This window comes from Barbus barbus (genome assembly GCF_936440315.1).
Source record: "Barbus barbus genome assembly, chromosome: 26".
NCBI classification, from domain to species: Eukaryota; Metazoa; Chordata; class Actinopteri; order Cypriniformes; family Cyprinidae; genus Barbus; species Barbus barbus.
In genome coordinates this window covers 21093209-21237387 of record NC_136754.1, presented here as the reverse complement: position 1 = coordinate 21237387, position 144179 = coordinate 21093209, and the positions used below count along the sequence as shown (strand labels likewise).

At 38.4% G+C, this 144179-nt stretch overlaps 3 protein-coding genes across 9 annotated transcripts; 1 reads left to right on the top strand and 2 right to left on the bottom strand.

Moving 5' to 3' along the window:
* Window positions 1-31434: 31434 nt before the first annotated feature.
* LOC306846491 (prostaglandin E2 receptor EP4 subtype-like) lies at window positions 31435-33223 on the top strand (the record flags this gene model as incomplete). Its single annotated transcript, XM_079379925.1, has 2 exons — window positions 31435-32310; window positions 32630-33223. The coding sequence occupies 2 exons, from the start codon at window positions 31435-31437 to the stop codon at window positions 33221-33223; spliced, it is 1470 nt and encodes a 489-aa protein (XP_079236051.1).
* A 6396-nt stretch (window positions 33224-39619) lies between these two features.
* On the bottom strand, window positions 39620-41676 carry LOC306845949 (uncharacterized protein). Its single transcript, XM_079378971.1, has 3 exons — window positions 40632-41676; window positions 40335-40509; window positions 39620-40213 (listed from the first exon to the last, which is right to left on the bottom strand). The coding sequence occupies exons 1-3, from the start codon at window positions 40842-40844 to the stop codon at window positions 39741-39743; spliced, it is 861 nt and encodes a 286-aa protein (XP_079235097.1). The 5' UTR covers window positions 40845-41676; the 3' UTR covers window positions 39620-39740.
* A 25491-nt stretch (window positions 41677-67167) lies between these two features.
* On the bottom strand, window positions 67168-129456 carry LOC306846377 (CMP-N-acetylneuraminate-beta-1,4-galactoside alpha-2,3-sialyltransferase-like). 7 transcript variants are annotated; one of them, XM_079379712.1, is made up of 13 exons: window positions 129439-129456; window positions 119202-119350; window positions 108462-108533; window positions 108006-108110; window positions 105158-105200; window positions 102705-102797; window positions 97735-97829; window positions 94344-94407; window positions 93372-93467; window positions 93059-93245; window positions 78213-78359; window positions 71278-71424; window positions 67168-68229 (listed from the first exon to the last, which is right to left on the bottom strand). In XM_079379712.1, exons 2-13 carry the CDS (start codon window positions 119308-119310, stop codon window positions 68140-68142), a joined length of 1248 nt encoding a protein of 415 aa, XP_079235838.1. In that variant the 5' UTR covers window positions 119311-119350; window positions 129439-129456; the 3' UTR covers window positions 67168-68139. The 7 variants fall into 7 exon arrangements, with proteins under 7 accessions (XP_079235838.1, XP_079235837.1, XP_079235839.1 ...); XM_079379711.1 differs by lacking the exon at window positions 129439-129456 and adding an exon at window positions 128226-128423; XM_079379713.1 differs by lacking the exon at window positions 129439-129456 and adding an exon at window positions 128226-128423 and having other exon boundaries at window positions 108063-108110.
* Between the last annotated feature and the right edge of the window lie 14723 nt (window positions 129457-144179).

Below are 144179 nucleotides of genomic sequence, written 5' to 3'. Positions count from 1 at the left end.
ATTAGTAAGATCTTAAAATGTATACGATGTTTAATTGGGAGCCAGTGCAGTGTTGACAGAACCGGGCTAATGTGGTCATACTTCCTGGTTCTAGTAAGGACTCTAGCTGCTGCATTTTGAACCTTTTGTTTATTAAGCGTGCAGCAGAACAACCACCCAATAAAGCATTACAATAATCTAGCCTCGAGGTCATGAACGCATGAATTAATGTTTCTGCATTTGACATTGTAGTTCAGAAGACTACAACGGACAGTTAGGACTGCTGAGAGAATTATCGGTGCCCCTCCGCCCAGCCTCCAAGAACTTTACACCTCCAGAGTGAGGAAAAGGGCTAAGAAAGTCACTCTGGACCCCTCACACCCAGCTCACTCTCTCTTTGTACTGTTGCCCTCTGGCCGGCGCTACAGATCACTGAGCACCAGAACAGCCAGACACAAGAACAGTTTTTCCCCCCAGGCCGTATCCCACCTGAACAACACATAACACACCCCGGTACTGTACATCTGTAAATAACTCATCAAACCTTAATCTGTACATAGGACACATGCACATTCACAGTTCTGTCTATGGTCATGTCTCTTTTCTGTATATTTTTATTTTTATTACTATTGTTATTCTTAATTATTGTATATTCTCTTCATTAGTGTTCTTTATCACCTTAATTATATGTTGTCTGCACTATGTTTGTACTTTCTGTACTGGAAGCTCATAACACCAAGACAAATTCCTTGTGTGTGCAAACACACTTGGCAATAAAGCTCTTTCTGATTCTGATTCTGATTCTGATTCTGACATTGGGAGCATAGGTTGTAATTTAGATATATTTTTAAGATGGAAAAATTTATTTTTACAAATGCTAGAAACATGTTTTTCGAAGGAAAGATTGCTATCAAAAAGTACACCTAGGTTCCTAACTGATGACGAAGAATTTACAGAGCAGCCATCAAGTATTAGACAGTGATCTAAGTTATTACATGCAAAAGTTTTTGGTCCTATATGCAGTCAATCTGCTACACTGTAAAAAAAAAAAAAAAAGTTGAGCCAACTTAAAAGTTTTAAGGCAACCAGCTTCAGCAGATTTTTGAGTTTTCTCAACTTGTTGTTTTAAGTTAATACAACAAAAAGTTGAGAATCTCCTACAAAAATAAGTTGAGAGAACTCAGAAATCTGCTGATGCTGGTTGCCTTAAAATTTGAAGTTGGCTCAACTTTTTTTTTAATTTATTTTTTTACAGTGTAGAAACAAAAGAATGTCTGCCTTATTTTTTTGTTGGTTGTTTGTTAGTTAGTCTGAAAGATATGCCAGAGGCTGTCTGTTTCTCCAAATTGGGTATCTTGGTGATGTCAGTGCCCCCCCAGACAACACAACATGCCAAAATCTCATTATATAAAAGATGAACCGCTATGCACATGATATATTTAAAACGTACAAAAGTAGGCTATATATTGGCTACAATTAGACGGCAAATGCTAACTTATCCGCTCTTCAAACACACAAAAAAACATTATCCTTTACAGATCTAGTGTTTCTTGAGTAAAGAACAGGGACACCGCTGAATGCAGAGAGACTGTTTTATCAGTGTGCGTGTTAAAGTTAAAAGAGAGTTCACCGAGTTGTCTGCTCCATCCATGTATCAGTTACAATACGGGATGTTTTTGGTGAATGTCTGTTTCCCAGATCATAAAAAGAAATTAACTTTCCTTTAGGGGGCAATACTGGTTATAATTCGTAAATATAAATGATAAATTTTAAACTCATTACACGGTAGCAATGGGGAGCTTCCTGGCGATTTAGTTTCTTGAAATTTTGTTAAAGCTTATAGTAAAATACTATTTTGAGTAAAAAATACTTTTGCATCAGTTCCATTGACATAGTTGACCGTTATCTCAAAATAGATTTTAATACAGTGGGTAATACCTAAAGGTAGACCTTAACTCAAGGTACAACTTCTTTAGGTATGATCCCCAAACTATACCTTAGGACAGGGGTTTTCAAACCGGTCCTACGAGCACCCCCAGCACTTCACATTTTCTGTGGCTGTGTCCAAATTCAGGGTCTGCATCCTCCTTAGGATCCTTCCTACCCGGTTGAAGGAGGAGGGATCCTCCGACGTCCGCAAAACCCGGAAGTCGGTGTTTGTGAATTTGGACAGCCTACCCTTCTTTCAGTTCCCTCCCTTACCCGTCGCTCATATCCTGTCGCCTAGCAATCGTGACAGCGCCAAGCAAGAAGCGGGAAAATGGACAAACAAAGAGTTATTCTCCTCATTTTAATTCTTTTGGAAGAAATAAAGCAATTAAATAAATTAAATACTTTCTTTGCTCGTTGTCGGAGAGTTTTTTATATCAGACTACAAGACAGTCACATCCAGGTAAGCCATTATAGCCTATTTTTATTTGTTTTTAAGTATTCTACTAATTTCTCCTACAAATTCATTGAGCCGAAGCATAAACTTTAGCTTGTTTTGTCAGAGAAACTCCTCTCCCACTCTGCTACCGCTCGCTTCGTCCGCCATTACGCTCTGCCGAAAAGAATTATGGGATAGGTAGGACGGGAAAGGATCCACCACACCCATCCTTCCAATTCGGGGAAAAGGAGGACGTATTTGTGGGCCGCATTTGAAGGATCCTACGAATTTGGACAGCCTTCGTCGCGGCGCTGTGACGTAACATCCTTCAAATGAGTACTCCGAAGGATGCAGACCCTGAATTTGGACACAGCCTGTGTCTCCCTCATCTATCACACCTGATTCAACTCATCAGCTCATTAGTAAAGACTGCAAGACCTGAAATGGGTGTGTCAGATATAAGAAGACATACAAAATGTGGGGTGCTTGCCTTAGGACAGATGTCTTCAACCCTGCTCCTGGGGACCCACTGTCCTGCAAAGTTTATTTCCAATCTGCTTCAGCACACCTGCCTTTGTATTTTCAAGCAGTCTTGAGGAGCTTGATTAGGTGCTTCAGGTGTGTTTGATTAAGGTTGTTGCTGAACTCTGCAGGACAGTGGGTCCCCAGGAACAGGGTTGAAGACCTATGCTTTAGGACAGTGCTTCCCAAACCTGTCCTGGAGGACCCCCTGGCCTGCACATTTTGTATGTCTCCCTAATCAGAGACACCCAATTTAGTTCTTGCAGTCTCTACTAACGAGCTGATGAGTATAATCAGGTGTGTTAGATAATGGAGACATACAAATGATGCAGGGCAGGGGGGCCTCCAGGACAGGTTTGGGAAGCACTGCTTTAGGAGTTTACTTGAGGTATACCTTCTTACGTGCGTCGTTGCGAGGTGCTATCCATGGCGGTGGTGCTGAATTGGTTGATATCAATGTACTGCAGGGAACTGTTTACTTAATCGCGATCCCCGATTTTTGTGTTCACTCATGCAAAATTCTTATTTTGTAGATAATTTTCGCTCGTCGGGGAGCTGCTATCATTATGCAGGGTTTTTAAATTCTTTTTTAAATGAGCGGTCAAATGTATTCTGTTCACGATCAAGAAATGTGAGTTTTCCATTAGGCCTTATATATGTTAACTATACCATTAAAAATTTTATTCATAATTTTTACTTTTAAATAACCAAACGGAAATCAAAACCTAACGTTAGGGGAATGTCATGTGTTTGCTGGGTATCGCCACGTATTTAAATAACAGCAGCGTGAGCGAGTTTTTGGATATGGCAAGATTAAACTTATTTTAGGGAACAAAGTACCACATTTCAGCTCTCATTTTGTTAGGGTGGTTACACAAAATGTTATTTTATCCTTGCTTCTAGGAAATCCTCAATATGCTTTCGAACAGCTTCATGTGGCCGTAAACATTTAATTTTAACGTGGCTTTAAGCACTATGCATAATTAAAGTTTCACTTTCACCAAGTAAAGCCTGCAAATGTGGGGTTTACATGTAAAAATTGTAATATGAGTTTACGAACCCAGAGTCTCCGAATTGGTAAGCGATAAAATGAGCGTCTTCCATCCGAAGACATGGGGGTAAGTTTTGATTTGCGCATTTTGGGGCAAATGTCTCCGTTTAATGTCTCCGACAGCTCCTGTAGTCCCATTTAGCATCTTAGCAACCGTCTTTTTTAAGAAACATAACAGCTTAAAAAAATCACGAGTGTGGTGTAACTGGTGTGTTTCATGTCGTAGAATGAAACTTGAAAGTATCTTGAGCTTGTGTGTACCACAGACCTTATTTAAGGGATTTAACCAAAATCCCATTCAAAAACCCATTGACTCTGGGACGATGGAACCGGAAGTGCTAAAATGCTAACTCGCTTCTGGGTTTTCGCCTACAAGGTGACATCACAGTTCCACCACTCTATCACAACGCACTGGGACAGCTAACCAATCACAATACATTTCGTTTTTCGGAAGGCAGGCCTTCATCAAACCCAGAAATAATCAAGCCGTTTGTGCCAGGCTGGGGAGAAAGGTATTGTAATAATGTAAATTATGTGGAAAAATAATGCATTTTTCGAACCACCAAGCATGAGACCATGTTCTAGTATACCTCCAAAACAAAATCAAGACTTTGTAAAAGAGCATAATAGGACCCCTTTAATGCCGCTCCATCTGAAAGCAGGTGATGGTGATTTACTACTAATCATGGAACCGGCTTTACCGAAGAGATGCGCATGACAATCGCATGCGATTAATTGCACAGCACTATTTTTGAACTATTCTTTTTCACTAAAACACAAAACTTTGCATTATTGAAAATATGAGTAGAAAACACCTGTGAAAAATCAATGTGAAAAAATATTTTTTTCTTAAACTTTTTTTAAAAGTGTATGATGATCCTGGCTAGCATGTTATTGCCTGTCATCATCCCAGCAGTGTGTAATGTTATAATGTTTGTAAGAAGGAATGAGAGGGAGCCAGAGAAGTAGTATTGTTTGACAGCAGAACAAGCTATCAGCCATATTTGTCTTTAACTAAGGCAGAGTTCTGTACTAAATAAGTAATGTACAGCCTCATGCTTTCATGCATGAATCAGACATGTTGGAATCAAGGCCTTCTCGTTTAATCTCTCCCTGCTCCGGTAATTGCCCTGCTTTCTAATGTGCTGTTGTTTATGTCCCAGTGGAAATGCGGGATCTCTAATTAGAAACGGACAGTGTCAGTCTACTGCGCATGTGGTTGTGCTTTGCCTATGAATCCCAAAGAGCCACAGTGAAATAAGAGGAAAATTGCTTAATGTCCTGAGAGGAAATTAATTCAGGCTGCATCCACATCCTTCTGTCAATAGCAGACAAATAAAACTCTGCAGCTTGACAAAAGCCTTGATTTGTGCCGCTTGCCTTATTTTGAGAGCTGTGCCATTTAATGTAGTTAGCCTGACCACACTCAATTAGCCAGCTCACCATCCTCTTTCATTCAGACGTTCACCCATTCACTTATTTAGTCTGCATCATTTTTTTTTCTTTTCAAAGAGTTGATGAGATTAAACTAAACTTAATGAGATTAAAGTCACACAGGCATCTGTTATTGAGTTAAAGAGACAACAGTGAAATGTGATACTTAAATTTCTACCTTCTCCGATTCTCTGAATTATTTCATTTTCCAAACTTATATGTAAAATATACTTCTGAGTTAATGCAATATTCTATTCATTATTGTATAATAAAATCCCATTCACATACACAAAGCTATTTCTGACAGAACTAGACAGAAAGCTAAGAGACAACGGGCTTTTGGCCATTTAGATACTTTGTTATTCATTACTAGGTGCATTTAGCATCTTTCTACTAAGAATAAATTTAGCACTGACCTAAAAGGGTTAGTTCACTCAAAAATGAAAATTCTGTTATTAATTACTCACCCTCATGTTGTTTCAAATCAGCAAGCCCTTCATTCATCTTTGGAACACAAATTGAGATATATTTTTTTTATGAAATTCAAGAGCTTTCTGAACCCGCTAGACCGCAAAGGAACTACTACATTCAAGGCCCAGAAACTTAGCAAGGATATTATTAAAATACTTCATGTAATATCCTTCCACGTACTTTTTTTAAAATTTCCCCTTTTTCTTCCCAAATCTTTTTTTAAGTCATTCAATGCCATTATATTCTCAAATATTTGGGCTGGTAAACCCCCACGTATTTCAAAATCAACTCTTCAAAGAACCGAACAGGAAGGAGGTCATGCCCTTCCAAATTTTCTTTTCTACTACTGGGCAGCTAATAACCAGAAAATATATTTACGGTGTAACTCCCTGGATATCAATTGGTGTATGATGGAAGCTAATTCCTGCATTTCATCCTCGTTATCGGCATTAGTTTTCGACCCCAATTTGCGACGCCGCTCTAAATACATCCCTAATCCGATTGTGCTTTCTTCACTTAAAATCTGGAAACAGTTTGACATCACTTTAGATTAAAAACACTGTCCACTTTTGCGCCTATCTGTGGCAATCATCTTTTTGGACATTCTACTCAACTTTTAAGCAGCTCAGGGAGAAGGGATTAGTACGGTTTCAGGATTAGTTTTTTGATGACACATTTATGTTATTTAACGATTTGTTGAGTAGATTCAAAATCTCAAAATCTAATTTATTCCGTTATTTTCAATTACGCAACTTTGCCAAAGCATATTTTGCTACATTCCCCAATCAATCAAAGAAAACTTTAATTGAAGATATTTTTTTACTTTCAAAATCTCAAAAGCGCATTGCTTCTATTTATGACCTGCTTCGATCTTCACAGTTCCCTTCTCTTTCTGCACTTAAGGGAACCAGGGAGAGGGAGTTGGGCCTGGGACTTGACGAGGAGCTGTAATATTTTAGCTAAAATTAACTCTGTCCGTATTTGTGTTCGTTTGAGTCTTGTTCAATTTAAAGTTGTTCATAGAATTAATTAGATCAAAGCAAAATTGAAAAAACTTTCTTTAACAGAAGATGACAGGTGCAATAGATATTCGCTGTCCCCAGCAGAAAACTCATTCTCACTCCCTAGGCGTCAAAAACCGAAGCATGGTCAAGCGCCTTTAGCGTCACTGTGAGGACGCCAAAGGTGCCTCTCGGCGTCACTATATCGACGAACTCGGACCTGCATTGCTTTCCATTGGAAACTTTTAGCATCAATACACATGAGATGTTTATCGCTATGAAATCACGTTCAAGAAGACTCATTCAGCACACATCGCGATATTTGGCATCAGTTTACATGTACAACACCTTGTGTGAGTAGTCCTAAATGTTTGTTATAAAGTCTATTCTGTCTTTTGATTAATCAGATTAGCGCCTTATTATTCAATATTATTATTATTAGTACAAAGTTTTATTGCATTGAACTAAATGAACACCTGCTGGGTGATTAAACGTTATCTGTCATGTGATTATTCATATCAGGTTCAAAGATGTAAGTTGTATTTGTACTAAAATCATGGTAACCACAGTGACAGTGGTTTTACTGTGATATTTGGAGTTAAAGGATTAGTTCACTTTTAAAAAAACTTTTGCTGATAATTTACTCACCCCCATGTCATCCAAGATGTCCATGTCTTTCTTTCTTCAGTCGAAAAGAAATTAAGGTTTTTGATGAAAACATTTCTCCATAAAATGGACTTCATTGGGACCCAAACGGTTCAAGGTCCAAATGACAGTTTCAGTGCAGCTTCAACGGGCTTTAAACGATACCAGACGATGAATAAGGGTCTTATCTAGCGAAACGATCGGTCATTTCAAAAATAAATTAAAAAGTTTAAGTTTTATAAGCACAAATGCTCGCCTTGCTCTGTTCTGTGATGCGCGTTCATGACGTCACGTAATACGCAATGACGTTGAAAAGAGGCTTGTTTGAGATGCGCCTTGCCTCGCCTGTAATTTAGTCGAGAGTAGGCGGCTGCAGGGAGGGGAGGAGTGAAAAAAGTGCAGGCAAGCCGGACACTTCCTGAATCTCGTTGTGTTGTTGGACTGCAAACGTCAGCAATGGAAGAGATCGCGTTCGCGTTCTTTATCGCACTTTGTGGATGCCTTTTATAATCAAAGCCATAATGAGAAATGAGGAGCACACAGATGCTGCACTAAATTTACACTGTTATCCCTAATTATGGGTTAAACATTTCAGAGTGGGATATGGCACAGCTGATTAACCTAATTATGTGTACCCCCCCCCCCCCCCCCCCCCCCCCCCAAAAAAAATCTTTGGGTGAACTATCCCTTTTTTGCATGAAACATATTCCATATAAATATATTACACAATTGTTTGTCACCTTAATATAAATTTGAATTTCATGTTTAATGATTAGGAAAAGTGTGTACAGCAAATTATTATTCAAAATTAATATGAAACAAAAACACATTCTAAATTAAGAAATTAGCATGCATGTGTGGGCTTTGTTTACTGCACTCCTGAAATAAGACATACCCAGATAAAGATCTCAGATAAAAACACACAAACATGAGGCCTAATTGCAAAACCGTCACATTAGATGTAGCCTATGCATGCATGTATTGATGGATTGACTAATTTATTTAATGGAATAATGTTGTACAAAAATGTAAATGTACAAAATTAACACCAGCATACAATACATAAAGAGAAAATTACAACAAACAGGACTTCAAACCAAGAAAATAAAAATAAAAGGGTAAATAAATAAAGCACATGTTCTAATTACTAATAAATTACTATAGAAAAAGTAAATAGTATTAGGCTATAGGTAATGGACTTCTTAGGATTAAGGCAAAAAAATATCAGCTGTCATTCGCAGCCAATGAGCATTAAGCTGTGTCGTCAGCAAGTCGTTTCCCATGATGCTTTTGATCAGCGCAGTTGGTGGAGAGCAACTGCGCTCGACTGCAGAATCCGACACGTGCGCCCTGCGCTCGCGAGATATTTTTTGACATACGTCAGTATGACATCAGAGCAAGGCGGACCGCACTCGGACACATTTCTAACCGGTATGTATCTCGCGCTGATCACCGGTGATCGGTTCTGCGCAGATTTTGCTCATCTCAAACAAGCCTAAGGTCACGGTTGACTTAGGCGGAAGTACCGAGTCAGTGTTTACAAATGTGCGGAAGGAGGACCATATACACATATTCAAATGTCTTTGTGTCAGTTTATCGTTTAAAATGCCCATTTCGTGTGCGTATCCTGGGTGTTTTAATATTAAAAAGCCTACTGACTCATTACTTCCGCCTACCTCAACCGTGACCTTTTCAACGTCATTGCATATTACGTGACGTCAGGAACGCGCATCATAGAACAGAGCAAGGCGAGCATTAGTGCTTATAAAACTTAAACTTTTTAATTTATTTTTGAAATGACCGATCGTTTCGCTAGATAAGACCCTTATTCATCGTCTGGTATCGTTTAAAGCCCGTTGAAGCTGCACTGAAACTGTCATTTGGACCTTGAACCGTTTGGGTCCCAATGAAGTCCATTTTATGGAGAAATGTTTTCATCAAAAACCTTAATTTCTTTTCGACTGAAGAAAGAAAGACATGGACATCTTGGATGACATGGGGGTGAGTAAATTATCAGCAAAAGTTTTTTTAAAAGTGAACTAATCCTTTAAAGCACATTAAACAGGACACCTACCATGCTATTTACCACAGTAACTGTGGTTTTACTGTGATATTTGAAGGTAAAACACAAACCCGACACTTTACCATGCTATTACCACAGTAACTGTGGTTTTACTGTAATATTTGAAGTTAAACACAAACACGACACACTTTACCATGCTTTTACCATGGTAACTGTGGTTTTGCTGTGGTAGTTTTGTTAAAAAGCACAATAATTAAAACGCTTATGTTTTTACTGCCATAACTTTAGTTTTACTGCGATACGTATAGTAGTAGCTCAGTAACCACCAAACGTACTATGGTTTTAACACTGTAATGGTAGTTTTGATGTGCTTTTACAACAAATATCACAGTAATCACAACACTTACCATGCTTTTAATACATTTTTAATGTAAAATCCCAAAACCATCATTTAAATCAGTATTTTTTCCATCTTGCAGTTAATTCTAACATGTACCCTTTCCGTACTGGAAATCCATTGATCTCCCTGACTTCTCTGCTTTTATTGAGTCCTCTTTAAGTGGCTTTTCTCCATCGGACCCGCTGGAGGACAATATCTCTCTGTTAAATACTGTTCTTTTGTCTGGTTTGGACTTATTTGCACCTATGAAATCCCGTTCTGTGGCCTTTGTACGATCTGCTCCCTGGTATAATGTCGAGCTGCTCTCTAGAAAGGCAGCTTGTCGTAAGCTGGAGCGTAGGTGGCGTACCTCTGGCCTGAATGTGCATCACCAAGCTTGGAAAGACCACTTACTCGAATATAAGGCAGATATCGTATCTGTCAGGTCTCAGTATTTTTCTCAGATAATTGACAATAATCAAAATAACTCCAAAAAACTGTTTTGTACCATTAACAAACTGCTCAAAGGTAACAGTTCCTCTAATGTTCCTGCCTCAGATCAGCTTTGTAATAGATTTCTTGATCATTTCAGTTCCAAAATTGCCAATACTCGCAAATTCATTACTTCTGTTGCGTTTGCTCTCAGTATCCCTCATTTTTCTGGCAACTTTCTCTCAAATTTTAGCTCACTTGATCCCTGGGTAATGTGGTTTCACAAATGAAAGCTGCCACTTCCATAGTTGATCCCATACCTACCTGTCTGTTTAAATCATGTTTTGCCTCACTATGCCCGGTCGTCTTGAGTATAATAAATGACTCACTGAGAACGGGTGTTGTGCCTGCTGCACTCAAAATCGCTGCTGTAACACCTATACCAAAAAAGTCCAACGTAGACTGGGTAAACATCAATAATTTTCGTCCCATTTCCAATCTGCCCATTTTGGCTAAAGTGCTTAAGCGAATTGTGGCCTCTCAGTTATTCACTCACCTTACTTTAAACAATCTTTTTGAGCCCCTCCAATCTGGCTTCCGCAAACTGCATGGCGCTGAAACAGCATAAGTTAAATTCACCAATGATCTGTTAATTGCTGTTGACTCTGGCTCCCTGTCAATCCTGATTTTACTCGATCTCAGCGCAGCTTTCGATACTGTAGAGCATTCTCTTTTACTCTCTCGATTGGAAACTGTGTTTGGTGTTACTGACACTGAATTAAACTGGTTCAAGTCTTACCTCAAGTCTTACCTCTCAGACAGACAGACACTTACCTCTCAGGCAGTTTGTGTCACTGGGTGGATGCAGGTCCAATATTGGTTCAGTGCAGTTTTGAGTCCCCTACTTTTTAGCATGTACATTTTTTCCCCTTGGGCAATTTCTAAGATCCCTTGGTCTTAAGTTTAATTTTTACGCAGATGACACTCAGATTTACATTCACTCAAAATCTGGTGATAATTCAGCAGTTGCCTTTCTAGAACATTGCATATCGGAGGTAAAAATATGGATGTCACAATTTTATTTGTCTCAACAGTGACAAGACTGAGGTTATGCTGATTGGTTCAGTCCACCAAATACGTAAAGCTGGCACTTTAACCTTAAAGATGGATGATTCTGTTGTGGAGTTTCAAACAAAATAAAAAAATCTTGGGGTGATATTTGACTCAAACTTAACATTTGTTCCTCATGTCCAGAACACGGTTAAAGTATCATTTTTTTCACCTCAGAAACATTGCAAGATTGCGCCCCATGTTATCTTTCTCTGTGGCCGAAATCAATCAAAAGATCAATACGTTTGTCTTTTCTCGAATCGACTACTGTAATGCTCTGCTCGCTGGGGTCTCTAAATCAACTCTAAACAAATTGCAGTATGTTCAAAACGCAGCTGCCAGAATTGTTTACGCTCTATGGGTGACCGGGCTTTTTCTTCTGTGGCGCCAAAACTCTGGAATTGTCTCCCTACTGAAATTAGACGGGCTGAATCTTTTAGTGTTTTTAAATCTTCTCTTAAAACGTATTTTTCCGGTTAGCATATGTGAATTTTTTAAAAATGTTGTATGTCTTTGTAAAGTGCTTTGAGATGCAACATTTAAAGGTGCTATATAAACTAAAGTTTATAATTATTATTATTATTATTCATACAATTTTATATCTTAATTATTTTGCTCACATATATATTTTTTAATGTTCTCAACATAATGCTATTTTATTTTCCCTTCCCCTTTCTTTTATTATTATAATTTTTATTTATTTTTTTTTAGCTGAGAAGACCTAAAGAACCCAGTCAACCCAGTCTTGTTTGTGGAGAGGTATTCATTCAGAAACACAGAAGACAGAAAGAAGACATTTGCAGTGGTATGTCAGTGTTAGATTTACCCTTTTATCCAACATTCATGCTTATAATTTGCACAGCATTTGTTGTTTCTTAAACTTTGTCTTAAAAACTCCCCATAGCCCCATTAGTAAGAAGAACTGTAAACAAAGTCTTGCATCAGAGTATTAATCTCAAAACTCTGGCCATTTGATAATACCTAGAATATTTATAGGACAGCTTTATCTGCAAGTAATCCTGTAAAACAGAAAGAAAGGAAATATTATTACATTACACGCAACTTGTCGGTTTGATAAAACACGTGACGCATCAAACTAGCATTTCCACTCATGGAAACAGATGAATTACGAGGTGCAGAGAAACAAATCATGTACATTTGGAACATGCACTGATGGGGCCCATTTGAAACAATTTATTAAGAAGCCAATAGATAATTAATTTTCTGACTGTGTGGGACATCCGACTACTTTCCAAAAAGGGGTGAATCTGATTTAAAATATTGCGATAGTGTCAAATGAGACTTTACAGGGGCTGAGGCAATGACTAAAGACAGCAGTAGAGTAAACGCCACAGGATTGTCATATATCAATAGGAATATCATACAAGTGTTAAATTGAAATACTGAATTATTAATAGTCAAGTCAAGTCACTATTATTTGTATAGTGCTTTTAACAACGCAAATTGTGTCAGCAGCTTTACATCAGCTTTACAGTATTTTGACGGGGAAATAGTGTGTCGAAATAGTGTCATTCTCCTCTGACAGACAAAATCAGCAGTTTAAATCTAGGCTGCAGCAGAGTCAGATTGCGCAAAGGACTCATCTGGTTCCTGTGATCTTGTCCCGATGGCCGTCTAGAGACAGTATCTTCACTGGGGATCAGTCTCTGGGGATCATCTATTTGTCCTGGTCTCCACTGACGTTCAGGGCTGTAGAGGTCATCTCTAGGTGCTGATCCACCATCTGATCTGGATACGGTCTGGATCTGGGTGGCTACGGTGACCTCTGAATAAGAAAGAAATAGACAAATATTGGCGTAGATGCCATTCCTCTTACGATGTAACAAGTACTTTGGGTGTTTTGGGAATTGTTCCCGGTTCCGGTTGACCTAATTAATGCAGTCTAACAATCCTTTAACGGATTTGAATTATAGAAATGAGATAGTTTATTATGTGTAAGCCAGGTTAAAGAGATTGGTCTTTAATCTAGAGTTAAACTGACAGAGTGTGTCTGCTTCCCAAGCAGTGTTAGGTAGATTGTTCCAGAGTTTGGGCGCTAAATAAGAAAACGATCTCTCACCCGCAGATGATTTTGATATTCTAGGTATTATCAAATGGCCAGAGTTTTGAGATTAATACTCTGATGCGAGACTTTGTTTACAGTTCTTCTTACTAATGGGGCTATGGGGAGTTTTTAAGACAAAGTTTAAGAAACAACAAATGCTGTGCAAATTATAAGCATGAATGTTGGATAAAAGGGTAAATCTATCACTGACCTACCACTGCAAATGTCTTCTTTCTGTCTTCTGTGTTTCTGAATGAATACCTCTCCACAAACAAGACTGGGTTGACTGGGTTCTTTAGGTCTTCTCAGCTAAAAAAAATGAATAAATAAATAAATAATAATAATAATAAATGAAAGGGGAGATACAATAAAATAGCATTATATTGAGAATGTAAAAACATATATATGTGAGTCAAGTCAAGTCACCTTTATTTACAGTATATAGCGCTTTTAACAATACAGATTGTGTCAAAGCACTTAACAGTGTCAAATTGGAGGACAGAGTGTCAGTAATGTATAATAATAAGATTAAACACTCAATTTTCAGTTAAAGGCATTTCATTATTGAATTCAGTGATGTCATTCTCTAGCTCAGTTTAGTTTAAATAGTACCTGTGAAATCAAATTGATGATAATCGCTAGAAATCAAGTGTCCCCAACTGAGCAAGCCAGAGGCGACAGCTGAAAGGAAGCAAAACTCCCTCTGTGACAGAATGGAGAAAAAAACCTTGGGAGAAACCAGGCTCAGTCGGGGGGGCCAGTTCTCCTCTGGCCAGGATATTGTTTATTTATTGTTTAAATTAAAATTTTAAATGTATTATATTTCTATTTTTATATTGTTGCAATTTCTAACAATAATAGTATTATGTAGTTATAGTATTAGTGAGCAAAATATTTAAAATATAAAATGTTAGAATGAAGTGCAAGATGAAAAAAATACTGATTTAAATGATGGTTTTTGGATTTTACATTAAAATGTATTAAAAGCATGGTAAGTGTTGTGATTACTGTGATATTTGTTGTAAAAGCACATCAAAACTACCATTACAGTGTTAAAACCATAGTAAGTTTGGTGGTTACTGAGCTACTACTATACGTATCGCAGTAAAACTAAAGTTATGGCAGTAAAAACATGATAAGCGTTGTAATTATTGTGCTTTTTACCAAAACTACCACAGCAAAACTACAGTTACCATGGTAAAAGCATGGTAAAGTGTTGTGTTTGTGTTTTAACTTCAAATATCACAGTAAAACCACAGTTACTGTGGTTACCATGATTTTAGTACAAATACAACTTACATCTTTGAACCTGATATGAATAATTAACTGATCAAAGATCACGTCACATGACAGATAACGTTTAGTCACCCAGCAGGTGTTCATTGAGTTAAATGCAATAAAACTTTCTACTAATAATAATAATATTGAATAATAAGGCGCTAATCTGATTAATCAAAAGACAGAATAGACTTTATAACAAACATTTAGGACTACTCACACAACGTCTTGTACACGTAAACTGATGCCAAATATCGCGATGTGTGCTGAATGAGTCTTCTTGAACGTGATTTCATAGCGATAAACATCTCATGTGTATTGATGCTAAAAGTTTCCAATTGAAAGCAATGCAGGTCCGAGTTCGTCGATATAGCGACGCCGAGAGGCACATTTGGTGTCCTCACAGTGACGCTAAAGGCGCTTGACCATGCTTCGGTTTTTGACGCCTAGGGAGTGAGAATGAGTTGCGGCAGATCAAACTCATACATTTTACACCTGTCCTAAACTGATTTTTTTCTGGTCTTCTTTCTTTTACACATTGTCAAGAGTTCTCAATGTCTCTGTGAAACCCTGCCCAATAATTGCAATCTTTGGAGTATCTCCTGTTGATGGTTTATATAATAAGTGTCATGCCGATATGATTGCTTTTGCCTCATTGGTGGCCAGAAGGCGAATACTGTTACATTAGAAATCCTTATGTCCTCCTGCTAATCTTTCTTGGTTGAAGGAAATAATGTACTTTCTACATTTAGAAAGAATTAAACACTCCAATAGAGACTCTGTAAATTAATTTTATAAAATGGGGAATCCTATGCTTTCCTTGAGACCATAACTTCATTATAGACCCCCAACCCTTATTTTATTTATTTATTTATTTTTTCCCTCTCTCCCCTTAGTTTATGTGGGGTAATTTGGGTTGGGCATAGATATGGGTGATGTTCTGGTTATTTACATAATTTTATTCATTTATTGCTATGGATGTAAAAAAGAAAAATAGGCTGTGTTGATTTTCACATATGTCATGTATGTGTTGTTATTTAATAGTCTGCATAATAAATACATGTTCACAAAATGTCCACGTGACACGAGTGGTTCGTAATTTTATGAAGCTACAAGAATACTTTTTGTGAATTCTGAATTCTCACACGGAAGAGAAGAAATAGTTTAATTTTTCTTTTCTTTGCATACAAAAAGCATTCTCGTAGCTTTCTAAAATGAAGGTTGAACCACTGATGTTGCATGGACAATTTTAACAATGTACTACGTTTCTGGGCCTTGGACATGGTAGTTCCATTGCTGTCTGTGCAGGGTCAGAAAGGTTTTGGATTTCATCAAAAATGTCTTAATTTGTGTTCCAAAGATGAATGAAGGTCTTATGGGTTTGGAACGACACGAGAGTGAGTAATTAATGACAGAATTTTCATTTATGGGTGGACTATCCCTTTAAGAACAAATGGGTATCATTCTGGGTATTATTCCTGCTTCTTGCCAGCTGAGGAGCCACAAGATAAACAATTGTAATATCTCCCTAACCAGATGCTAACATTACTACAAATTCTTTAGAGGAACAATATTGCTACAAGGAGGCTGTTAGTCACCCAAGCACCATAGCATTGTTTAAGCGCATTTTCAAACGATTCAGGCCATCTTTCTGTTATATGACTTTAAATTTTGAGAGAAGAGATTTGCTAAAGAGACAATGGTGCTATACAACATAGAGATGTATGGTATGGAAAGCAGTAGCACTAATGTATGCTCTGTTGTGATGGTATTGCAACCTACTGTGAGAAGTGCATCTGAGAAGCTCTTCCATCCAAGATGGTATTTGTTTTTCAACATCATACATTAAAGTCAGTTAAAGTAAAAAATGTTATGTAATTTTTTTTATTGATTACTTTATATTTATTTCAAACAATTCACATTTCTATGCATTGCTTCTAAAAAAAAATCAACCATAAACATTTACCTGTGAAAGTTAGACCTTTGTTTTCACTGTGTTCACCACTGACTTGTGTTTTTTTGCATGCTTTTTTTTTGTGGGTATTTGTGATTGGATGTGGAGCATGATTTTATGAGATGGTGATGGAAACACATTCATTTCTTGTTTATTGTGTGAGTAAAATTAGCTTGTTTTAGAGTAGATGGTTACTGTAGGTGGCTTTAAAATGTACGTTCCCCATCATAAGAAAGAATTACAGATATTGTGAATGCAGGTGAGCTGACAGCTATCAAAAGCATGAACACCTGTGCCCTTTTTATCCTGCCATTTTCAATTAAAGCTTCTCCTGAGCTCCTGAAAAAAAGGAAAGAATCATGTTTCTCACCTCAGAAGGGGCGAGACAGCATCACAGTATCTCCTTCAGACATCTCTCACAGTACACGATTCAGATTCTGCGCTCTGCTGGGAAACATTGAGCATCTTTCATTTTCTCACTCACTCTCTTGTTCTCTAATGACATTTGAGAGACAAAGATGGTTTACGTTAACCGTGCTTTTTGTGTCTGAACAGAGACTGGATGACTTGTGAGAGAACGGAGAGCGAAACAGAGCATGAGACAGCGTGTGAGAGTAAAAGACAGAAAGAGGCTTAATAAGCTGCGTGGAGGGAGATGACGAAAGTGAAAACTGCATTTGCCCTCCAGTAAGAACCAAACACTCTGACAGGTCATTAGATCATAACACTTTTACGTCAAAGTATGATGTGATGAGCGAATACTCCTCCTACGCATTGCACAGATAACGTCACACTCTCACCAACAACACATCATCAGTTTGCATTTGGATTTAGATGTGAATGAAGCTGTAGCTTTTAGTTTATCACACCTAACACCTCTACACCTCTTCAAACTAGGGTCTGCCACGGAGCCACAAGCGGGTGCTAGGGGGTCTGTGTAATATATATACAGTGTATATATGCACACACTGTGAATCAGTGGGCAGCCATTTGTCTGACTCGCTCTCTCTTTCTCTCTCTCTCTCTCTCTATATTAGTGCTGTCAAACGATTAATCGCATACAAAATAAAAGTTTTGTTTACATAATATATGTATGTGTGCTGTGTATATTTATTATGTATATATAAATATACACACATGCATGTATATATTTCAGAAAAATATGTGATGTTTGTATATTAAATATAGATTATATGAATAAAACATGTACAATATTTTCAAAATATATACTGTATATGTGTGTTTATATATACATAATAAATATACACAGAACACACATATATATTATGAGAGAGAGAGAGAGACAAATGGCTGCCCACTGATCTGGGTCTGTGTTCAGACTGTGTGTGCACTTGGATGAGTTAAATGCAGAGCACACATTCCAAGTATGGGACACCATACTTGGCTAATCGTCACTTCACATATATATAATGTAATATATACTATTTAATGTATATAGCATAATTATAACATAAATGCCCATTTTTTTAAATTCATAATTTAATATTATTTATTATTTTATTAGTGCTAATTAGTCTAAAATTATATAGAACTGGATCCTCATATTTGGTGTACATATTTAATGATAACACAAATGGCAAATTGGGGGTCCTCCAAAAAACAAAAAACACTGAAAAACCCTGGGCTGAACCACCATAGCAAGAACAAATTAATAGCAGAAGGTTTAACAATGCAGTCAATGTCCAAAAGAGAAGAAACAATTAATTAGAAATTGACTCCCAGCAGTTCCTCACAAGATCAGCACTTCTCTAGTCAACAAAAGCAAGCCATAATTGGTTTGGAAAAACTTAAGGCACTGATTGACTCTTATAAACAGATGCTGCAATTCATGAATGCATGGCTCGGTCAGGATATTGAAGCTCTATCATGGGGGAAATACATTAAGATCATTGACCACTAGAGACATCAGTCAATCGTCTGAAGTGTTGAAGGTGAACAAGTGTGGTGCATATTAGCACACCCATTACTGAGGTCTTCGACAGACTTTTCTTGCAATCAAATAAAAAAATTATTAAACTATATGAGAGCCATAACAATCAACAAAAGGATCTTCAACCCACATACAGTACAATTCAAAAGTTTGAGATTGATATGAATTTATCTTTTTGAAATAAGTCTCTTATGCTCACCAAACCTGCATGTATTTGACCAAAACTATAGTAGTAATATGTTAAATAATATTACAATTTATGACTGTTTTATATATATATATATATATATATATATATATATATATATAAAACAGTCATAAATTGTAATATTATTTAACACATATATATATATATATTTCTTTTTTAAACTGTAATTTATTTCTTTAATGGAAAAACTGAATTTTCGGTAGCCATTACCCCAGTATTCAGTGTCACATGATCCTTCAGAAACCATTCTAATACGATGATGTCTTATTATTATGCCGAAAATAGATGTGCAAAACAGAAAAGTTAAAAAGAACAGCATTTATTTAAAACAGAAATCTTTTGTTACATTATAAATGTCTTTACTGCTAATTTAATTTTAGTTTAATGCATCTGTTCTGAAAAAGTGCTAATTTCTTTAAAAAAATCGAATTGACCCCAAACTTTTGAACGTCTAGCACTGCAGTCATAATACACCATATTCATGAGTGCGCAGAACAGAAAATTCACAGTGGCTATATTGTATTCTGAATGTATTAATATCTTAAGGCTATTGTTAGGCACAGTGCTCTCGTCATAGCTGTTATTATATGGGATTTTAGTATGGTTGGAGTGCTATATTATCCAACTGGAAGTCAGAACCTGAATTCAAACCTTAATACTAAACTATGCAGCTAAATGTAAAAAACAATAAAATTTACTTTGTAGAGGTAAATACTACTTGCTGGGTTTAGGTCTGCATGGTTCCATTATGCTGTAAAACATTTCACGTTGGTTAAACTTAGAAACAAAAGTTCATCTGCTGCCTTAAAAACGTGAGTTAATTTAAAATACTCTTTGTTTCAACTCAAGAAGTTAAGTTTTACAATTTATTAAACTAACGGTCATTTGTTGTTTCAACTTGATGCTCTGAGTTAAAACACATACCTTTCACACATACAGACTTTTCCGAAAAATTACCGGTAAATTGCCGTAAAGAGATCATGTGTGAACAGGCAATACCAGTAAATTCGTTCCGGAAATTTACCAGTATGAGAAGTTGTAATATTACCACTAAATTGCCGGAATTCTGCTGTGTGTGAACGCAGATGGAAAATTACGGTATGAGCACATACGAGTTCAGAACGCACAGACGTAAGATGTCTACTCCGGGCCAATCATAACATTCTGATGCAAATGATGCATTCATTCCACACTTTCCCATGTCTGTTGTACAGACCTCTGTGTAGCCATTTGTGTACACATAACTATTTTTTTTTCAAGCTACAGGTAGCGCCTCTGCCTTCGGATGCTAGCGACAACATTTTTTTCTCCTGTAGTTCAGTATTTTGGTTTGTAGTCGTCTATTACGATGTTTCTGGGATAAAAGCAGCTGCATGAATGCGAAAGTTTGAAAAAAAAAAACGAAACCATCAACAAAAAGACTGACCGCATATACCCCTCCATGTTTACAAATGCAAGCGCAGCCATTTGGAGCTTAATGATGTCACAGAATTTACCAGTATTTTGGAATGCATGTGTGAATGGTGCTTTTCCAGAAAAAAGGACGAATGTCGATTCCTGTGTGAACAGCACATTTTTTAATTTACCGGTAAAGTCATTCCAGTAATTTTACAGCAATTTGCTGGCATTACTGTGTGAAAGGTGCTTATGTTACATTATCATTTCAAGAAAACTCAAATCAGCTCATAATAAATAGACTTTAACTGTTCTGCTCAAAAATATACAAATTGTATTGAAATACTTTCATACAATGTTGTACAAGCATTAACATTGGTTTGAGAATACCCATTCTTGTTAGGAAAACAAGTTTTAAAAAGCCATTTAAAAAGCCACAAGTGCTTAAACATCCATTTCATCAAAACATCCAAGTTTCTCTAATATTATACAGAACTAGAAGAAAGGTAGGTGAGTGGTATAAAAGAGATATAGAAAATGTAACCGAGGGGGAAAGAAAAAGGCATGAATCGGGGAAAAATGAGGAGTAACAGGCCGTGTAAAGACACAAAATAACTGCTCATCGATTACTTTAAAGATTATATGAATATAAACAGGTACATGTAACTTTTTGACCTTTTGAATGATTTGCAAAATACATGGTCATTGACATTGACGTTGAACAATGCTCATGTAGGAAACTCTTACTAAAAGCATATGAAATTTGTCTGTTTCTAATGAATGCTCAAAAGTTTTTCCTTATAGTAAACGCTTGACCAACATTCAGCATTTGAGAAAAAACAAAAAAAAAACAATAGTCAACTCATTCAATATTTTGTTACATTTGTACTTTATACTTGTACATGATATGTTATTGACATGTTATTGATGACATGTGTAGGCACAATATATTTACTTATAGTGCTGACAGACAAAAAAAAGGACTAAATAATAATAATAAAAATATTGTGATAGTTAAGCGGATTGATTTTTTCCCTACACATACTGCTCTACAATGAATTCAGTATCATCGGTAAATTAACAACGTGTAAACATATTTTCTTACATCACACATCTTGATTATCTCAGAAGTATCCTCTGCAAGGAAGCGTGTAAGCCCAAGGAAGGCAGATTTTCTTCTGTTCCGATTTGTGTCCTACATACAATTATAAACAAGACTGAGTGACTCCAATATATAAATTAGAACTCTTATATTAGTGCAAATTGATCAAATTGAGTTTATTTTTATTCATACCTCTTTATCAAGGGACTGTATAACACTGCTAAGGCTCAACCTCCTGCATGATGATACAGAAAAGAGATGGTGTTCATCCCTCCTGGGGTGGTGCCGCTCTTCTCTCTAGAAATATGGCACGTAGTCTTAGAGTTCGTACTTTACTAACTGGGGGCCAGGTCAGGAAGCAGACAGACTGGCTAAACCGACCGTCTGCTGGCCGCCTCACATCACAGAAGTCAGTTAATTTACAGCACATAGAGACTCTTTCACCTAGATATCATATTATAGAGACTGTGTCTGTTCCCTGAACTAGAAAATACAGAAAACATCCAAACCAAATTAAGAGTAACAATTTAATTGATGTTCAACAAATAAAAAATGTTTACAATACAGAGAAACAATTGATAAAGCTTTTGATTGATTTGATCAATGATCATAACCTAGATTTGCTCTGTTTGACAGAAACCTGGCTAAAACCAGATTAATACATTACTTTAAATGAGTCCACCCCCCTAGATTACTGCTATAAAAATGAGCCACGCTCAAAAGGTAAAGGGGGAGGTGTTGCTACGATTTATAGCAATATTCTCAGTATATCTCAGAGGGCAGGCTATAAGTATAACTCGTTTGAAGTTATCGTGCTGCGTATAACATTATCTAGAGAAACACGTGTTAGTGATAAATCTCCTGTGATGTTTGTACTGGCTACTGTATACAGGCCACCAGGGCACCATACAGACTTTATTAAAGAATTTGCTGATTTTCTATCTGAGTTAGTACTGACTGCAGATAAAGTCTTAATTGTTGGCGATTTTAATATCCATGTCGATAATGAAAAAGATGCATTAGGATCAGCATTCATAGACATTCTCAACTCTATTGGGGTTAGACAATACGTTTCAGGACCTACTCATTGTCGAAATCATACTCTAGATTTAATACTGTCACATGGTATTGATGTTAGTGGTGTTGAAATTCTGCAGCAAAGCGATGATATCTCAGATCATTATCTAGTCTTGTGTAAACTCCATATAGCTAAAACTGTAAATTCTACTCCTTGTTACAAGTATGGTAGAACCATCACTTCTACCACAAAAGACTGCTTTGTAAGTAATCTTCCTGATTTATCTCAATTCCTCAGCATATCCAACAGCGCAGAACAACTTGATGATGTAACAAAAACTATGGACTCTGTCTTGTCTAGCATTTTAGATGCAGTTGCTCCTTTATGCTTAAGGAAGATCAAAGAAAACAGTCCGACTCCGTGGTATAATGAGCACACTCACACCTTAAAGAGAGCAGCCCGGAAAATGGAGCGCAGATGGAGGAAAACAAAACTAGAGGCATTTTGTATAGCCTGGCGGGAAAATACACTATCCTACAGAAAAGCATTAAAAACTGCTAGATCTGATTACTTTTCATCTCTTCTAGAAGAAAACAAACATAACCCCCGGTATTTATTCAATACAGTCACTAAATTAACTAAAAATAAAGCATCAACAGGTGTTGGCTTTTCCCAAAAGCACAGCAGTAATGACTTTATGAACTACTTTACTTCCAAGATCAATTCTATCAGAGATACAATTGTAACCATGCAGCCATCAGCTACAATATCGCATCAGATAGATAGATCAGATAGATCCCCTGAGGAACAATTTCACTCATTCTCTAGTATAGGAGAGGAAGAATTGTATAAATTTGTTAAATCATCTAAACCCTATTCCATCTAAACTACTAAAAGAGCTGCTTCCAGAAGTCCTCTTTTGGCTATTATTAATTCATCACTGTCATTAGGATATGTCCCCAAAACCTTCAAATTGGCTGTTAGTAAGCCTCTCATTAAAAAAACACAACTTGACCCCAAAGATCTAGTTAATTACAGACCGATCTCAAATCTCCCTTTTCTGTCAAAGATACTAGAAAAGGTAGTATCCTCACAATTATATTCCTTCTTAGAGAAAAATAGTATTTGTGAGGAATTCCAGTCAGGATTTAGACCGTATCATAGTACTGAGACTGCTCTCATTAGAGTTACAAATGACCTGCTTCTATCATCTGATCGTCGTTGTATCTCTTTATTAGTTCTACTGGATCTTAGCGCTGCGTTCAACACTATCGACCACAACATTCTTTTAAATAGACTAGAACACTTTGTTGGCATTGGTGTTAGTTTTTACTGTTATGCTGATGATACTCAGCTCTATATTTCTTCGCGGCCCAGTGAAACACACCAAATTGAGAAACTAACGGAATGCATAGTCGATATAAAAAACTGGATGACGAGCACCTTCTTGCTGCTAAATTCTGAAAAAACAGAGGTGTTAATTATCAGACCTAAAAACCCCACATGTAATAACCTAGAACACTATCTAACACTTGACGGCTGCTCTGTCAATTCTTCTTCATCAGTTAGGAACCTAGGTGTGCTGTTTGATAGCAATCTTTCATTCGAAAGCCATGTTTCTAGCATCTGTAAAACTGCATTTTTCCATCTGAAAAACAAATCTACATTGCGACCTATGCTCTCAACGTCAAATGCAGAAATACTAATTCATGCGTTTATGACCTCAAGGTTAGACTATTGTAATGCTTTATTGGGTGGTTGTTCTGCACGCTTGATCAACAAATTACAGTTGGTCCAAAATGCAGCAGCTAGAGTCCTTACTAGAACCAGGAAGTACGAACATATTAGCCCGGTTCTGTCAACACTGCATTGGCTTCCCATCAAACATCGTACAGATTTTAAAATCTTGTTAATTACTTATAAAGCCCTGAATTGCTTAGCTCCTCCGTACTTGAGCGAGCTCTTATCACATTATAGTCCTCCACGTCTGCTGCGTTCTGAAAACTCTGGCCATTTGATAATACCTAGAATATCAAAATCGACTGCGGGCGGCAGATCCTTTTCCTATTTAGCACCCAAACTCTGGAACAATCTACCTAATACTGTTCGGGAGGCAGACACACTCTGTCAGTTTAAATCTAGATTAAAGACACATTTCTTTAACCTGGCTTACACATAACACACTAATACACTTCTATTATTCAAATCGTTAAAGGATTGTTAGGCTGCATTAATTAGATCAACCGGAACCGGGAACACTCCCCATAACACATGATGTACTCGTTACATCATAAGAAGAATGGCATCTACGCTAATATTTGTCTGTTTCTATTCTGTTTCTCAGTCCGTATCCGGATCAGATGGTGGATCGGTGCCGGGAGATGATGTATGTGGCCCTAATCGTCGGCGGAGGCCAGACACCTGGATGAGCCCCGGAGACATATCCCCAGTGAGGACCCCGCCACTTAGACAGCCATCGGGAAAGACCACTGGAATCAGTTGAGCCCTTACAATCTGACTTTCCTGCAGTTGGCATTGAACTGCTGGTTCGTTTGGCCAGAGGAGAACTGGCCCCCGACTGAGCCTGGTTTCTCCCAAGGTTTTTTTCTCCATTCTGTCACCAATGGAGTTTTGGTTCCTTGCCGCTGTCGCCTCTGGCTTGCTTAGTTGGGGACACTTCATTTCAAGTGATATCGTCGACCTGATTGCAAAGACACTATTTAAACTGAACTGAGCTGGATGATGACATCACTGAATTCAACAATGAAATGCCTTTAACTGAAAATCTTTTTTTAATTTTACATTATTGACACACTATTTTCCTTTTTTGATATTGTGCAGTTGCTTTGTCACAATTTACATTGTTAAAAGCGCTATATAAATAAAGGTGACTTGACAGCTGCTTCGTACAGCTCTTAAAGACACCAAGGCATCTAGTCCATCCAAGAATGACTGCAGTTGATCGGTGGTGACTACTCTATTGAACTCTTAGTCTATATTGCTTCTTCTGATATGCTACTGCGTTTTTTCCCACACAGTTGCAGCTGTTGATTCCTCTTCAAAGTTATTATTGCTGGTACTGATACCTGTAGTTATCTTTTCCTCCTCAAAGTTATTGTCACCTCAAGATATAAGGTGTCACCCTACAGAGTTTTCCTGAGTCAGTCAAGCTGTGTGAAGGACATTCATTTGTCAATAAGGTAATTATGAACTTGCTTTTTTTTTTAAACAGCTTTATTCTTCTTGATTTTATTACTTGTCATGACCTCTTTATGCGACCTCTTTAATCATCAATGTTATAAGATGGCATGTGATTTACATGTGATTACTTTTCATCAGTACTTGCTACCCACCACTAGTCTCTGTGGCTCCATTTTTCCTTCTGTCTTATGTGTCTGTTTCAGATTAGCATCTCGCTCAAAAATTACTAAAGAGTTTCGATAATTTTCCTATTTAAAGCTTAGAAAATCGCTTTTCATTTTCCGTTGGTCTTAGTGCACTATGTAACTACAGAAGAGTCAAGTTATAAATAGGAAAATTATCGAAAATCTTTAGTCATTTTTGATGACCAAATGCTAATGGTCTAATCCGATTCAATGATCTATGCTAAACTAAGCTAAAAGTGCTACCGCCAGACACGGAGATCGGCTGAATGGATTCAAAAATGGTAAAACTCAACTGTTTATCTCTAGGGGAGTTGTAAAATGAGCCTACTTCCCAAAAAAGTGGAGTGTTCCTTTAAAATCAGCTTCTTGAAAACTGTAGGGTGACACCTTATATCTTGAGGTGACAATAACTTTGAGAAGGAATCAACAGCTGTAACTGTATGAAAAGCAGTAGCATATCAGTAGAAGCAATATAGATTAAGCATATGAAATTGTACAATACAAAAATGAATAGACCAGAAACGTTTAAAAGTACAAAACTAAAATATAAGCATTGATAACCGAAGTGAAATATTAAGCTATTTGAGGCTCCAGTAAACTAAAATTAGCGAAGGAAAAATCTGTCTTTACATTGCCCCAGTCAAGTGAGTCTTCATCTCTGGAATTGAATGTTCGTCTATTTCTGCAATTACAGTACAAATGTGTGGCGCAGCCAAAAAGCTGAGAAAGATGCTTTTTGGAAGCTTAATGTATCTCAACTCCACAAACTCTCTCTCTCTCACACACACACACACACACACACACACACACACACACACAGCTTGACATACATGCTCAGGGTAAGTACTGTAATCCTACTGTATGTGTACAGTATGTACAGTGAGTACTACTTTTCAGTTGGCTCGTTTGGGGCAAAATTTCTTTTCATTTTTGATACATTTGTATTTTAAAATACATAAATATTTTTATTTAATTAGAATTAATTTGTCTTTCATCAGATTTACCAGATGTTCTCATTTCTATGTGTGCTGGTCAATTATGAACAATTAAATTGAAAAATTGAACTGCTAGCAAAAACTTGTGTGCTGCAAATATTTGAGTTGTTCCTCCCCTTTGCGTGGCCCCTCCCGTAATCTCACTCCAAACTTTCTCTATAACTTAACAGCCATGATAACAATAAGTGAAGACTTCAGGTTGAAGACCAACTAAAATATAAGCACTGTGAACTGCAGTGATATAACTATTTTAGTGTTTGAGGCTCTGGAAAATATTGAATTAAGGAGGAAAAACTTGTGGCGTCATTCACGGATCATGCACAGTCAAATTTGCTAACACGCAATAAATCGCTACATTATGCATTTATCATTACAAATAAAAAATAAAAAACTCACCTTCCTCGCATTCTTTATGTTCCTCGACAGGAATTTGTGACAGAGTGAAAAATATATGCCTGTATAATATTTCAATAATTAGATCGAAAAGTTAATAAATCGGTAAAATATGAAAGTATTCTATAGTCAGGATATGTTGAATGTGTTTAAAAATGTTTATAAAATGCAGATAAGTTATCTAAATAATAATTTTGGTTAATCGATGATCAAGTCGTTTGGCACAATAAGGTGTGCAATCTATTAGTTAGGCCTTGCTGAACACTAGGGGAGAGCTCGCGGTATTTCTCCATTACACATAAAGTCTGCGGTGGAGAAACATCGTTGAGTCAATGTGCTTAATCTTCTCCCCTTTTTCAGGGGTATAACAAATCCTTGTAAGGTCTCCAGGCAGCTGCATTAACTCAAAATGGCGATTCTGTTTTTCACGGTCTCCGTGTATCGCCCCTCCCCAACATATAACTTACAGACATGAGTTAAATTAACTTTTACAAGCCAGCCAAAACTCAGTAGTCAAGACAACATATTACTTTACATTTAATTTTCAAGAACGTATAAACTTTAGTTCAATATCCAAAACTTAAGATGACAAATGGAGTTAAAGAGGAAAAATAAGTTCATAGGCTATAACTTAATTGGGCTATGGTGTTTTACAGTTTGCAGAAGAAAGAAATCATAAATAGCCATGCAGTATATGAAATATTTATGGTTTTATTTCATGTCAATTTCCTTTCTATATTAGAAGGAAATTGCTATACAGAAATATGACATCAGAGGTCACGTTAATTTCAACCATGTTGCTCTGAGCAGCAAAATTGTAGACAAAGTCTTAATGCAACCAGACTCAGCTGCGTGATATTTCTATAGCAACAGCTAATCTTGTAATTTGTTGAAACGTGCTTCATTAATGTAACTGATTTTCTATTGACATATCATTGATTAAGTGTGTAATCGCCCCTTTCGTTTTTCTGTCCCAAGGGCTGTCATCACAACAAGAGAGTAACTGAAATGATAAGGAGCAATAACAATTCACTTGACTTGGACTGTTTAATGAATGAAAGATTTATTTTGATCTTACAAATCACACAAAACCTGTCCATGTGTATGTATACACATATGTTTATGCATATGTACACTATCAGTCAAAAGTTTGGAATACTTACCATTTTAAAATACATGTAGCTTTTAAAAAGAAGACTTGTATGCTCAGCGAGGCTGCATTTGTTTGATCAAAATATTATATTATATTGTATACTAGTGGCAAAAACTGTTTTAACCATTATTAATAACTGAACACCAAATCAACATATTTGAATGTTTTTTGAAGGATCACTGAAAACTGGAGTAATGGCTTCTAAAAAAGAGGAATAAATTACATTTCAAAATTAAATAATGAATTTGTACTAAATGGGAAATGGAATGTGAAATATTTATGTGCCACTGTTTGTTCTATTAATGATCCTCCATAGACATTTACAGTATGTGTTTGCTCATAAAATAGATATCTTGATATATACTCGCCACGCACACCCACACCTTCCCTCTGTGTGTGATGTGGGCGAGTGAGCGTTGGTGTCTATAGCTATAGGTTATTGTGAGAAAATATGAAAGGCTAAGTGACATGGTTTCCCGTGGTACCGGCCACTCACACACTACTGCTGCCTGCATCAGGGCACAATCTGCTTACACATAGTAACATCACTCTTGAACTCCCTCGGGATGATGAATTCTTTCATTACCTCAAATTAGACCTCCAGCACTGGGTTCGCAGCTGCTATCAGATACCTGTGGTGGACAGGGGGAGAGCTTTAATGAGATCCTGTGTTGAGAAAGGCTCTGCTGTCATCTTATACACTCCCATAAGTACAGCAGTATAGCTTCGTATAGATTCCTGCAGATTCATAACCATCCCTGTGCCTAAATACTCCCACATGGATTAGGAGATGGATGCATGGATTTTGCCAGTCCAAACACAGAGATCAATACCTCTCTGTTGCCTAGCTCTGGATATGATGTGTGTGTGTGTGTGTGTGTGTGTGTGTGTGTGTGCATGTTTATGTGGTTTATGAGGACACAAATTTGTATAATGACATGGGTATGACAGAGGTATTACAATATGAAGGTGGTTTATGAGGACACTGCCTATGTCCCCGTAATTCAAAAGGCTTAAAAAACATACTAAATGCTGTTTTTTTGAAAATCTAAAAATGCACAAAGTCTCCTGTGAGGGCTAAGTTTAGGTGTAGGGTTGGTGTAGGGCAATAGCACACACAGTTTGTTCAGTATAAAAACCATTACGCCTATGGAGAGTCCCCATAAACCACAAAAACCAACGTGTGTGTGTGTGTGTGTGTGAGAGAGAGAGAGAGAGTGAGAGAGAGAGAAAGGGACTTTTTTCATCTTAATAAAAATTGCAACCAATTTGCAAAAATACATCACAATCATTGATTATGTGAGAAGACTTAAGTGACTAACAAAAATCCTTGATATAAACAATTCTCTCTATAGTAAACATTTCCTGTATTTACATGCAGGTGCAGCAGTTAACCATAAGAATACTGGCCTTGTCAGAGAGCTATACAAGAGATTCATATTGTTGTTTAAGACTTTCCAAGACAAGGGGAAACAATAGAGGTGAGAGAATTTTTTTTTTTTTGTCAGCAAACGTTCAAATGCTCTTAGCATCTAAATCAGTTGATGTTATTCAAGTCAAATATTATTTAATATGACAAAATCAGCCTGTCATTTTAAGGGTCTGATCAGCAAGAAACAGTGGCTGCATGGTTACATAAACTGCTTAGACTTACAAGTTAAAAAGGTTTTTTATTTATTTATTTTTTTACCCCTAAGACATTTCATTCAAGACATATAAAGATAGATTGGTCTAATTTGAATTCGAAGAGACTGCATGATTAGCCCTAACTAATTGCTAGTTGGTAAAATTCATAAAACATGCCCATGTTTATGCAACTGAACCCTGATCCTTAAGGGGATAGTTCACTCAAATAAGAAAAAAAAAAGGCAGAGGCTATTTGCACTGTGTAAATAGCGATAGAGGCTATTTACATTAAGTGCAAATAGCAATTAGAGTGAAAATAGCATATTTTCTTAGTGATATATGCTATTTACACTAACTGCAAATAGCGATGGATTCTATTTACACTAAGTGAAAATAGCAGTATTTTTTAGTGATATGCTATTTACACTAAGTGCAAATAGCTATAGATTATATTAACATATGTTAAAACAGCAGGATTTTCTGCTATTTATGCTACTTATTGCAAATAGTGGCAATTATATACACCTCAGTATTGTAAAACATTATAAAACAGTATGCAATAATAACTTATTGAGTGTAAAATTAATTTTAATTCATATTATTAAATGGATGCCACCTTATTGAGACAAAAGCCCTCCCTACACCTACCCTAACCCTACCCGATAGTTTATTTTCAACTTTCTTTATTTTTATTAAAAAGAAATGCTTTTCTGATGTGATATGACATTTGAAAAGGGAGAAAACAAGTTTGCCAAAAAGCGAAAAGCGTCAAAAGTGTCACACGCTGCGGCACTGGAGCTGACGATAGACATCCGTCTTTTGTAATCTTGACTATCCCAATCTCACGTTGTTCGGCGGAGTTAGTGTAGCCTAAATAGCTTCTGCCAACAAGGCGGTCTATTTGCACTTGCTGTAAATAGACACTCCGAAAAAGGCAACCTGTATGACTGAATTTCTTCTGAAGAACAACACAAACGAATATCTTTTATTTAACTTTTAAATAGAAACTGTTTAATCTCCCAATGCAAAAGACTCTGAAGATGAACAAGAACACCACTATCACCATTAAAAGGAGTATTCGTCTTTTCAGCGATACGCTCTGTTATTGAGCCATTCACATGAAACAAACATGGTGATGTAATCAAGTCACAGCATTATTGTTATTATTTGCGTTTCATACATTTGGGCATAGTGAGCAATAGGCTAGAGAAAGATATTGGTCTGCAAAATAATGCAGTTAAACATGCAACACATTTGCCTCAAAGAATTGAACTTGCTATAAGCCACACACCTGCGTTTACTCTTAGTTATTTCTAGCTGCATGTGATTGCCGGTGACGTCACTCTTTAAAGCTGACATCACACAGTGGGTAGAGGATCTGTGGGTTTCTATAAAAGCAGTGACACCTGTTAGTCCAATCAAGGCCACAAAGAGATGCGCGTAAACTTAGAGGTAAACCGCGAGTCCGTTTATTATTTATTGAACCCAAGCACTAATGGAAAAGCGAAGTGTAGACTTTCAGTTTGTGGAAGCACTCGTACTTGTCAACCTATCAGACATGAATGATTTACTGCTGAACGTGGGTCTGAATGTGTCAGATGCCAACAGCTCGTCTCGTGCCTTGAGTCTGGACTATCGCTCTCTCATCACTTCGGCCACTATGTTTGGCGTCGGGGTCCTCGGAAACCTTGTGGCGATCGTGGTGCTTTGCATCTCCAAAAAAGAGCAGAAGGAGACCACCTTTTACACTCTGGTGTGTGGGATGGCTATCACGGACTTGCTGGGCACCTGTTTCACCAGTCCGGTGGTCATCGCTACATACATCGCGGGCAGGTGGCCAGGCGGAGCACTCCTGTGCCATTTCTTCTCCTTCTCTATGCTGTTCTTCGGTTCGGCTGGCATGTCTATTCTGTGCGCAATGTCTGTGGAGAGATATCTGGCCATAAACCACGCGTACTTCTACTCGCAGCATGTGGACCGGGCTATGGCTCGGTTCGCGCTGATGGCGGCGTACCTGGCCAATATCGTGCTGTGCATCTTGCCCAGTTTTGGTTTCGGAAAACACACGAGACACTTTCCCGGAACTTGGTGCTTCTTGGACTGGCGCGCCATGGACTCCGTCGGCGCCTCTTACACGTTTCTGTACGGAGGTTTCATGCTGCTGTTGATCGCCGTTACCGTCCTGTGTAATTTCGCCGTGTGTCGTTCACTGGTCGGGATGAGTAAGATGAGTCGCATGGTCAGGGCAGAGGTATCCGGACACTCAGGCTCCAGGCGCAGATTCAGATTAACATCTGCAGCGGAGATCCAGATGTTCTGGCTGTTAATTTTCATGACCATGGTGTTCCTGATATGCTCCATCCCTTTAGTGGTGAGTTATTCTGTCCTATAGTGGACAGTGTTCATATTATTTGTTCTTGTGCAAGCCCGTCATAACGCAACACGAAAAGCTGCTTATCTCACAACCGTGGCAATTATTTCGGCATCAGCCCACTACATTAGCTCCATTTTTTAAATCTAGAAATTGTGTTTTCAAGGTGCAAGGAAAATAGTTTAATGATTTTCATTTAATCGTTACATGACATGTAGGTTATACATATACAGTACATGTATAGTGTGTAATATGGACACTGTGGATGTGATCATTTCTAATTGTAATGGCCTTGATTTTTTTTTTTTCAACTTAACAGGTGCGCATCTTTGTCAACCAGCTGTACGATCCGGCTTACATATCATCAGGCAAAAGTCCAGACTATCGCAGTGATCTCCTGGCCATCAGATTCGCCTCCTTCAACCCTATCCTGGATCCATGGGTGTATATTCTGTGCAGGAAAAACCTATTAACCAAGGGTTGCACACGACTCAAGCGTACTATTGGACTGAGGAAAGGGGATCATAGTCGTGTTTTGGGTTGGATGGACGGTCAGCACTCACCTCCGTCATTTGCTCAAAGCAATTGCACAAGTTACGCGTCGTTGCGCACAGCCATCTGTAGAAACGACGTGGGTAAACAGACCAGCATGAACACTAAATCTTATGTGGATTTAACCCTTCGCCAGGCATGGGACTTTGATACAGCTCTGGCTGAGTTTCATCCCTTCAGTGTCGAGCAGAACGCTGTCATGGGGTTTGATGACGATGAAGGAGCATCAAGCCCCAAACTCCTTGTCAAGACTGTTGTGGCGCTACCAGCCGCTCAAATATTCGAAAATAATGCTGAAATAGTAACCTGCACTTTCAGTACACCTAGTTCATGTGTATCAGAAAAGTGCCTGAGACAATGATCTAGATGCAAAGCACTGTGAGAAAAAAAATAACACTTTTTTTTCTCTGTGTTAGTATACATTCACAAATAACTCTGTGAATTTGCTTTATTTTGATCTGGAATGATCCAATTTTAGGATTAAACCATAAGAGGAGACATTTGTATGTCTATGTTTTGTCAGATAACATGGGTGTGTTTAATTTGTGGTTATGGATATGTTGCTTCATTCTACCGTGCTGTGCCATGCATGCAGCTGGGTTGTATTTGACTGTGACTTGTAAAACTGTGAATAATTTATTAAAGGTGCAATTTATTTTCATCACATGCAAGAGCATGTGTTAACATTCCTTAACAAAACAAAATTAACATTAGTTTTGAATATTTCTCATGGGGATTTAATAATTTTTGACTTTTCAGTCTGAGTTAAACCTCAGAAAACTGTAACAGAAAACATGCCTAATAAGTCCGCACACCTGAATATGAGTTTTTCACTTCCAGCCTTCATGGACAATTATATATGACTTATAAATGACAAATGATTAAATGCAAAATTAATAGTAGTTTTAAGATTGATGTGGTTTGGAATTGGTAAAATGTGCTTTGAAAAAAAAAAAATCAGAATATCAACATGCCTAATAATTATGCACGCAGTGTATATCATGGCTACTGATTGATGGCACCACAAGAATGAGCGCTGTTCAAAGCCATTCACTAGCAACTATCCTATGTCATGAAGTGCAGCAAACAGGGAAAATATGTCCACTTCACAACTGAAAAAAAAAATTGCCTTGGAAATACCAGACTCAGAGACAGTATTAGCAGGCAATACACACTAGGAACTTTATTCATACAATGAATACATAGAATGATCTTCTCAATGCAAAGTGAAATCAACTGCATGAATGATCTTTCAGACAGACATGCAAAGGTTTGGTTTAAGAGGGAAAATAAAAACACAATGGCACCAGACAAGAACATCTATCTCACAACCACAATTAAAATGCAGCACAGTGGAACAATAAAAAATACCCCTTAAAGAGATCCTTTACACCCTCATACCATCCCACACTTATATGACTTTCTTTCTTCAGGTTAACTTTTTAGAAAAAATAATCCTTCGCTCTGCTTATAATGTAAGAGTATGGAACGCTTCGAAAACATGAAAACGAACTCGATAGAATTCCATACAACTGCAGTTGATAAATCAGTGTCTTCTGTAATGTTCACTTTATGTGGTTTTTGAAGAGTTCCCATTTGCATTATATGGACTAAAAATCTTTCTTTGTGTTCATCTGAAGAAAGAAATACAATCTGGGACCACACGAGGGTGAATAAATTATGACAAAATTGAATGTTTTGGGGGTGGATTATCCCTTTAAATAGCAAGGTGTGATGCAGTGGCCAGAAACATATTTCAGATATATGTGTTGAATTACTGAAGAATGTCATAGAAGTAAAGCATCAATATTGACTTTCAAAGCCAGTTTTTGTGTTTTTCAGTGCGCTGTCTGCAAAAATAATAAATCATTTAATTGTTCATTTGGGGCATTATTATTATTATTGTTTTGCTTAGTAGATATTGCTATGTAATTACATGCAATTATTTACAATAATTAATCATGTAATTTAATCATTTAATTAATCATGTTATTTAGATAAAAAATAATTGATAGCCGTAATTGTTACTCAATATATAATTATAATACTGCTGATCTACAACAACAGAACATCACTAAATATTATACAATTAATGTAACATTTTTAAACATTTTTTGGAGACATTGTAACATTTAATACAAATACACTGTGTATTTAAATTCTCATCACTGATTTTATTGATTGGGGAACAAACATCACTTTTTCTCTCATGTCAATGCACTTTTGAGCTTCCATTGACCATATTTAATGTGTACAGTTTTTCCCATTTCAATCAAGAAAAAAAAATACAAGTAATTTTAAATTGCAGTATAAATTCCCCAAAATAACACTTAAGTACAGTAATCAAGTAAAGCTCAAGTGTTTTACATCCCTGCCTTTCAATGGCTGTCAAAGAGAAAGTTGGTGTAGTTATAGCAGGGGCTAAGTGGACCACGATAACCATCCTAACCTTGACTTTTGTGCATACTAATCAGATAGGAGACAGTATCAAAAAATTACACGCTTCACCTTTTAAGTTTGATTGCTTTACACTGAAGCTGTTGCACAAATTTATCATGACATTTTTGTGCCACTACTAGTAATAGTGTGGCCAATAAAGTGGTGTGTGAAATTACTGTGACATTGTAGAATTCGCATGTCATCTTACCCCAAGGATTTTTAAGGACAATACCTTACAGACCACACCAATTCCAGTCATTTATTAACACAAATGGAGGCCTTGGACTCAACATGTCTATTGATGTTAGTGCTGCTTTGTGGTCAAACATGTCTCTCCATTCATTTTCACTAAATGGCGTAGCTAGCTAATTTTGTTTGCCACAGAAGAAAAGCATAGGGGTTTAACGTCATAGAGGTGAGTAAATAATGACAGAACTTTCATTTTCAGACGGTCTATTCCTTTAATACCATATAATCTGCTCATTTGCGCTTTGTGAATAATGAGGTACATTTCAATCTGTTTCTTGCACAAAACTTGGAATATTGATGTGTGGACTACTTTTATGGTGCGTGTGTGTGTGTGGAGCTTGATAGTATAATTTTATGACTCTTTATTAACACAAATGGAGGATTGTATTCAACATGTCTATTGATTTCAGCACTGCGGTGTGGTCAAACACGTCTGTCATGGTAACACTATCTGACAGGATGTGAAATTTAATTGAATGAGACATGAAACATACTCACTGCTAAATGTCACAGTGTTCACTGACACATTTTATTTTGGGTTGTTGTCTGATATGTAGAGCTCTGTCACCTGGCAGAAAAAAAGTTGATGACCGTAATATCAGTAAGTATTCCACTGGTTGATAGTTTATCAGGTAATTGTAGATATAGTCTTGAAAGTATTAAGTAAATTAAGTCATTTTGTAGCCTTGTTGGATATCTGACTTACTGTAATATCACATATGGAAAAGATGTAGCCTAGACTACCGATTTTCCACCACGATGACACAAACAATATGCATAAACAGACATGTTGACTATCACTGAATTCCAAAGTGCGGCTGAAGTGCATAGAGGAGGAAAATGTAGCCTATGTGTAGAGCATATAGCCCTGGTCTTATTTACTTGTTGTTAATTCTACCATCAAAATCCTGTGATGCAGTTTGTTTGACCATAGACCATAAACGGTTGACCATTAAGCATTGTTGTAGCTTATACTGACCAGCAGATGTCAGTACTGAACTAAAATGACTAAATGAATCAAATTTTACATTATCTGCTGAAGTGGTAGAGAGACAACTCTTTTCAGACAACTTCAGTTACTTCATGTAATCTGTCGAAGCTCTTTAGTCGTAAAGCTGTCACAATATTCTTTTCCAGATAATCAAAGTGTGTGCTTTAATTCCAGGTCTTTTGAGACCAAGAAAATATTAGACAAGGTTGTGTATAAAGATTTACATTTTGCATAATGTCATCAGAAGAGTTGGAATATAAACAACTCTCATGGTGCTTTTGTGTCATTTTGGAGCTTCAGTCAATTAACTTCATTTTAGCCTATGTAGTAAACTCCCAAGTAAAAACTCCCAAGTTTTGTTTTCCACATAAGAAAGTCATATAGGTTTAGAAGAACATGGGGGTGTGTAAATGGTGACATGACTATTTACATCATAATCTTGCCTATTTATAATTATGCAAATTGCAATCTGTTTCTTGCACAAGACTTAGAATATAGATATGTAGACTACTTTTTATGAAACATCTTTTGTCTTTTTGGACCTTGACAATATCATTTGCAAACCTCTTTCATTGTTAACATAAGCAGCTGAGACAGTATGGAAAATATCTACAGTGATCCATTTAAGAAATTTGTATGTATTTAGAATGACATACTGTAAGTAACCCCCTCCCACCCCCGTCTTGAACTAAATTTTCAACTACAGAATCCCTGAAGACTACTAACCCATCTGGTCCTAGTAGTGCAGTTATCACTTAAAAATGCAGAAGAGGCTCCAATCTCCCGTTAATTAAGTTCACCCACGGTGTAAGAGTGCAGACTCACCGCACAGAGGCCCCTGAGCCACAGCCAGGCTGGTCTGTGAGGAGTGTGCTCATTAGTAGCCTGACAACAGATGGAAACGTTCTTTGCACTTTAGCAGATGAGAGGTTCACCTAGGGCCTAATGGTGCTATAATGTACATACATGTCTCCAAGCAGTCTACCTGACTACCTGATGATTGCCATTAGCTGAACTGAGACAAGAGGTCAGTGGAGGGAAAAGCACTGTGGCGCAGATTAACTTTTTGAAGATTTTAAGGTGTTTAATGGGCAGTTCTCCTTCATCAGTAGTAGCAGCACTGCTAAAAAAAAATAGCTTGTTAAAACTCAAACCTTTTTAACCTATCTAGAAAGAGTTTGTAGAAAGATGAGCCACTAAATGAAAGGCTGAGAATCTTAATTCACATTATGTATAAACAGCTTTATTCCTATACAGAAAATATGAGGTACAAAAATAAAGAGTAACTTTGCCAACAACAACAATTATAATTGATAAATAAAACATGTAAAATACTGAAGCAAAGCAATTTATTGTTGTCAGCTTTTTAAAACAATATTTTTAGATGTCATTTCTGAGCAGCTTTTAATATTGAAACATCGGGACTCTTAAGGTCAGCAGATTGGCCAGACAGATGGACTAGCCAGAACACAATCCATCTCCCCCTCATCCTTAGTGTTTTGGAAGAAAACTATTTTAATTTCCTTTTCATAAATTGAATCTGAGACTTCCCAGTAAGTTCTCTGAGAGTTTTAAAACCCTTAAAGGACTCAGAAAAGCACCCAATGAAATCCCTTGTCAGATCATGACAAAGTTATCTACAAGTACTTCTTACTACATGAAAACCTTTGGGTTAAATAGCTGAGTTTTTCTGCAACTGTGATATTTTGCAGCTGACTTTCTTCAAAGCCTTGTTGTAATCCACACTGGTTCATCATGAGATGACAGGGATTGAAGGACACAGGCCAAGGTATAAACAATAAATATAAACATCCACAAGACACAATGTGTAGACATGGTAATAAATAAATAACTTAAATGAAAAAATAAATATATCTGTTAAGTGTACAGTAAATGTTAAGGGATGCATGGCATCCATTTGGTAACAGTAAAATAAACAATGGCAAATGCATTGTGGTCAAAGAGAACGCTAATGACCCTGCCAAAGCACAGTCTGGTGGACATCGCATTATGCTAATTTCTTGTTGGTGATAACTAGAATGGGGAAAACCCTGTCAGGCCAAATAACTATGATGCAACTAAATCAATATATAAATGCTAAAATGTCAAGCAAGTTTAATTAAGAACTGGCCTTTAGTTTGGTATGTAGCTAAATCCAACTATCGTTTAACATAGTTTGACAATTTAGACCTACATCATGCTTACCTAACATATGATAATATTTTAAATAATATGTACTTTGTACATGATGTACCAGCATAAAATAAATTGGAAAAAAAAAAGATTGCGTTATACTATTGGGCTACACAGCCCCTATGGTCAAGCATCAAATATTCATCTCTATGGGTTTTATTGACTGTACTATAGCTTTCATCAACTTAATATATAAAAACTGGCCTCGTGGAACATGAACCCTTTAATAACTCTTACTTTATTTATGGTATTAAAAAGGATTAAAAATGTAAGATAGAAAAATAGTTCATATCATTCCTGTAAAAATCCTGAGAGATGAAAAACCTACTGCAAATACAATCAACCGTCAGTGCTTCCAGCTGAAAGGGTAATACTAACTGGCCTGCGTGTTTTCTAGCGGGTTAAACTTTTAATAATACTCCACATATGTTTGTGCAATTACATGGTAATTACAACAATAGTGTGCTGTTAATAATGAATGATCCAAATGTTGCTAATCTGGCTGAAATATTAGATGCCAGACTGAAGGCCAGGAAAATGGGCACTGACATCCAGGATCAACAAATGAGTCTGACAAATGAAACAGGGTTTCGTGCTGTATCCAAGTCTGATGAAACTCCTGGTAAGCAAATGCTTGTCGAGTTATAACATGTAGTTTTTGTTTAGAGAGCCATTCAGATGGACGATCCCAAAGTTGCTGTTCTTCCATCCTCAAACTCTCTCCATATTGAGCCCAAAGAGTCTCTCGTCATCTCTGACTTGGTCCAATCGTACTCTAACGTCATTCAAGCTTTTCTGTCGAGGTTTGGTGTGATGAAACTTTGTATGCATAGGCTGTTGTTGTGAATCACTCACAGCCAAACCAAATTCCCTCACAGCGCTTCACCGTGGCCAACTCGCCCGACCTCGTTCTGTAGCCATGTTCCAGGAGGCTTCCCGATTCCTCCTTTCCTCTCTTTGTACCATTTCTTCAGGTCATGCTCCCCCTCCCCTCGTTCAGCTCGCCTCATCCCACACACTCACAGTCTGCTGCGGAGAGGGACTTGATGGTTCTCCAGGTTGTGGTAGCGTCCATGAAGGAGACCGGTTCATAGCCCGTGGGCCGGCAGCAGGGATGAGCGCTAACCTTCCTGGCGGTGCGCTTGGGCAGACTACCGTTGGCCAGTAGAGTGCGCAGAGCCAAGTCGTAGTTCCCACGAGACCTCTGGCAGGAGCCGACACAGAACTTGAAAAGGACAATCTCATCTGAGTCGAAGCCCATGCCCAGGTCCCGTACACGCATCTCACGTTTCTCTACACGACAGTCCCGACTGCTATGCCGACCCCTGCTGCTTTTCTCTTTCTTTTTCTTTTCATCTTTCTCTTTTTTCTTCTTTTTCTTGCGCGCACCTTTGGTCTGTATGTCAGAAGTGTCCGGTGAGCGGGGGGAACGTTCCCATCTCGCTGGCTGTTGGTCGTCCTCGACGAGCACATTTGGCTCTGTGGGAGAGACGGAAACGGATGGAGACGACAGGAAAAATAAGTTTATCACCTGTTCAGGACTATACAATTCATTGTTGATTCATTCATTGTGGAAATCATTCCCAGACATCTAACTCACCAAACAAACCGTGCCATGGGGAGTCACTGCCCTCCTCAAGCTCAGAGTCTGGAAAAGCCTCTAATGGCAGCTCCTCCATCCCAGCAAATCCTACCGCAGCTTCGGATTCTGCTCGAAAACGTGACCTGCCGCCTGCCACTAGAGGCAGCAGAGACATGACAACCCAAACAAGCACCTGTGCAAACAAAGCAAAGGTGGATGGAAAATGAAAGGATAGTTTTTCAAAGTAATTAGAGCATCTCCTGGGTACTTGAATCAATGGATGTCCGTGCAAAGAATTCGTCCATTTATACACACCTGCCAGCGTTTCCTGTGACATGGTGCATCGTTGACTGATGGCATGGCAGGCATTGCTCTGATCTGACTCCTCGGCCACCACCAAACTCCCACCTGCATGGAAAGAACAAGGAATGACTTTATTATACAGCAACCTACAGTTGTACATGTACATACCAAGCCAGGTAATGTAAACTCGAGAGAGCGACATGCGGGTGACACATACACATACATACAAATGTATATTCAAAGGTGTCCCATTCATCACGGTCATAATGCCTTTAGAAATCACGCTCGTTGTTATAGAGAGAGACCGGTGCAATCTCTGAGCATGGCCGGTGCTGACTTGCCTGCGGACAAAGCTACAGTGTTAAAAAGGGCCGTGGTCCGTCAAATAAACAGCCTTGAAGCAAATGCTGTCAAAAGCATTCTTGACGTGGTTAGATTGCAGCGTGTAGAAGGAGCCTCATGCTCTCAGGGGGTCCTACAAGCCACAGAGATACAGAGAGGTTGATAAGAACTCGTGAGCAATGCTGATGTTTATTGACTCATTGCAGTGTGTGACTGTGTAACCTGTGCTAGGGGCTCTGATTTATATCAGGGTCAGGAACAGGGCACAGTGTCTCCGTTAACACCATTCAAACAGCAGGATTCAGTCAAACATGGCAACCCAAAAATGATTGATGAGGACAGACCAATTATTCGCTAGGGGAAAAGGGATGGCAGGCAAAACAGCAGAGCGTGCTGTGCTTATATTTTGGCATAGTTTTATAGAGTTCCAGTTGTGTGGAGTTGACTGAGGCTAGATTCCTTTCTCTCACTCATCTCTGAGAGATCTGCTTCAGGAGGAACTGATGACACACTTAAGACCAATTTACAATAATTAACTAGCAATAAAGCAGTTAGCCACAGAGGAAGTGCCTTAATTTTAGCATGGTTACAGGTTATTGTTAGACACAACATGTTCATGCTTACGGTGTGAAGTGGCTAGCACTGTTGATGAAGAGGCAATTTATACTAACTGCACATAACTATTTTGAGTTATTAAAGATTACCTTTAACTGTTATTAAATTATGAGCAAAGATTAACTTTATCACAGATCACAACTGAATATTCAGTACTGGCTGACAAATATACATACAATTTAGACAAATAAATTAATGATACATTAAAAAAAGAAAATCATTGGTAAATAACCAGTTTGGTACTGATACCTATTTATACTATTTATATCCAAGCTGCTTTTTTCCATATAGTGAAAGTGGATGGTGAAAACGGCTGTCCATGCTCCCAGTCCACTTTTATTGAATCTCATTTGGTGTTAAATGGAAGAACGCAAGCCGTACGGGTTGAGAATGACATGAGGGTATAAGCCTGCATTTTGGTAGTAGCTTGGAAATGTAAGGCCTACTCTAATTTCAAATCACATTACTGGGGGCTGGACATTCATTGTACCTGTTCTATTCATTCTGGACCATTTTCTAACGACTCTCATAATGTTAAAGAAAGGTCATCGTAAAGGTTCAAGGATCTTTTGCTAAGCTTTTCTCATGCAGTAGAAAGCCATTTGAACTCTCTTGAATGATTTACTGAATAAATCTTTAAAGATTAAAAAATAAAGTATTATCTCCTGTGCTCCTCAGGAGCATTAAAGATGTCTAATGCTGTATCTTAAGATCTTCAGTCATCTTGGTTTATTGGCTGCTTAAGGCAAATGTAGAATTTATGTCTTCTAAATCCAGCCAAATAAATATGAACCCGGTTTAAACAGCTTCAGGACATATTTATGGCATCTCTGGAGGCCGGCTTCAGCTGAGAAAGACCACATATGACCAGAGATGAATGTGGACATGCTGTCAAGAGGCTTCACAGCATGAATTCCTATTGAAATGTGATTTCTACCCTCATTCTAACTCCTGCATGTGTTGCATTAAAATCAAAGCGTTGTTTAAGCGTGAAGATTTATTGTATTCTGATGATTTTCTAATTGTAATTGTATACATATCTGAATCTCCTTAAATATGTGGCACTTCATCTAAACTGCCATAATTGCTTTGATCATAAGCGACATAAAAGCATACGCCCTGAGCTGCATATGTGATTGTTTGTTTATAAATGGTTTGCGTGCGTGTGTATGAGTGTTATGGCTGTGACTCTGTGAGCGTACACATCTGTGTTCCTGACCACAACAATCATTCTTACAGTCTGGCTGGCTTCCCTCCTTCACTCTACAACTTCTATCCAGCTGAATGTATAAACCTAATGCAGAAAAACCAGGCTGACCGTAACAAGCAAATCAATATCAGACACCTACAGAGAAACAAGACCGACTCCACCACAAGAATTTGGAAATCAATCCATTGTAGACTATGGAAGCGCAATGGCTAATAGGTTGGCCAGCATTTGGGGTCTGTGCATCTCATTACATGCTGTCAGTTTCTAAATAAGCCCCTTGGCCTCTCATTCCCTGACGACCCCCCACCTCACTGCTTCCTGTAAGCTGAGATGGCATGCTGGGGGCGCAGGCCAGAGGTTATAATAAGAGCACTACCTGCCCCTCAAAAACACAGCAGGCAGTTACAGCCAGATAAGCAATGAAAATGGTTGATGACATAACAAATTCACAGCTGTTATGCAAATTATTAGTTAGAGACTCTTTCTTTAAGGCATGCCTATTACTATTGCTCATACTTGACGTTACTGTTGGGGTTTAATCTAAAATACCAACCTAAGTATTCATTTTCAGTGCATAACTTGTCTCACACGGGGCAGTCGTGGCCTAATGGATAGAGAGTTGGACTTGTAACCCGAAGGTCATGGGTTTGAGTCTCAGGTCCGGCAGGGATTGTAGGTGGGGGGAGTGAATAACCCACACTCTCTCCACCCTCAATTCCATGACTGAGGTGAGACCCTTGAGCAAGGCACCGAACCCCCAACTGCTCCCTGGGTGCCGCAGCAATGGCACATACAGATCCGGGTGTATGTTCACTACTGTGTATACACTTGGATGGGTTAAATGCAGAGCACAAATTCCGAGTATGGGTCGCCACACATCACTTCCCTTTCCCTTCACACTGTTTGTTAATTAACGTATGTTAGTTGAGGGACTGAGCCATATCTAGGAACCATATCTTAGAAGCAGTCCCTAAAAAAGTAACTAATTACATTACTTTTTAAATCTGGGCAGGGCTTGCTTGTTTGTTTTTAATATAAAAAGTTATTTTGCAAATGTAAAAGCCCTTTTACAACAAAAGTGAAATGAATATGCCTCAGGCTGAAGGAAATGTAAATTCATGTCTGTACAGTAGAGGGCGCAGCTCAAACAAAGTGCATGAATAATAGGACGCAGGAGAAGAAAGTTCAACACTATTCAGCAATAACAAAAATGAAACACAAATTTGTCATTTTTGTTTAGTATGATAGAACTAGATCATTTAAGGTCAGTAGCAAAGACATTTGGTTAATAAAATGGGATTAAATACATGAATGATATTTCTCTTAATTATTGCAGGTTTGTACAAATATTCTGAGTTTGCATTTTACAGTTTTTATTCATTTTGATGAATAGTTAATCGTTTTTTTCTGCAGGTGACATGAGTAAATACACATTCATATTTAGTCTAGAACTGCAATACATTATGTTCACACAGCGTCTCTGCACTTACTCCTGATTTCTCTCAACATGGCAACACGAGAGCTGTCAGTCTAGACATGGGAAACACTTATTTGAAAAAGTAACTCAGATATTTCCTTCTAAATTAAAAAGTAATGCGTTACTAGTTACTAAAGTAATCTGATTACGTAACTCATGTCACTTGTAATGCGTTACCCAAAGCACTGCTTAGAAGTGGGCTCTTTTGATTTAGGCAATGAAAGCATCCACCTAACAACGCCCTGGCAATCGCCAATATTTTTTTTTACAAAATGCCACTGAAAAACTCAACTCAACTCACACTTTGATTCAATTAAAAGAACCGACTTTTAAGAGTCATTAGTTCAGGGTTCAGATTGATTTCCTAAAAAGAATGAGTGCAGTCAATACCCCTTACAAAACTCAGCTCACCTTTCACACTTTGATTGACTTAAAAGAACTGACTCATAATAGCTATTCATTCTGTGGTGTTACACTGTTTGCACTATTTCAGATTGTAGATTCAGTAGCAGTGTTTCTTTGAGCCCAACACATGTAAAAATCTTTTCAGACTTTTCTTTATCCTGTATGAAAGTGAAGAGATCATTCTTAAGACTGAGTTTGTACAATAGATTGTTTTTTTGAGTTGGTGCAAAGCTCTTTCATGAATGGCAAATCAGTTAATATAATTAGCAGCTCTAATTTCCATATGCAATGCTCTAAACAGGCAATCAAATTTACCTAAAGGCAACTAATTTACATGAATACAAATGAGACATAAGAACCTTCTTCATTTGATTTAAGATTTGGTTCAGATTAGGGAAACTCGTTCCTGAAAGCACTTAAGAAATGCATTTGAACTGAAAACCGGCACTGACACAAACCCTCCAATGTACAAACCTTCCTACATGGGAAGAAGCTTCTCCCACAGTCTCTCTCATCCACCTTTAGAGGTGCACCTGGTTGTGTTTAAGTGCCCTGAGCAGTGTCTTTGTTGGCCAGTCGCTCTCTGTCTCCTGCATCATGGCTGTTAACATGTGAGCTGAGGGTGCCTGAGGGACGGGACTCTTGAGGAACTGCAGAGTGGTGCTGACGGCCTCTGTGCTGGGACTCATTGATTAAAGGCATGCTTCAAATGCACAACAACCTGCCCTCAGGCACATACATGCCACCGTTAAAGAATATGAGAGGATCACAGTGGCGTCATTGTGACTAACGTGGATGCAAACTACTCAGTCCAGACGGCAGATGCAAATGAGGGGCTGTCATTTTAGAGTTGGTGTGTGTTGACTATTGTGATGTGAGGTGGGAATATGCACCATAAAAATACTATTAAAATAGATGATTTGTTAATTATGATGTTTAACCAGTTATGCTGACATGTTAAGTGAATTAAGTAAACATTGTTTTGTTTGGGTTAAAAACAGCAATTTCTTGATTTTAATCAGCTCTCAATGCCAAGACTAGATCTTTTAGTCTATGCCATTTAGTTGCTGTGTGAACAAAGCTTAACGGAACATTATTTGTAGTGTGCATCGTGTTTTGTTACTTTTGATGCGAAACAAGTATGCAATTCAAACAATAAATACTGTTTTGGTGCTCTTTAATGTGGCATGACAGATCAAGCGGCAGAACCGCAATGAACCAATCATCTCTTCCTCTTTTCTACTAGTTATGGCACAAAATAAAACAATAATGAACATCAGAAGGCATGGTGATTCATTACAATAAAACTTGTATCAGATCTCATGTAACTGCTCAATCAATATTTCAGCTGCAGAAATGTAACAATATGTCATGTAACATTGCGACCATAAATGAACTCTAGAGATGAACATTCTGCTAAATAAAGGCACTATATTACATATTCAATTATATTTTCACTTAATTGTTCTTTAATATATAGCCCAATATATATTTACATCTGAAAGAGTCAATATGGAATCAAATTGAATTGAGATCGGAATTCAATTAAATCAGAAGCTTGTGAATCTCAATCAAACAGAATTGTGAAATTTGTGTCACTGTGTCACTACCCAGCCCAGAAGTTTAGCTGTAAACTGTCTAGACTGGACTCAACCTAGAGCATAGGCAAGTCTCAAGAGAGACCCCTGTGTTATTTCATGGCCTGCTCCTCCTGGGTTGTCCCCCCTCGGACAGAACCATTAGAGGTGTTTGATGTGCCAGGTCTACCTGTCATTAATGATGAGGAGCAGTGGTGTGGGATAGGCCACACTAAATCAGCCAGCCAATAAAAGACACCTGGTGAAAGCAGAGATGCAAAGTACACTTCACCAGCGCGGCCTGCTTGATCATTGCCAGACACTCTTTTATCTGGGGGTGTGAACTTCAACCGTGATGTGTGTGTAATATATCTATCCATGTTCCCTCCGGCGTGCTAAACTCCATAGGCCTCAATCTCCAATCCAGTATTGGCACATGTGAAGAGCAAGCAGCATGCATGCCCTTTTGAGTTCATAGGTCTTTCCTTCTAACAGTACTTATTACATACGCCCCATGTAAATAATGCATTGGACCTGTTACAACAGACTGCATTTTGGCCATTTGCAGATACCCGAGACACTGGTTTTATGACATTTTAATGTGCTCATGCTCCAGAACCTGAGTTCAATCGCTGCATGTCTGAGTGCGTGACATCCAAGCGTATAATTCAATAATCCTTCTCTGCCAAAAGGTAAGTTCTCATTACTGTCAGAGTCCAGCCACTGGAGAGGCGAAGAGAGTGTGCGCTGCCAAGAAAACCAGCATTACCTGTTTGAAACCCTTTACTCTTTTGTTCCAGGATCCAAGGGGGAAAAAAAACATGCTGATTATTGGATTGTGAACACATGTGGTTTTTAGACCACCATTCATGTCATTGAGTGAACATGATAGTAAAAACAACTTCCATTAATTGCAAAGATCCATCATTCATGTTTCTGCTGCTTTCAGTTTCTCTCTTAGAAGAAACTTTTATGTTGAATTAAATTTTCCAAAAAGACTCTTCTTATTCTAGAAGCATACACTCAAAGTCGTTGTAGTGTGTAATCGAAGTAAAAACCTGATCGTCACGCGAGCAAAAAAAAAAAAAAACACATGGATGCAAAGCGTACTTAACGTGTGTGCCTCAAAATAAGGACACTTTTTTAAAACCACTTTTAAAAATAAATGTTCTTTATTGGCATTAAATGTTCCATGAAGAGCCTTTCACATCTATCCAAACTCTCCACTCCAAACTTTAACTTTTTTAAATGCTCTTTACACTAAGAAAAAACAGTTCTTTGTGGAACTCAAAATAATTCCTCCATGGCACTGCTGTGAAATCCCTCTTTTGAAATCATAATATATTTTTTATTAAGTATTAAATCCGAAGGTCAGATAGTGTTCATTGCATCTCTTGTAATTTTTCATCTGAAAATAACTTTTAATAAGTTTAATTTGTCAACACAGTAATGACGCAGTCAAATCAACATCATTGATGTGCGCACGTCCTGGGTCGTTCCCATTCGACTTCTTACGCCACTAAATTCCTGAATTTACGGTACATCAGCAATGAAATCAGCAGTGTTCAAGTTAGAGGCTGTGAGGCTTGACAAAAGAGGCAGGTTGGTTGGCAGGCTTTATTTTTGCTACGCAAATGCAGTGGCCACTGTTTGCATTCCACAGCACGCGGCTGTACCACGAGCTTGTCGGACAGAGCACGAGAGCGTGTCCCTTCCCCACCAGATCCTCAACTGAGGCACAGGCGTGGACCACACAAACAGCTCACTCAAGCACTTACAATCATCCATGAATGCACACATATATCAAAATACAAATGGCTCAGATTAAGCTCATTGTTTTATTGCTATTATTATCATGATTTAATTCCAATTAGATGTTTTTATTGTCTCACTTCAAAACAGTTTGAAAAGCTTTTTTGATAAGGATTTCAAATGACTCGAAATAGATTTGTTACATTTTACATTTAGTCATTTGGCTGGCGCTTTTATCCAAAGCGACTTACAATTGGGGAATACAAAAAGCGATTAATCTTGAAGAGGCAATCAGACAGAGGAAGTGCTCGTAACACCAAGTCTCAGTCATTGTTCAAATAAGTACAAGCTAGTAAGCTGAGAGAAAGATACAGGGAAAGTGTTTTTTTTTTTAGTTTAGGATGAAGTCAAGTACTTCCGAAAGAGATGAGTTTTCAGTTGTTGCTTGAAGATTGCCAGGGATCCGGCGTTCCGGATAGGGGTGGGAAGATTATTCCACCAGCCAGGAATGGTGAACGAGAATGTTCTGGAGAGTGATTTTGAGCCTCTCTGTGATGGAACCACAAGGCGTCGCTCACTAGCAGATCTCAGACTTCTGGAGGGGATGTAGTTTCGTAATAGTGAGTGGAAGTAGGAGGGTGCTGAGCCTGTGGTAGTTCTGTATGCAAGCATCAGTGTCTGGAACTTGATGCGAGCTGCCACTGGTAGCCAGTGCAAGGAGATGAAGAGAGGTGTAACATGCGCTCTTTTGGGCTCGTTGAAGATCAGTCGTGCCGCTGCATTCTGAATCATTTGTAGAGGTTTGATTGTGTTTGATGGCAGACCAGCCAGATTTGAAAATGAATGAATTACTTAAGTATTAATCCTTTGAAGTAAAGATGCACAATATAGCAGTAACATATGGCTTATTTGCTGGTATTGAAAATCCAGTTGTGCGCATTTCCTCTATTTTTACACTTAAAGTTTGTCATTAAACGCTCACTGAAAGCTTAAAGTAAAAAGTAAATTTTTAAAACCAATAATAATTCAATAACACTGTTAAATGTAAATCTTTAGTAAATATCCATTTTCATACTTTATAATGCTGTGATGCTGAAATTTGCATTAAAAATGATTTATTTTATACAAAATAGTATAGAATTTCATCCCATTTCATCATCATTTATGATTAGGCATCTTCAACTACTATAGGACAAAAAAAGTTTGATGCTGTGTTCATGTTGTATTGTAAAATACATTTGTTGCTACTGAGGTGGGATATAGGGACAATTTTTGTGTTATGGTTAGATTCAAGGAACGTTTTGCCCCAACAGTGTAATTATAAATGTAATTATATGCAGATTCTTTTAAATATAAGAATAAAATAAAAACGTTTGCATGTATGTATGGAATGAGATGTACTGGATTTTTAATATCAGTACATCTATCTTTTAAAGCCTATTTTGCTAAATCTGAACAACAAATCAAATATGTTTTTTTCTTTTTAAAGCTCAAGAAAAGGGTGCTCACTTTGGGGTGATGATCAGTGATGAATGTCTTCTTCATCAGTAATAATACATTTATCCCCATTATCAATGTATTTCTAGTTTGATGTTCAGCAGTAAAATCGGTCTTATTTATTATCAGTAATAAATAAATCTACTTCCCTCCCTACAAAGTTACGTTAGTCATGTTTCTCTAGATTTAAAGTTAGCTATTCACATGGCAAAACATTGTTAACAGGCATAAAGAACCAGTATCAAATGGGTTAGCAGATTTGAGAAGATGATCTGAGCTGACAGCTGGCAGTGGCACCAAAGATATACCTTTGAGCTGTAAGATTATAAGAGTAAAACCTTTATAGTCCAGATTCGTAAATTCTGTGCCGGGCAGTTCAGACACAGTAGCTGATGTCTTTTCCTGTCTGAACCTCATCCTGGACAACAGCTTTAGCTTCTCTTCATTAAAATGTCTTGTCTTTTGCTTTGATAACCAAATACAGCCAGATTAAATACATTTAAAAAGGACCGACAGAGCGAGAACACTTGGATGAACAAGTCCTTAAATGGGAATAAATTAGGGAAGAGAGGGTAATGGTGAAGATAATATTTCACTTCTGAGGCTTAGCCTAAGCAGTCACAGCGACCTCTAAAGAGGGAGAGAGAAAGAACGAGACAGACTAAGCAACTAAATACTCTATAAAAGGAAGCCAGAACAGTTACCCTTGAGATAAGGGTTGGTGGCAGGAAAGAGAGAAGCTTCATCATTGAAATCACATATCATATACAAACAGCTACCCTACACACTCAGTGAACTCTCTTAAACCACTGACCCAGGTGAAAGACAACCTAAACCCTGCTCTTGCAGGCTCTTGGTTTCTAAATGAATCCACAGGTAATTATTTGAAATGGGGCAGCGCTCAGGCACAGAGGCCAGCACATCCTCACAGGCCTTTATACTGTAGCTTACGTCTCATTTGTTCAAATTAAGCTCAGGGAGGGGGGAACACCAGCTATTAGTGTGTCTGGATGAACTAACGACATCCAAAGCGTTTCCATGTCGCCCAGTTGAGCCCCAGACGGGCTTCGAGTAATGACCTGGCCCGCTCTTTCAAAGGCACCGACGCCACCATGATTAATGCATCTGACCTGGCAATTTTGGAAGAATACAGCTTATTGTATTAAAGACTGCTTCCAGCCACAAACATGGGTGTACAATAAGTCCACTTAACATTCTTCGCTATCAAAAGTTTGTTAAGAGATGTTCAGATAAAGAGAAAAAGGTAATATCCCTCATCAGTGTCATGAATGAAGTCTTGAGTGTACATGCATTTCATCTGGCAAAAACGCCAACAATTAAGCAAAAACCAGGGGTCAGGCTTGGTAAAACTTTTGTGTGCATTTATAAATTTGGTTTCATTTTATAAGCAATAATCTGAGTGACTGATTGGAGGATCAAGATATAAACAGCTACAAGATCTGCTATTATGCGTGTCACAATCAGGGCAAAAATGAACAATTTGTGCAGGAAAAGAGTGCATGAGAGTATGAGGAATGCAACAATTGAGCTATATCAAAATTAATTGTTTTTTGATAATTACTTATGATAACCACAAGGGGGAGGACATTCAGTCTATTTTGTAAGGAGGAAACTGTGGATGATCCCTCCCCTGCCAAAAGCCACTGAAATATTTGCACAGTGTTTGGCACCATGATGAATTTTCTAGTAACTGACACAGAGGCCCATTCAGATTGAGCACAGACAGTTGCACTGACCCTTAGAGAGAATGAGCTCAGGTCAGCTAAGGCCAAGGGATGCCCTGCGGTGGAGTTGCAGGACACTGCGAGATATCTTAACGTTCTCCTCAAAAGCATTAGTGTAATCTCTTCCTCACACACAAGACTGTAGATTTCTGTCACACACACACATTCTGAAACCAGCTTATTTATCATGCATGCCAAATATCTGCATCTTGTTGCTCTAGAGGCCAACAGTATTGTCCAGTGCATCAATGTGTCATCATTTAAACCTTCCCTGCTCTGAGGTTTGGGAACATGCACATGGAAACACATGTGCACACATCTATGCCGGGGGTTTGAGAGATCATGACATGAAGAGGTGAGAGCCAGGTCAACTAACACAAGAGTGACCAAAGAATTGGAAAGAAAAAAAAAAACATTCATGAGAATAAATGAAAGTATGTTGCTTTTTTGCCTCTCTATGTCAGTGGTTCTCAATCATGCTGCTGGAGGACCCCAGCACTGCCTATTTGGGAGATGTCTTTTATTGAAAACACCTGATTTTTATCACCAGCTCATCATTTGAAGCTATACAAAAACTGAATTTGGTGTGTCAGATAACAAACATATGCAATGCTGGGCTCCTCCAGAATCCCAACTGAAAACCACTGCTCTAGTTACAGTGAGGCAAAATTAAGTACAAAGCATGTAAGCTATGCAAAAACACACATGGACATGTCATTGAGGTAGGTGTGGCGGGAGTCCAGGTCTGGTCTGAAAGCAAAGATTCCAGAATGACAATCCTGAAAATGGAAATCAGTGCACAAAGAAATGAAATTCAAGCCTTCAGTGGAATCTTAAATTTGAAATAATTTGAATGAATGGACTTTAGCTCACTTCAGGGAGGAAAAAAAAAATCACATTGTACATGCTTTTCTGAAATGTTAAACATAGCATATTAACTCGAGTTAATTATCTATGAAATCAATCTAACAGCAACAAAGAAAAAGTTTGGTAAGTTTGTTGTTAGAGAGTTTTGTTTAATGTGAATTGTTGTCTCTTTTATTTATAGGATAAAATAAAATATTAACAAAATTTAAATGCGTGCACACAGCGGAAAGTTTTACCCCAAGAAAAGGAGCCTTTTGTCGAACTAAAACATCTTAAAAGTGGAGACGACTTTCACTTTAACCAGAACGATTTAATGCCAACTTTCACTATTTAGCTAAGCTATAATCAGTGGCGGACTGGCCATCTGGAGCACCAGGAGTTTTCCCGGTGGGACGCTGTATAATGTGGGCTGGCCCTTTGCGTAAATATATATAAAAACTGAATTGTAGTAAATGTACGTATATGCTATCCTTCCATCGGCCCAGACGAATGCCCCGCGCGGCCCACTTGATTAAAAAATTATAATTAATTTAATTCCAATTAATTCATGTTCAGGCTCAGTGCAGCGGCTCAAAAGCGCTCGAAAATGTCCAAATGTTTGAAATAGCCAATCAAATCGGAAGAAGGCGGGATTTACTGTTCACAGACGCTGACCCGCGCGCGACTTGAATGCAAATTGAGGTAAGTAAGCAGCTAAACATGACCAGACAATTCAGCAATATTTGCCAACCGTTTAAGATACAAAAAAAAAAAAAAAAAAAAAGTTAAACAAAAGACATTAATTTTCAAGAATGCAAAGTAGGCTACTACTGGCCCTCAAATTAACGTTCAAATTAAACGTTATTCGTTACAATGTAGCCTACATAATATAACAGTTTTCAGCAGACATGAGATAAGAGTTAATGTAATATCTCTATATAGGCTTTCTTCCGTGATTTTATATGTCTAAGAAAATCATTCTCAATCTTACTCTAGAACATTGTAAATCTGAAGACTTTTGCTTTCGAGTGCTGTGCATAGGAAAGTGATTTAAATTATAAGCCTAATAAAAATATAATTTAATAATGAATTCACACGCATTATTTTATATGGTTAAAAGTTTGAATTAATTAAGGCTTTTTAATTATTTATTCATTTGAAAGAATATTGCATTTATTAGATCAAAAGTACAGTAAAAACAATAATATTATGAAATATTACACTTAAAATAGTGGTTTTCTATTTAGGATATTTTAAAATATAATTTATTCCTGTGATCAAAGCTGAATGTTCAACATCATTAGTCTTCAGTGTCCCTTCAGAAATAATTTTAATGCTGCTTAATTATTATCAGTTATTATTTGTGATCAATTCTAAATAATGGTTTTTATTATTGGTATAATAAAATACCAATAACCAATAATTTTATTAATGGTTCTCGGTTAAAGAACAGCATTTATTTGAACTATAAGTACTTCGTAATCAGTGTAAATATCTTTACTGTCACTTAAATCAATTTAATGCAACCTTGTTGAAGAAAAATATATATTTATATTTTTAATCTTACAAGACTGAATGGTATCACATTTTCCACAAAAATATGAAGCAGCACAATAGTTCAGCATTGATAATAATCAGAAATGTTTCTTGAGCAGCAAATCAGCATATTAGAATGATTTCTGAAGGATCATGTGACACTGAAGAGTAATGATCACAGCAATCAATTATATTTTACTATATATTCTCATAAAAGACAGCTATTTTAAATTGTAACATTATATATTTCACAGTACTGTTTACTGTATTTTTTCATTATCAAAATAATTTGTATACTCTTTTCCACAACTGGAGCTCTATTCCTTAAAACAATAGATGTCAAGCTCCTGCAAAAGGACAAATACTGTATATGACCAACAGAAAGGACCCATATTCTTAACACAGTCTCATCCCAACTCGTCACATATTGACGCTTGTTTTTTGCGTTGCTTTTTGACGCTCAAGGTACCCCTTTAGCATCACTTTTCGACGTGAAGGGAAGGTAATTTTTTTAAATAGGAAACACGTAGCGTATATTAATCATTTTTAAATAAATTATGCCAGTACTTGCATCTGCCTCCTATATCTTGCGTTTTCTTCACAGATGGTAGGTTTAGGGGATGAGACCGGGTTGATATTCTGGGTCCTTTCCACATTCCACATCCACATTCTGCACTATTCAAGTCTTAGACGATACTAGAGCATTGTGTCATATGGACTAATAATATAGGTATTTCACTTTAGTGATATTAAACTGCCCCCTTATAAATTATTTACTATTTGCCATATATACCAGGAAAGACCAATTATAATGTAAAGAAGTATGCCAGTCATTGTGATGCGGTGTGTTGCGGACCGGGTTTGGTGGGCCGCTCTGTGCCAAAATGTCCAGGGCCACTTTTTGGCCCCAGTCAGCCCCTGGCTATAATGGTGATGACGAAAATACAATTTCTCCTCCAACAAAACAATATTTAACAGCTTCCCTCCAGTCCATTGCTGCTACTGTTGATCTTTAAATGAAAAATCGATAAAAACTAAACCATTTGCGAGAATAGGCTCAGTAGGCAGTGAGAACAGAATGACAGGTAGCTTACAATGCCTCTCAGACCACACCTGATGACACCCGCCTAGTAAAAGTTTCAATTACACACCAGCCCTCTAATGTTTATTGCCCGAGGGGACATATTACACAGGTCTGAATCAGATCCAAAGCCACTGACAATCTATAACCCTATCAATTAAAAGCCGATGTGATAGGAAGTTTAATTTATGCGCGATACCGTGCGTTCCCTGATTGATCCCTGCTTGAGCTCTTGCCAAATCCTTACAGCCTCTCTCTTCTCGTAGGCAGCTGAGCGTATCTTCTCGGGTAAAATCCACACGCGCTTCTTTAAAGCAACATAATTCTCAAGCAACTGACTTTCTCACGGGTATGTCCTCTTCTAAAAGCGACAGAACAAACTCTTCAAAGGCGAGAAAGACGGAGAGGCGCCTCCCTCCGTGGCCAAGCCTCTCTCGCTTCTTGTTGCGAGCACCTCATTAGATGATCCTGAGAGGAATGAAAATCAAAGTCAGTGACCACGACCGGCTTAGCAGTTACAGTAACAATAATCATGATAATAACATTAGTAACAATAACAGCTAACAGATATCACGTTGGTAATTTGTCAAAACTTGTCATTTCCCCAAATAAAGAAAATGGCTATAATTTTAATATAGAATACCTTCCAAAATTTAACTCCAATTTACCGTGTTAACACAAGCTGAAAACTGTTCCTCTGAAGACTTATAATAATGGTTATAAAAACAATTCCATTCGCCGCTTTGATTTATATCAATGTGATTTTAATCTCAGTTGTTCTATGCATGTTGTAGTTGCTCAGTGATTCATGGTTCATGAGAATTTGACACATTAATCTCATCGGTTCCGAGATGCAAAGCTTTACAAACAAACGATGCTTAGTTATAGAAAGAGGTTGTTTCTGAGACTGGACATTAGACATAAAATTCAAGCACGACATTTAATACTTTGTCTACCGTATATGCTACATTTTCAACTAATACCTTTAAAAAAAAATAAAAGTAAATGCAAATGATGAATTAGCAAGTTTTTTTTTTTTTTTTGTTATAGTGTAATTAAACAAGTAATGCTGATGAACATGGATTTATGAGCTAATTATTTCCTGGAGAAGCTTATACATTGTTATTGTCAGAAGTATACCCTATATGAAATGTAAAATATTGACATAGGCTATTGTAAAATGCTAAAACGTCTTATACCGAGTGAAAGTGTATAAAATAGATATCTGTTGTTTTCCACATTTCACGACAACGGTGAAAGGCTTTAGTAGGCAATGATAAATGATCACAAATGTTTCAGGTGAAATAAACATGAAAAAATAACACGGTTTTCACCCGGTGTCAGAAGTGAGGATTTGCTTTGTGATAATCCAAAAATCTTCGTTTTTCCCCACACTTTAAAAAAATAATAAAAAAATAATAAGAAGAATCGAAACCCGTTTAAAACGTTTCCTCGTTGCGTATGAGATCAGACAAAACACAATGATTCTCAAAACGGAATCACGCACAAGTAGCCTATTTAATTAATATAGTCTACCTTTCTGTCGCGACCACAAGTTGATTTATTTATACACAAAAATAGGCTACGTAAAATATATAATTATGATTTTAAAAAGACATTGGAAATAGGTAAAGGGACGCCCAGAAATGAAAATTCTGTCATTTACTCACCCTCATGTTTCGTCCAGACCCCATATACTTAATTCTGTGGAACACAAAAGGGTATGTCAGAATGACAGCCTCAGTCACCATTCAACTTCACAGTATGGAAAAAATGCAATGGAAGTGAATGGTGACTGAGACCGCAGACTCCCCCATACTGCCTAGCATTGAGGGAAAGTAAATTATGTCAGAATGCTCTTTTTTTTGGTCAGCTGATTTTATTCCTGATTAGTTAATTTAGATCATTTCAAGTTCCTGCATGAACTCTAAACAACTGTGTTTAGAAGATAATCAACATAGCCTAATTAAAATATTAATAATAACTAATTTCTTGGGAATCTTGTTTTTTTTTTACATTTGAATGTCAGATATCTACGGGTCATTATTTTCATTATATTTCATACAGTCAAACTCAAGCAAATACTTGAACAAAAAGATGGTTCAAAGTGCAGACAGTGCTGCATTTGACAGTCAATATGTCTGCATGGCAGATATAAAGAACTCCTCAGCCTTTGCTCTGCGATACCCCTTCACCCGCCCTCTCCTCCCCAAACGTCCATCTAATCTTCAGCGGAGTTCCCTCCACCCACAGACATGCGCTAACTTTGGCACTCCTTTCACTACAAACACCAGGCTCAAAGCACTAAGACTGGCCAAACAGGGCCTTGCACACGTTAGTGCTTTCACAAAACACTACAACAAATTCTGGGAGGCTCTCCTGAGCTCTATTTATAGACCAAACCAACAATACACACAACTGAGTAAGGGATGGAGGAATGTGAATCACCGCTGGTCCTACAGATGATCCATAACCAGAGTAAAGTTCAACTTCAAAAATATTGATTGGGAAATCTCTCATTGGAACCAGGGTTTCTCCTCAGGTGACCCTGCTTTAGTGGATGGCAATGTGATTTAAACAGATAACATCGCTGAGTATGTAGCGTTGTGACTTTCCGAAGTTCCTTTTCAGGAGCACCACAGCATGTCCCACACAGGGTTTCACCAGGTGCACTCTAGGTATTTTCCAAGCTAGAACATTTCAGGTTTTCTAATGTCCTGAGGCGGTGCTCAGCCTCTGTTTCATTTGTGCTCTTTATAGTACAAAGATTTATTACTTACAATGTTTTTAATAGCTGATTACTGGCTATTAAACAGCTGGAGGACATTGAATGTCTAATTTATCTTGATGAAAGAAAACATAAAATACATACACAGATGGCTTCAGTGCATAAAAATAAGAAATTGTCAACTGGGCATGAAAATGAATTCACTACTAAAATAATATAGCTAAAAATTCATAAGAAGAGCCCTGAGCGCACACCCTTTCTGATTCAATATGTGGCTGTCTGCTTGAGTGATGAATGTGAACGTGCACTATTGTGTAGGGTTGAAGAACACGTCCTGTGTGTACTCAGGGCTAAGCCGATGAGCACATGAACAACAGATACAGGCACCCAGTAAATAAACCGCTCAAACACCATCAAGGGTGACTGAGCTATGACAAACACAACTGACACTTGTCATGCATCCCCTCCCAATGGCATCAATGCTCTCAGCGAGCAAGCCATGCTTTCTGTTTACCCTCACAGCTCCAGGTTCAGCATTGTCACAACAACATACTGGAAGGTTTCCCAAAAGAACATTCTCATTTACACTTGCAAACTTAAAAATATATCTTGGACATCAGATCTATTTCAAAACATTTAGAAATGAACAGTGATTTAAGACTCAAAATTGTGAGATTTAAATTCACATTATTTGTAAAGTCTCAACTGCAAAACAGTCATATTGTGAGATACTGCATGTGTAACAATTTCAAGATATAAAGTTATAAAATATCAAACGTTAGTCATACTGTGAGATATAGTCACATTAGTTATAAAGGTGCAACTGCAAGATTTAAAGTGATAACTGCAAGATATAAAGCCATCTTAGTAGTTATGAAGTCTCAATTGAGATCTAAAGTCATATGTGACCCTGGACCACAAAACCAGTTTTAATTAAGTAGCAGGGGTAGATTTGTAGCAATAGCCAAAAACACACTATATTTGTATTTGTCAAAATTATTGATTTTTCTTTTATGGCAAAAATCATTAGGATATTAAGTAAAGATCATCCCGCATGAAGATATTTTGTAAATTTCGTACTGTAAATATATCAAAACTTAATTTTTGATTAGTCATATGCATTGCTAAGGACTTCATTTGGACAATCCTAAAGGCAATTTTCTCAATATTTTGATTCTTTTTTTTTTTTTTTTTCTTTTCAGAATTCCAGATTTTCAAATAGTTTCCAAATATCTTATTCTAACAAACCATACATCAATGGAAAGCTTATTTATTCAGCTTTATGTATAAATCTCAGATTTGAAAAATTTACCCTAATGACTGGTTTTGTGGTCCAGGATCATATATTTCAGTAAGCCTCAACTGGATATATAAAGTCACATTATTAGTTATAATGTCTCAGTTGTGAGATATTTAGTCAGTGGTAATATATATAATCAAACTGCAATGAGCCCCCCACATAAAAAAAAAAAAAAAAAAGATTTATATTCCCAGTTAACTTTTTTTTTTTTAGCTTCCAGAGTATCAACTACAATAATTACTGCTTCAAGTCAAATAATAAAAACAAAAACAAACAAAAAACACAATTATAATACATGCTCTCCTACATAGGAACTATGTAGGACAAAATATGTTTTGTAACATATGTCTACTACAGTTACTGTCAGGATGGGCTGCTCCTCCCCTGGTCTCCAATTGTTTGTTTATGTACATTTGTGTAAAGCCCTCAAAGCATTGTAAGAACATGCTGTACCCAATTGGAGACTGTAAATGTCATGAAGAGAGTGAGGGTAGAAAACTAAGCTGTTTACAGCCACATCTAACAGAACAAGCTCTCACAAAGCAAAACAAATGGAGCGGCACAACAGTTGCACACACATGGGCATTTCTTCCTTTAACATTTTTTCCTATAAAACTATAATAAAACCCATCTATTTTCTTAACTGCACATGATTATTCTAATTATGCAGTAAAATCAGGACCATTTTTTCTTCAAAGATTCACATAAAAAGTGGGAGACACACGTAAACTCAGCTAATCTGCCGGTTAACAAAATGCTTATCATCACGTGCACGTCTGGGTATCTTTAAGTTATTAAACCGGCAGTGAAAGCTTCCATCGGCATGAACTTATGCCAAGTTATCCCAAAAGTTATTTAGCTAATTCTCAAGAGCAGGGTACAAGAAACATGGTTCCAGATGTGTAGGTCAGTTAAAAGTCTTCAACAAGCGGCTTATTTTACAATCACAATTACACAGAAAAATCTTCTCCTTCTGTGACTCTGATACTTTATTCAACAGGCTCCAAAATGTAACAATTTTCAATAAAAAGTCAATAAAGTCATATGAGAAGATTGTTAGAATGGCTCTTGATGACTAGCTTTGTCTGTGATGCTGACGGACCTTGCTTTTGGAAGGTGTGGGCCTCAACCATTGAATGAAAATGAAGAAATGTGGTGGTGTTTAGAAAGAGGTCATGATACTGTAACTCCAACTAGTATTCACTTGACTCTGAACATGTTCAGGCTGAAAGCTTCCAGACTAACATACAATATGCACCAATCTCATGTGTCACGTTAAGCGAACAGACCCCTCAGTCAATGTAATTGCACAACAGTGAGACATTCTGTGGTTGATGGATAGTTTATAGGCTGTTTCGCTCACCTTTTATGAGGTATCAGCCAGAGAATCATGGGTTGGATTGCTTATCTAGTAGGAAACACAGCTGAATTTGCGTCTGAGTGCAAAAGCGTCAAATGATGGGAGTTAGTTTTCTAGGGTGGCTCCTTATTGAACTCCATCAGTCATGTGTGAGAGCTTGTATTGTAGTCAGGATTTTGTGGTCGCAAAGGGACTGTTCAGTCACCTCAAAATGAACTGCCAGAATACAGAGGAGAGTTTTCGTGCCAAAATGTTGAAGCTTATATTACTGGCCTGTATTTACAGCAAGACGTGCATTACCACAGTCACTTTAAAGGGCCTGAGTGTCAGCCTATCAGAATACAATTATAACATCCAGCAGCCGCACTTCCTGCCCCAAGCCCAGCTGAGAGCATGTCCCACTGTTAGAGGGGATCTTCCAGAGCCACAAAGATGAAATCAGATCCTTGTCCAAAATACACTTGAGTATTAAAATAAATAGAGAGAAGGGGAGAATCAAATAAAGCAATATTATCCCTCACTTCACTTTCACACAATCTCCCTCTGGTAGAGTGAAGGAAGACTTTTCTCCCTGGTTGACACTTATTTTCAGAAGGTCCTGATGGATCCAAGTTGTAAACGAGGCAATATTTGTTAAAAAAAAATTAACAAATAACCATAAAATTACAATTGGAAATATTATTATTTAAAAAGTTAATAAATAAAAACTCACTAAATTGTATTAACTTAAGGCTGCACATTTAGTTTACACTGATCAGCCACAACATTAAAACCACTGCCAGGTGAAATGAATAACATTGATTATATCATAACAATGGCATCTGTCAAGGGATGGGATACACCAGGGAGCAAGTGAACAGTCAGTTCTCGAATCTCATGCACTGGAAAAATAGGCAAGTGAATAGATCCGAGTGATTCTAACAATGGCCAAAAGTGATGGCTAGACAATTGGGTCAGAGCATCTCCAAAATGGCAAGTTTTGTGGGCTGTTCCTAGTACACCAATGGTTAGTACCTACCAAACATGTTCTAGGGATGGACAACCAGTGAACCAGTATCCCAAGGACCCAAGGCTCACTGATGCTTGTGGGATGCAAAGGCTTGTCTGTCTGGTCCAAATCACACAAGAAGAGATAACTGGAACTCTGAATGAATGAATAATGCTGGCCATCTCTGGTCAATGTTCTGCTGGGAACCCTTGGGTCTTGGCATTCATGTGGATGTTACAGTACTTTGACATGTATCACCTACCTAGATTGTTGCAGACCACTTGGCAATAGTATTCCCTGATGGCAGTAGCCTCTTTAATCATAATAATGCATCTGCTACACTAAAAAAAACTGTTCAGGAATGGTTCGAGGTGTTGCATTGGACAAATTCCTGACTTCTCAATCTGATTGAGCATCTGTGGAGTGTGCTGTACCAACTCTGATCCATGGAGGTCCCACCTCACAACTTACAGGACATAAAGGATCTGCTGCTAATGTCTTGATGCCAGGCAACACAGCACACGTTCAGATGTTTTGTGGAGTCCATGCCTTGACACATCAGATTTGACAGCATGAGGGGGCCTACACAATATTAGGCAGGTGATTTGAATATTGTGTAACGCCCATGCAAGTCAGTCTGCAACATGATATACAACCCGAATTCCGGAAATGTTGGTACATTTTTTAAATTTGAATAAAAAGAAAACTAAAAGACTTTCAAATCACATAAGCCCATATTTTATTCACAATAGAACATAGATAACAAATGTTTAAAGGGAGAAATTTTACACTTTTATCCACTAAATGAGCTCATTTCAAATTTGATGCCTGATACAGGTCTCAAAAAAGTTGGCACGGGGGCAACAAAGGGCTGAAAAAGCAAGACATTTTTAAAAGATTCAGCTGGGAGAACATCTAACAACTAATTAAGTTAATTGACATCAGGTCTGTAACATAAAAGGGATCTCTTAGAGAGGCAGAGTCTGTCAGAAGTAAAGATGGGCAGAGGCTCTCCAATCTGTGAAAGAGTGCATTTAAAAATCGTGGAATACTTTAAAAACAACATTCCTCAATGTCAAATTACAAAGGCTTTGCAAATCTCATCATCTACAGTGAATAACATCATCAAAAATTTCAGAGAAATTGGATAAATCTCTGTGCTTAAGGGACAAGGCTGAAGAACTTTGCTGGATGCCCGTGGTCTTTGGGCCCTAAGACGACACTGCATCACTCATCGGCATGATTCTGTCATTGACATTACTAAATGGGCCCAGGAATACTTCCAGAAACCACTGTCGGTAAACACAATCCGCCGTGCCATCTGCAGATGCCAACTAAAGCTCTATCATGCAAAAAGGAACCCATATGTGAACATGGTCAAGATGCACGGTCGTGTCCTGTGGGCCAAGGCTCATTTAAAATGGACGGTTTCAAAGTAGAAAAGTGTTCTATGGTCAGACGAGTCCAAATCTGATATTCTTGTTGGAAATCACAAAAAAAAAAAAAAAAAGGAAATCACAGATGCCGTGTCCTCCAGACTAAAGAGGAGGATCTCTGATGGTATGGGGGTGCATAATTGCATACGGTATGGGCAGCTTGCATGTTTTGGAAGGCACTATGAATGCTGAAAGGTATATAAAGGTTTTAGAGCAACGTATGCTCCCCTCCAGATGACATTTATTTCAGCAGGACAATGTAAAACCACATACTGCAGCTATTACAACAGCATGGCTTCGTAGTAGAAGAGTCCGTGTGCTGAATTGGCCCACCTGCAGTTCAGATCTTTCACCTATAGAGAATATTTGGCGCATCCTTCAATGAAAAATACGTCAAAGCTGGAAACCTACATCAGGCAAGAATGGGACCAAATTCCAACACCAAAACTCCAGAAACTCATAACCTCGATGCCCAGATGTCTTAAAACTCTTTTGAAAAGAAGAGGAGATGCTACACTATGGTAAACATGCCCCCGTCCCAACTATTTTGAGACCTGTAGCAGGCATCAAATTTGAAATGAGCTCATTTTGTGCATAAAATTTTAAAATTTCTCAGTTTAAACATTCGTTATGTTATCTTTGTTCTATTGTGAATAAAATATTGGCTCATCTGATTTGAAAGTCTTTTAGTTTTGATTTTATACAAATTTAAAAAACATCCCAACATTTCCGGAATTCGGGTTGTATATCATGTTGCAGACTGACTTGCATGGGCTTTACATAGATCACTGCATATTGATTCCACATTCTCATTTTTTACAAATCTTGATCATCTACAAAAATGTTGCTGTAATCCAATCACAGTTCACATGATAAAAAACAGGAACTTTCTAAGCTTAAAACCTCTTTCATGGTATGAGTAAGTCTCCTTGCTTTTGACTAGTTTTTCCTATTTCCCATATGTCTTAAAAGTGTTGGTTCAGAAAAAAAGAAAAAATAATTGACTTGCCCTCATGTCATTCCACACCTGTATGTCCATCTTTCCGCTGTAGAACACAAAAGGAGATGTAAGGAATAATATTATTCCTCATTTTCCCTTAAAATGAAAATACAATAGGGAGGACACTACCAAAAGATTTTTAAAAAAGCATCATAAAAGCTCCGCAATTGCAGTCTACATGACTCTATATGTCATCTATTCTGAAGTAAAACAATAGCTAAAAGATTGCGCATTATCAGCTTGATTCACAGCAACTGCTGCTATAACCCATTTTTTGTCCAAGTCTCTAACACAACACTGAGATGGAACAAGGATTTTCTCCAGAAGCTCTTTATTTTTTGTTTTCAGTACTAAGCTTTAAAAACAAGCCTGTGGGTTAGATAGCGCTGTACATGTCCTGGTTGACTTGTGATCTGGCTGCGGTTTTGACAGCAGGTCATTCTGAGTGCAGTTGCTTCAGGATGCTCTGTTGAGTCCTAGACATCTACTTCCCCCCCTGGAAAATGCCAATTCATCATCATAGGAAGGTTTACTCTAAATAATACAGTGATTAATCACTTCTGTTTAGGCTCTGCATCACAGCAGTAATCAATCAGTAGGCTATAAATATATTCAGAGAACAATTATATACCAGTATACATATCAGCATAGTCACACAATTTTTTCCTTACAATATTCTGTTCAAATTTTTTATTCAAGTATTAAAATGTCTTGCAGTTCATTAATGAAAAAAAAGATTTTCCAAACAAGTGAAAAATCTGAGATTGATGTTAAGAAGTCACTTATGTTCAAGATTCCAACAATATTGCGAAATATTATAATTTAAAATAACTCATTGTAATCTTTCCAATATGCAGATTTGCTGATCAAGAAACATTAATTATCATTATCTAAAACAGTTGTGAAACTGAAATACATCTTTTCAGGATTCTTTGATGAACAAGGTTCAAAAGAAGAGTTTTATTTGAAACAGAAATCTGTTGTAACATTACAAATGTCTTCAACGTAACTTTTGATCAATTTAATATGCCCTTGCTGAATAAACTTATTTACTTATTGATTTTTACTGACTTTTGAATGATAGTGTAATATATCTTTACATATTTAGACTAAATAATAATAATAATAAAAATCAGTTTAAGAATTTTTTTCTTTGGCACAAATTCAAAACTATTATCTGTGAATAATGTCATCCATCCATTTTCCAAACCGCTTGCACTATGTAGGGTCACAATTATGCTGGAACCCATCCCAGTGCCTTTGGGGAAACACCCTGGGTGGATGGCCAGTTCATCACAGGGAAAACACACAGACACAAACACACACTCGCTTACATCGACCAGCAATTTTAGTGTTGAATAATGTTTTGTGTCAATGATATTTGCTATAATGGATAAAGGTCAGTTTTTGAAAGAGAAATGCAATAAGTTGTTCTTGATTTATTATGATTGAGATTTATTGTAAGGCACAAGAAAACCTTAAAATACTCCTAGATTTGATTTGCGTAATATTGAAATGAACAACTGTTTATTGAGAAAGAACCACATATCTTTAGTTTCTGATTCAAAATATACTTTTCACCGTCTTTGAAAATGGCAGAAAAAGATAAAGATTAGACACATGATCTGAAAATTCAATTTAGGGCCAAACTGCCCAACACATTTATTTTATTACAACTGAAGGATATTTTTTTTATATAATAATATAATATAATATTAATACTTTTGTCCTTCTAACTCCAAACTATCATTATAATAATGCTGATTGGTGGTATAATGCACAGTATAAATGCACCTTTCTATGAGAACTCTTTCAAAATGTGTTTCGGGCTGTCAGGATGATGACTGCTCCCTGCTGTGGGATCTTGATGATCCGAGTACCAGATGTAGTGAACATCTATGCTGTGCAGTTTTGTAGTTTATTTTGATAAACTCTGATGGTTTGTGCAATGGTATATTTCCAGGACTCTACCCATGTTGCAGCTTTTCTCTGAAAGCTCACAGCTCGAACAAAACCCCCCATGAACAAGTACTCCTTAAAATGGCATGTACTGCCAAAAAAAAAAAAAAAAAAGTACCAAAACTCATAACTTAAAAATAGTCCTTGGTGTATTGGTCTCAAACTGCTGCCTTTGGAAAGTAAAGAGGCAGAATTAAGGAAATCAGGATGGCAGTTTACCATAATGTCAACTGATTTGGAGGTCTGTCTGAATAGTTACTAGGGATGCACCAATCCAATACCAGGATCCGATCACATTGATACAATTTTTTTTGTCAGACACGATATGGATGACATAGGAACAATGTAAACAGAAACTGTGCATTGCCCATCGTTGTTAAATTACATTAAATTACAAAAAAAGGATGGGTATTTAAGTCATTAAATTTAAGTTCACTAAAAAGGACAGAATTACTTACTCCTCTTCGTCCCGAGTGGGACATAAGGCATCAACAGTTTCCACTTAGCTCGATCATTTGCAGCATGCAAAAACGGTCAGTTAAACAGTAAAAACCTTGTCTTAGATGTTCCAAGGTCATGCATAATCTGTATATAAAACGTCTGTTTTCGTTTAAAAGGACTGTACGTATTTTGCTTATCGTGGTTTCTTAATGTTGTAATTCTTGCACAAATGAAGACAAAAACGTAAAATTTTCTGGTTGTCATACACTCATTAAGTTACGATTTTCATATGCTCAAGCAGAACATTAATGTTATCTTGTGCTTTAGCAAGGTATCTCTGGCTAAAACTAGCTAAAGTTAAAGTTAGTGAGTCCATGCTAACGTACAAACCTAAATAGCGAACTGTTCTCGCGTCTTGTACCGTGTAGGTCAAAAATACATAAATGCAGGTCTACATTTCAGTGCCTCTCCATATTAAACTGGTTAAATGTACATTAATTTAATCGTACCCTGAGATACATGAACAGTGTTGATCCTGCATGTTGTCAGCCGCGATTGTGATGACTGACAGTAATATGAGACTTCTCCCGCTTGCATTGTGATCTGTAAACATTCGCTTACCCACCGTATTTATTTTTAAATATAAATCGCTCCATGGAATATTCTTACCGATAGATCAATTGCGATTCATATATGAATAGATTTTTACGTGCACCCCTCGTTTTCTCTTCCTTTTCTCTAAAGCAGCACAACATGGCTTCGCTCCATGTTCCCGGGGGCGGGGTTTATTTGGGTTCGTGACGTAACGAATCCTGGAAGCAGCTCTTTGTAGTCCATACGAGCCGTTTTTGTAGGCATTAAACTGCCAGAATTTTAAAAGACTTTTTTAAAATTTAAAAAAAAAAAGATATCTCCATTTGTATTTAACCTTTAGCGCCACAACTTTGCAGAAATGGTTTATGCTCAAACATCAACATTAACCGCTAACTAATGTTAAAAAAAAGTTAAAATCGCAATCAACTTTTAGTCATGAAATGTCAAATGTCATTATCCCTTTAGCATTATTGATTACAACAGTCAGAACGGTAAAACCCTGTCCCAGATGTCCCAATGTTCCCATTATTATGCACAATATGTATATAAAATGCTTTTTGTTGTTGTTGTTGAAAAGGACTGTATTTAGCAGAAATTAGCATTTTCTAAATGTTGTGGTTCGTGCTACTGGATTTTTTATTTATTTTTTAATTTTTTTTAAATGGCATTTATTTGAAATTTGAGTTAAATGTAACACTGTAAAAGTCTTTACTGCCACTTTTGATCAATTTAATGCATCCTTGCTGAATAAGATTAATTATAAGATTAAAAATAATAATAATAATAATTCCAAATCTTTGAACAGTAGCATAGAATATGTATTTTTTGTGTGTGTTTCCTGCTTATTCATAATGAAGTAGCATGTATTTAGCAAGTTTCAACAATTCAGGTATCAGAATTATATTGGAAAAATATCGGTGGTATCGGTGCACCCCTAATAGGTACTCAGTTTCCCCACCAAAAGCAAATTGTGGTATTAATAATCAATTTTGGAAAGGGAGCTTTCCAAAACAATAAAAGGCCTTCATCTGTGCACCAAAATAAATAACTTAAAGAGATTGAGCTCCTTTCTTTGACAAAAGAAGCTATAACATAATAAGCTCACATTCAGGAGATAAAGAGCCTCCTGTGCTCAGAATTAGGACTGAATCAAAGACCTGCCCCTGCTCTTACTCACACTAGAACAGGATATGCACTGATTGCCCTGGACGGAGAATCACGTGTGAAGGCAGAACCCCAGGGGCCGTAGCAGTTCATTAAAATGCACTGTAAAAATCTTTGATATTTACACCATTAATACATTCAGGCGGGAGAGGCATCTCCTCCAAAAGAGGTACATTTGGCACAATCAGTTAATGTTGCGACTCGTTCCTTAAGAGCTGTGTTTGTTGGTCACCTCAAAGTCTCTGATATCTTCCATCTGTACTTGAACAAGGATTGTCTCCTGAGATATTCAAGAAACCTTCAACGTCCCCCTCAGAGGAAGCCTGTCGGTTAGAAGGCACATGTGCATCTTAACTGAGCCATCGCTCCCACCTCTGAAATCTCACTCCTCCGTGTTGTCTGGTCCAGGGTTTCCCAGGACTCTGCTTTTTTTGAGTCCTCCTAGAAAGGCACCCACCATGGGAAGTTCAAATCCCATTGGTTAAGTCTGTGATAATGTTGGCCTTCACCAACTTGCGGAGAAACTCCTTTTCTTTTGAGATGTTGTGAGTCCATGACTGTGGGGGAGACAGAACAGAAGACTGTCATTTCCTACTGAATGTGGTCAACTTTCATGCATTTACAGCACAGACTCTCCATGACAATCTACCCTTTTATTCTGATTAGACCAAGAATGTTAGTCTTGGAAGCAGACATTTTTGCCTATCAGCATTAAATTTGGTGAAAACTGGACAAGCAGCATCCATTAAGATATGCAGGGGCATATGAGACATTTTAGATAAAAGATTGTGCAAGTGATTGTTCAGTAATCACATGTTATTATCTCTGCATATTTGCAACTGTGTGCTGCTGATGGATATCCAATATGAGACTGACAGACATAACTGATCTTTTATCATCTTTTATCAGCAGATTGCATGAAAAGGTACAAATAATTTCTTTGCACATGACGTCATTGCTGTGGTGTGAAATGCAGCTGGATAGCAGGAAGTGATTTTTCTATAGAGGAATCGCTGGCAGAAATTCAAAATGCCTATGATAGGCATTGTTTATGGATGCTCAAATTGGTCAAGCTGAGAAACCACAAGGAGCTTTTATCGTGTATGAAAATACATGATATATACCCTGTACACACAGTAAGGTTTCAGTAGTGACATATATCTTGCATCCCTCATATAAATGTGGGAATCACTTTCGAAACAGCTTGTTTGCAATCAGAGCTAGTTGCTTGTATCCACCGCCTCAATGGAAGGCAGGTAACAAGTTCATAACATAAGAATCCCATCCAACATATGTTTTGATTTTCTGTTTCTAGCTTTCTCTTGTAATAGTGTCTTAACCAGTGCAGCATGGACCGTCTCATCCTTTCTGCTTTACACTTCCTGCTCTCCATCTGAATTTCATATTTCATGCGTCATCAGAATCACGTGGTATAAATTAGCCACTAATTTGCCAAAATGTAAAATAGTGCGTTGAATGTGCTCATAAAGTGGTATAATTAATTGGATATTAATACTTATATGGTCTTTTTCTTTTGCCTTTTTTAACGCTGGAACGTGGTTAAAATGGCAGAGACTGTGGATCAGGTGACAAAACAAAAGCCCAATTTGAAAGTGACTATAGCTGATGTAAGTAAATTAATTGTTCCTATAATACTGTGAACTCTTTAAGTCAAGTCAAGTCAAGTCACCTTCATTTATATAGCGCTTTATACAATACAGATTGTCAAAGCAGCTTTACAGGGATCAAGAGCGTTAAATAGGAACTCTTTAGTTAGAAAACCGCACGACAATGACCTAAAACCATTTACCCTGCTTAGGGTGACGGATAGTTTAAATACATCTTGAGAAATTAATGTTGTGGATTAAAGATTTGAAAAGATAATGCTCAGGGTGTCTTGTGTCACCATTGCTGGTGCCCTGGAAACATTTTATATGGATAATTGCTGTAAAGTTGCATTTAAATCTTCCATTCAAAAATGGTCAGTACATTTTATTTTATTTTATATTTTATTTTATTTGTGGTAGTGGAGGTCAGTATCTATCATGATAAGAAAACAAAAAAAACAATTAACTCTTAAGTCCACAGCACCTCATATCTACTACAGTCTTTTATTACAATAACAGATCTCTGAGTCACAGGAGAGGGATTGAGTGTGTTCTGGGATCAAAGAACTGGAGCTGTATTGACTCCTGTGAAAACCATCCTCTCCAGTTTTCTTTTAATATCCTATTGTTCTTCAACATGATTTTCAGAAACAGAACGCCACAGCAGAGGACCTACGGGCCTGGTATTGCTGGATGAAACCAGAGCTTTGGGTTCCTGTGAGAGGCTCTCGGTCCGAATGGGTGGACCCACAACATCCCTGACAGGATGATCTGGGCCTGCTGGGGCCGGGATACTAAGCCAAAAGCATCTCGTCAGAGTCTCTGGGCTGTCTGCTTCAGCCTGGTCAGCCCTTGTGAAGGACCACATACACAAAAAAACCCAGCAGAACCAAGAGTAAAGTTTCACTCTCCATAAGAGAGAAAAGGGCACAGGCCAAAATGAATGCTGGGTTAAGAGCCTCCTTAGGCCAAACTGCCTCAGGGAGAGAGGGTCTGAAACAATCTTTTCCTTATGCCTCTCTAGTTAGAGAAATAGCTCTCTGCATTTGGGATCCATAAGACGTTTTAATATTTTTGAAAGAAATCTTTTGAAAGAAAGTACAAAAGAACATTTACTTGAAAATGAAATCTCTTCTAACATTAGTTGTGCAATTTAATACATCTTTGCTGAATTTTTTTTTTTATTTTCATTAAAAAAAATACTGACCCCAAACTTTTGAACGGTAATGTATATAATTGTTTCTGAATATATTTAGCATAAAATGCTAAATTACTCAGAGAGACATTAGAAAGGTCTCTAAAAAAATCTCTCACAGGATTTTGAAGTACTTTCATGTAAATGTTACATTTTCCCCAACAAGGTGGTGAAACAAGCTATTACTCTAATCCTGGCATTACCACTGAAAGCCATAAAGTCAATCTAGTGTTGGAATGAATCCCTTGCATCACAGGACCTGTCAAAACCTAGAAAGACAAATACCCTCTACTGTTATAGTATGTCACTATACAAGGCCAACAGTTTAAATCCCATTTGTTCAAGACTAAATCACATAGTCCAGAAGTCTTAAATCATCAGAACGCAACCAGCAGGAAGGGAGTGAGTTCTGCATGAATGGTACGTGACTGTGATTTGACAAGGATGGGTGCCAGAGCAGTCAGGAGCTTACTATGCGGTAACAGCTCTGTTTTATGAGTGTGCTTTTACAGCCATGGCAAATGTGGGCAGAAAGTAATTTATAAAACACAACAACAAAGTTATCTTCATATGGACTTATCTGAGGTAATTAAAAAAAAAAAGTAGCAAGTAACCCAGGACATTCTGTTAATGACATCACCATTGTTCCATAAAGTGAACAGATAAACAAACACAGATAAAACGACAGGCTGAGGTACTGTACAAAATATTTTGTCTATGCATTAAAACACCTACTCCTAAAAAACTTACACTTTAGAAGTTAATTTGACAATGTGTCAATTAAAGAAACATAGAACTGTTACCTCTTTTATGGCAGACATTTTGACCGTTTCGTAGTAGTGCAAGGGTGCATGAGGGGTGTTCATATCATAGCCAAATCCAGCAACGGCCACCTCATCGCAGTTATGAAGGGCCATCGTTATGGCGACGGTGCCCAACGTTGGAATGTTCTATGGAAATAAGCACAAATTTATCATCTGTCAGATTATAAAATAAAGCAACATTTTACCAACAGGCTCTTAACATGCAAGCTTTTCTCTGGTGAAGATTGAGCTGCACTGATCCATAGACTTACCCTAAACCACACTACAGTATCTTGTGCTTGTTTTGTAAATCATAATGACCGAATATTCATGCAAATCTTATGTTAGACCTGATAATAGACAAGAAAATACAGTTTATTGCTTGTTTAATAGTGCGTAAAATGCTAACATGCCATAAACTCTATACAGTATTTAACATTCAAATCTACAGAGTTACAGCAAATGAAATTATTTTAATATTTAAGTTGTGAGTTGCAGTCTAAATTGAATGGACTGTGTTATACAATAATAGAATCCCATCACAAACCCATGCTGTATTTGCTTTAAGCTTTATCATGCAAAAACATTCATTTCGACCACTGTAATCAGATTGATGAATGAATGGCTCTTGTGAGATGGCATATATACACACACAAAGTGATAAAAAATAATGACTATATTAATAAAACATGCTTATATATATATATATATATAAATACATACATACATACATATATACATACATACATACACACACACACATATATACATATATACACATATATACATACATACACACACACACACACACACACACACACAGGGTATGAAAAAGCGTTGGCCTGATTTTTTATTTTTTTGCATGTTTGTCACACTTTAATGTTTCAGATCATCAAACAAATTTAAATAATAATCAAAGATAACACAAGTAAACACAACATGCAGTTTTTGAATGAAGTTTTTTTATTATGAAGGGAAAACAAAATCCAAACCCACATGGCCCTGTGTGAAAAAGTGCTTGCCCCCTAAACCTAATAACTGGTTAGGCCACCCTTAGCAGCAACAACTGCAATCAAGCATTTGCGATAACTTACAATGAGTCTGTTACAGCGCTGTGGAGGAATTTTGGCCCACTCATCTTGGCAGAATTGTTGTAATTCAGCCACATTGGAGGGTTTTCGAGCATGAACCGCCTTTTTAAGGTCATGCCACAGCATCTCAATAGGATTCAGGTCAGGACTTTGACTAGGCCACTCCAAAGTCTTCATTTTGTTTTTCTTCAGCCATTCAGAGGTGGATTTGCTGGTGTGTTTTGGATCATTGTCCTGCTGCAGAACCCAAGTTCGCTTCAGCTTGAGGTCACGAACAGATGGCCAGACATTGTCCTTCAGGATTTTTTGGTAGACAGCTGAATTCATGGTTCCATTTATCACAGCAAGTCTCTTTCTTATGGTGGAGTCATGAACACTGACCTTAACTGAGGCAAGTGAGGCCTTAAGTTCTTTAGATATTGTTGTGGGGTCTTTTGTGACCTCTTGGATGAGTCGTAGCTGCGCTCTTGGGGTAATTTTGGTCGGCCGGCCACTCCCAAACACTTTTTCACACAGGGCCATGTGGGTTTGGATTTTGTTTACCTTCATAAAAAAAAAACCTTCACTTAAAAACTGCATGTTGTGTTTACTTGTGTTATCTTTGATTAATATTTAAATTTGTTTGATGATCTGAAACATTAAAGTGTGACAAACATGCAAAAAAATTTAATAATCAGGAAGGGGGCCAACACTTTTTCACACCACTGTATATATGTATATATATATATATATATATATAATAAATGCCTAAATAAGTAAATAAATATTATATATATAGCCTTGCAAAATTATTCATACCCCTTCATTTTTTTCCATGTTTCATTATGTTGCTGTCTTATGTTAAACTGCTTTAAAATTACTTTTTTCCACATTAATCTACACTCCATACAGCATATTGACAAAGCAAAAACTGAATTGTCACAACTTTGTAAATGTATTAAAAATAAAAAACTGAAATAAGTACATTGCATACCCTTAACTAAATGTTTAGCTGAAGAACCTTTACAGTCTCAAGTCTTTTTTGTTTGATGCAACAAGCTTTGCTCATCAGCATTTGGCAATTATCTGCCATTCTTCTCCTCACCTCTTCACGTCTCAAGCTCTGTCAGCTTGGGTAGGGGCTGGCAGACATTTTCAGGTTTCTCCAGAAATATCTGATTGGGTTTAATCCCAGGCTGTGGCTGGGCCACTCAAGGACATTCACAGAGTTGTCTATAAGCCACTCTTGTTGTGTGCTAGGGTCATTGTCCTGTTGGAAGGTAAACCTTCTGCCCAGTCTGAGGTTCTGAATACTTTTGACTAGGTTTTCTTTAAGGCTATCTCAATGTTTTGGTTCATTGAGCTTTTCTTCTACTCTGACAAGTCCCTGTCACTGAAAAACAGCCCCACAGCATGAGGCTGCTACCAGCACACTTTACTTTTGGGATGGTACTCTGCAGGTGATGAGCAGAGCTGGTTTCCTTCAAACATGATGTTTGGAATTGAGGTTCATTAGACCAGAGAATCTTTTTTCTCAGAGTCTGAGGGTCCTTTAGGTGCTTTGTTGCATATTCAAAGTGTGTTTTCATGCGTCTTCTCTGAAGAGAGGATTGAGACTTGCCATAAAGCCCAGATCGGTGGAGTGTAGCGGTGATGTTTGTCCTCCTGTAGATTTCTCCCATCTCCACATACGGTCATGGAGCTCAACTAGAGTGACCATCAGGTTCTTGGTCCCCACTCTTACCAAAGCCCTTCTCCATCAATTGCTCAGTTTGGCCAGGAGGCCAACTCTGGGAAGAGTCCTGGTTGTTTCACACTTCTTCCATTAAGTGTAACAGAGACTACAAGCTTCTGTAACCCTTCAATGAAGCAAATTTTTTTTCTGAACTCTTCCCCAGATGTGTGGCTTGACACAAACCTGATTCTGAGCTCTACAGGTAGTTCTTTTGACATCAGGGCTCGGTTTTTGCTCTCATGTGCATTATCGATTGTTAGACCTTTTATTAAGTGTGTGCCTTTCCAAATCATACCCATTCAATTGAATTTGCCACAGGTAAACTTCACTCTAAGTGTAGTAACATCTACAAGCAATATGAATGCTCCTGAGAAAAAATTCAGCTGTCCCATATAAGGGTATGAATACTTATGCAATGGGATCATTTAAGTTTTTCATTTTTAATCAATTTGCAAAGATGTTAAAAATCAGTTTTTTTGGTTTGTTTGTTTTTTTGCTTTACCATTTTGCTGTATGGAGTGTAGATTAATGTGGGGACAAAAGCAATTTAAAGCAGTTCAACATAAGGCAGCAACATAAAGCGTGAAAAAAACAACGAAGGGGTATGAATACTTTTGCAAGGCTATATATAGACAATATATTTGACAAAAAGTTAAATATGCAGTTAAAATCAATTGAGTGACATGATTCTGTAAAAATTAAAATGTAAAAATCTTAAGCATGTCATTAATGTCAGCATGAGTAAAACCACACAAATGAAGCATAAAAAACTATGCTTGCTGTGCTATATTTGAATCTATTTAACATCGCTGTCTGTGGTTTGCTCTGGTCCAGCTCTTCCTCGAGGTTGATATGGCATTGTGCCTGAAGGAGTTCTGGCTTAGTTCTACTCTGCAATTGTTAACTCATCTTGAGCTGCGTGTGATTAACAATTTGCTTAAACAGACCCCCACCCCTGACGCACCAATTTCAGGAGGCAGACCTTCACTTCCTCATCTCCCTGGAGGAGTCAACCATTCTAAATCATTAGCTTGCAGTGGCCTGGGGTCTGATTCATTCACTCACTCACACACACACACACACACACACACACACACACACACACACACACACACTAGTATTAAGATTGTGTCAGTGTATGCAGCCTTAAGCAGGTGGGTGTTTGGAGTGCTCAAAGGAGTAGGCTGTCAAAATGTATCCCACCTTGATCAATACCGTATGGGACAGCTTCCCTCCTGAGCTGCCCCCCTACCTACACAAACCTTAGGGGCCTGAGCTCTGCTCCACATGCACTGCACATGTTCCACCATTCAGAGGAGGTCTGAGTTGTCAGGAGGTGGCCAAGCTCCCACACAGACCCTTGTCTGTACTTATGCCATGATGGGATGGCTGAGAGCTTCATCAAGCTATGATGCTAGTGGCATTTATCTACTTTCTCAAGTCCAATTTCCTGAGACTGAAAGGAAAGCGTGTTGTTTATGAGCTCCAAGTAAACGAGTACTCTTTGCTGTAGCCTATGTTTGAGGTTTGAGGCATCTCACACAGTTCTTTTATGACAGTGCTGATTCCCAGTCTGCCCTGTAGGCATAGGCGGATTAACCATATGGGCAATTGGGCAAGTGCCAAGGGGCACCACGTCCAGTGGGGGCACCACGCGGAATTTTTTTTTCGCCTGTTACTTTCTCTTTTCCGCGCAGCTTTTAGCGGGTGGGACTGCAAGCGTTATTAATAAAGGAATGTGAATGAATGAGACAGTAATGTGCAGGATATTTTTGATAAAAAAGACAGACAGTATTAAAAACTCAAAGCCGCGAAATGGAACTAATCCGCTTCTGACTGGATGTTTTCTTCAGGTGAGGTCCGAGTGGAACACAGACAAGCATGGTAGCCTAATCTTCGGTGGTGCGCCTAAAACGGTCAAACTAAAAATTGTATTGTCATTAGGCAAATAACACCTGAAACAACTAAATCTTTATTCACACATAATAACCAAAAAACTAATAATAAATAAATATTATATTTTTTATTTTTATGGCCTCCTTTGGCCTTGATAAAACCTTGCATTCTTGCGGGCATCATTTTTATGCACTTTTCCACAGTCTCTGTTGTTACTGACTTCCAAATAGTTTCTACAGAGTTTCTAAAGACTTGCTTTTGATTAAACTTTTGTGCAATCTATCTTCAAATCCATTCAATCCCAACAATAATTATATTTTAGCATTAGAAACATACTGTGACTAAAGATCTTACACATACTGGTGGATTAACTATTACAGAAACATAAAACAACTTTGGTAATCACCAATACACCAATACTTAGTTTAGGGCAGCTGTGGCACAACCCTAGCATTGGGTGGTGGCCTAATAAATTTGTTAAGCGCTGTATAAGTAATTGTAAACAAGACATGCACTCATTGTTGCATTTCTGAAAACACCCTTTTTACACAAGTGAGTAAAACATTAGAAAATGATTTTGTGAATTAATATAAATGAATGAAAAATGAGCACTTTCTTTTTTTGGATTAAAGTGATTAACAGATTGGATTATTAAGCCTGCAACAATTGGATTCACTAGTTATAAAATGTTTCAATTTGCTGCATACAGTTCAGATTTATATCTCATCTTAGAACAGATTACACCTGTAAGAGGTGGCATCACAAGTCATTAATAATGTTTATAGTATTATATAAATTATATAATAATATAATAATCATAATAATAAAGACTGTAAAATAAAGACTGTAAAAAGTGGTAACTTGATTCTGTAAGGATTTTTGAATCCCCCCAAAAAAGATAAATTTTAATATATAAATTTTTTGTGGCGAGTGGGAGGGGGGCATTCTAGGTGTCATTGCCCAGGGGCACCAAAGAGTCAATGTGTTTGCAAATGGGGTGGGGGGTTTCCAAGTGTGGCTACAATATTTAGCATGTAGAATTTAGCATGTCAAATTATATACGATTCTTTCCCACCAAATTAATTTCCATGAACTTTCCAGTTGTTTGTGATTACCAGATAATGATTTTTTATTATTATTTTATTTCAAATTCAGGCAGATTTGCAAATGAATCAGTTTCAATGAAAGAACAACAACAACAACAAAAACTCTTGAGTGTGAATTTAAATTATGGAAAGTTCAAATTCATTGAAATTTAACACAGGTAATGGGAAATTAAGTGCTCTTCTATCCTCGTTGAGAAAAAATGTATTACATTTATTAAATATGTTGAAGCTGAATGCTTCTATTGTCCCCATTTGTAAGTCACTTCGGATTAAAGCGTCTGCTAAATGACTAAATGTAAATGGAAATATATAAACTAATACATTTCTATAGGTGGCATCTCAAGAATTATCTGTTAGTATTACAGGTTTATAAAGCATTGCAAAGTTCTTAGAATTTCAATTAATTTTCATTCTTAAATTCAAATAGCAATTCTGCATCCATTGGCTACATCAATTTAAATTAAACTCAAATTCAGGAACTGAATTGAATTTAAAAAGGCATTCTTAATTTAATTCTGAATGGAACACTATCCTGATCACTATAGATTGAGCAACTTTTACTGTAGTTATATCTAGCAAATAAAATAAAAAATAATATATTTCACTGGCCATTCAAGATATTCCCCTGACAACAGCCGAAGATACTGGAATGGGCTCCAGCATCTCCACAACACATACAAGTGATCTGGAAAATTTATGGAATGACAGAAAATACAACTTATGTTTAATGGCCTTTGTTATGCAGTTTTTTTTTTAAAACATAAGCAGCATTATTTTGAGAACTTATTACTGTTTAAAGCATTTAACAAGGTGGATAAAAAGGTTTTGAAACACAGCTTTGTCCGACAAAATACAAGGCATAAACCCTCCTCACCCATTGGATTAGTCAAGCTACCTTTGACCTATGGTGATCTTTATGGTAATTACAGACTAATTGAGGAAACACATGTCTAAGGCTTCCTGTGACCCCTATTAACATAAGGTTGACTAAAGGCATTGCCTGCCATTTTGGTTCAATAAACTGGGTAGTAGAACAGTTATTCTCGAAGAGTTACCAATTCTAGAAACTTCATAATAACTTAAACAATGCTATGAAAAGTACTAAAATTCAACAAGCATATTGCTTACCCCTTTACCCATGAGGCCATTGTTCTGTGGAAGGCCAATAAACTGGAAGGCAGCCTCTTGTATGAAGTAGGGGTTGAGGATCCGTATCTCTGAGGGTTGCCGGGGCACAAAGTGTGCTACAGACTTCCAGAAGCCCTCTGTTCCTTGCTAAAGAAAGAAAAAAAAAATCATCAGAGGGAGGCATTATGATATGGACAAATGGACTCTGCACATCCAAGATTGAAATTTTTTATATCATCTTACAGCAGATGTGAAGAAATCATCTCTTCCATAATCATGAGTTCAGACCCAATACCTATAATGTGCCATCACTGCATACTGATGGCGGTAGTATAGACGGCTTTCATTAAAAGTGAAGCCGGCCGTCCAGGTTGGACAACCCCAAAGGAAGTGGACAAATGAAATCCTGACCTTCACGAGCTTTTGAGGGCCCAGCTTCTCCCATAACAATTACTCTGGAGACCTACAGAGTGCCATAGCTCAGCAATTATTCAATCTGTGACCTGGCACTGAGATCATCAAGTATTAGCGTCCCGACTAGACAAGCTCTGCGAAGCCACGGCAGCACTGCTGGCAAACAGCCAGCCGGGTCATCAGACTTAATGGGAGTCACCTGTTCAAATAAGCAGACTGTGCCTTTGATATAGCCCAACAATAGGAGCGACTATTGAGCCAGGCGAACAGCTTTGAAGCAGTTTTCGAGGGCTCCCCGCGCCCACAACAAGCCATGGCAAGAAAACATCATCTCTTTTGTCAACAGTAGGGTTTTGCAGAACAGAAGCAGAAGTTCTGTGATATGCTGCAACCACAAGCAGGTGTAAACAGGGAAAAACTTGACAACAATATTAAAAAAAAAAAATAATAATCACAGATTCTGGAGCATATGTACCCAACCACAGAGACACAGTATCCAGCGTAGTGTGAGGAATATACTGGCTACATGTTGCCAAACTGAAGTATGCCTTTTTCCAGAGCATAACAGGATTTAAAACAGAGTGTGAGTAAACACATGGGAAACGCGTTGGCATCCGAAGCCAGTAGTGTTTGGTATAAGAGTGATAGGTTGTTTGAAGAAGAAATAAAACAGGAAGTCCCTGATTGATTCTTTTAAAATCACTTAGCACAAGTAAGGATGTCTCTGTAAGCTTCAACATTCCTTTCAGTGCATTGGGCTGAGATGGTAAGATCATTTCCTTCTCGAAGGATAGGTTTAATATTGTACAGGAGTTACTCTTGTGACTTACATAACAGAGTTGCTATGAAAAACAAAACAAGAACATTCCTGGCTAGACTGTAAATAATGACATTAAAATTCAATCTTTCATCAAAATCATTGAGTGTCTACAGAAGCTTAGGTTCAGCTTACTTTAAATCCTTTCAAACAACACAGAATGTTGTATTGATTTGTTTGTCTATTCATTCATTATTCATATATTCATGAGGTATTAAGCACTAAAGGCTGCTAGCACTAATAGTCTCGCAGAGGCGTGTTGAGGACTGTGACTTTTATAAGCAGTTATTAAACGTCCCAGGCAAACACTCTTGTGTTCAGTGGGACAGTAAAACGCTAAATGTTTACTGGACATACAGTGGCTTGAAGATAAACAGTTAGCCGATTAAACGACTGCTGCTGTCACTGCTAAATTTCAAATAAATCTTCTAAACACATATCACAAGACTTCTACATTTCACATAGATGTAGCAATAATAATAAATGCATAAAAGAAAAATAGAAATATAACAACTAAATATAAAAGTACAGTTATTTATATTTCCATACTCGCATATATCTGTACAGTTGGAAACAGTACTGGAAATGTCAATTAAAAATACAAAGAGCACAGTGACATATCTAAGCATCTGAACAAGCCCAACCTAAGAGTTAGTCTGGTGACAGACTAGTTAAACAAGGTAAATAATAGTAGTACTTAAGTGAATGTCCTAACTAAGACTGTGAACATTTCTATAAACCAGGTATAGCATATATACGTATATATATATTATTTTATTTTAGAAAGAAATCAATATGATTTATTTAGCAAGAACGCATTAAATTGATTAGTGACAGTAAATGTATTTATAATTTCACAGAAGAATTCTATAAAAGTTTCTGTCAAAATGTAAATGTACCTAATTGGTCAAAAACTTTCAAGAATAAAAGAAGATTAATATTATGTATTTTTTGTTATAATTGTCAGACTTTTTTATTTCGAAGACAGAGAAGTGACAAAAAATTCACTTATAAAATTTGCCTGTCTAGATTTTCTTATTGACAACTGTTTTCGAAACACTGCACCAGCCTGATTCTGGTTTGCATTACAATTCCACCAAAGTTAGATAAGGTCATTCTAAACATAGCTCTATTGTTGACATCTTCTACATTGGTTCCGCCTGGCTTTACTCCAGACCTCCTCTCATCGGCATTCCAGGGAATCACAGCCAGGAGTGCAGAGAAAGAAAAAGTGAGTGAGAGATATCCTGACTGATCACCTCTCAAAGCCCTCAAAACCACAAGTCGTCTGCAGTGCAGGAACTTTAACAACCGCCACACTTTTGTCAAACAGGACGGCCCCTGAAACTGATCCATCTAATAAAGCAGCAGGTGAGAGAGGCCTCTCAATTCCCGAATGCAGCTCCAGCACGCCCTTAACAAGCTTCCAGCATGGCTGCCGAGTGTTAAATCACTCCATAAAAATCACAGGCCACATCGTCGGCCTCTCTCTCCATCAGCCGCTGGAAACCAAAGGTCAGGGTGAACATTCAGCGGTGGCTGGGAAAACCTGCTTCTGACTACAGATGTGTGGTGGGAAGAATCTTACCAGGAACAATTGGGGAGATGATTCTTTATTAACAAAAAATAACCAGAAAAGCAGAGCCTAAACTAAAATTTTAGAATTTTGATGTTTAAAAACCACCCATCACGTTTTTCTAGTGGTATCTTCTGTTTTTTGTTTGTTTTGTTTTGTTTTACTAGAACTATGTTGCAATGAAATGGAAGTAGCAGCAGATAATTTCTTCCATCGTTACATATATCCGAATAAAACTGATGATGAAATTTCTTTTTTAAAAGTGTGGATGGAAGCAGATTTATATGCATTTCAGGTGCAGGTTCAAACTGACTAAATGATTGGAGAAGTCTGGTGTACATCTCCAGAAAGAAGTCTGTCATTTCACTGCAAGACTAAGAATTATAGGTCAAAACTTGAACATAAAAGAAATTAAACGTATGGATGTAACGTTCACGGTAAGATCAATAATGAAATCAACTAAATTCTCTTTTAATGCCAACTTTAAACCTGTCTTTGTCCAAAAAAATAAAATAAAAATATGGATCTTGCAATTTTTTTCTAAAAAAAAAAAAAGCCATAGAAGTTATTAGTACATAAAAGTATGTAGACTTTTGTTTTAAGTTTATGAGAATTAAACATTTTTCCAGATTGAACAGAAACTTGGAAAATACATTTAATGTTTGTCAAAACATAAAATTACATTTAGTGCTTGACAAATTTGCATTTAACAGCTCAAGTTTCAGGGAGGAATATGTAAAAGTTGATGTTATTTGCAGTGAAGTGTGAAGCGTAGTGTGAGAGGTATTTGATTTGTTTTCCTTTGACATCGGTGTAAACACTTCTGATTTCTTCCATATGTTATGCAAACGTATGGCTTATATAGCAAGTAAAGGCAACAAATATAAAAGGCAAACTTCATTATAAAGAACCTGTAAGCCAAAATGTTCATGCACAATGAGAGGATAAATCTGGCATCTTCAGGGCTCCTCTGAGTAAGCTGATATAAGCTTTAAAAGTAAAGCTAAATAAATAATAAAAAAATAAAAATAAAAAAAGTCATTTTTAGTAGTTAATTATTTAGCTTCCAAGGCAAGACTTCAAATTTTATTAAATTTTTTTTCAATTAAAAGAAAACAATTTTTGGAAAGTATCTAGATCGGGTTGTACAGGTACACAACCTAGAAATTAGATTTTCAAAAGGCAAAAGAAAAAACATTTACAAACAACTTAGATGCATTTGTATTGCTTTGATCAGGTTTATACCTGACATGGTCAGACTCGATGAGAAACGTCTTAGGTTACGTATGTAACCCCCGTTCCTCGAAGGAACGAGACGCTGCGTCAGGAGACGCTTTGGGGAATGCCTACAGCGTAACCGGCTCTGAATACCAATGAAATCTGTCCAATGGATGGGAGGGACGTCACGGGCGAGGTGACGTAATGACCAGCTGGTATAAAAGCACATGCGGTGAAACCGACATCAGCTTCTAGAATGAAGCAAGGGCTGACAGGGATGCCGGAAGTGTGGCCTTGCGACGCAGCGTCTTGTTCCTTCGAGGAACTGGGGTTACATACGTAACCTAAGACGTTCCTCTTCAGGAACTCGAGCTGCGTCAGGAGACGCTTTGGGGATTACGAGATACCCACGGCACCAGACTTCCAAATCCCTGCCCTGTGTATATCCATACGGAACACAACTAGGGCAAGAGAACGGAAAAACCTGGAGTGTCTCGTATGTCTAGGCCATAAAACCTGACAAGGTCAGGGGCGTAGACCATCCCGCATGGACAGGGACACCTGCAAGAAAGGCCTTGGAGGCCGCCACACTCCTCGTGGAATGAGCCCCATGGGCGAGGGGAGATCAGAAGACTCATAAGCCATCTGAATGCCATCCTCAATCCACCGACTGAGGGTCTGCTTGGAAGCAGGAAAACCTCTCTTAGGGGGACCAAAGCAAATAAGCAGTTGGTCCGCCTTCCTCTACAAGGCAGCTCTGTGGACGTATGCGTCCAGTGCTCGCACTGGACACATACGATTTAGCCTCAGCTGGTCAGGCTCCCGAAAGGGAGGAGGACTAAAGGCCTGCAGCATGACAGGCTGTGGTGTGACAGAAGAAACCTTGGGGACATACCCAGCACGAGGGTATAGAAAGGCTTTGGCCATGACAGGCGCAAAGTCCAAATGGGTAGGGGCCACAGAAAGGGCCTGCAAGTCCCCAACTCTCTTCAGAGAAGTGATCGCCAGAAGAAACACGGTCTTCAGGGTGAGATGGCGATCTGAGATCTCCTCAATAGGCTCGAAGGGAGGCCTACAGAGAGCGCTCAACACCACAGCCAAGTCCCAGGGGGGAACCCGGGACCGTACCGGAGGCCTTAGCCTCAGTGCACCATGGAGGAAACGTGTAACTAGGGGTTGTCTGCCCACTGTCAGTCCACCAAGAGGGGTGTGGTAAGCAGAGATTGCCGTCACATAGACCTTCAAGGTGGAGTAGACTAACCCTGCGGAGAGTCGAGTCTGCAGGAACTCCAGCACTGTACCAACTGGGCAGTTAACTGGGTCAAGCTGGTGATCTCCGCACCATGAAGTGAAGAGTCTCCACTTCAGGGCGTACGGTTTCCTCGTAGAGGGAGCTCTGGATTGGAGAATGGTCTCAGCAACCTCGGTTGGGAGACCGGCAGCTATGAGCTGTGCCCCCTCAGGGGCCACATCCACAGCTTCCACAACTCCGGGCAGGGGTGCACAATGGTGCCTCCTGCCTGTGAGAGGAGATCCCTCCTGACTGGAATCTCCCATGGAGAGCCGTCGAGGAGGGAAATCAGGTCCGAGAACCATACTCGGCCCGGCCAGAATGGGCTACTAATAGCAGCCGAAGTCCGTCCCGGCGCACTCTCTCCAGAACTCCGGGGAGCAGAGCGATCGGCGGAAAGGCGTACAGACGAAGCCTCGGCCACATCTGTACCATGGCATCCAGCCCCAACGGAGCTGGATGACGTAGAGAGTACCAGAGGGGACATTGCGCTGACTCTTGAGTGGCGAAGAGGTCCATCTGAGCCTGGCCAAACACTCTCCAGATCTGCTTCATCACCTAGGTGTGAAGCATCCATTCCCCGATAACAGCCCCTGCCTTGACAGGGTGTCTGCTCCCATATTTAGGTGCCCAGGGATGTAAACCGCTCTCAGTGAGAGGAGTTTGTCCTGGGCCCACGCAAGGATCTGGTGTGCCAACCTGTACAGGGGGCGCGACCGCAGACCTCCTTGGTGGTTGATATAAGAGACCACCGATGTGTTGTCGGTGCGAACTAGCACATGGTGACCTCTCAGGTCTGGGAGAAAGTGTTTCAGAGCCTGAAACACGGCCAGCATCTCGAGCCTGTTGATGTGCCAGGCGAGATGATGACCCCTCCACCGACCGTGGGCAGGGCGGCCAATCATGACCGCTCCCCAACCAGTGAGGGATGCGTCCGTCGCTAGCATTACGCGGCGACAAGGAGCTCCCAGAGAAGCTCCGCGGCCGCTGCCCGAGGGGAAGTAACCGCCAGGCGTGCTTCCGAGCTCGGGGAGCGGTCGCGGGATCCAGCAGGTGAGGATGGCGATAGAGACTCGCTCATCTCCGATCCCTCTGCTAGATCCCGTTGCAAACCCCACGAGCAGCGTCTCTGCTCCGCCGCAGCGGAAGCGGGACCCGCGCTGCGGGGAACGCCAATGAAAGAACCCTCTCCAGAGAAGAGGGCTTTTGGGGAGCGAAGCACACGCAGAGGAAAACCCTCGCAGTGCGGACAGTCAGCCCCCTCAAGGGCTGCCTCCGCATGCCTCGCTCCCAAGCAAAGCACACACAAGCTGTGCGTATCCTCCGCACACAAATAACGTTTGCACGGAGGAACACACAGCCTGTATTGCGCCTCACTTCTCCCATGCTGGGTTTTACAAAGCGTTTTTGACGTGACTCATAATACGGACAGACAACAATAAATAGGATTTACAAGACACAGAGCGCTTAGCTGAATGACAGAAAGCTGACGCCGGTTTCACCGCACGTGCTTTTATACCAGCTGGTCATTACGTCACCTCGCCCGTGACGTCCCTCCCATCCATTGGACAGATTTCATTGGTATTCAGAGCCGGTTACGCTGTAGGCGTTTCCCAAAGCATCTCCTGATGCAGCTCGAGTTCCTGAAGAGGAACTTACAAACCATGAGTTCCTTTCAAAAATGATTCTCAAGGAAATTTTATCTGGTCACAGAGGGGCAACAGGTTGTCAACGGACCATTCTGCAGGTGTTCACGAGGAGAGGGGGGAAAAAAAAGCCAAGGGCTCCTTTGTATTTTGTGAAAAATGTAGCTGTTCTCCTCAAAATAATCACGACCTTTTCTCTCCATCTCTCAAGATACTGCACGCACGGTTCAAGCAGAGGAAAACACAGGCTATTTTGAAAAAGTTTCCTGTTTATCTTTAAGTTTATATTTAAAAGGTCAATAAACTTGGGAGGTACACTGTTAAAGTGAAATGATCTGTTTTTATGGTGTGTGCTCTAGCCGACAGAGCTGCAATCAAAGCCCGTCTTCTAGAGGCTCAGGCACGCTGTCGGACAGATGTTGTTTCTGCTGCTCTAGTTGCCATGCTCTGAATGCCTATAAACATATCAGGCCAGATGACAAATTTGCAACTGTAGCTAGGCTGTGACATATCAACATGCAAATTTATACCACCACAGTCAGTGCTGAAGCCTGATAAGAAGTGTAAACCTGCACTGGCAAACCATTTCACCCCAGGTCCTGTATGATTCATATGAACTTCGGTTTGTATATAAAGCGCTGAAGGTTTATGAGCGCCCCAGCAACCCAAATGTGCACATTTCGTAGAGCACTCATCCAGAGCAGGTCAGGTTCATGAAATCTAAATCCCGTTGCTCTTGACCGGGTCAGGAATCCAAACTCTACAGGATACTCCGATGACACTCCTTTTGTTAGCAGGAATCTGAGCTATTTGCTCGTTTTTGTTGTTTTTTTGTCTAAGTTCTGACTTTCTTTGCCTTGAGAGCTGTGGGTTTCTGCTTTCTATACTCACTTGGGTCATCCTGTATATGGGATGTGCATCTTCACACCTCATGAAGCAGCAAACAGGACAATTGGATCAATTGACTCAATCACTCAGACTTTGGAAAAAGTTTGTTAGTAGAAGGCAAACAAAAAGCAAATAGGGTGTTTAAAGGGAAAATGTCATCCTAAATACATAGTCTCATGTTGCCAGAGCTTTAAACATGAGGAAATAAGACCTCATGGAAATCATGGCCTCATTGCTTATCAGACTGTTAAACTGATATGTAAACCAAACAAGCAAATTTTATTTTATCTTTATGTGCCATTTAGGGCTGGGTTCGACTTAAATAAGTCCCCAAATAGCATAGTAAAAAAAAAAAAAAAAAAAAAAACCTGGAAAAGAGTTGTGTTTGTAGACATCTATTTAACAAGGTTTCTCCCAAAAAAATTGGCATCTTTGATGCTACTAACCTGGCAGTAATTTTTTCACCCTTAAAATGGCTTGTTATAAACACAACTTCATTCCAGGTACAGAAAAGTAAAAAGTCAGTCAGAATACTGGTCAATAAATGGCCAGTATTCTGTGGATGGTTCATGGGTGGTTATCGGAGACTGAGACTACCCTAAGCATCAGTGGACTGGTTAAAGGATTGACCTACCATTTTTATTTTTACCTTTATATTACCTCATATGTTCAACAGAAGTGACTGTTAAGCTGATTTGGAGGATGAAAGCCTGACTGTTGGCATGTTCAGAGGCAAACATCCACATGTCCCCCTTGTCAACCTCTGGCTTGCTGCCCCACTGGGTCAAAGGGAGAGACGACACCTGCATCAAATTCTAAAAACAGACAGGTTTCTACAGAAACACCACTACAAAGGGTCTCTCAATCAAGCCACAAAGAGATCTAAAGTGCTGACTCTCAATAATCAAAAGTCAGAAAAGAAAACTGACAAATAATGAAACGTCTCACAAAACCTGTTTCAGGCTTCAAAAAGAAGGTATTATTATTTCCCTGATTATTATTCATTATGCATCATTATTCCCCTCATAATCTTCCCCTCTAGTGGGCTGTTAAATCAATGAATGAATCACTTAGAGCAGTTTTGTGAACTGGATCGACTGATTCATTGCAAAGAATGACTCGTTGATGAATCAGTCACCGCTATTTCTTTCATGAATGCCAGGTAGGGCAAATTCGAAAAACATCTGTTTCTCACACAAAGCTATCATATGGCTTCAGAAGACTAGGAATATAATAAACAAATACTAGTATTACACTCCTATGTTGCTTTTTGAAATTTTGGGCCCTCTTTCACTTCATTATATTGATCAGCTCAACTGTTTTTGAATTCCCCAGGATGAGTAAATGACAAACGAAAATTTTGGGTGAACTATACCTTTAAGGTTTCGCAAATGTACCATGAGTCACCTTTCCTGAAGTTTTCTTGAGTAAACACAAGGAACGCTCTCCACAGGCACCCACAGGGATAAAGTCACGCAGGAGTTGCATTTGGGCATACAAATAAAGCTACTACAGACTAAACCACAAAATATAACAGGCAACCGTTATACAACAGGCAATCCTGTGCAACACGCTAACACATGGAAAGTACCTTCAATAAATGCCATCAGCAGGAGCCTGAAGGAATGTCTGATAAGTGACACACTCTTGCCTCACTCTTACCATGTAAGGTTGAAATAATAAGGGATTAAGGCACATGGGAGAAGGAAGTGATGGGTAAATACATTCAGACAGAAGCCAGAGGATTACCTAGTCAATGGTATTCTGAATGAAAATAATTATCGTGGGAGCCACATGCTCCTCAGCGACCTCCAGGACTTGTTAATTAAGTATGCTCTTATCACACATGACGGCTGGCCCACTGCCTATTTTAAAATAAGGTTCCTGCATATGTTTTTACATTAGTGACCTCTGAGGAATTAATCCATTTTGAATAACTCAAATAGGTGAAATCAAGAGAAACGTGTGACGGGTTTCTGAAGTAGCCTGAAATTTTCACAAAAGAGTTGTGCTAAGTGGTTCGTGTAAAAGGAATGTTATAGATTCTTGAACTTCTAGAACTTGTCACAAAAATCAAGATTAGGAGGAAAAGAAATATTGAAAGCATTTTTGTAGACCAACCTGGAAGTTAGCATCAACCTAATTCCTGCAACAAAATACGCAACAGGATTTTTACAATGGGTTTTGGATTATTTATAAAAAGCTAAGCGTAGACTATACACTACTCCACATGACTTCAATGTCCCCAATATTAAGCCTTCAACAACTCTTTCAGTCTTTATTAAAAAAAAATACTTTTGAGTTTGAGTTAGAATAGTTGCCTAGAGTGCTATTATAAACACAATGAGGCTGTGAAAGTGAGTAGACGAGTTTACCTGTTTGGTGTAATAATGTGTAAAGGGGTCATATGATGCGATTTCAAGTTTTCCTTTCTCTTTGGAGTGTTACAAGCCATTTGTACATAGATAAGATCCCTGAAGTTGCAAAGACTAATGTCTCAAAACCAAAGAGATATTCTTTATAATAATTAAGACTGCCACGCCCCCCTAAAACGGTTCATTTAAACACCCCCACGTCTACGTCACGGTGTGGGAAGATTTGCAAAACACCGCCCAAATGTATACGCAATGAAAGAGGACGGAACTATTATTCTCGCTGTGGTATTGTTGCTGCTGCCGGCGCCATGTCCTGGAGATGCTGTGTTTCGTTGTGAAAGTGAAAGTACTTTGTTTGGGCTTCCAAAAGAGGACATAACTAGAAATCAGTGGTTAAGTTGTATTTACAACACTGTTCCAGAACAGTTCAACCCAAATATTAGTGTGTGCAGTGCATTTTACGGAGGACTATTTCCTGAACCTGGAAGAGTACCCTACAATGCTGGCTTGCACAATGGCTGTTTCGATAAAGTGGGGCAATTTCAGCTTTGCAAGGAGAGTGTGAGAGTGTCACAGACTGTAAGTAGGTTTCTGCTACTGACGATTCAAACGTGAGTTTTGAGCAATGTGGAGTAGTGCTTGTTGAATGTAATTTCTCCGATCACAAATGCAGACATGGTAATGTTTACACGGTGCAATGCAACACGACGCGTAAAAAGACAGTATAAGTCATTGAAATCAGTAATTATGTCCCCACTGGATGCAACAAATGCCTCGTTTATAATGGGTTTTATTGTTTTTGTGCTGTCGCGCCGGGACATGGCATCACAATATGGTGAGGGGCGTAACATTTCCGTCTCACACTTGAGGTATTTGGCCAAATCACAACGCGCTGGATACCTGGCCAATCTGAGCTCGCCTCGTTTCTCAGAATGATGAGCTTTGCAAAAATCGACGCGTTTCATAAATGTGGGGTATAGAGGAGCAACAATAATGTACAGTATGTGGAAAATAATGTGTTTTTTAACCTTAAACTGCATAAACATTGCATTACATCAAATATACAAAATAATTAGTTCCTTTTAGCAACGTCATATGACCCCTTTAATGTTCCCAACAACCTCTTTAGTCGCATTTAGCCACTAAATGTATCTCATAGACATATGTAAAACACAAAAATATCTTCTGCTTGTGTTAACCAGAGACCTTATTTCAGGCATTAATAAAAAATAAAATAGAAAATAAAATAGAATACAACCTATTGATTTCAAGACGATGGAACCAGACGTGCTAAAATGTTAACTAGGGCCAACAAAAATACATAATCCCTGCAGTACCTCTGTAAGACCAGTAACATGCATTAGAAAAATAAATAGTCCCAATTTTGAGGTCATGTCAACATTAATGAACGTTCCTGATTTACTGTGAAAGATCCATCACATGCAAGTTATTCCAAAAAAAAGTTTGTCTTCTTAATCTTTCATAAAAATGTAAGAATTTGACTGACATTTGGCTGTTTTCCAATGCGTATCTGTTAAGAGCGCTCAAGCCTCATGGCTGGATGTTCAGGTGGACTTTGCAAAGGTTCTTCAATGCTGGGAACGCATCCGTCTACTGTTCTGTCAATACAAACTGAAAAGGCTGGCATTCCTTCCACCCATGAGCGTTCACAGCATACAAAAGAGCAGCAGAGAGAAAGATACTTCAAAGCGGCAAGCAGCCCCTGTTCAAAGTTACATCAGTGTGACTGTTTGAGATGAAGAGAGTGAGGAATCAGTGCTAGTTGAGGATTACACTGAAGTCTAAAGCTATGTGCTTTCTAAAGCCAACTGCCCACACAGTCGCACATGCTTTTATGCGTTCATCTCCAAATGAAAGACGCCACCTCACAATGGATCTCAATCGCCGTCACCGCTTGCAAAAACAAAGCATTTTCCATTTCGCCACCAGGTTTCTGCCATTGAAGGGAAGCATTTATATTTTGGCAAAGCAGCAGCAACTTCACCACAAGTCACTCAACAGAATTTTCATTGCATCAATGATATTTTCAAAGATATGTCGCAAGATCTAAATAAGACTTGGAAGCGGACCGCAGGGAATGTATTTGTTTTCAAACATGAGATGAACTGTATACTGTTGTTAGGGATACAGTGTTTGATAAGATTATGTGTGATTAAGCATGGCGATGAATGCCTGTTATTGTTTAGAGATTACTCAAATTACTCAAAGAAACATCTGTGGTACGTATAGAGCGCGCAAACTAGATAAACGCTTAGTCAGATTTTCATCGGGCCCTAAAATACCACCCCTTTGACTTGCCAGTTAAAAATAAACAATGCCAAAGTTAAACTGGAGCGAGGGAATGCGAGGGGCTTTCGGAGCCTGACGTTGATCAAGAGAGAAGAATAGAAGTCAGTCGTTTTTCATCCGTAAGAATTCACAATAGTGATAGGCTTCATTTGTCAAGTGACAATCGGTTAAAAGCCACTTTAAACATGATACTCTTACAACTTAATACATACACGGGAGGTCACGTAGACTAGAAGGATATAAACATCTTTTACAGCTGTGGCTGTCTGCCGGAGAAAGAAAAACAATCAGAAACTGCATTTTTACATTTTCTGAAGAAAATCTGAGCGCTGCTTGTCTGAACAAAAATCGCTGCCAGGGGTTTTTATGCGGTTGCTACGGTGTTCTTAGCGGTTTATGTGAATTGCTATGTGGTCGCTAAGTTATTCTGGGTGGTCTCTGTGGTATTCAGTTTCTAGATATGGCTCGAGTCCCTTCTTCATCGTAAAACTAAGAGTTTTTTTTGGTTTTGCCTTTTTTATAGTCTATCAGTATGATTGCTCTTTCTACAAAAAGCCATGATTTAGGGAGGTATAATAAGCCACATACAGAGAATCCAGAAAAGAATTCTGAAAATTCTACGATTAATTACTACTAGGTCTTGATAGAAGGATCAAATCTTCCAGCATTCCAGCTTGGATTCACACGAAAGGCTATCCAGCAATTTCACTCCTATGTTCCAGAAACATAAACTGTGATGTGTGTGATTTTGAAGAGTACGCATGTGTGTAGGAGAACACGTAAAATATATATATATATATATATATATATATATATATATATATATATATATATATACAGTATATATATATATATATATATATATATATATATATATATATATATATATATATATATATATATATATATATGTGTTTTAAGAATATGCCACTAACACTGTGATGTAAACATGGCACTAACATATTTCTGGTGTGAATGTCAACGTAAATAGCGAGGGATGAGTTACATACCAAAATTTATACGACCAATATAGTAAGAGTCATGCTTATCTTTTTTATTAGCAAGTAGCTATGTCAAGTATCTGGAATATTCCTGCATTAACTTGGCTGTCTAAACATTGCCCATTTACAATCATTTTTACAACCAAGAACCTACCTATTAGATTCCAGTATAGCATGAACGTTCAATTTTCCTCTTTCCATTTCAAAAAAAGCTCATTTGAACCTAATACTGCGGTTTTCATCAGTCATTATCCTCTGAACGTGGTTTCGAACATTATGGCAGACACATTGGAGCTTTCTTGACCCCTCATTTGGTGAAGGAAATTCGTCCTTCCATGAGATCAAAGCCAATGTATCAGAAGCCAGAGGGCAGATCAATTATCTGAGCACTTTCCACTGTCCAGCTTGTTACGATCAGATGTTCAGACAAAACTGGCTCTTTTCAGGGGCCAGAGGGGAGGGGAGTAATCAAATAGCTCTCTATTTCTCTTCCTCTGCCGAGTCTCTTGCACATTGACAAATGTCACCCTGAAAAAAAAAAAAATCCAGCACTGGTCCCCTGAAAGCCCAACAGCTGTGCTGGATGGGATCTCGTTAGGCACGTTGCCATCAGATTCCCACTTGACAACGGGGGAGAACAAGCAGGTGTGCAGCTGAGGAAGACAAGTATATTGGAAAAGGGAGATTATGGTAGAAGCCACACATGCCGACCAAACGCTTTGGCCATGATTACATGACAGACGACTGGAGAAGAAAAAAAACGAAAAAAAACACGTCCTTGAGTAGGCGAGTCAACCGACTTCAGAGGAGAACAGAGTGCTTATGCTTGCTCTTTGTGTGATAAGAAATGGGATGGAGGCAGAGTCATTAAAACTGTGTGAGATAAGAGAGAGCTCATTCAGACGGGCCGACCCTTCTGATTAAGAGGCTAATTCACTAGATGTCAGTCAAACCTGGAAGGAGAATGATTTACCACTCGCTAAAAACGAGACAAAGTCCTTGAACAATAAAAGCCTTTTCTTCAATAACTATTCCTAATCAAAATCCCTTAACTACAAAAATTCCAATACAATACATTTTGTTGGAGGGCAATATTATCATTACTCTAAATTCATGAATGAATTCAAGTATAAAGTTCTAAAAATTCAGCACCGGAGCAGGCTGAACTGGAAATGGGCCTATGAAAACAACTGGCATCAATCATTCTGCTTCAAAATTAGAGACCGTCAAAACATAAAAAAAAAAAATTCAACAGATTTTAATGAGAGAAACAAGACAGTATAGTCACATACTACTGCATTTGGTCTTACCAGTTTCTCTTTGAAGACCACCTGTCTCAGCCATTTAAAGTCAAGAGGTTTGAAAGCAGAGAAGACAAAGAGGGAATCTTTCTCATAGCGCTCGGGCTTCTGGATGGCCCCTTCGGGGTAGGTTATCCTCAGGGTGGTCTTAGTACCTACATCCCTGGAGTAACCACTCACTGGGGCCTCGTTGAGTCTAAAGAATAAATATACTGAGAATCAGTGCAAATCAGCTACATTTGTGTCTAAAATCCTTTTTTTTGTTCAGTTTATTGATTTGGTGATTAAAAAAGCAGAACAAGGTGACTTTGAAGACACTCACCTTATCACGACGTCATATTCATCGATCCGAGATCCTAAAGACTTGTTGCTAAGGATACCGCCATTACCTACTATTATACATCTTTTACAATTCAAACTGCAAAGAGAACATATGAGCAAACGTGGTATTAATCCAAAATTGCATACATCTTTACAACCATATTCACTAAATGTAACAACAACAACAAAAAACACTATATATGCATGCATTATGCAAACAATGACAATCAGAGACAAACAGAGTGTTTGGAATGTTTTATGCTTGAAACACATTTAATTATACACACATATACATACACTGCTTCTCAAAAGTTTGGGGTCAGTTTTTTTTAAGGCAAAAATGCTTTAAATTGATCAAAAGGGACAGTGAAGACTTTGGAAACAATTTTATTAAATGTATTTCTGATGTATCACTTCATCTGAAATGTGGAACAGTCTTTTTGTAAGGCCACAGCATTAAGTAAATTGGATTACCTACATGGTTAGATTGATATTTCATTAAATGCTGTCCTTGTCAATTTTCTATTTATCAAAGAATCCTGAAAAAATATTCACATCACAGTTTGCACAAAAATATGAAGCAGCAAATATTTTCTCATTTAAAATAAGAAATTCTTGAGAATGAAATCAGCATATTAGAATGATTTCTGAAGGGTTATGTGACACTGAAGACTGGAGTAATGGATGCTGAAAATGTAGCTTTGCCATAACAGGAATAAATAACATTAAAATAGAAATTACATAGTAATAATATTTCACAATATTACTGTTGTTACAGTATTTCTGATCAAATAAATTTAGCCTTGATGAGCAAAAGACACTTTCCAAAAAAATGAAAAAATTTGTAAATAAAAATAGCCTAATCGTAACAACCCCAAATTTTTGCACGATAACGTATATCAAAATGAGCAGAACTCTTGGACATGGACCTTTAGGCAAAATCATTTGTAGTGATGCATTTCAAAAGTCTTACCTATCTAAATCTGGACCCAGTCCATAATTCTTTGTGGCAGTTAATATAACATCTATGATCCTTTCTGTAGAGAGAGGTAACAAGAAAGAACAAAGGGATGAAACAAAAACACCTCTAGATGGTTATGGCTCTGATCTGATTCAAATTATTTTTTCAATCAATCATCCACACTCCTGGTGGTCTGATGGAGGAGCATGATTGTGTTATTCACTCCTGGAAGTTGTATTAGCAACTGATACTGACACACTGACACAGTCTGTAAAAGTGGAATGCCATTTGCAAATAAATAAAATTCCTGTGCCAAAGACTTCAAATAATGTTCTCCAACGCTTTCAGAAAATTCACAGAGCTGTTTGGTCATAGCGATCATTCCTCCGATACCCTCGCAGGCATTCATGGCTTCCACACATTATGTCACATGAAAGCAGTGAAGACACCGGATTTCCTAGTAAGGGTGCATAAGTGTGACCCATCGAGTTGCCTAAAAGCATCAGTATGCATAGTATACAAGACAGAATTTTCCCATCATACGTATTTGACCCTAACTTTAATCCAATGAACAAAAGTCAAAAAGACATAACACGGAGGGAAACACTTTGGGAGGTCTGCTAGGCACTTTGCAGTACGTGTAAGGCGCCAAATCTACATCTGTACATAATTCTTTCTTTTTTTTTTCTCATCCGGTGGTTTGAAAGCATCTACCCTAATGACTGCAATTACTGTTTCTGACAACAAAGAGCTCACATGTGAGATTATCTTTTTTATTGGCATAGACGCTATGTTATTGGGAGGCAAACATAATAGGATGTTCCGATGTAGTCCTGTGGTTTGAAGCGAATGGTTGTGATTTCAACAATACCGCATGTGAGAACCTTCTGTAAATTGATTTGCCCTCCGTAAACACAACAGTCGGTGTAGTGCAAAAGATAACGTAAGAGCTTAAAATTTGTATTGACCCTAAACTGTAACCTTAATGATTAAAAAGCATCAGGGAGTAGTCGTGATTGTTTGGACAAAGCGCTGACGGCTCACATCAAGCATCACCATGGACTGCATAAACAGTGGCGGCCCCACGCTGGAATAAGAAACTAAAAAAATATATATATCACCGTTTCGCAAAGAAATGGGAAGAGCAATAGGTTCCAATTGGTTTAATATAAACGGCATAAATATTTCAGCCAAGTATCACTCTTGGCAGTTTAAACAAACGAGCCCCTCATCTTTAACATGCACTGTTTTGGCAAGGGGAAATCACGCTCTGAAATAAAGTAGAAACGGTCAGGTCCAATGCAAATACTTTTAGGAGCTATATCACAAAACCATCTGGAGTGTGACTTCTGAGAGTTCGAGTAACATAATGACACATTTCTTTCATGTAATGTTTGTCAAAAAGCTTTTTGTTTAAAAACTGATCAAACACGCTCATAAACTATTTCAGTATAATTCATCGCGAGTATTAGAGGAACTTCACTAAAGTAGCTCTGAGTGACACTTCATCCTGAGTAACTGTAGACATTTAAGAGGCTACTTAATACTGTAAGGCACTTAAAAGGCCAAACTTAGAGTCAAAACAGCCCTAATGGTTTATTCTCCTTTGAGGCATTTGGTTCTCCCATCTGTAAAGGATGTTGGGATTACCAATTGCAATGCTTTGACTGAATGTTTTCCACTGAAGGCGACGTAATCAAGAGCAGAAATCACAAAGTCGTAGGTGGCCACAGGGATCGCTTATATTGGAATTGGTATTGCAGAAATAAGACATCTATTTTTACGCCTTTCTGGCCCACAACTTGAGAACCTTTGTCAAGCTCTATTCAAGAACCACACGTATCAACCTTTCCAAATGAATAAAGTTAAAAGTGAAGTCACGCTAGGCTCATGATCCATGCAGCAAACAAAAACCAGGTGTAATGTAAACATGGGACCTGCTCTTTTGAAAGTCTTCATGTGTGTGGACACGGCAGGCCTTAACTGAACACAAAGGTTACATTCAAAGTACCCTTATGCGCCTGCTGCCCTTAAGTGCTGGAACATTTGACAATGTGCTGAAATCTAAGATGTAATCATCTCTTCAGATGTAGGTGAAAAAAGGCTTCAAGCAGACAACGGTGGATTACATTAACAACCAACTGGCTTCAAGAAACCGTTGCCTTATCTACAAGTCTTTTCCAAAGGTCTCATTCTCTTTGATACATTCACAAAGCACAGTAGAATGAAGCTCTTGTTCTCTGTTGAATGGAATAAACCCCCACATCACTGAAGTACATAAATGTCTGCCATACTGTGCAATGCATCTGGCCACGTACACACTACAGAGGTTTCCTCTCACACTACTGCAATAAGAATGTCACTCCTGAACCAATGCTTAAACATAATAAGAGTTTGGCATCCTAAAGCTATAAAGAAACATGCATGCCAACAGATTAAATCATTTGGAATTCATCATGAGAATAATTTTTAGGACCAGTGTATATCAAACCAGGGCTCTGAACTGGTTCAAGGAACAAAAACAGAAAACAGAAACATACAAAATTAACAAGAACATAAAAACTAAATCATATTTAATCATTTTATCATCCCCGCTGACATTTTAATTTAGCAATTAACCAATGGTATATTGAAATAGTGCAGTCTATGCAAATTTGACACATCCAGCATGACTTAAATTGTCCACAATTTTTTTAAGCAACAAAACAAATTAACTCTTTTAGTATTCCCACTGTGTGTGGAAATACTATGACACACCGAAGCGAGACTAAATCTTAGAAGAGAGGAAAAAAACTTTTTTTTTTTTTTTTTTTAAGTATTCATTAAAAGAACTGGTTCATTCGTTTCTGGAAACAAGAAAGCATTTGGACAACATTTTGTTGTTAAGGGGCCACAGGCCAGATTTACTAACAGCTTGAGCCAGTGCAAACCGTCTTTTGGCGTTAAAAGACTACTGTCAGGATTTACTAAAGGCACACGGTGAAGAATTAGCACTGAAAAGACGAGGACAGTTATTTTTGTGCCTGACCTTATTGAATATGCATTTGTAGGAGTTTCCCTTTCCGATGTTACATTTATGGGAAGAGAGTATTAAAATGAATCATGCAATGCGATTTACTAATATTTGCGCTATTCAAATTACTGGTATTTGCGCCATTATTTAACAGCCAAAAAAAGCATGTCTTAAAGCAGGCGGTAATTTGCGCTATTCTTGGTAGACTGCGCTGGTCATTATGGAAATGATCTGGCTGTGTACTTTAATGTGCGCATTGTTAGTAAATCACCCGCGGAATTTTCCCCTCCCAACAGGACTTTTATGTAACTGCGCTCTAATGCTAATTTGCCCTGTTTAGTGAATCTGGCCCAAAGCTTGCGATGAATTAATTTCAAAATGGATACATACCTTGTGTTTTGAATCCAAACGGAGGTAAATAGTTTGTAACCTTTGCAAGTCGCTTAAAGTTTCGGTCCAGAAACATGGAAGCTGGCTTACTAAACCTGCAAAAGCACAATAAATATAATATAATGAATACTCCCAACTAACATTCAGAATAATAATGATATTTTTTTCACATAAATTCTACATTTTATATTCTATATTATTCATTCAGCAAATTTTGCACAGTACCAAAAACGTCTCCATGGCAACATGTCAATTTCATATAAAAGGGCTAATAACATATAGCCAAACAACACATTCACTTCCCGGACATCAGGAGGTGGGGAGTCAAAAGGGGCTTTTGTCTGTGAGAGGTCTCACTTCGTCTCTGCTTTGACCTGTGGTTAAAGTTTAAAACAGAATGAGCACCAATCAATCAGAAACCCAGGCCTCCATTCACCCCTTCTCAAGAGGAGTCAGGGGATACCCTACCCGGAGGCCATTTCCCAGCACACTCCTCTCTTAAGGCTAGATGTGCAAACGCAACGATAAATGCCTGCGCCTCTGACCCGCAGATCCTCACTGTCATTTCTTATCTACTCTGCCTGCTACCAAAGGGCATTTCTACAACATTTAAAGCAATCCAAATGGGAAATCTCCAGGAAGTGGAACACTGAGCCGCTCAAAGGTGCCGGTAGGCAGTGTGAACTTTCAGAAGCCATCAAGCAACAGCATTTTTCAAAAACTAGATCCTTTTCAGGGGTCATTTAATGATTCAATTAAAAAAAGAACCGAGTCTCAGACAGCAGATGCATTTTCGACAAACATGCCTCTTTTCTGCTTCTGTAAGTGTGGCCACACGATGGATGTCTGTTTTTATGACCCTCCCAACTCAGCAGGCTCATTATTCATTTACAAGCATGAGGTTATTGGATAATTTTTCAGTTTTTTTTTCTTCTTTCTTTAGGTCTTTTACGATTATAAGAGTTAGAAAATTGCAGCAGATTAGTTTGGGGTGGGGGGACGACTAACAAGGAGAGTTTGTCGAGGGGGTACAGAAGGTTTGAAAAAAACTAGACCCCCTTAAGAAAACTCAAAAGACTAATCATGGGTCAGTAAAGAGAACACACGGGTCATTTGCAATAGAGGTCCTGCTTTTTTTGTGTGTGTGTGTGTGTGTGTGTGAGGGGGGGGGGGCCTGCAGAATCGCTTTCCCAAAAAATATTTGGGAAAGTGGCACAAGTTCACAGCCTTTTTAGTAATGGAGGACTCCATTTGCTTTGAAACCACCTAAATCTACAACAATGTCCAATATGTGGGGAAAGTGAGGACAAAGATGTTGTCAATTGAAGAAAATGCCAAAGAGCACCGACAGGAAATAAGTTTAGAAAATGAATGGGATCACAATTGGCAACTGTTTAACAGACTCTTGATAAAAGTGTGTCTGTTTCATGCGCTAATTGCTTAAGGCCAGGGGATGTCAAGAAGAAAGGAAAAAACGTTGCATCGGATCCTCTTCTTATATCACCCGATAAAGGCAGACAAAGCAAGACCTTGCCAAAACAAACTGCGATTAATTAACTTGTGGCTTGTAACTTGTGGCTCACATTATAAATAACTGGGTGAGAGCTTCAGGCCTAAAGACAGACAGGCGTCTGCTTGTCATAAAGGGTCCTGAACAGGAGGCCTGTGCACATTGTGCTCATTTCCTCATGGCTATCTCTCACTGGGGGCTGTATTTTCATAACCGCCCGCTCAAGTTCAACCAAGATATTTGATTTAAGAGTCCAATACAAACAATTTTGGGAAAGGAGTGGAGGTGTTGAAAATAAAGTGGATTCCGGGGGTGAACTAACAGAGGGTGGGATCACATGGCTTCAGGTGGTTTCCTACATACGCAGGGATTCCCTAATATAATGTAACTCCTAAAGGAAGAGACCAGTGATTGCCCAAATGACCACATACTGAACATGCCAAGTGGGTATTAACTAACAGGACCATCTGTACTTCATGCAACAAATATGGATTTGAACCATCTTGTCAACCTCAAAATTTATTTGTCTATTCCACAAAATGATTCACTGTGAATATGCACGGATAAAAGTAAAATTATATAGGTGACACTTTAATTTGAGTCTTAAAGTTCTTCATCCAAACATGGTCACTATTCTGTCCTCTTAGATGCTAAATAAAAAAAAAAATCCTCTTTATACAATAAAATACCATTAATTTTACATTAGTTAATGCATAAGGTATCATGCACTAACATCTTTTTTCAGCATTTATTAATTTTTTGCTTTTACAAAAGTTTTATGAATCAGCATTGTATTATCAATGAATATTTATAATTAATTAATTAATAATTAAATGCTGTAGTACATTGAATCTAATATAAACAAACAAACTTATTGCAAAAAAGTTACTAACTGCAATTTTCAGTTTCCTATAACATGTACAATACCTATTTCTGTTTTATACATTCAAAAATGACATAAAACATTTCAACTGTTATTTAGATCATGATTCTGGAAATATCTAAATTGAATCAATGTATCCTAAACATCATTATAAATAATTTATCACACAATAAAAACGCTCAAATATTTGTGTTGTAATGATGTGGCAGAAGTGCCTTTTGACCCCAAAAGATAAACAAAGTCCCTGAGAACCTTGATCCATCACACGTGTTAATTAGAGGCACATTGTAGACACTGTTAACACACATGCCGTTAATTGGGGGCTTGTTAAAATGTTTCAGGCACCAATTCAGTCATTGCTCTGTTTTATTGGTCTTTCAATGCTTGTGCTGACTCTAGAGACATAAGGACACAGCAAAACTACATCTTCTGCAACATGAACTCGTCACTGTTGTTGTCACAATGTCTTGATTCTCTCTTCTTTAAAAAGTTATTGCATGAAATTAATATTTTTGTTTAGTCTGTTTTTGTTTAAACCAATCCATCTGACTTGGACTAAATATTGCTGTTGCTATTGTGTGATAGTTGCTGTTTTGTGATAGCTGCTCAAATCCTTTCCAAAATAATCTTGCTTGATTGGTGGAAAAGCTATTTCTAAACAGTCGTATGGTGATGAAAGAAATATCCATGAACAAACCAAACCGTGATGCTTAATGTTTATCATCGCTGGGCATGCTGTAGTGGAAAAATGACTTATGCTAACAATAGCCAGCCTAAAGATGAGGGAACAATGGAGTACGGATGCCAGCAAAGATGGAAAGTTCCATCAAAGGCCTGTGACGTCACTGACGGGTCGCCGAGTGCTGTGTGACATCATTGAGGGTCGCGGAGCGCTCTGAGGACTTAGTCAAACTGAAGAAGTTGACTCATTCGGTTCTCCACAGTGGCTGCTTGACAGGGCTTTCTCCTTTCTCAGCCGCAAAGACAGAATCACTGTCCACATCCAAATTGAGTAACAACAGGCACATTGTGGAGCCGGAGAGCATGCGGAAGTGGTTGTTTGTTGTGGTAGGTCACAAATTAACAAGGACTTAAAGGATCAGAGGAGCAGCTTTCTGTTCAGTCAGAGATATTATGAGACTGGCCTCAGGGGCTTCGTAGCTGAGAAGTGACATAGTGTCTCGTGAATGGTGATGGGCGAAACCAGGGAGAATTGAACACACCAGGAACTTGGTAAATCAGAGCTAAAGCAGTAAATCTTTAACAAAGCGGTCATCAATTCACAGAGTTTGCACTTCATTCTGTAGGCTCAATATCGCAAAGCCTCGCAGGACAAAAGCATGTTTAAAAAAGCTGAAGCGATGAAAATAAAAAGGCACAAGATTCAGCCAAAGCCTCTTTGTATTCTTCTAAACAAACTTCCATCCCATCTGCCATCTTCAAATATCCTTCCTTTGAAACATGAAATACCTTTTCTCAAAATACAACCATATCTAGCAGTAAACCAATTTATGTTAAACAGCTATAGTCCTCAATGCAAGTATCAGAATGTTTGTCTGCCATCCAGAATTTAGCTTTTTGTGTTAGAGAAAACGTCTATCATTAAGTTTAAGGTCTCTGCACACTGAGTCCGAAATTTTCGCATGCGTTTTTTCGCATTCGCAATCTTAAAAATTCGTCACGCACAGAGACCTTGCACACTGAGTCCGATGCGTTTTAATTAATCCGTTGCGAAAAAATTCGCAAAACTATACAAAATGTCTTCAAGCAGTGAGGATGAAGAAAAAGATAAAGGAAATATTAGGTCCATCGAATCCTTAGATTGCGCAGAGAGGAAGGAGAGTTCCACCTCCTTATCTAAGAGACCTTATCATTATCCCGAGAGATTCAAAGTTTATTTCAGGATGTCAGTGCCTCAGTTTGATACTTTGCTAGCGATACTGAATCCACATATAAAAAAGAAGACCACCAATTTCCGTGAACCAATTGATCCTGAACAGAGACTGTCTGAGGTATGGATACACCCCCCCCCCACACACACACACACACACCGAACTGCGGCATCGGAAAGGTGCGCGCCAGGCATAAAATAAATAGGCTACAGCAGTTCTTTATATTCTGTATCTTTGTATTCCGCAATTTGTTTGTCATAAAGTGCTCTGTGCTGCAAGACGAAGTGTATTAATTTGTCTGACACTATTTTGGATTTTGGCTTTCGCTTGTACGGTGGCTCTGAATTGTCAAAACACCTTCTCAAAGCATCTCAAAATGCTTTATACGGATGCGAAAAACGCAAAAAAACGAACCCGATCCAAATTTTTTTTTTGACGTGTGCAAAAAAATCCCACTTTTTTTGGCAGTGTGCAAACGTGATTGACAAAACGTGAGGTCGTATTTATTTTTCAACGTGTGAAAATTTCGGACGAAAAATTCGGACTCAGTGTGCAATGGCCTTCATTCTAATAATTTCAACATTACCAACTGTATCTTAGAAAAAAATAAATGTTTCAGTTTGCAAGGCAGTGGTGATTATTGCTGAACCCTGTGTATTACGTTAATAAAGAAATCTGTTCATACTTTGGATAGATAGCACTCATTTTGGCAGCTGCATAGCCGGGTTTGCAGGCTCCTTCGCTGAGGTTTCCATACTTGTACACCAACTCTGCAGGCCTGTAGACCGTTAGAGAGGAGAAGAAAGAGAAGGCATTGATTTTAATTAGGTAGGGATTGTAAATGTTAAAACTGACAGGAATATCACGCAGCATAACTATGCTAAAGGGTAATGGAGAATCTGAGGTATATTGTTTTTATCTAGCCTGGCACATGATGGATGACATCTAGAGCAGGATGTGATGGATTACTTTAAGAGAAACTCATTTTATCGCTGATGTGTTAAATAAATGAAATAGTCCAACAATAGGAATGCCACACATTTTGCTGGCTGCACAAACAGTTAGTGTATTTATTTCATACTTTTGTTCTGAAAGAATGTTCCAAGCTCAAAAAGCACTCTAAAAGACAGCATTTCTGACATGATGTTAACAGCACAGAAAACTATTTTGACTTGCCCATCAGTTTTTTTTATAGGGAAAAAGGCAAAAGCTGGTTTCAAGCTTAAAATGGAACTAAACAGGGCCAGTGTTCTGGGTTGTTTAAAAGCAGAAATGTGAAGTACTTAGACAAATTATTCCATAAAAACTGTTTATTATTCTATGAAGTTGCCTACTTTTCTAGATGAATAAACATCTGGTTATGCGTGACAGTAGTTTGCTCCATGCAAACAATGCTTAGAGAGAGTTATGCCATATAAATAGTGTAATGTTTAGAATCTTGAGGTATACTTTTACAAACTGTGTATTTTAATGTTTACTGCCTCCATTGTAGGTGCTTTACTGTAATAATTTAGTGTTTTTGGTCCCACTTTATATTAATGTGGCCTTAACTACTATGTACTTACATTTAAATTAATCATTTAATACAATGCACTTTTGTTTTAACATTGTACTTATATTTTAAAAATACCTGTATGTAATAACATCTGTAATTAATTTTGTAATTACATTTATAGTTACACTGTTGCCCCATCCTTTACACATTATTATCTTAAAAACCGGTCCTTAACCTAGCCGTATCCCACCTCAATAGCAGTAAAAGTGTTTTGCAATGCAATATGAACACAATAAGTGCATTGTACTTTTTTTCCCCACCTAAACTACGCAATGTAATTAATAATTCTGAAGTGACAGTAAAACATTAAAAAAAACTATGATCTCTGAGATTAAGTTGTTGATTAAAAAGCCAATGTTTCAGCACCAAATCACACTGTCTCACACTAAGCGCCTTTTCAACGGTTTGAATAGAAGCCACAAGACACATTTGCTGGAGCCTTCATTTTGATGAAGTGGTTGGCCCAATGGGACAGTGTCGTATTTTGTTGTCGTGACAGCTCTGAGTCTTTAAGCAGCAGAGAGGATGGTGGATTGAGGCCAGCTGAATGATGAAGTGCACCACACAGACAGTTTTTGCTCACAGCGTCAATGAAATCTAAACCTGTCGAAGGCTTTGCTTATTGTATGTGTGCATGGTGTAGACAGACATGTCTTCTCTGATACTTAACACTGAGAAATTAGGGCGAGGTGAGAGTCTGGCTGCTTCAAAGATGAAATGTAAACATATACCCACCACACACAGACCTATAATACATCACACCTTAACACCTCACACAAGGTCAATGGAATAGATTGCACAAAGACACTGATGGTACTGAATGAGGCCAAAAGCCTTTATTGCTTTTAAGACTTTTAAGACTACTTAGTACCCTAGATTTTCTTTTTATTTATATTTCATTATTGTTACAACCACTTGATATATTACACACTACCTTTCAAAAATTTGGGGTTCAGTAACATTTTTTTTTTTTTTTTTTAAGAAATTAATATTTTGATTCAGTAAAGCCACCTTAAATTGATTAAAAGTGATAGTAAACACATTTATAATATTACAAAAGTTTCTCATTTCACATAAATGATATTCTTTGGAACTTTCTATTCATCAAAGAATCATGAAGAAAAAAAATAAGAAAAAGTTTCCACTAAAGTAAAGCAGCAGTAGTGTTTTCAACATTGATACGACTATTTTTTTCTTAAGCACAAAATCAGCATTTCTGAAGGATCATGTGACACTGAAGCCTGAAGTAATGGCTGTTGAAAATTCAGCAAATTCAGCAATGTTAAAAAAAACCACCTTGCCAAACTCTTATTTTAAACAGTAGTGTATATAACTTTTGTGTAAAGCCAGTTTACTCTGGAACAGAAATAACATTTGTATTTTTAGAAAGCAATTGTGTGAACTAATCTAGAGCATAAGTAATGTGGTGAAAAAGAAATGGTTAAATCATGAATATCTTTATATGTATATACTTAAAAAAATAAATAGATTAAATAATTCAAATTAATTTAAAAAAGCAACTTTTGAAAGTAGATTATCTATTTGTGAAATGTAGAACAGATTGTATAATACAGAATACTTACAGCTTTGTGTCCAGATTCAGCAAGAACCCTTGCTTATCAAACACTGCAAAGAGAAATATGACAATTAGCATTAACTCTTAACATCAGTCAAAAAAATAAATAAAAATTGTAGATCCTCTCTTATGCCTTCATCCTGTCAAAATGCATGTCTAGTGCATTTTGAGACGACTAAAGATGTTAATGATACGTTAGCATTCATACAGATCTCATAGTTATGTCAGCATCTAAAGGAGTTTAGTGTATGTAGAAGCTGCAGCGATATTAGATCAAAGCAGCCAAAACATTCCACAGTTCAGCTGGGAAAATTAGTTAAAAAGCAGCTGTCCACCTATGCAGGCTTCATAAGACCATAGGTGTTTATGAGGTGTCAATGAAGCTAAGAGAAAAAACTAAAGTGTGAGTGAGGGAAAAAAGGAGAAAGCTTTAAAAACCAAAACACTTATACTTAAGTATGCCTACTTCATTTCTTCAACTGGTTTGACTTTTAGCATGCTTACGGTGATAGCCAGAGCAGTGAGGCTAAAAACAAACAGACATTTAGCAAAAGACCAACAATTTACCAAGCAGACTGAAATAATGGGCTCAGTAAAAGGACTGATGAACAGGTAAATGTGAATCAAAACATGACATCAATTCTGCTACATTCTCATTAGCATCAGCATTGCTTATCATATAACACTAAGGCATGGAAAGGGAGAGTTTGAGAACTCCACTGATGCACAAGTCTCCAAACAAATGCTGCAGAATGGAGGAGGAGGAACAGGTTAGAAAGTGACCACTGCTGAAACCAAAAGGAACGTTTAGAAGATGCTATTATTCACAGCAACTTGGCCATTCGCAATGACAGACTCTCCAAGTGTGTCTTAAGTGTCTTGCTTAGGGGTGCTGCAGTAGAGAAGTAGAATCTCAGTAACCCTCTACCAGCAAGCAAACTTAGATACCCGCTGAGATCAGACCGGAACCCTTTCAGATGGTGGCCAGAAGGTTGTTAACCAAGTACTCACAATGGGCCTCATTCATAAACATGAGCATAATGATTTTTTTAACTTTTCAGATTCATTAAAGTATTCATATTTTCAAAATGTTAGTTGGTACAAAAAAAACAAACAAAAAAGTACACTTGACATATAAAGGGTGCGTAAACCACAAGACATTGTTTAGTTTTTTTAGGCAAACTGATGACACTGCATTTTGAAAACACTATATGTAATAATATTTCACAAATCAATTTGCCATATAGTTTATAGTTAAACTTTGGTTAAATTTGGCTTGCTATCTGCAGTGGAGGAACTGAATTCATCTCAAGCTCAGATAAACCCCCAGTGTTTACTAGTGCTTGGGAAATAAGTATGAATGGCAAGATGCTTAAATTATGTCAAAACAGCTGATGCCAGAGCAGCTAATTGAAACAAATGATTTCACAGCTCCCAAAACTGCATTTATGAATTTCATTAAGTAATATAAACAAAAATAGACAGCCGCATAGCATGATTTTCTTTTGATTGCTATATATGAGCACCAGTAGTATTGGTGTTTGTGAACCAGGACGAGAGTTTTTTAGGTTTTGCCATTTTATGTGCAAATTACCCCAAATTTACTCATATATTTACTAAAATTTAATGAATGAGGCCCAATGTTTTTTTGAGGTCTGGTAGTCTAATATGGTTATGACATTGACAGCCTGCAAATCACTGTAATTTATATGTTGTACAAGTCTTTGTATGAAAGTATATACATTTATAAGCAACACATTATGCCGTAGGCATAAAGACATTCATCCTGAGTTCTGAAGGCTAAGATGTGGTTACTGGCACTGGATGTGTCTCCATTACTGTATATACTTACTAAAATAAAATATTTATTTTTCATAGGAATATGAGGCAATTTGTCCCTATTAATGACTGTTAGATTTGAATGGATTTACGTAAAATAAAATAAAACAAAATAAAACAAAAACATATGTAGTATTTAAAAAAATAATTTTACGGTCTGTTTTACCCTGACATGCAGTAAAATTGAAATGATCTGTGTTGTCATATAAAAACTTTTTTATTTTCTTTAAAATAAGTTATTTAATTGTTTACACTTACATTGACCTCATTCAGTTCAAATTCAACTGAGTTATGGAATAAAATGATTTTGGTAAAAAGCACAGGAACACTGATGGTAAATAAAAGGAATTCACTGTCTATGGTGGTTATGGCCCTGATGCTTTGTGCCTGCAAATGTGATTTATTGAAAGTTCAGTAGTAACCTTTTCAAATAAGACCGGGGAAAAAATTCCTAAAAATGACCCATGTACAGCATCTTTAGACCTTTTCACACCAAGCGTGACATACAAAATTTTAAACTCACAATTTTGTGCTGTAAGTGTGTTGAATATGTTTTGTTTCACCTGGTGATGAAAACACACTGACCAAAAATATGAGTAATATTGATTGCATATGCACTACCATTTAAAAGATTGGGGCTGGAAAGATTTTTTTCTTTTTGTTTTTCAAAGAAGTCTCTTATTCTCACTAAGGCTGCATATATGCAGCTGGTTGCGTGTGTGTAAAACAAACAAATCACTGCAGTTATTATGCCTAGAAACTATAACTAGAAACTTGTCAGGCATACAACGGGGCACCATCCAGGTATCCATCCTGGTCGGTGTGAGCTTCGCTGTCATTCAGCTCCACCTGTTGTTCTGGCACGAATTAGCTTTTTCATCTAGACAAATATTTGCTGCACTCTCTGTGTAAAAGGAATTTCATTGGCTTGTTTTTTTTTGTTCATTTTCATGTTGCATTTGGTGTGAAAGGGTATTTTGTGTGTAATGTATTGAAGGACATTATCTCAGGACTACCAGGCCTGCTGGGGTTCTCATGTTGACCAGAGTGCACTCTTTGCAGTGAGGCTGTACCTGAGCCTACTATTCGTCCCACGGAGACAGGGCCCTCCACCACCGGCTCTGAAACACAAGACCATCAGTTAGGCCCGGTGGTTCTGTGCTTAACACAATTTTTGGGGAAACTTCAAGGTCACGCTGAATGACCCTCAGGCCAAACCCTCAAAGCCCAACCTATTCAAACAGTATGCATTAGTTCCAGGAAATACAAGAGGTTGAAGAAACATTAGGACACCCATCACCATAATTTCCAGCTGATACCATAGGCTGTCTGTGCAGTAAAATTGATTATCCCCCCCAAAAAAACCAAACAGATTGAGCATTAAGGAAGTTAATGCCCACTAGCGAGCCAATTGATTATTTCACCAGTCCCCAATAATTTCCACAAATGAAGAAGCGGTGGAGAGTTACTACCTTTGGTCACAGTGGTTTTGACAGAAACACTAGTGACTTTACTGACTTTTACTGTGGGCTTCACACCTTTATCTGTGAAACAAAAGAGTTATAAATTAGCAGACCTGCTAAAATACGGTGTATAAAAGTCAAACAGCATGATAATGAGGGTCAACTTCTTCAACATGTGCAAATCAGAAACACACATCAGCATATAGTGCTTTCAGAAAGTTTTCAGATTTCATGCCACAGAACATTTTTCCAAAACGTTGATGAAAGCAAGTCTTTTTAACATTTAACACTGCATCTACATTGCGCCAAAGCAGCATGCCATATCACAATATTCATTAACATGGACCAATCATCTGCCTAATTCAACTTTATTTTTTGCTTGGGTTATTTTATATTAGCAAATTTTACACAATTTTGGTTTTGCTACAACTTGCATATACAGCTTAAAGCAAAGACTAAGCTTGAGTTAAATTAAGTTCAATTAAGTTGAATTAAGAGTTCAATTAAAGCCAGATAACAGAAAAAAACAACACAAGCTTTCACATAATAGTTTGTAGCAAAATCTTTAATACAGTAACTGAAGTCAAATTCCCTATGTGAGCCGTGAGACCTCCTAGCATACACATTCTAAATGAAGCCCAATTTATTTACCACAAGTGAAGCTTTATAAGCAGTGTCATGGCATCTTATTTTTAACACATTTTCTAAATTTACAAACGTTATCATACTGCTATGCATGGCAGTTATGTGTTTAGGCGACTCCACAGCAATCAAACCAACAGAGCACTGGGTTCTTGCCCACTCTTTGCCATTTATCATCAAAATAGGGTTGTGTTTCCTTCCCTCATACCCTTTTCAGAGCCATTTATTGTGATTTGTCTTTACAACGTGTCCTAAAGTGCCTTTCATAACAGGGGTTAGGTTCAAAGAAACCCATCCCAGGTTCACAAAATTTTCCAAAATAAACTGGGCGCAGCTGTCGAAATGTGCCGTTTATAATTAATCTAACTTTTTCCACAGAGGTTCAAGATACCGAAGTCAGCGAATGCAAACATGAATTGAACAAACTGAGAATAACTCGCCTGGTGAACACTAAATAATCTCAGAAACTGTACATGGGGAGGGGAATAAATGAAGAAACCTGCCAAATCCATTTCCTCAGCTTTGTTTCTGAGGGCCAATAAGAAATCATTAATCAATAAAACTTCAAAATAATTGCAGCAACCAAATAGTTATTTGCTTCATCATTGGTCAAACTCTTTTCCACAAGGAATGAAAACATGTTCTTCTGTCTTATCAAGTAGAACATCAATCATGTTTCCACTATTTACACATTTCGGGCCCCTTTGCATATCAGGAACATGGGGACCGTTCTGACTTGTCTGCACCAGGACCGACCCGTTTTCCAACAGCATGCTAAAGTACTTTAGTGTTAGTGTTGTACATAATAAACATCCTTCTGCTGTCATGAGTGTGGACTGAGGGCACTTTTCCACTATCTCTTCAGTATGATGACGTCGTGGGGAAGCCGTGGCCTAATGGTTAGAGAGTCGGACTCGTAATCCAAAGGTTGTGGGTTCGAGTCTCGGGCCGGCAGGGATTGTAGGTGGGGGGAGTGAATGTCCAGCGCTCTCTCCACCCTCAATACCACGACTGAGGTGCCCTTGAGCAAGCCACCGAACCCCCAACTGCTCCCCGGGTTAAATGCAGAGCACGAATTCCGAGTATGGGTCACCATACTTGGAAGTATGTCACTTCACTTCACTTCACTTCATGATTTTTCACTGCACTTCACTTCATGATTGTCTCATTTCGCCCCCTAGGGGCAATTGCATGAAACCGAACCCCCAACTGCTCCCCGGGTTAAATGCAGAGAACGAACTCCGAGTATGGGTCACCATGCTTGGCAGTATGTCACTTAACTTCACTTCATGATTGTCTCATTTCGCCCCCTAGGGGCAATTGCATGAAACTGTCAAATTGGTAGTGAAGCAGCTTGTACTCTACACTTAAATTTCTTACATTTTTTAAACTTAAATTCAGCATGGCAAAATCAATAAACAAACATGAATTATAATAATTATAATAATAATTCAATTTTCAAGAAAAATGTTTTAGTGGAAAAAAAACATCTCATTTTGATCTTCACTAATTTTATAGATTTGCCTCCCTACACTCAAAGTACTTAAATATTATTATGCATAATATGAAATACATATACATTTCATAGATGGTAATATTGGCATTCACTTTGTAGTTGGTTGGTTGGTTTGATTCATGGCTTATAACTCTAAAATACATTTTTTTTTTAAATCCTTATTGGAAAATTACTTGCAGAACGAAGGTCGTTGAAAAAGTGGTTGGGCACTGTTGCAATGTCTAATAATATCTAAAATCGAATAGAACCTGCCATCTATCACATATTATACTATGCTTAAACTTACAGTGATGGTTTTATCATCTTAGTGTTGTTATTCTAAATGTTTTTAATACCAGTGTTGCTAAACAAGGTTTTTAGAAAAAAAGGGTCATTGATGCATTAATACGTTTGTCTTTTTAAGACTGAAAGAAAGATTTAGCTTCCGTTCAAAGTGAGACAAATGCTCATGTGGACATGCTGCATTGTGTGGCCTCCAGCGCCCACTGTGAATCTGACCCTGTACTGTGGTGTTTTCCCTCCCTCTAGTGGCTAAAAAAGGTTGCAGTGAAGTTAAAATGTAAATATGAGTATCTTGTTTTGGGATCCATCTAATAAATAAGAGAGAACTGTAATGGCAGAACATAAATAGACCCGCCTTTTAACATTAATATCTCTGCAACCTTTCATTATACAAGTATGAAGTCTGTGTCTATGTCCCATAGTATGTCCCTACTCTTGATGTCTATAAAGGTAAATAGAACTTGGCACTACTTATTTCCAAAATACAAAAATGCATAACAAAACAAACAAAAATACAATATGCCTACAATTAGAATAAAGGTGAAGCTAAATGACGGATAAAAAATGTATATCTTCAAATCAATAACACAACATGCAGTACACACTTCATCACATTTTATTACTTTTTTAGACACGGCAACATGTCCTCCTCTTCAGCTTATCTGGTAAGCCAAAACAATCATTTGGCACAATCTAGGATTCTCTAGATAACAGAATTGGATTTACTCTTGAAACTCATTTCATAAGACATACTTGTCTCATGTAAAGCTTTATCTAATCCAGGGGCTAGTTGCATAAACATAGACACAATGTTAACACTGTGTTTTAAGAACTAGTTTGACCAACTAGTTAGCCAAGAGGTAATCAGTCTCACTTTTCTGATTAAAATTGGGCCAATCTTCATTTTTGTAACTGACTTTAAAAAGTTATGACCAGTCTAAATGAAAACAAATTAGATGGCTAACCTTTTAAGACTAGTCTAAGCAGTTTATGCAACCGGCCCCAGGGGTGGCAATGGCAAACGTCTTAGGTTACGTATGTAACCCCAGTTCCTCGAAGGAACGAGACGCTGCGTCCCGAGCCCACACTTCCGGCATCCCTGCCAGCGCTTGCTTCATTCTAGAAGCTGACGCCGGTTTCACCGCACGTGCTTTTATACCAGCTGGTCATTACGTCACCTCGCCCGTGACGTCCCTCCCATCCTTTGGACAGATTTCATTGGTATTCAGAGCCGGTTACGCTGTAGGAGTTCCCCAAAGCGTCTCCTGACGCAGCGTCTAGTTCTTCAGGAACTCGAGCTGCGTCAGGAGACGCTTTGGGGATTACAAGATACCCACGGCACCAGACTTCCAAATCCCTGCCCTGTGTATATCCATACGGAACACAACTAGGGCAAGAGAACGGAAAAACCTGGAGTGTCTCGTATGTCTAGGCCATAAAACCTGACAAGGTCAGGGGCGTAGACCATCCCGCATGGACAGGGACACCTGCGAGAAAGGCCTTGGAGGCCGCCACACTCCTCATGGAATGAGCTCTGACTCCCAAGGCGAGGGGAGGTCAGAAGATTCATAGCTGAGTGGCATCCACAAACCGACTGCCTCAGTGCACCACGGAGGAAACATGTAACTCGGGGTTGTCTGCCCACTGTCAGTCCACCAAGAGGGGTGTGGTAAGCCGAGATTGCCGCCACATAGACCTTCAAGTTGGATTGGGCTAACCCTGCGGTGAGTCGAGCCTGCAGGAACTCCAGCACTGTCCCAAACGGGCAGTTAACTGGGTCAAGCTGGCGATCTCCGCACCATGAAGTGAAGAGTCCCCACTTCAGGGCGTACAGTCTCCTCGTAGAGGGAGCTCTGGATTGGAGAATGGTCTCAACAACCTTGGTTGAGAGACCGGAAGCTATGAGCTGTGCCCCCTCAGGGGCACGCCCACAGCTTCCACAACTCCGGGCAGGGGTGCACAAGGGTGCCTCTTGCCTTTGAGAGGAGATCCCTCCTGACTGGAATCTCCCATGGAGAGCCGTCAAGGAGGGAAATCAGGTCCGAGAACCATACTCGGCCCAGCCAGAACGGGGCTACTAATAGCAGCCGGCCAGCGCACTCTCTCCAGAACTCCGGGGAGTACAGACAAAGCCTCGGCCACGTCTGTACCATGGCATCCAGCCCCAGCGGAGCTGGATGACGTAGAGAGTACCAGAGGGGACATTGTTGAGTGGCGAAGAGGTCCACCTGAGCCTGGCCAAACACTCTCCAGATCTGCTTCACACCTCGGTGAAGCAGATGTCTCCACATGTCCAAGGCACGTAGGCACCGCCGCGTGACCTTGATCATGTGAAGCGGGTTTCCCGGAGAACCCCTTGGTCTTGAGCAACCACTGTATGTCTCATGTACAGCAGGCCAATAGGTAACACGTTGGACGCAGCCGCCATCAGACCCAGCAGTCTCAGAAACTGCTTGACAGTGAGGGACTGGCCTTCTCTCACTCTCCTGACTTCCGTGAGGATCGACTCAATCCGAGCAGGAGACATACGTGCCTGCATCGTGGTCGAAGCGGCGCACCGGCAGGGAACGACCGAACTAATTGCTCTAGAGACCCCCGAAGGAGTGGCGAGCATCCCAGCTCCACTACGGTACCGGGCGGAAGAGACTGAGATGTACGCTCGCTGGAGACCGCTGTGCCCTGAAGCATAGGTGGCAGGGTTGGCAGAACGATCTCCTGAGGGCACTGGGGGAAGACGAGCACCGTACGCTGCGGTGGATCGTGCTCTACCCCAGCGGGGCTACCCTCATAAGACCTAATCCCACTCACATCAGGGCTTCTTGGCCGAAGACTTCTTCGTCTGCTTGGCTGGGAGGTCCTTGACCGCGCACCCTTCTTACTACCCCGACCCGCTCCAGCGGGCGAGCTTGCCTATACGAAGAGCCAGCACGCGGCAGGGGTTGCTCTCGCCCAGCAGCCCCGTGAGCTAGAGAGCGGCGAGGGAGAAAACCCCGCCCTCATCCAACTCCTTGAGCAGGTCAGCCTGGCATGCCCGCAACACCACCATGGCGTGCAGACATAAACCAGCGCGACCTGCTGCCGCGTACCCCTTGCTTTCAGAGACGACGCAGCGTCAAGGGACAGATAGCTCGCAAGCGGCTGTTCCACACGTGGCATCGCTCTGTGACCACGCTCACTCGTCCCCATCACATTACCGTAGTAATCAAAGAGGGGACGAAGAGGCGGGCCGAATGTTTTCCCCACACCCTCGACACCTCAGTGTGGAGGTCGGGAAAAAAAAAGGCAGGCTCGGATGTGGAGGCGAGTCTGAAACCGCAGAAACGCAGAAAACCTTCTCTGCGGTTCGACAAGCCACTCCACAAGCTCCTCATATTGGGGTGACAGAGTGGGTGCACATGCTCGACGCTTCCCATGTCAACCTCCTCGGAGGTAGACACGAGAAACGCCGACGCCGCTGCCCGAGGGGAAGTAACCGCGAGGCGGGCTTCCGAACTCGAGGAGCGGTCATGGGATCTGACAGGTGAGGATGGAGATAGAGACTCGCTCGTCTCCGATCCCTCCATCAGATCCCGCCGCGAACCCCACAAGCGCTGCCTCAGCGGAAGCGGGCAGCGCCGCGGGGAACGCCAAACACACACAACCTGTGTGTATCCCCTGCATACACAAAAAACATCTGCAGGGAGGAACACACAGCTCGTATTGCGCTTCTCCCATAATCCAAGCCTTAAACTGGCTCTTCTTAGCCATAGCTAAAGACAGACAACAGTAAATAAGACTGACAGAAACACAGAGCGCTTGCTGAATGACAAAAAGCTGACGCCGGTTTCACCGCACGTGCTTTTATACCAGCTGGTCATTACGTCACCTCGCCCGTGACGTCCCTCCCATCCTTTGGACAGATTTCATTGGTATTCAGAGCCGGTTACGCTGTAGGTGTTCCCCAAAGCGTCTCCTGAAGAGGAACTCCAGTTCTGCAGACTTCAACTTCAACCCTGATAAAATCTCACCTGCCTGTAGCATTCTAGCAACCCTTTAGACCTTGATTAGCTCGTTCAGATGTGTTTGATTAGGGTCGGAGCAAAACTCTGCGGGACAGGGCTCTCACCCCAATCTTGTCCATCTAGTCCAGTGGTGCCCAAACTCGGTCCTGGAGGGCCAGTGTCCTGCAGAGTTTAGATCCAACCCCAGTTAGACTCACCTGAACCAGCTAATCAAGCTCTTACTAGGCATACTAGAAACTTCCCGGCAGGTGTGTTGAGGCAAGTTGCACAGAAGGGTACCAAGAACATCGACAAAATAGTCCATCAGTGGTTCAACTGTAACTTTATGAAGCTATGAGAATACTTTTTGTGTGCAAAAAAAACTAAAATAACTTTATTTAACAATTCTTATCAACAGAGTCACCCTCTGCCTCCATTATGGAGAGTATCACGTGTTCGAAGTCAGCAGCATCACGTGCATGAGTTGTTTTATGTGCAGATCAAAGCACGCACATGAATCGTGGTACTCTCCATAATGGTGCTAGGGTGTTGTTGAATAAATTGGTGCAACTGTTGAATAAATTAATTATTTTGTCTTTTTGCACACTAAAAGTATTCTCGTAGCTTCGTAAAATTACGGTTGAACCACTGATGTCACATGGACTATTTTGTCAATGTTTTTGGTACCTTTCTGGACCTTGAACGTGGTAGGACTCTTGCTGTCTATGGAGGGTCAGAAAGCTCTCAGATTTCATCAAAAATATCTTAATTTGTTTTCCGAAGATGAACGAAGGTCTTACTGGTTTGGAACGACATGAGGGTGAGTAATTACTGATAGAATTTTCATTTTTGGGTGAACTATCCCTTTCGGTCTTACATCCAAACACAGTTGTTTTTAAATGGTCCCTTGTCTCCATCTGGTACAACACCTTCAACATTTACAATTATTTATTTTTTACTCATTGCATTTTCTCAGACCGAACATGCAAAAAAGCAAAAGAATAATAATTTTATTTAATAATATAAATAGTTTAAAGGAGCATGTTATGTATTAGTGTTAGCTGCGTTTAAATACACACACACTATTATTTTGCAAAAAAAAAAAAAAAAAGAGGAGGCTGTTTTGGTTTTGATTTACCCAGTTATGAACTTACTTTTAAATGTACTTTTCTAATGCTAAAAAACAGTGATATTACAATGTTTAATGTTGGTGCTAAATATTTTTTTATCATTAAAAAAAAATAGCAATAGATAATTGATTTAGCCAAATCAGTAGGAGTGGGACAATATGGCTCTCTTATGATTTTTTCATATATAATATCAGGTTCACATGACAGAAAATGGTGTTTATTTATTTGGTGTTTAATATCTGAGTGAGTCTGATACCACTGGCTGTGAATCTTTTTGACTGACTCACTAAAAAGAACTGGTACATAAGAGGAATTTTCCCACACAATAACAGTTTGTGGTGTGCTGTTTGTTGGTGCAGGAAACACTGGCATGCCATCTGGTATGAGATAAATATCTTTAAGAATGGTTTGATAATATTTCCTACATGCAAAAGATGACATTGCTGAGACAGTTTTATGGTTTTTACATAACTTACTTATCTTCTTAGTCTTGTCAGTTACCCATGTGCTGCTTACATGTAAAGCTGGTAATATCAGCATTCTCATTGACCGTGTCTGCAGCCATTTCCAAACAATGGAAATGTGTTTGGTAAAGTAGGTCTACTGTTGTTCACAAGACAAAACTCTGTTGTGTGGTCAAAGGAGTGTGGAATTAAGCAACTCTACTGAAGGACACACTAAACTCACATGCAAATGCAAATACACATACACATTTGTCCTCCTGCCAATAAATAAGTGAACCATTATAACATCTTCCACCTAAACAGCCTCAAAGAGAAGCACAGTGAGCTAAGCACTTTTTCATTGGACAGTTGTAATCTCGACATGTTGAGGTTTTAATGGAGCAATGTATATAAATGCAGAATGATTTAAAATTCAAAGAGACAGGATAATTTATACATGACGTTTACGTTTCCACGGCAATCAGTCACTCAGTTGGTGACGTCACGACATGCCCAGGCTCGCGCCCGCGGTCCCGCGCTGTATCCATCATTCATTAGAGGTCGAGATGAGTTCAAAGCGGCAAGAAACTCTTCACTCCTTTTTTACAAAGAAGTCAAGCAGCATAAGTTGGCATGTGGGATCCGAATAGTGTTGCACAATGTTGAGTGACTCTGCCTATTGCTCTTGTTGAATAATTAGCAAGTTTTGATGTTCATTATATGGAGGGAAAAAAAGCTGCCTGGAAAAACAGGCACTTATTTATTTTCAGTGTATTTTTCCGTAACTCTTTTGTAACGTCTTTTATTTTAACACGTATGTATGTTATCAGAACCCTTCAAATAAAAATAAAGATAATGTTGAACTGAGATTTTACAGCGTTTGCAGCATTGTGACATGTTTAACTCTGCCAATTCTACATGATGTAACGTTAGCTATTTCAATCAAGTATGCAAGCACTGATCTGATACAGGATCGATCTTCATTTAGGGGTGCTCTGTCATTATTGCACTAATTTTATGTTTTTATGTGTTGTCAAGAATGAACAAGAAACAGTCAGCCTATAGGTTTGTTAGAGCAGAATCAGGACGACACACAGTGACAGGTGAGAAGAGTGGCTTTTAACACCTGGCTGTTTTTACATTGTATAACGTCTATAATACACAAGCGTTTGTAGTATTATATATGGACCAATCATAAAAAAACACATAATTAGTCAAATATAGAAAAATAAAAAATAACATTAGTATGATGAACAACTTCTCAGCTATCATTTTTAACTACAGTAGGTGATTATTAGCTTGCATATTGGTTGTTTATTAGTACTTAAGCACATATTAATTCTGTATTCTTCAGGACCATATTCTGCATCCCATAATCCTAAACTTAACAACTACAACGACTACCTTACAAGCTATTAATAAGCAGTAAATTAAGAGTTTATTGAGGCAAAAGTCATAGTTAATAGTGAATGTGTTTATCATTCTAAAGTGTTAAAAATTAATTTGGGATACAAATTATTGGTTATTGTCCAGCACTGTACTTAATGTGTAATTTTCTTCTGTATGTCACTATTCCCTGTATGTACATGTTTCAAACACTACTTTATTTGCTGTAGACAGAGGCAGAAGTGAATTCACAGTTGAGAGTGAATGAGGCAGAAGGTTTTAGTGAGGCTTCAGAGGTAAAGATTATTTACAGCATTGTCTATGATAAGATATTTCTTATACCTTTTAACATCGACTAATCAGACTAATGTATAATAGAACAGAACAGAATAAAGAAGTATGTGAATGTGTATCCATTACTGTGTGCCATGTACTGTACATACAACACACACAAAATACAATCTGAAATATGTAAACAATAGTACCCTTATAAGGACATCTTTGTAACTTATACTCAAAAAGGTGCATATTAGTACATTAGAGTACCAATATGTACAACTATGAAACTTTTTGGGGTAAATAAGGTACAAAGATGTGCTTTTAACGGTACTGTCCCAGTGACAAGCTGTTGTATTTCTTTCTTTTTCTTTTTTCTATCTTTCTTTCCTTCTATTTTATAATCATACATAATAATATAATCATAAAGCATATTAAGCAAAAAGGTATGATTCAAAATAAAACCTGTCAATTAGACAAGGGTTAACTGAAAAAAAACAACAACAAAAAAACAGGTATAACACTAGACATTCCGTCCCCTCCACTTTTGAAATGATGGCTACGCCCCTGAGCTGAAGCCAGAATAAACTTCAGTTGATTGTCCCTCAATAAAACCTGTAATAATCTCTCAGACCAGCTACTGAAGTCTACAAAGTAATACCTGGGCAAACATTTGAACAACAAATATATATCCATGCAAAACCCTACCACGCCGCCAAACCATTTACACGGACTTGAAAAGGAGGATATTTGAAAATCTTGCCAATAGCAGTTTTCCAAATTCTTGTGCTATAGCCAAATAAAAGCTAAATTATCCACTTTGAGGAAAAACAATTAATGTGAGAAAATGTGAACTCTTTGAAAACAGTTATGCAAAACTTGAGAACCTACACAATCTGATCTGACCTTAAAAAACCTGTTGTAAGACGAGCATGCAAGCGGACTGTTAAGATGAATAATTTAACTGATAAGAGGATCTAACAAACAAACTGTGGCTAACATACATATTGACAGAGCAAAAGGCACCCATGTACGGAGAGGTCAAAACCTGACGCACATTAACAGATAAATGACAATGGGAGGCAAATACTCACGTGGCTTCTGGCCCCATACGTGCAAATGGAGCTTCCCAGAAGAGTAGTAGATGAACCCCAAGACCAGCATGGGACACAGGACGAACAGTAGTTTGTGTGCAAGCTTCATGTTCCTCAATCATTCACATGGTACCGTGTTTTTATATCACCTAGGAACAGGACAGAAAAATCCAGGAAAGCTGAATCACACGTTCACAGCATGCAATCAAGCAGACAGACTTTCATTATTAAAGGGATCTTATTATGCTTTTTACATTTTCAGCTTCCTTTAGTGAGTAATGTTGCTGTTTGAGCATGAGAAGGATCTTCAAAGTTACAAAGTACAATCCAAAGGTTGAGGAGTGATGAGCCGTCTGACAGCCGGCTTTGCGTTACTCAGAGATGTGCAACGCTTCTGATGTGGATTCATTTGGATCTATTGTCGTTTTTTTGATATAAAGCAAAAACAGACAATACTGTGTCTGAAATGTAAGTCACTACATGAAATGTAAGTTAATATTAACTTTTTGTTTCTAAACCGTACAAAATCAATATCACATTTACAATCTGATATTTGGGAAATCGGCTCTCCTCTTTCTCTGATATTACTTAACTTAATGTAAAACACAAGAAATCATATACATACAAAAGTTACTGGTTACTGTCAATGCGTGAGAAAACTGACGTGTGGAGTGAGCGTGGGAACAGTTCTAACTGAGTCTCATTCTCAATGTTGACAGCCCTGGGCGTTCTAAGCATGCGTTTCTGCAAGGTCTGGGGGGGGGGGGGGGGGGGGGGCTGTTAAGAATTGTGTTATGATAAAACCTACAAATGCAACTCGTCGTATACACTACATATAAACTTGCAGATATAGATGTTTGTGAAAGGTGTTCTCTGTTTTGGGATGGGTCTTGTTTAATTAGACCTTATTTAATGCTAGGGGTGGATCGTTTTATTATTCATGCAACAATACTTGTTACTGTAATCGTTTTTATTAGTAAGAATTGCTTATAAGATTTTTGTCTAGTGCTCTTATGACTGTTTTGGCATGACTTTGTGAAAGGTTAACTACTACTTGTTCTACAGATCTGTGCAATAGTGTTATGCTACTGTTTTTTTATACTACTGATACCGTTTCTTACAGATAATATAATGATAATCATTGTGTTTCTTTTTTTTTTATTAAACATTTAAAGCATGATTTTTCACACTCATACATACCAAACACGCATCTGAATCCTTCAGCTATTCAATAGTGATAAAAAAAAAAACATACATAATATTTGATTAAAACATGATAATCTGATGTGTGGGTTACAAACATAATATAGGTTATTTCTATGCTGCGAAATAACTCATAGGTCCTTTTAAGATGATTTTTAGTGCATATGAACAGATTGTCTCTAGTGTGTAGTTCTATGGATAATAAGAGGCATGTTCTGTGACGACCAGAGAGAGGTTAAAAGGTCTCCTAAGGAATTCAAATCTTTATCTTGTATGGGGGAAGACCTGCCCAAGTAGCTCGTGATTTTGTTTAAATGTTTTAAATGTTTAAAAAGCCTTCATCAAGCATGGGTTTGCTTGATGAAGGTCTTCTGACCGAAACGTCGCTTTTTAAACATTTAAAATAAAGGGATTAACAGTGTGCAGATCTTTTTTCTACTTTTTCTGAAACTAATTTTATGCCACCTAAGTGTAGTTGCTGTCCCCATACACTGTTTTCACGTCAATAAACCAAGATTTGTCTCACCTAGATTGTTTAAGTATTATAATTTCCTATAGTTACAACATGTAAAGCATAGTCATCATAGATCAAGTAGTATCCACTGCTAAGGGACATATTTTGTAGAAATCACTGATAGTACCTCAAACTTTAAAATATTTAAAGTCTCTCACACTTGGAATCGTTGCTACTGGGTAATTCTAAACATAAATGTGATTGTGGAATATCTTATTTTATATTTCACATTACAAGAGTTAATGTTATCAGATAATTCTGGTTATTCATAATCTGACGTGTGACGACAGGCCCTATATTCCTAAACCCTGCTAGGCTTTCAATCATTAAAAATGAGCAGGATTCAACAATTTGGACATACAGTCACATTGAGAACATTGATTTAACATTATAGGACCATATGAAGAGTACAAAAGAAAAATTTATTAAGAACCAAAATCTAGAGGAACATTAAAGGCTGGAAAACACTACACGACTTCTAAAATCTGAACATATTTTTAAAACACTAGATATCATACACGTAAACCGTGACAAAGGAAAACTGGGCATCATCATACACTACGTGACTGAAGATCATACACTACCAGACTTTAAAGTTGTTCCGATCACAACGAACTCACGCAGAAACGTGCGCCTTGCTGCTAGGAGACGCATGACAAATGAAAACAATGTGTGTTCTAAAATCGGCTGAAAATATCAAACATGTTTGATATCCTCCGACTGGATAGAATCAAAGTCTGAGACCATCATACACTATGCGATTTTCTGTGGAATCTGTCAGCTGTAATCTGCAGACTGGCTCTGCCTTTCATCAACTAGCATCAACTTGTTCAGACTGGAAAATCAGGGCAAAAATTGCGTAGTGTATTCCAGGCTTTAGTTTAGGCTCTGTTGATAATTATAACCTCTAATATTATACTAATATACAAAATGAGAGCATTGCCTGTATAGTTTACAGCATTAGTAGGGAAAGATATTTCTGCTTAAAACTATCTTCATTATAAATAATCGGTAATGGCTACGAAATTTAGTATTGGTATATCCCTGATATTTTTGGCACTAAGGCGTATGTGCAACTGTTTTGATAGAGGGAAACATGATACATTTCTAGTTTCAACAATTACAATTGCAATTTCACCAAGGAGTCACATTAAAATCCCTGTATCTCTGGAAACGAACCACATAGTGTTTACTATGCCTTGAGTTACAGGCATGCAAACTTTTGTTTATTTTTTCCTTTTCCTAAAGAATGGGTACGAAATGTGCACACAGAGAGCAATAAATCTGAGTCTGTGACAAGTGGAGGCCTGCAAGTATTTTGTCTGTTAGGGTTTGACAGTAGACTTCTAATAAAATAGAAGAATTGTTCAGTCATCCTCCCATCATTTAATTATTCTCATGTTGTTTCAAACCTTTAGTTGTTTAACACATTCATACTGCTTTCTTCTATACAGTGAAAATGAACGGTGACTTGGTGCTTTTAAATGCATTATAAAAGTAGTCCATACGACTTTATATTTGTCATCTGAAGCCAAACAATAGCTTTGTGTGAGGAACAGTTTTCAAATATCATTCTAGTATGTTTACACATTCAAATAGGTCAGCAGGGGGAATACTTAAATAAAATATAACTTTCTTCATAACTGTTCTTCGCACAAAACTATTGCATGATTTCAGAACACTTGGAAATAATGCAGGAAGAGTATGAGCCACTTTCAGGACTATCTTTTATGGTTCGTTTTTGGAGCTTGGATGCTACTGGTCATCACCCACTTACACTGTATATAATGAACATTCCTCTAACCACTCACTTGATGTCATGATTGGAAATCGTACAGGTTTTGAATAACAGCTATAAAGTTAACACAGCCTATCAAAGAGAATGGAAACGATTCAGGGGCTTTGCTAGACCTAAAGCTCTACTGGGGCACTTTTTTCTTGAAAGCCTGCAACACAATGCACTGTACAAACTTCCGTTGCTTAAACCACTATTCCCACAGTGCAACAATACTGAAGAAGGTACACTGTATGGAAATAATAATAGCAGAGATCATTTTTTCTTGCACATCTGCATTCTTCTACATTATATGATAACAATGAAAAATTACATCTTTTCAAAAATTAACAATTACAATATTTCAAGAAACCAGTTATTTTATGGCTGCAACTAAAATAAGAGCATATTTAATCTAGAAAAACAAAACAAAACAAAGGTATTCCCTGGTTTCCCAGCCAAGTCCAAACAAGGTTGGTTCATTTTTTGACCATTAAACTGTACTGCCTATAATAGCACATAGTTATCTCAGTAATCTCAGCCATAGTTACTGCCAACTTTTTATGTGTCCTAAATTAGAGTTAGTGAATTAAATATTAATTTCATATCTGAAAGTACAGAACACATAAATGTTTTTCAGCAACAATGCAATTCTACAGACTTGACAGGTATTCCTGAGACTTTTTCCTTTAATGTCTGAGACCTGTCTGGCCTGGGATGCACAGTAGTTTATCAAGTCTTACCTCCCTCAAACTCATCATCTCTCCTTTCTGCTTCCCTTTCCCAGCTTCGCACAAAAAATAATGATCAAAATAAGATGATTGATATTATTTAGAGAATTAATTTAGTTTGGTCATGTTCACATCAGTGGCGTGCGCTGGTGTTTGAAAATGAGGCGGCAGTCATGCTCTATATATAAATTCATGTGCTTGTTACATTTAATTATTTAGCATTTTCTTGGTTAAATAAACATTATATAAAAATATAGAACAAAAATAATTCAATTTTGTATTTTATTAACATTTTATTTGATTTAATATTTAAAATTATTATTATACATTTCATAGTGTTGTATGCATTTTTACATTTATTCCAAAATATTAACGAAAGGCAGTAACAATTTGAACCATATTTTGGAAAGACTTCATTAGTTAGGCTAATATTACTTAACATGAACTAAGAATGAACAACACTTCTACAGCATTTATTAATCTTAGTTAGATGCTATTTACACTAAGTGCTAATAGCTATAGATTCTATTCACACTATGTAGCAGTAATTTCTGCAATAGTGGCAATTATATGCACCTTATAGTATTGTAGAACATTATAAAACAGGACGCAATAACATTGAGTGTAAATTATCATTTGAATTCAAATTATTAAATGGGACAACATAAGCCCTCCCTACACCTACCAGATCATCACGTTTTCAGGCCATTTCAAGTTTTATTTTGAGGTGGCCCTGGCATTTTGGCCCAGACCGGCCCACTACATACGATCAAAATACTACCCATCATTGCACGCTCTTGAATATGTATACCAGCTCCTATTCCATAAAAGCACTAAAGCCATATAATAATAGGTAGGAAAGAGTGAGAGTTGACACATTAAAAACTTCTAAAAAAGTATAATTTATTAATATAATAAAACTATAATCCACACTGATGAATCCTAAAACTATAGGCCTATATAGTTATGACATCCATCTTGTGTGTGCCTGTGTGTTTGAGGGAGAAAGGGAAGAGACATGATAAATTGTTGATCAGATGATCACTGTTTCCCATAATTTAGCATTAAATAAACTATAAACTTACTTAGTCAAATTTGTAAACTCCTTGGATGAACCTTTAAAAGCATAAGAAGGCATCCTGTGTGTGTGTGTGTGTGTGTGTGTGTGTGTGTGTGTGCGCGCGCACGCAGTGGTGTATGAAGTACCCGAAAGCCATACTCAAGTAAAAGTACAGGTATCTTACCAAAAAATTACTTTGGTAGAAGTTGAAGTCTTCGTTTAGAATATTACTTGAGTAAAAGTCTTAAAGTATATGATATTTATTGTACTTAAGTACAAAAAGTATTTTTAAAAATCTTAAACGTACTTAAGTATTGAAAGTAAAAGTACAAGTAAATGCAAAATGGAAAAGAAGCAAATAAATATATATATATAAAAAAAAATATTCATACAGCTTTAGTAGCAAGATTGTGTTCAGTTTGACCTCTTTCTTCCATTTTGTATTTTTGGGTAAGAATAAGAAGCACTTCATCCGGTACTTAGTGTCTTTCATTCCATCATAAGAAAACATTTCTGGAATCTGCATCAGAAATAGCATTGAGATGTATTTATTTACACAGTTTAATGTATCTCAGAGGGGACATGGATGCATTTAAACTGCAGTTACAGATGCATAAATAGGCCTAATGTTGTGTTTTTAACATAAAACATCGAATACTGATATTTGAAATAATTTAAAACATGAAAAAATAGTCAAAATGTAAAATTAAAACCGCTAGTAGGTGACAGCAAAGACTTTGGTGACAGAAAGTGACCATTAATGAGTGAGTCATTGAGATTCAACCGATTCATTCAAACGACTGATTCATTCATTAACTGTGTTAATGAGTGAATCACTGAATCATTTATTCAACCGATTCGTTCAAAAAGCGGATTCATTCAATAAGGACACCGTCCATTGCTCAGAGACGCAAAACAGTGCTGTGATCTTTGTTTGGAACTATTTTCTTTGGCAAAATTTAGCAAAAACAAGCAATAAGTCTAAAATGTAAGTCACTTATTGCTTACTGGACTTGTATGAAATGATTATTAAATGTGTTCATGCTAATATCTGCAGAAAAATGGTACTCTTTGTGTGATATAGATATAGAAGTTAACTATATTATATAAATATAAAAAACATACAGAAGCATTTTTGCCGTCTACAATTTTAAATGCCTGGAATTGTTTAATACATTAATAAATCAACGTGCATGCACTCTGTGTGTGATATGATGATATTGCCTACTTGATAATGTCAGATCACACATCATTACAACAACACTTACCCTGTTATTGCAGAAGATATACTGTATATCACACACCCCAGAATCGACTTTGAGCTGAAAATGAATCATCCGCGATTGTGCGCGCACTTGTTTGCACATGAGCAAAGCTGTTCTAACTTACAAACACCAGACCACTGATTCTCAAACCTGCTTTCCTGCAGTCTGTGTTCTGACTATTTTGTTGAAAGTAACGAATATGCTTCGGGGAAATGTATCGGAGTAAAAGTAAAAGATGGCTGAAATATAAAAACTCAAGTAGGCTACAGATACTCCCAAAAAAATACTTAAGTACTGTAACGAAGTATTATTACTTCGTTACAATACACTACTGTGTGTGAGTGTGTGTGTGTGTGCATGTTTATGTGGTTTATGAGGACACAAATTTGTATAATGACATGGGTATGACAGAGGTATTACAATATGAAGGTGGTTTATGAGGACACTGCCTATGTCCCCGTAATTCAAAAGGCTTAAAAAACATACTAAATGGTGTTTTTTTTTTTTATCTAAAAATACACAAAGTCTCCTGTGAGGGCTAAGTTTAGGTGTAGGGTTGGTGTAGGGCAATAGCACACACAGTTTGTTCAGTATAAAAACCATTACGCCTATGGAGAGTCCCCATAAACCCCAAAAGCCAACATGTGTGTGTGTGTGAGAGAGAGAGGGAGAGAGAGAGAGGGAGAGAAAGAGAGAGAGAGAGAGAGAGAGAGAGACCAAAAGGGGAGTTGTTTAAAGATGTGATTGGGTCAGCCCAATGTCAATTAAGAAAATAACCAATGGGCTGCTGATTAAATGTCTCATGGGCCGGTCTGTCTGGGGGGGGGGGACAATAGCGCTGTCAACTATTTAGGCAGAAAAACTATAGGCTGCTAAGAGTTTTATGGGCCGATCAGACAAATATGGTATGAGAAGATGTATAGGCCCGGCCCAAAAAGTATGTCGGCCCAGCGTGAGAATGCCCGGTCTGCCAGATGGCCAGTCTGCCCCTGCGGGTGAGTTATAATCAATAACGCCATCATTTTCTTCATTCACGCCGAGAGCTCGAAAACAAGAGGCAGGATTTATCGCATGAACCAATCACATTCAATCATAACCGACCATATCCAATCATATCGCGGTGGAGGCATTTCTGCGCAAAAGGAGTTTGTGTTTACGGTTAAAACAAGTGCGCAACTGCGCCGCTCTTAAAAACGTGAATACTGCGTTGCATATGGACCAGTTTCTTTGCCGCGATTATCATTGTAAATGAATACACTGGCAAATAAAGTAAACTGTTAATACTTAAACTTGAGATTTATACAGGGGCACAGTAGATTTATACTTGGTCACGTGCCCAATTAAAAGGGGTCTAGCGACGCCCCTTTGGGAAGCAATGTAGCACCATCAAGGTGGATCAAATCTGTCAAGATAAACCGATCAAAACCAAATTCTCAAAAATAAATTGATCATTCAAAATAAAATTAAGTGCTACAGAGATTGTGTTCTCCTGTAGGCTATAAAAACTAAATGCAAGTCAACAAATGAATCATGGAAATAAATATAAGCCTTTCCTTTCAAGTTCACACAGCTGTTCCAGCTGAGCAACTACAGTGAAGTTCACACTAATATCTGATAATATCTGATAACCAAGTCTGACGATACACATCTTCATTATGTTGTCTATGTCTATTGTTAATAATTTAAAACCTAGATAGCGTACTTTTGTGAAATGCTCTGCATTTAAAGTACAAGCTACCACTTGGTTAAATACTTTGCAAAAACAGTGACATTATTAAAACATTTTGGCTGAACTGTCTATATACTTTGTGTATGGACAGTGCATCTAAAACCCCCCTCCATTAGTCTAATGTAACGTGGCGTTTAATCACACGGTGAACGCTCATCTGTTGTAGCTACTCTCTTCTTCAACGCAGCAGCAGCAACAACCGAATAGCACATTGTGATTATGTTTTATCTGTCTAAATGTATGCAGACTGCTGTGTGATAATGTCACTATGATGTCCCGATACTGTATGTTTGCTTTTCTCAGACTGAGAGCGCAGGGAAGCTAACGGGTTACCCTCTCCTTTACTTCCCAAACCAGCGGGCAGCTCTCAAGATAAACATTACCGATACATTTCGACACGCCATACCACATAAACCCGAGTGTCGAAGGAGAACAGAGTTACACAATCCGGCTAAAATACATAGAAAATATGAAGGAAGCGCGATGGATTATATGCGTTTAGGGGCCTAAAGCAAAGCAGCCGTATTGTGCTCATTCAGCTAGCCAGCCACACACAAATACAGTCCAGACTGACTAAAACTCATTCACAAGAAAAAAAACAACATATGATATTTTAAAAGATTTCATAAATTCATACGTTCAACACAGCACAGAGTTAGTCTGTTGCGCGCAGATCAAACAGCAGTGAAACAAACGGTGTAATGCATATGAATATAAATCCCCTTCCATCGGGTTACTTTCACGTTACCTGTCCCCTCCAGTCGACAAACCCTCAGGTTAAAATGTTATCGACCGCATTTTTCTTCTCCTCCGCTGTTATGGTCCATCCTTTTTCGGTAACAAAAATTGCGAGGATACTTTATTACCTCCTCAAAGCAACGAGAGTGAAGCTGTGTGCTCGTTTATTTGGGAATCACCCTCTCTCGCTCTCCCCACCGTTTTTAGGTGGGAGGTCTACAGACAGAGTCCAAATTCTAGCGAGTCGACTACCTAGAGGGCATTGTAGATGGGTTACAATCTCACAGTTCCCAGTACCTTAAATTGAATGTTTGACTGTCTACAGTTCCCCCCAAAATTGCAGTCCAGTTTAACCGTATCCGCGAATCTTTTTTTAACCTGAAAATAAATAAATAGGCTATATAAAATATTTTGAACGAAGTAGGCATAGGTTACTATAGGCTATGTTTTACGTTTATAGCTGAATAGCACAAATATTACAAATAGCCTAAAAATAGGCTACTATTTCGTTTCTAAATGACATCAAATTACAGTAAACACACTTATTAAGAAAAGTACATTAAACTGTAACATTTCAGACTAGAGCATGTCGATAATGGGCAGCTAATAATCGAAATGATCAAATCCGACATGAAATGATACTTTGAAACATAGGACTGATTCCAAGAAACGAGTCGTACTTTGCATCTACTAGGCAAATCGCCTAACTGATGTATTTGTGCCTCCAGCAAATGTCACATGTGGAGTGCTTTGAATATATGTAATGTTATCTGGAAGTTTCATGACAATTAATGCATCTTTTGGGCTTTTATGCAGTTGAGCAGCCTTTTAGTTTCATCATTGTTTGGAGCAGCTCTACAGATGTTTTAGGCATTTCTGTTGGAAATACCAACAGAAAGATATCTATTTACTTTTAAATGTATTCCACCTGATTTTATTTTTTATTTTATTTTATTTTTAATTAGGCCTATGGGTAAAAAGCATAAGACAATAAATAAATTTAATGTGTGTAAATAATTTGGAATTGTAATTATAGGCCCCTAGTTATCTAAGTAAATGTTTAAACATTCTTAACCCCTATAAATGACATATGTAACCATTAAAACAGGTGTTTTATTCTCAAGACAGTACTCTACTTAATATTATGGTAAGAGGAGGAGGTTTAAAAGTTTCGCATTAATGATTTTAATATTTATCAGAAAGACAGAGACAACATGACTTACCTGCTCACCCGATAGATAACCAACAAAACAGTTACATCCATTGATCATCAGGGAAAAGAGAGATTAATGATTAACTCTGGATTAATGAGTTTGTGAAAAGTTGGGGCATGGGATCTGCCAGTATTTTACAGGGTTTGACTGTAAACTTCTATTACATAAAACAGACAGCTTACCCAAAAATGTAAATTCTGCCAGCATTTACTCACCCTCATGTCATTCCAAACCTGAACCACTTTATTCTATTAAGAAGACGTTTAGCATAGCAGAATGCGCATGGGTCTTTCTTCCATACAACGAAAGTGAATGGTGACCATAAAATTAGTCCATATGACTCGTTACATTTGCCTTCTGAATGCACATGATAACTTTGTGTGAGGAACAGCTCTCAAATGTCATTTGCATTTGTGTACACATTCAAATATGACAGCAGGGGGAATATTTTAGTAAATCATATTTATTTCTGTCTGTTCTTCACACATCTGTATTGTGTGAGTATTGAGGTAATGATTTACTTTTGTGGTTCCAGGAGCTTGGCTGCTCCTGGTCAACCTCCACTTACTATGTATATGGAAAAGAGTATTATGGACATCCTGCCAACTGTCCCCTTTTGAGATGACTGAAAATCGTAGTGGTTTTCAACAACAATAGGGTGCATGACTAGTGACTATCCCCTTAACTACTAAAAATTGAACACATGTCAGCCTGTCAAAAGAAATCAGTGTGTATTTAATTTTATTGGGATTCAAAGTCTATTATGATAACAAGACAAATGTGGTAAATATGGTTGTCATAAGTGCAACAATCCCTCAGATCTTGTTTTCCTTTACGATACTTAAATGCAAGTCCACAAAGAAATTATGCAAATAAATATAGTCTAGATGACTGCACCTTTCACAACACACATTTACATATACATTTAGTCATTTAACAGACACTTTTATCCAAAGCGACTTACAAATGCGGACAATGGAAGCAATCAAAATCAACAAAAGAGCAATGATATGTAAGTCTCAGTTAACTTAACACAGTACACGTAGCAAGTTTTGTTGTTGTAACAGATATAAAAAGAATAGAGCAAGCTAGTGTCTGAGGCCTTTTTTGCTTTTGTTAATTGTGTAATAAATAAAAAGAAAACAAATAGATAAAATACAAAAAGATTAGAGAAGCTAGAAGCTTTTTTTTTTTTTTTTAAGAAAATGAGCAGTTAGTATATGAATAGGGAGCAAGCCTAAAAAGAATAGAATTCGAATAGAGATTGCTAGAGTTAGAGGGTCAAATAAAGATGGAAGAGATGTGTTTTTAGCCGATTCTTGAAGATGGCTAAGGACTCAGCTGTTCGGATTGAGTTGGGCAGGTCATTCCACCAGGGAACATTTCATTTAAAAGTCCGTGAAAGTGATTTTGTGCCTCTTTGGGATGGTACAATAAAGAGGTGTTCACTTGCAGAACACAAGCTTCTAGAGGGCACATAAGTCTGAAGTAATGAATTTAGGTAAAGGGGTGCAGAGCCAGCGGTGGTTTTGTAGGCCTTGAATTTTATGCGAGCAGCTATTGGTAGCCAGTGCAAATGGATAAACAGAGGTGTGATGTGCGTTCTTTTCGGCTCATTAAAAATGTATCTTGCTGCCGCGTTCTGGATTAATTGTAAAGGTTTGATAGAACTGGCTGGAAGAGAGCATTGCAATAGTCCAGCCTGGACAGAACAAGAGCTTGAACAAGGAGTTGTGAAGCATATTCAGAAAGAAAGGGCCTGATATTCTTGATGTTGAATAAAGCAAATCTGCAGGACCAGGCAGTTTTAGCAATGTGGTCTGAGAAAGTCAGCTGATCATCAATCATAACTCCAAGGTTTCTGGCTGTTTTTGAAGGAGTTACAGTTGATGTGCCTGACTAACACATAGTACCAAAAAATCATATGCCGAGTGTAGGTTGTTGGAAGATTGTTGGTTTGATCCCAGGTGAGGCATGGACTATCACCATTGTGCACTTGATAAAGCCACATGACACCAGATTGGCCCCAGGAGAATTATCCCTGGAACGGATATACCATATGTTCCTCTGGATAAAATAGTCTGCTAAATGACTACTTACAAGAATAAACAAACAAATGTAATGTGATATGTTGTGTTCTAGGTCAACGTACCTGGTCCAATCATATTGCATTATGCACGTACAGCCCATGCCATATGTTGAAGATTCTGTACTCGGTAATGCAAATTAACATTGTTGAATGCATTGAGCCCTAAAGGGCTTTGAAACAAACTTAAAAGGTTGGAATACATACAACGTTTTCAGGGTTTTGTCCTGATTTGCAGTCTGGGCCTATCTGCAGGTTTTGGTCAGTATGACCTGACAGATTTCACATGAGCACAGATTTTGATTTCTTATCTTCAGATTATGTTTCCTTTTATTGGGAGGATATTAAATATTTAAAATTGAGCCAATTTCAGAATTGTTAGTTTAGAATATTTTTTTACATCTAGCAATGAGGTGCATGTTTGGTACTGTGTGATCCTCAGTCATTTAGTGTACAATGCCAAGTTTTTGCTCTGTAAAGATATAAAGTCAGCAAGTGTATGATGACTAGTGTTTAAAAATCAGTTTACAGTTTAAAAAGTCAGGTAGTGTATTCCTGAGGACACCATCACATCTGAATTTTTGGAAGTTAGTTAAATACGTGCATGGACATGTTATGTGACATGCCCTCATCTTCTAAAACCATGCAAGGTAAGAAAAATACAACCTAGACTAAACATGGGTTTATTGTTGGGAGTATAAACATAGTTCGTAACAATCGCGTGTGTTTTGTGATACTTTTTTGTAGGCAGACAATAAATGTTAAATCAGCCAGGTATCGCTTTATGATTAGTGACTTTATAGTTAACAAATGCATTAGGTATGTTTGCTGGTAAGGGACCACTAATGATCCAACCTCTGTCTCATAGCATGAGAATAGCAATGATCACAATTGTCAGAAACCTAACTTTAAATTGTGTCTGACGGGCTATTACCTTTGTGGGAGTAAGCGAGGGAGGGAAGCAAGCATTAAGGGGGGAGTGGAATTAGAAAAGAGATTTGTGAGTCACACCTGAATGACTTCTTGTAGAGTATTTATTTACCACCAAACATTACATTTTGTGTGTTTAACAGAGACAATAATAAATGAATACATTTATCATTACAAAAAAAATGTGCAATATACTATAAATCAGAATGCAATAAATAATTTTCATTTAAAGTGTGTTCTGAAAACACCACAAAATACAAACGCATCTAATTTTTAAAAGAGAGGAGAAAATGTTTCCCATTGCTGTCAGAAGGAGGGTCGGGCTCAGGAGGCGTGAGAGAGTCAGGCTAGGTTTGGGTTAGTGAACGGTGGACCGGACGAGAAAGGAGTGCTGGCAGAGTGCAGATACAGTGGTGCTGATCGGCCGTGGCAGGTGCGGTGAATTAGAAGGCAGGTGACTGATCTCGTTAGCGTGGGTGCTGATGACTGGGGTGACTGTGATTCGATGACATTACCCCCCCCCCCCCTCCAGGGGCGGCTCCTGATGCCCTACCACGGCGACGAGGGCGGCCCCGGCCTCTGGGTGCGGGACGACTGGGGTGGTTTCTATGAAAGTCCTCCAGGAGCAAGGGGTCCAGAATGTCGTCCCTGGCCACCCAGGATCTCTCCTCTTGTCCATATCCCTCCCAGTCGACCAGGTATTCGAGCCGGGCGCCCCGTCGCCGCGAGTCCAGGATGGTGTGGACTCGGTAGACCTCGGCCCCGTCTAGCATCTCCGGAGGAGGAGGGGGTGCATCCGGTTCTGTGCATCCTGTGGCAGAGGGGAAGAAGGGTTTAAGGAGGGAAATGTGGAAGGTGGGGTGTATGCGATACCTTGGGGGGAGCTGGTAAGTGACAGTGTTGACCTGCCTCTGTACTCGGAAGGGACCATTGAAGCGGGGACTCAGCTTCTTGCAGGGCAGGCGGAGGCATCGGGTGGAGAGCCAGACCTGGTCACCTGGCTGGAATCGGGGGTGTTCAGAGCGTCGGGCGTCTGCAAAGCGCTTATGCCTCCGCACTGCTCGCTGGAGGTGGATGTGAGCTGAGTCCCATACCCTCTCGCTCTCTCGGAACCAATGATCCACAGCTGGAACCTCCGATGGTTCCTCTGTCCAGGGGAAGAGTGGGGGTTGGAAACAGAGTATGCACTGGAACGGTGTGAGCCCTGTGGTGGATTGGCGTAGGGAGTTCTGGGCATACTCGGCCCACGAGAGGAACTGGCTCCAGCTGTGCTGGTCGGAAGAGCAGTATGACCGCAGGTAGCGTCAGAGCTCCTGGATCCTGCGTTCAGCCTGGCCGTTGGTCTGTGGGTGGTACCCCGAGGACAAGCTGACGGTGACTCCTAAGAGGCGAAAGAAGGCCTTCCAGACCCGAGAGATGAACTGTGGGCCCCGGTCCGACACAACGTCTTCGGGGAGGCCGTAGTTGCGGAGCACATGGTGGAAGAGGCACTCGGCCGTCTAGAGTGCTGTGGGGAGGCCCTTGAGGGGAATCAACTTGCAGGCCTTAGAAAAGCGATCCACCACGACTAGCACACTGGTATTCCCTTCAGACTCTGGGAGGTCGGTTACAAAGTTGACACCTATGTGGGACCAGGGCCTTCGGGGAATGGGTAGGGGAACCAGCTTGCCAGCGGGAAGATGGCGAGGAGACTGAGACATGGCACAGACTGAACAGCAACGGACGTACCTGGTGACATCTTTGGCCATACTGGGCCACCAGTACAGAGTTTGGAGGAGCGAGAGGGTTCGCTGGCTGCCTGGGTGTCCAGAGCCCAGAAATGGTAGGCGTTGAGATCGCGGGACGTAGATCTTCCCTTCTGGGCCTCCCTGCGGAGCTGGGTCAGTGAGAGTGGAGTCACGGATGTTCTTGGTGACTTCCCATTGAATGGGGCTGACTATGAGGGTGGAGGGAGAATGGGTTCTGGGTCGGAGGGAATGTTGGGGGCATGGAGACGGGAGAGTGCATCGGCTTTGAGGTTCCGGGGCGGTAAGTGATGGAGAAGGAGAAGCGGGTGAAGAACAACGCCCAGCGGGCTTGACGGGGGTCGAGTCGTTTGGCATCTTGGAGATACTGGAGGTTCTTATGGTCGGTGATCACAGTGAAGGGTAATGGGGCTCCCTCCAGCCAGTGACGCCACTCCTCCAAAGCCAACTTGATGGCTAGCAACTCACGGTTCCCAATGTCATAGATCTGCTCCGCAGGCGAGGATCCATGACACGCCGCTGTTGTTGGTCCGGTCTTCTGTCAGGTCACAGACTAGAGACACGGAGGAATGTGGTTAACCGGGTTTATTGTCAGACTTGCAAGGAAGTGAGAGAAGGACGTGAGTGATATCAGGAGGTGGGTATCTCAGTGGGAGGGTCGGGCTCAGGAGGCTTGCGAGGATCCAAGGAACGGTGGCGAACAGGAGCGGTGGAGAACTTCGACGGTGGAGCAGCGGGAACTCTGGAGGTGGATAAACAACAGGTTACGCGTGAGTGAGTCAGGCTAGGTTCAGATTAGTGAACGGTGGACCGGACGAGGAAGGAGTGCTGGCAGAGTGCAGATATAGTGGTGCTGATTTGCCGTGGCAGGTGCGGTGAATTAGAAGGCAGGTGACTGTGATCTCGTTAGTGTGGGTGCTGATGACTGGGGTGACTGTCATTCGCTGACACTTCTCTCTTTTCCATATTCTAGTTAGATTTTTAAAATCATGACCCTATATATATATATTTTTTTTGTATCTAGTGCTAAATTTGCAATAGGACTCCTAGAAGGAATGATAAACTGTCTATATTTCCATTTAAGTTCATCTTAAAGTGAAGTGTGCAATTTCTACACCACCAATGTTGCACTTTTCCTGAACACTCCCTCATTTGCCACTGCTTATACAAATAGATAAAGTATTTTCTGATTCACATCATTGACTGAGCCAGTATTGCTTTTGTCAGCCTGGCTAGGATGCTCAAACAAAAGTAAAGTTTAGATAACATAACAATGTTGACAATTTTCATGGGAATTGAGCTATACATTTGGCTTAGCCGCCTGTGCATTTTAAACTGGAACAGAAAACGATTAATATATATAAAAAGATAAAACATCACCTTTAACAGAAATTGTAATGTAGTTGATAATTAAAATTGGATTTTTGATAGAATACCATAGCAGCAGTTTACTTAGTATCACTCATCTTTTTCTACAGGATTCTCCGGGATCAGTTTTCCAAACATCCTGAAGAACAGTTAGGCAACCGTTTAACATTTATGATATTCCTCTTTCATTCTGAGTGAGTCATGGAGTGCTGGTCAAAGTCTTCCAATATTGTTGATTTATGGAGATATTAGAGGTAGGCCTATTTTTGTTTAGACAGTGAGTATGGAAGTTTATAAAAGATGTATGCCAATTCTTAAATGGATATTTATCTTGTTGCATTCACTATGTGCCTGATAGCATGCACATGGTGTTCACAAGAGACCTGAGGGGTGTGGGGTGGGGATTCCCATGAGGCCTTATGGCTTGTTGCATTGGGGTGAGATTCAATCTGTTACCATTTTGTTTAAACAGAAGTATGAATAACAATGACACTTGATATATGTTATTCATGAAAATGATAATAAGAACATTCATGTTGGTGGCAACCCTAAATGTGTCAGTCTTTAAATGTAGTACTTTAACCTCCTACAACACAGCAGCAGTGACTTAATACTTTCTGTCCCAGTGGAGCAGTCCTCCACATTACAAAACTGCTCTAAATTATATGTCACTGATATTGTGCATGGTTAACATAACAGTCTCTGGTTATTTGGTTGGAGATTTTGTGAGTGTATATGTTTATAAACATATTATGATTTTAGACATGAATTGATGTCATTTTGCACTCTTGTCAAATGTATTACTATAATACAGAATGTATTGTCCTATACTGAAGCAAGCTTAAGTTTAGGCTACATTGACTGACTTTAGACAAGACAAAGAATGTCAGTAGATTCTTAATAAAGACTGATGGTTCTGTCCAAGAGATATGATATCTCTTGTTTGTACCAGCATTTTAGATATGAAACCGTCCTAAAGTTCTTGAATTTCCTCTGTCCATAAACTGTACACATTTGCACACTCTGTAACAGCTGCAATTTCCCTCATGTAAATATTTCAGGCAAAACAACTGCTTGTTTTCATTTTATGAATAGCTTTTGAAATCAGCCCTTGTTAAAAAGAAGTACAAAACAAATTTAAAAAGAAAACAAACTTTAAATGAATATACAAAAGTGCAACCTGAATGTAATATTTTCAGACACTTAATTGCATTTTATTTGCGGTATGAAAATGCAGTGTAAATTTATGTTTAATGCAATTAGTTTGACCCACTTTAATAGGAATTAAGTATATGTTTATATATTTGAAAATTGGGTTGTCTTTGAAATATGGTAAAAGTGTACTGCTGAATGCACTGACCAGCATTTATGGTAAACTAAAATATATTTTAATGACATTTTAATTGAAATGTAAGTCATCTATTTAAATTTGTAATTGCACATTTGTAATGATAAAGTTGCAATTTAGTACATTTAATATATTTTAACTTTTAAATGTAATACTGAATAACAAATTATTCATCAAAATTAACTCATCAAAATAAGTGTATTTCTTTAAAGTATGAAAAAGATGACTAAAACTTCATGATTTAGAATATACTTGAAATATTTTTTTTAACATTATTAAAAAGTACTTTAGAAGTGTACTTAGGTTTGTCAAGAAACAATTATGAAAATGTACTGCATTATGATACTACACTTTGGTATACTTTTATTTCATTAATATTATAATATCCGCCTACCATTTTTGTTGCATTTTATTTTACAGTAAGTGTACTTATGTGTAGCCTACTTACAATGCCCTTTAGTAGGAAAGTAATATAAGGTAACTATATGGGTAAAAGTTTAAGTCTGGGTAGGTTCAGGGATAGTACCTAGTTTTTTGCGGTTATTGCAATCAGGGTTTAAATTGGGCCAGGGCCCATAGACTCCAGGGCTCGACATTAATTCCTTAATGCCAGACAAGTAGCATGATTAAAACATCACTAACCAAAAATAACTATGTAAACACCAAAACGCAAGTACTATTCTGATTTTATTACATTTAGAGTAAGTGGCGAATAATGGATATAGCTACTGTATATAATGCATCTATTGACAGTATAAGATTGCGCTGCTGAGGCGAGGTTCATGCAGCCTCTCCAGGAGAAATCAAAAAGCACAACACTAAGAAACTCAGCATACTTGGGTAAAAATTCAAAATGGAAAGTTTTTATATTTAAAATACAGTTAGTTAGGCAACATCATTCAACGTTTTCGCCATTACAACTGTTTAATAGTTCTATAAACAGTTCAATGAGCAAATACAACAATATTAGGTCGCTTACCTTTTAGCCGGAACCACAGCGCATCTCAAAGCAACCATCCGTTGCTGAATGATTTAGTGTTTTGAACGAATCGGTTGAGTCAAAATTTCATTAGCCCATATGCATAAACGTGATTAATCTGCCGTTTGAACAAATCGTTTGAATGAACGACTCAATGACTCACTCACTACTGGCACCTACTGATGTTTTAATTTCGTTGAAAACTATAATTTCCACCATCATTTCTTGTTTGTATATTCAATTTTTTTTAAAGAATCTGATAATTTAATGTACTTGTATTTTTCAGTGTAAATGATTTCATTTGATAACGTAGCTATAAATAATAACAATCACATTATTATAATTTAATTTATAGATCAAATGTAAGAATTTGAAATGAAAGTTAGTGGGGAAATGCCCTATATAAAAGTACAAAAAAAATGCTCTTGGATAAAATATAAAAAAAACATGCAGATTTATAGCCTATGTAACAGCTGATAGAAAACCAATAAGAATATTGCATTTGAATAAATCATATCACACACACACACACACACAATACATATATATTTCCATTGTCCTCATTTGTAAGTCGCTTTGAATAAAAGTGTCTGCTAAATTACTAAATGTAAATGTGTGTATAAACACACACAGTGATGTGAAAAAGTTTTGGCCCCCTTCCTGATTTTTTATTTTTTTGCATGTTTGTCACACTTTAATGTTTCAGATCAAACAAATTTAAATATTCATAAAAAGATAACAACATGCAGTTTTTTTAAATGTACTTTTTTTTATTATGAAGGGAAAACAAAATCCAAACCCACATGGCCCTGTGTGAAAAAGTGCTTTCCCCCTAAACCTAATAACTGGTTGGGCCACCCTTAGCAGCAACAACTGAAATCAAGCGTTTGCGATAACTTGCAATGAGTCTGTTACAGCGCTGTGGAGGAATTTTGGCCCACTCATCTTGGCAGAATTGTTGTAATTCAGCCACATTGGAGGGTTTTTAAGGTCATGCCACAGCATCTCAATAGGATTCAGGTCAGGACTTTGACTAGGCCACTCCAAAGTCTTCATTTTGTTTTTCTTCAGCCATTCAGAGGTGGATTTGCTGGTGTGTTTTGGATCATTGTCCTGCTGCAGAACCCAAGTTCGCTTCAGCTTGAGGTCACGAACAGATGGCCGGACATTGTCCTTCAGGATTTTTTGGTAGACAGCTGAATTCATGGTTCCATTTATCACAGCAAGTCTTCCAGGTCCTGAAGCAGCAAAACAGCCCCCGACCATCATACTACCACCACCATATTTTACTGTTGGTATGATGTTCTTTCTCTGAAATGCGGTGTTACTTTTACGCCAGTTGTAATGGGACACACACCTTCCACAAAGTTCAACTTTTGTCTCGTCAGTCCACAGAGTATTTCCCCAAAAGTCTTGGGGATCATCAAGATATTTTTTGGCAAAACTGAGACGAGCCTTCATGTTCTTTGGAGCCCATGTGGGTTTGGATTTTGTTTTCCCTTCATTTAAAAACTGCATGTTGTGTTTACTTGTGTTATCTTTGATTAATATTTAAATTTCTTTGATGATCTTAAACATTAAAGTGTGACAAACATGCAAAAAAAAAAAAAAAAAAAAAATCAGAAAGGGTGCCAACACTTTTTCACACCACTGTATATCTAGAATTATGATTCCCTCTATATGTGCAGAGAATATACTGCAGTCATTTCGCTTCATTCCTTCACAGAATTAAAGTTGCCAAGGAGAAGAAATATTCAAATAACTGGCCATATTTTGTCTGAAACAAAAGTTATTCAATTTTAGTGAACATGAAGTAAAAATGGACCCCATTTAGTTTCATAATGCACATTCCTTGTACTATTGCGAGCTATTCATCAGTCCATTTCATTCTTAAAAGGGGGGTTGACTTTTTTTGTTGATTGTGTTTACGGGGTGCAGTCAAATGTGTTCATGCTTCGTTTTTTTAAAAACACATTATTTTTCACATAATTTACCTGATTACTACACTTAATGGGAGGAAAATGCTTTATGCGTAATTAAATGCGTTACGTTCTTATTCTGGACTCATCTGCTCGTCTATACATCTTATGCTTTATTAATAATGTGTTTATTGAGTTTGGTCTGTTAAAAACAGTTTTAATGCATTAAGCCACGTTAAGCATTTTCAAATGTCCCGCCGGAAGTGCCTCTGCTTCCTTTTACACTGAAATGCCTTCCGTTTACACTGAAAAGTTCACGCACATCCACATATGAAATCACTTGCATATACATATATACAGGTCCTTCTCAAAAAATTAGCATATTGTGATAAAGTTCATTATTTTCTGTAATGTACTGATAAACATTAGACTTTCATATATTTTAGATTCATTACAACACAACTGAAGTAGTTCAAGCCTTTTATTGTTTTAATATTGATGAGTTTGGCATACAGCTCATGAAAACCCAAAATTCCTATCTCAAAAAATTAGCATATTTCATCCGACCAATAAAAGAAAAGTGTTTTTAATACAAAAAAAAGTCAACCTTCAAATAATTATGTTCAGTTATGCACTCAATACTTGGTCGGGAATCCTTTTGCAGAAATGACTGCTTCAATGCGGCGTGGCATGGAGGCAATCAGCCTGTGGCACTGCTGAGGTGTTATGGAGGCCCAGGATGCTTCGATAGCGGCCTTAAGCTCATCCAGAGTGTTGGGTCTTGCGTCTCTCAACTTTCTCTTCACAATATCCCACAGATTCTCTATGGGGTTCAGGTCAGGAGAGTTGGCAGGCCAATTGAGCACAGTAATACCATGGTCAGTAAACCATTTACCAGTGGTTTTGGCACTGTGAGCAGGTGCCAGGTCATGCTGAAAAATGAAATCTTCATCTCCATAAAGCTTTTCAGCAGATGGAAGCATGAAGTGCTCCAAAATCTCCTGATAGCTAGCTGCATTGACCCTGCCCTTGATAAAACACAGTGGACCAACACCAGCATCACTGACTGTGGGTACTTGACACTGGACTTCAGGCATTTTGGCATTTCCCTCTCCCCAGTCTTCTTCCAGACTCTGGCACCTTGATTTCCGAATGACATGCAAAATTTGCTTTCATCCGAAAAAAGTACTTTGGACCACTGAGCAACAGTCCAGTGCTGCTTCTCTGTAGCCCAGGTCAGGCGCTTCTGCCGCTGTTTCTGGTTCAAAAGTGGCTTGACCTGGGGAATGCGGCACCTGTAGCCCATTTCCTGCACACGCCTGTACACGGTGGCTCTGGATGTTTCTACTCCAGACTCAGTCCACTGCTTCCGCAGGTCCCCCAAGGTCTGGAATCGGTCCTTCTCCACAATCTTCCTCAGGGTCCGGTCACCTCTTCTCGTTGTGCTGTGTTTTCTGCCACACTTTTTCCTTCCCACAGACTTCCCACTGAGGTGCCTTGATACAGCACTCTGGGAACAGCCTATTCGTTCAGAAATTTCTTTCTGTGTCTTACCCTCTTGCTTGAGGGTGTCAATGATGGCCTTCTGGACAGCAGTCAGGTCGGCAGTCTTACCCATGATTGCGGTTTTGAGTAATGAACCAGGCTGGGAGTTTTTAAAAGGCTCAGGAATCTTTTGCAGGTGTTTAGAGTTAATTAGTTGATTCAGATGATTAGGTTAATAGCTCGTTTAGAGAACCTTTTCATGATATGCTAATTTTTTGAGAATTTTATTTTGCATGTTTGCACGAGTGTTTTATGGGTGTGTGCGCGCGCATCGAGTTTATATGTATGTGTGTGTGTTTATAGGTGTATATGCATGGATCAAGTTTATATGTATATGCGAGTATGTATAGGTGTGTCTGCATGCAGCGAGTTTATATGTATGTGTGCGAGTGTTTATAGGTGTATATGCATGGATCAAGTTTATATGTACAGTCAGGTCCATAAATATTGGGACATCGACACAATTCTAACATTTTTGGCTCTATACACCACCACAATGGATTTCAAATGAAACAAACAAGATATGCTTTAACTGCAGACTGTCAGATTTAATTTGAGGGTATTTACATCCAAATCAGGTGAACGGTGTAGGAATTACAACAGTTTGCATATGTGCCTCCCATTTGTTAAGGGACCAAAAGTAATGGGACAGAATAATAATCATAAATCAAACTTTCACTTTTTAAAACTTGGTTGCAAATCCTTTGCAGTCAATTACAGCCTGAAGTCTGGAACGCATAGACATCACCAGACGCTGGGTTTCATCCCTGGTGATGCTCTGCCAGGCCTCTACTGCAACTGTCTTCAGTTCCTGCTTGTTCTTGGGGCATTTTCCCTTCAGTTTTGTCTTCAGCAAGTGAAATGCATGCTCAATCGGATTCAGGTCAGGTGATTGACTTGGCCATTGCATAACAGTCCACTTCTTTCCCTTCAAAAACTCTTTGGTTGCTTTTGCAGTATGCTTTGGGTCATTGTCCATCTGCACTGTGAAGCGTAGTCCAGTGAGTTCTGAAGCATTTGGCTGAATATGAGCAGATAATATTCCCCGAAACACTTCAGAATTCATCCTGCTGCTTTTGTCAGCAGTCACATCATCAATAAATACAAGAGAACCAGTTCCACTGGCAGCCATACATGCCCACGCCATGACACTACCACCACCATGATTCACTGATGAGGTGGTATGCTTAGGATCATGAGCAGTTCCTTTCCTTCTCCATACTCTTCTCTCCCCATCACTCTGGTACAAGTTGATCTTGGTCTCATCTGTCCATAGGATGTTGTTCCAGAACTGTGAAGGCTTTTTTAGATGTCGTTTGGCAAACTCTAATCTGGCCTTCCTGTTTTTGAGGCTCACCAATGGTTTACAGCTTGTGGTGAACCCTCTGTATTCACTCTGGTGAAGTCTTCTCTTGATTGTTGACTTTGACACACATACACCTACCTCCTGGAGAGTGTTCTTGATTTGGCCAACTGTTGTGAAGGGTGTTTTCTTCACCAGGGAAAGAATTATTCGGTCATCCACCACAGTTGTTTTCCGTGGTCTTCCGGGTCTTTTGGTGTCGCTGAGCTCACCGGTGCGTTCCTTCTTTTTAAGAATGTTCCAAACAGTTGTTTTGGCCACGCCTAATGTTTTTGCTATCTCTCGGATGGGTTTGTTTTGTTTTGTTCAGCCTAATGATGGCTTGCTTCACCGATAGTGACAGCTCTTTGGATCTCATCTTGACAGTTGACAGCAACAGATTCCAAATGCAAATAGCACACTTGAAATGAACTCTGGACCTTTTATCTGCTCATTGTAATTGGGATAATGAGGGAATAACACACACCTGGCCATGGAACAGCTGAGAAGCCAATTGTCCCATTACTTTTGGTCCCTTAACAAGTGGGAGGCACGTATGCAAACTGTTGTAATTCCTACACCGTTCACCTGATTTGGATGTAAATACCCTCAAATTAAAGCTGACAGTCTGCAGTTAATGCTCATCTTGTTCGTTTCATTTGAAATCCATTGTGGTGGTGTATAGAGATAAAAATGTTAGAATTGTGTCGATGTCCCAATATTTATGGACCTGACTGTATATGCGAGTAGGTATAGGTGTGTCTGCATGCAGCGAGTTTATATGTATGTGCGTGTGTTCTTGTGGGTGTATATGCATGGATCGCGTTTATATGTATTAGCGAGTATCTATACTAGGTGTACGCATACGTCAAGTTTATATGTATATGCAAGTTATTCACAAGTGTATATGCATTCATTACTAACATAATATGTATTGGTATGGATATATTAATGTGTATGTGTATTTCATATATGCATTTTGAACATCCAATAGTATACATGTATATGCGAGTAATTTATAGGTGTATATGCACGTGCGTTATGTATGTATTAATAAGCTAAGTTTGATTTAAGAGTCATTCTATATTTAGGGGTACATTTCAGGTCAGCCAAGAAGTCAGAAAATGAGTATTATTTTTTGATAAATAAACTAGGTGGTTGAATAATATATCCACTTAATGTGCTAAATTAATTATTATCTAATGACTTTTTAACTATGTTAATGAAATTTAACGTTTGATTAATTATTTTGTCAACTGTGTTACGGGCAAATTCTGTGTCAAATGAACCATGAATGAAGTATCACATGTTTGATAACACACTTGTTTGAAGGTTTTTGAGTCTATTCACCAAAGTGTTTGATGTTAACTGATTTGAAAATATGAATTTGGGGCATCATAATGGGCGTTCTGTGAGATGCTATCATGAAGGATGAAACTTTCTTCAACATAAATCCAAAGTATGCTGAAGTTAGCGTTATTTGCCATC

What these genes read in the sequence shown, in the direction of transcription:
- LOC306845949 (XM_079378971.1), bottom strand. Translation starts at nt 40,844, where the DNA reads ATGTATGTGTATGTGTCACCCGCATGTCGCTCTCTCGAGTTTACATTA. An exon ending in GTCACAGGAAACGCTGGCAG is followed by an intron (nt 40,510 to 40,631) that starts GTGTGTATAAAT and finishes TTGTTTGCACAG; the next exon opens with GTGCTTGTTTGGGTTGTCAT. An exon ending in CCCATGGCACGGTTTGTTTG is followed by an intron (nt 40,214 to 40,334) that starts GTGAGTTAGATG and finishes TCTCTCCCACAG; the next exon opens with AGCCAAATGTGCTCGTCGAG.
- LOC306846377 (XM_079379712.1), bottom strand. Translation starts at nt 119,310, where the DNA reads ATGAAGCTTGCACACAAACTACTGTTCGTCCTGTGTCCCATGCTGGTC. An exon ending in CAAAACCACTGTGACCAAAG is followed by an intron (nt 108,111 to 108,461) that starts GTAGTAACTCTC and finishes CTTGTGTTTCAG; the next exon opens with AGCCGGTGGTGGAGGGCCCT. An exon ending in CTGGGTCCAGATTTAGATAG is followed by an intron (nt 93,468 to 94,343) that starts GTAAGACTTTTG and finishes TTCTCTTTGCAG; the next exon opens with TTTGAATTGTAAAAGATGTA.